This window comes from Parasteatoda tepidariorum, chromosome 9, assembly GCF_043381705.1.
Source record: "Parasteatoda tepidariorum isolate YZ-2023 chromosome 9, CAS_Ptep_4.0, whole genome shotgun sequence".
NCBI lineage: Eukaryota > Metazoa > Arthropoda > Arachnida > Araneae > Theridiidae > Parasteatoda > Parasteatoda tepidariorum.
Window position 1 is genome coordinate 23,769,287 of NC_092212.1, and position 138,239 is coordinate 23,907,525.

At 29.8% G+C, this 138,239-nt stretch overlaps 8 protein-coding genes and 1 long non-coding RNA gene across 14 annotated transcripts in view; 4 read left to right on the forward strand and 5 right to left on the reverse strand.

Annotated features, from left to right (window-relative positions):
• Positions 1–9,245: 9,245 nt before the first annotated feature.
• On the reverse strand, positions 9,246–35,698 carry LOC107454785 (alpha-tocopherol transfer protein-like). Of its 3 annotated transcripts, XR_011637682.1 has the most exons (7): positions 29,027–29,143; positions 23,138–23,350; positions 19,974–20,219; positions 16,832–17,022; positions 13,995–14,105; positions 13,797–13,907; positions 10,910–10,928 (listed from the first exon to the last, which is right to left on the reverse strand). XR_011637682.1 is itself a non-coding variant. In XM_021144240.3 (6 exons), the coding sequence occupies exons 2-6, from the start codon at positions 23,292–23,294 to the stop codon at positions 10,755–10,757; spliced, it is 879 nt and encodes a 292-aa protein (XP_020999899.2). In that variant the 5' UTR covers positions 23,295–23,350; positions 35,585–35,698; the 3' UTR covers positions 9,246–10,754. The 3 variants fall into 3 exon arrangements, 2 of the variants coding, with proteins under 2 accessions (XP_020999899.2, XP_020999898.2); XM_021144240.3 differs by lacking the exons at positions 13,995–14,105; positions 29,027–29,143 and adding an exon at positions 35,585–35,698 and having other exon boundaries at positions 9,246–10,928; XM_021144239.3 differs by lacking the exon at positions 13,995–14,105 and having other exon boundaries at positions 9,246–10,928; positions 29,027–29,142.
• A 17,443-nt stretch (positions 35,699–53,141) lies between these two features.
• Positions 53,142–55,325, forward strand: LOC107454771 (kelch-like protein 3). Its single transcript, XM_016072062.3, has one exon. It carries the CDS (start codon positions 53,142–53,144, stop codon positions 55,323–55,325), a length of 2,184 nt encoding a protein of 727 aa, XP_015927548.3.
• Positions 55,326–62,738: 7,413 nt separating this feature from the next.
• Positions 62,739–65,043, reverse strand: LOC107454780 (uncharacterized). The gene is made up of 2 exons (XR_001585501.3): positions 64,448–65,043; positions 62,739–62,859 (listed from the first exon to the last, which is right to left on the reverse strand). It is a non-coding gene; the product is annotated as an uncharacterized lncRNA (long non-coding RNA).
• Positions 65,044–65,088: 45 nt separating this feature from the next.
• Positions 65,089–73,711, forward strand: LOC107454779 (neprilysin-11). Its single transcript, XM_043050754.2, has 2 exons — positions 65,089–67,671; positions 73,111–73,711. Exons 1-2 carry the CDS (start codon positions 65,480–65,482, stop codon positions 73,112–73,114), a joined length of 2,196 nt encoding a protein of 731 aa, XP_042906688.1. The 5' UTR covers positions 65,089–65,479; the 3' UTR covers positions 73,115–73,711.
• On the forward strand, positions 73,141–73,638 carry LOC107446293 (EKC/KEOPS complex subunit TPRKB). The gene has a single exon (XM_016060901.3). It carries the CDS (start codon positions 73,141–73,143, stop codon positions 73,636–73,638), a length of 498 nt encoding a protein of 165 aa, XP_015916387.2.
• Positions 73,712–77,408: 3,697 nt separating the features above from the next.
• LOC107446295 (monocarboxylate transporter 12) lies at positions 77,409–106,019 on the reverse strand. Of its 3 annotated transcripts, none has more exons than XM_016060904.3 (7): positions 105,592–106,018; positions 98,396–98,539; positions 97,915–98,187; positions 90,131–90,429; positions 87,984–88,287; positions 81,378–81,665; positions 77,409–79,745 (listed from the first exon to the last, which is right to left on the reverse strand). In XM_016060904.3, exons 1-7 carry the CDS (start codon positions 105,785–105,787, stop codon positions 79,615–79,617), a joined length of 1,635 nt encoding a protein of 544 aa, XP_015916390.2. In that variant the 5' UTR covers positions 105,788–106,018; the 3' UTR covers positions 77,409–79,614. The 3 variants fall into 3 exon arrangements, with proteins under 3 accessions (XP_015916390.2, XP_071041198.1, XP_071041199.1); XM_071185097.1 differs by lacking the exon at positions 105,592–106,018 and adding an exon at positions 99,404–99,652; XM_071185098.1 differs by lacking the exon at positions 90,131–90,429 and having other exon boundaries at positions 97,907–98,187; positions 105,592–106,019.
• A 6,112-nt stretch (positions 106,020–112,131) lies between these two features.
• On the reverse strand, positions 112,132–115,677 carry LOC107446296 (phosphopantothenoylcysteine decarboxylase). The gene is made up of 2 exons (XM_016060905.4): positions 115,541–115,677; positions 112,132–113,843 (listed from the first exon to the last, which is right to left on the reverse strand). Exon 2 carries the CDS (start codon positions 113,827–113,829, stop codon positions 113,248–113,250), a length of 582 nt encoding a protein of 193 aa, XP_015916391.1. The 5' UTR covers positions 113,830–113,843; positions 115,541–115,677; the 3' UTR covers positions 112,132–113,247.
• Positions 115,678–115,844: 167 nt separating this feature from the next.
• LOC107446294 (NADH dehydrogenase (ubiquinone) B18 subunit) lies at positions 115,845–120,581 on the forward strand. The gene is made up of 3 exons (XM_016060902.3): positions 115,845–116,109; positions 118,945–119,113; positions 120,418–120,581. The coding sequence occupies exons 1-3, from the start codon at positions 115,998–116,000 to the stop codon at positions 120,494–120,496; spliced, it is 360 nt and encodes a 119-aa protein (XP_015916388.1). The 5' UTR covers positions 115,845–115,997; the 3' UTR covers positions 120,497–120,581.
• Positions 120,582–125,744: 5,163 nt separating this feature from the next.
• Positions 125,745–138,239, reverse strand: part of LOC107446292 (protein sel-1 homolog 1) — a 37,745-nt gene continuing 25,250 nt past the window's right edge. For both annotated transcript variants that reach the window (XM_043050751.2, XM_043050752.2), the window contains exons 12-19: positions 137,860–137,922; positions 137,575–137,662; positions 136,200–136,348; positions 134,821–134,986; positions 132,210–132,284; positions 130,762–130,934; positions 128,844–128,966; positions 125,745–126,157 (exon numbers count right to left, since the gene is read on the reverse strand). In XM_043050751.2, the coding sequence (XP_042906685.1) occupies positions 126,023–126,157; positions 128,844–128,966; positions 130,762–130,934; positions 132,210–132,284; positions 134,821–134,986; positions 136,200–136,348; positions 137,575–137,662; positions 137,860–137,922 (972 nt within the window). In that variant the 3' untranslated portion in view covers positions 125,745–126,022. The remainder of the gene's footprint in view (positions 126,158–128,843; positions 128,967–130,761; positions 130,935–132,209; positions 132,285–134,820; positions 134,987–136,199; positions 136,349–137,574; positions 137,663–137,859; positions 137,923–138,239) is intronic.

Below are 138,239 nucleotides of genomic sequence, written 5' to 3' on the forward strand. Positions count from 1 at the left end.
TAAACTTATATAATTTCAGAAGAATTTTGCAGGAAAAACACCTCAAAACATGGCTAAAATATGTAGCCAAATGTTCAGAAAATACACAAAATTCTGTGTTACATTATTTACTAATTTCTTTTGGGTTTTCATATATTTTCAATATTTTTCAGTTTTATGCACATTTTAACACTAGGTTTACGGGACGCGTCATTTTGACACATTTCGAATTTTATGAGGAAAATTTTGAAACCCGCTTGCATTTTTATTTTATCTCTTGTTATGACTTTTATCCATTGATAGAGGTGAATATATATTGAAATCTATTTTCTTCAAAAGCACTGAAATATTGAAGTTCTCTTTGTTGTATACCTATCTCTACGGATATGCGTCAATTTGACGCGATCGTAATTCAGAAAAAATTTTGAGTAAGCATGCAAACATCACATCAATAATAAGTAGGAATGAAGCGACAATACTTCGACCCGTTATCCGATATCTCAAATGAAACAAGCGATAAACAACTGTTGCCAGTAAGCAATAATAGAAAAAACAAATGCAGAATGTCAATTGATGTTAGTCAGATTTTAAAGGTTTCAATTGCTTATTTCGAGTATTGAAAAATAAAATACTAGAATATTTAATAAATATATATATCTCATATTTTCGCTTTTTTTTATGGTATATGAGTGATACCAACTGCTTCGGACACGCCAAAATAATTTAATAAAATGAGTAAATTTTGAAAATATAAAGTGGTGAGTTGTATAAGTCTACGAATTATTTAGAAATAGTGGTGGACAAAAATCGACTAAATTGAACATATTAAACCAAGAATCACAATTGATAAACTACCACTTGAAAATATATATTTGATGTCCGGAGTAAGTTGGCATCTCTGTAAGTGCTGTTACACTATCTGGCCATTAATGACCGGACACTCCTCATTTCGGATACATGAGGTGCTAGTATCAAGTCAGTAGGGCGTAGGGCCGCCACGCGCCCGAATCACAGCTTTAACCCTTCTAGGAAGGCTGTCTTCTTGGTGTTGGTACACGGCGGTAGGTATTGCCCGCCATTACTCCTGTAACATGGCGAAGAGTTGAATGGTGGTTTTGGGGCGTTGTGGTCTGGCCCTCAACCGGCGCTCCAACTCCTCCCAGAGATGTTCAGTTGGATTGATGTCGGGACTTAGGGATGGCCAGTCAAGCTCTTGCACCCCTATTTCATCAAACCAGTCTGTGATGGCATGTGCTTTATGAATGGCAGCGTTATCGTGTTGAAACACAAACGGGCCATTACCGAACTGTTGCAACAGGGTGGGAAGCGCCGAATTGTCCAGGGTGTCTCTTTACCCTTCTGCGTTCAGGGTTCCACACACTAACACCAAGGCTCCAAGGCCAAACCATGAGAAACAGGACCAAACCATAATTCCTCCACCGCCGAACTTCACAATGGGGACAATGCACTCCGGTAGGTACCATTTTCCGGGCATTCTCCAGGTCCACACTCGTCCATCAGAGTGCCACAACATGTAGCGTGACTCATCACTCCACATAACGCTTTTCCATTGCTCTACTGTCCACTGGCGACGTGCTCAGCACCACTGAAATCGGTGGCGGGCGTTTGATGGAGAGATGTTTGGCTTATGTGCTGCTGCTCGTCCATGGAATCCTTGTGCAATCAGCTCCCTAAGAATGGTACATGCACTGGCAACACTGCCAGATGCAGCCCGGAAGTTGGTAGCGACAGTGTCCAACGACATTTGTCGGTTTGCCTTCACTACACGTCGAAGAGATCGTCGATCCCTGTCGGACATTNTATTTGCAAATTTTACTTTGTTTACCGTTGTTTACCGTTGTTTTAAATAATTTTGGCTTGTTCGGAGCTGTTGGCATCTCTGTGATTGTGTTGAATTTAGTTATGTAATTATAATTAATTTCATTTTGATGAAATTTTTATGGCATGAAATTTTTTTTAATATCATATCTACTAATTAACATTATTTTTAAAACTTATTACTAATGCAAGAAAAAGAGTACGTAGGATATTTTAGTAAATAGCTCATTCACGTCATTGTCAGGTAAGTAATTAAGGTGTTTCTGATTCCCCGTTACAATATTTCGGACAAATAATGAAATTTTAATAAATTGTAGTTGATTTATGCTCTGTTAAGTTTGAAATGAGATAAGAACTGAACATAGTTACGCGTTTTGCTGATATTTAGCAAGATAATATCAGCCAAATGTTATCACCTAAAAAATTGACAGTTTTATTAACAGTTGATATTGCAGCTATATCTGCTATAATATCAATCAACTTATTTATCACATAAAATAGAAGTTAGAAGCAATTGAAAGATTTAGAAAATAGTTAATATTTCATTCATTAAAAAAACGTACGAAATTTTTTATTTAACAAATTATTTTCTCTCATAAAAATCAATACCATAATATCAGCATCTTGAACCATAATATCACTCAAATTTGCTGCAATCATAATAAGATGTTAAACTTAACCTTGTTCCTGTTCAAGTCGAACGATAATATTATCTAATGAAGTTTAAGCTATTTAAGTTGTATTTAAGTTGTACGAAATTCGACACCATGCAATATGGTTACAGAAAATTTGTGCATTTTTAAGATTCAACGTTCACCAAAATTTCTATCAGTGCACAGAAGAAATTCATACTTGTTTTGTGTTAAATGTTTCTTAACTTATCCGCTATATTCTAAATGATTCAAAAAGAAAAATTAAATTTTATTTAATAAATTTTGTATGGTTTTTAAATGCTCAATTTGAAGCCTTATTTGAAAGTCACTGTAACGTGCGTTATTACTATATAAACAGAGATGCCAACTGCTCCGGACAAGCCAAAATAATTAAAAAAAACGGTAAATAACTACAAAGTAAATTTTGCAAATATTTGACTATTTTTGCCTGTTTTTTAAAAGGTATAGCATGACAGAAATAGCGAAAGTGGTGAATCGTATAGGCCTACGAATTATTTAGAAATAGTGGCGGATAAAAATCTACTAAATTGAATTTGTTTATCCAAGAATCACAATTGATAAACTACCACTTTAAAATATATATTTGCTGTCCGGAGCAAGTTGGCATCTCTGCATTAGTTATATTAAATACATTGGTTTATAAACATATTGGATTTAGCAACCTTGTGGTAGCTATGTAAGAATAAAAATACATTACTTAATAAATTTAAAATTGGAGGTTGAAGTTTACAAAATTACAGCATTTCTTATCAATTTACAAATCTGTTGAAAAGGTGTTTATATATTTATTAAGATAAATTTTAAGAGTTTTTTAGAGTTCAAATGAAAGTTCAGATTTTTGGTTTTGCTGGAGCTGTTTTTTAATCAGTTCTAGACTATGGTTGATATTTTGATGAAGATTCACCTATGATACGATGATACACTGATGGTAAATACACTGATCGTTGATTCTCTTCTCGATGATTCACTGTGGATTCTCTGTGTGGATCCGGATGATTCAGATGGTGTTTAGCAAAAGTGAGTTCTCAGTTGAGATCGAACCAGAGATCTATGGAACTGCAGGCAGGTGTGCTATTCACTACACCATGGCACTGTACTACTATTTGTGTTGGTAGTGATGATAGGATGCGTCGGATGAGAAATGTGCTGCTATACGTCTGTATTGTCGGTCTTTTTTGTAGTTCTCAAAAGAAAAAATCTGCTTTACAATTTACTGCTTGCTTGCAGAAATCTGCATTCAGCTTGTAGATATGTTCAGAGAGCAAAGGAGTTTTGAGATCTTTATGTATGTTTGCATTTCGAATAAATCACCTGTCGCGGGTGACTTTTCTTAAAATTTTATTTTGACACTGATTTAATTTTTATAAGGTGATCGGATATGGTTGACCAGGCAGGTGAGGCGTAGGTTAAGATTGGTCTGATCATGCTGGTGTACAATAGTTTTCTGATTTTTAATGATATGCTCGGATTATGAATTAGAGGTTGAATGGTGTTGATTGCTGCGTTTTCTTTATCAATAACATGTTTAATATGGTCTGACCAGGAGAATACTCATAAATTATAAATAAAATAAAATTATTTTAGCTATATTAATTGAAAAACATAGTGGAAAAACCAGGTGAGGGGCATTTTCAGAACGAAAAATGAAGTTGTATCCCAATTATTTTATTACCAATTTATTAAAAGGTGGGATTAATAATTTTTTGCTTTATTTGATTTACCACTGCATAATTTGAAATAAAAATCATGCAAGCATACTGAAAACTAACATGGATTAGTTATGTTGCGATAAAAGTGAAAGCAAAAACAGTTCTGTTACAATAACATGCCTATATTGAAGCAACCACTTTATGTTATTTTTTCTAATTCATTAATTCCTCTTAAAATGTCATTCGTCTGGTTCTTCCATCAAGCTCTTTGATTGTGTCGGTATAATCCTTTCACCTTTGAGATTGCGATGTGTTTCTCAGCACTAATTTATTGATTCTTTTCCATTTTTTATTCACCCCTTCCGAAGAACGCGTATTCAGCTAATATAGATATAAGGAAATTTTCTCCCATTTTCTCTGCTACTAATTAACACTATATTTTTGTAAGAAATTTTGTTTGCGCCCTAACCAAGGTCCTAGGACAATTCTCCCTTACATAAGTACAGTCTTGACTACATCACATAAAAAAAATTTTAAAAATTTGTCATACAGGATAGAAATGCCTGCTACTTTTTCACTGAAATATTAGTACTTCTATATTTACCGCAGAGTTAGCATGTGCACGTAGTTTTACCTCTCTAGTGGAATTAGACCAGGTGGTTTGTCATTTATTAAAAAAGTAGTACATCAACGACTTTTCGAGATTGATGTATTGTACACAACTAATATCTTGGCTAAATCTGGCTCCACCAGGAATTCGAATCTTAGCTTACCGGTATTACCCCGAATTCCCCTACATGTTTGCTAATAAATATCAGCAATAGTTTTCATTTGAGCAGTGGTGGTTCAGGGAATAGAGCGTTCGCCATCCAATGAGGTGAACCAGGATCGAATCTTAGCAATGGCTGATTGATACAAATTCCGCACCCACCTCGTACCGACCACATAACTGATGTAAAATATCCCTAGTGGTAAAGGGATCATGGGTTAGAGTCTCCTTGCCGTCAGGCTAATCATTTTAGGTTTTCGTGGTTTTCCTCTCTGTGTAACGCAAATGCTTGTTAGTTTCATCAAAAAAGTCCTACACGAAAGCGAATTTTCCCCAATGCTTGATCCAGGAATTCCTTTGTCTTCTGGATTGGATTCAAAATTACAAGGCTACGGAGTTGAACGTTGATAGTCGTTCAGCCAAAATTGGGCCGGCTGTTCAACCACGGTTATAAAATAAAAATTAGTTTACATTTTTTTTAAATTTTAGTCATTTAGTTTTTTTCTGGATATATAAATCCACTGAAGTTAAAATTAAAAAAAAACATTGCCAACAATATGATTACATTTAATATTTGAAACCAAAGTTTCCTTCTGATGGTGTTCAGGAAAAGTGTGAGTTACCTGGAGAGAGATTATACTTCTGAAATTTTTAAGCTCTGTTTTTAGAGCTTTAATTTAGAATATATTACTCTAATATAAAAAAGCGTTGATTTCAAAAATTTTAATGATTTTTTTTTATAAAAGAGACAATTATGGTGATTTTTACAACAGACATGCATTAGAGTCCTATAATTATTAGTTAATATTTTGTATAATCTTATTTGCTGTAAAGAAAAGATTTTTTAAAATGTTTGGTCTAATATTTAATAATCAGTAATGATGATTACGAATTGTATACAATATTACAGAATTGTTTTTTTCCCTGTTACTAAGTATACAGTGAAGACTAACAAGAGAAAAGTATGCACTTATGTCTATTTCAATTATTCAGAAATTTTGAAACATTTTGAACACTTTAAAAAATTTCTATGTAGAGATTGTTTGAATATTTCAATAATTACGAAATTCGCTAAAATGAAATTGATAGAGTTTATTCAACTTATACGAATGTTAATTTTATATTTTAATTATTTGTTTTTAGTAGCTTTAATATTGAGTTTCTTTCTTTCTATTTTTTTCTCTTGAAAAATATTTTTTTGAACGGCTGGCTTTGAGAGTCCCAAATACACCCATAACTATACGTATTAGAGAGGAGTTTAACAGAGGTTGGTGTGGAATTTTGTAATGTAAGAAATAAGCAAAAACAATCAAATGTATTTTAATTCCAGTTTATTCTCATTAACAGCTTTTCTCAAAAATGGTACATTAATAAATTAAATAAATTCGAAACTTTGTGATGTAGAAAGTGTCAATTCAAGTTTATTAAAAAAATAATAAAAAATTGTCATTATTCCTTTTTATTTATTTTCTCTAAAAAAGTACCTAGTTGCCATTTCCTCACTTGTTCTAAGTGTTGCATTGAAATAAGAACTTTTTTTCTTCAAATAAACTGATTTTTCTACTCATCTATAATGTTTTATCCCTTTACTTCATAAATGTATTACCAGTTTTTTAACTTTTTTGTTACCTTATTGTTGTTTCACAGTGCTTATAAAATGCAAAACATTGTAATATATTTTTGTTTAGAGAAAATATTTTAAATGAATAAATACAGGATGACGCAGTTCGTTTAAAATCAATAAATAAAGCAGTTTTATTCTTTATAATGCATGTTTGCATATTCTATTCTTTTCATATTAAATGTTTTATTACACAGCAAATAATTTTCAATTCAATTCGTTGAGATGTTTCACATGAGTCATATTTGAGGAGCATAAAAGTTCATCTTCTTCAAATTACCACTGAAGATTTTATGGCTATTTCCTTTTTAAATGCATTTAATTATAAGATTCTGATCAGCAAAGAGAATAAAGAATACATAATAAGTAATGATATAAAGCAAAAACCGGCCCTATATAGAGATAGTTGAAAAAAGAATATTAAATATTAAAAACTTTAAAATGAAGGAATGGATAAATAACTTTTCATTTCTGCAAAAACAGAGTCGTTTTTGTCTGATATTAATATTCTTCCACCAATTCTCTCAAAATCTCTTGTTATTTTCAATTACAAAAAGTCTAAACCTTTTTTTCCCTCTATTGGTCAATATGTTTTTTTTTTTTTNTTTTTTTTTTTTTTTTTTTTTTTTTTTTTTTTTTTTTTTTTTGGAAATTCTAGAGTATTGATAAAAGTTTATGTGTGGCTCAACATTTTTTAATGAAAATTCGTTTTAGCAGATAAATTCCAACCGCCTGGCATGGTGCTAGCCCTGAAATTATTAGCATTTTTACAGAATGCATTGCTAGCTTTTTTACAAGGAGAATCAGCTTCTTAGATAAAAATTATCTTCTATACAACGATCTTGAAGATTTCAGGAACGTCTCTACTAGTTATTCTATCTTCTCACTATTCCATATTTCCTTCTTCTCATGCTAGGGCTACGCAGCATAGCTGTCTTTATTCTATATGGTGGCCACGTTAAAGTAATTATTGTTAGAAAAGTTAAATACTTTAGGCACTGTTAGTTTTTTAATAGAAAAAAAATAGAATGAAGAGATATTTCCTTAATTTTGACGAAATTCGTTTCCTTGAAGAAATGACAATAGTTACTTCGTAAGACCGTGATACCCTAGTTGGTAGGGCACTGGACCAATGTCCAACAGTTCGTGGGTTCGATCTCTGCCAGCCGAAGAATCCCCGTGTAAATGGTGACTGATGCACGTTAAATCTGTCAAGTCGCAAAGTCCTCCATGTTCCCATAACAAATCAATACCTCTGGGGGTACTGATCCAGGAGTTTCCTTGTCTTCTGGATTGGTTCAAAAAATCAAGGATACGGAGTTCAACATTAGTAGTCGTAAACCCAAAAATTGGGTCAGCTGCTCAACGACGGATAGAAAAGAGAAAATAGTTACTTCGTGACCCGTGATGGCTCAGGAGATAGAGTACTCGCCTTCCAATGAGGTGAACCGGGTTCGAATCCCAGCATCGGATGGTCGATACAAATTCTGCATCTAGCTTGCACCGACCACAGTGATGACGCAAAATGTCTTCAGTATTAGACAGGTCATGGATTAGAGTTTCCTTGCCATCAGGCTATCCGTGGGGGTTATCCTGATGGTGGAGGTTCCACCAAAAAGTCCTCCACAAAGGCAAATTTCTCCCAAAACTTGATCCAGGGGTTCCCTTTTCTTCTGGATTAGGTTCAAAATTACAAGGCTACGGAGTTGAACATTAGCAGTCGCAAACCCAAAAATTTTTGCTTGATTTTTGCCCGAATCATACATCAGGAAACGTTTTCGTCAAAAACGAGCCAAAATTTTGTGATAATCGAGTATTCATTTTTTACAGAGTATTCTGTTCAAATTTCTTCTAATACTGAAACTAATTGATTTTTTTGTGTCGTTATCTATTCAAAATCGGAAAATATTTACAGTTTATCAAAAGTAACCTTTTCGATGCATTTCACTGTATTTCTTTAACCCCTTGGGGACGGGTGATTCAGAAAAGCATTTGTACAAAATCAGAATCAAGTTGCAATTAAATAAAAAGCGGTAACTTAAATGTAGTCGTTGCTAATTTGACAGACTTACTTTGCTTTTATTTTAATTATTGTTAGTTTAATCATATATATAATCAATGTTAGTTCAAAGTATAACTAAATAGTTTTATTTTGAACAAAGTAANAGAGGATGTATTGGGGGACGGTCTTTAATGTCTCGGAACTTGTTCCTTCCAGCTTGGGTGTCTCATTTTTTTTTTACTATGTCTTTTATAAACTCTTCTTCTTTTACTTGCTCCAATTTTATTTTTATTTACTTTTGTACTATTTAATTGGTTTTAAAAGTACTGTTTTTAAATGTTTTACAATTTTGTTCTTTTGTAAATTTTGCACGTTTATCTTTTAAATTGTTCTTTTGAATTATTCTTTTAATTGACACTTTTAATATATTGCTGTTTTAATAATTATCACCTTACATGATTTTAGCTGCTCTAAGACCGCCATGTTCATGGGCTGTTGCCATGTCTGATGTGTATTTTATGCATTTTATGTTTGTACTGTTTTCTGGATTTTTGTATTTTAATAAACGCATGCCCTAAATAAGGGTGGGTCGGGGTAAATTCTTCCATTAGCTTATTGTTGCTTCAAAGTCCTTATGAAATGCAAAACATTATAATTTATTTTTGTTTGCAGAAAATATTTTAAATGAATAAATACAAGATGACACAGTTCATTTAAAATAAATAAATAAACCAGTTTTATTCTTTATAATACATGTTTGCATATTCTATTATTTTCATTTAAAATGTTTTATTGCAAAGCCAATTCGTTGAAATGTTTCACATCAGTCATATTTGAGGAACATAAAAGTTCATCTTCTTCAAACTACCACAGTAGATTTTAGGGCAATTTCCTTTTTAAATGCATTTAATTATAAGATGATAATCAGCAAAGAGAATCAAGAGAAAGTAATGATGTAAAGCATAAACCGGCTCTATATAGAGTTAGTTGAAAAAGGAATATTAAATATTTAAAAAAAACCTTAAATGAAGGAATGGATAAATAACTTTTCATTTCTGCAAAAACAGAACTGTAATCGTTTCTGTCTAAGATTAATATTCTTCCACCAATTCTCTAAAAATCTCTTGTTATTGTCGATTACAACAAGTCTAAATCTTCTTTTTTTTGTCTATTGATCAATATGTTTGTTTTTTTTTTTTTTTTTTTTTTTTTTTTTTTGTTATTTGGACATTTCAGAGTACTAATAAAAGTTTTACTGTGGGTCTACATTTTTTAATATTTCTTTTCTCTTCAGAAAATTTAATTCAGCAGATAAATTCCAATCGTCTGTTATGGTGCTAATCTTGAAAGAGTTGATGATATGAGTTACTAGCATTTCTACAGAATGTATTGCTAGCTTTTTTACAAAGAGAATCAGCTTCTTTGATAAAAATTATCATCTATACAAGGATCCTGAAGATTTCGGGAACGTTTCCACTAATTATTCTATCTTCTCATTATTCCATATTTCCCTCTTCTCATGCTCATAGCTGTCTTTATTATTTTTTATTGGTGCTCAAGTTAAAGTAATTATTATTGGAACAGTTAAAAACTTTAGGCAGTACTAGTTTTTTTAGTGGAAAAAAATAAAATGACGAGATATTTCCTTAATTTTGACGAAATTCGTTTCCCGTAGGAAGTGACAATAGTTACTTCGTGAGCCGTGATGGTTCAGGGGATAGAGAGCTCGCCTTTGGCTGGTCGACATTGGCTGGTCGATACAAATTCGGCTTCCGCCTTGCACCGACCACAGTGCTGACGTAAAATATCCTCAATGGTAGACGAATCATCGGTTAAAGTTCCTTCACCGTCAGGCTAACCGTGGGAGGTTTTCATGGTTTTCCTCTCCATGTAATGCAAATGTGAGTTAGTTCCACCAAAACGTCCTCCACAAAGGCAAATTTCTCCCAATACTTGATCCAGGAGTTCCCTTTTCTTCTGGATTGGGTTCAAAATTAAAAGGCTACGGAGTTGAACATTAGCAGTCGCAAACCCAAAAAGTTTTTGCTAGATTTTTGCTCGGAGCATATATCAGGAAACGTTTTCGTCAAAAACGAGCAAAAATTTCGTGATAATCGAGTATCCATTTTTTACAGAGTATTCTGCTTAAATTTATTCTAATACTTCTTTGATTTTTGATTGTGTCGTTATATATTCAAAATCGGAAAATATTTACATTTTATCAAAAATAACCTTTTCGATGCATTTCACTGTATTTTTTGACGAATGGGCTAAACTCCTTTATACAAAACTCACTTGCAGAATAATTTATATTATCGCCACCGTATTCAGGAGGTAAAATTTCTTTAGGTAAGTACTGATGTAACTGTTTCATATCACTCCCATGGAAGTGGAACTATAAATAAAAATTTAAAAAAACATCATATTTAGACTGTCATTTATATTGTTTATTTCATGTTAAAATATATTATTACTTTCAGAACACTAAAAAAAATAACTAAAAGTAAAGTAAAGTAAATAAATAAATATTTGAATAAAACTACAAAAAAAAAATTTGAATCAAAAATGCGAATTTTTTGTCCAAAGTTTGGGAATCAACCTCCAGCCCAAAATTTGAATCGCAATCTATGCCCACTTATGAAGAATGGTTATCCTCAATGATAATAAAATAAAACTGAAAAATCAATTACACTTAGATATTTTTGTATTTTACAGTGATTCAAAAGACTATCGTGTGTCAATATTATCTATCTTATCTATTACGAATTTGTGTGTTGTGGTAGTTTAAATCATTATAAATTAAATTTATTTATCCAAGAATAAAAAGGAAATCAAAAGGTTTGCTTTCAATTCAAGTATAAAAATAAAAATTGGCAGCTATAAAATTTTGAAAATAAAACACAGATAAAATGCTCAAAACTTAATCAATATGTGTCTAAAGTATTTAAGAAAAGAAAATTTATTGACAATATTTAAGCTACAATGTTTATTTTATTCATTTTTGAAAAGTCTGGATAATTTTTGAAATATTGGAATGTTTCGAACTTGTATTTTTCTAGAATAATGTTAATCAGTACTTTTCCTTTAAGAAAAAACTTTCAATTAAAATAAAAAATGATCAAAGGAAAAAGTATGAGAGGACCCGTGACCCAGCCATCAAGAGCCAAGTCAGCAACTTTATTAAAAGCATCAAAACACAAATAGCAGAATTTTACCCCTTAACGATCGGTTAATTTTCAAGAAAACGGTCATAAAAGTGCCTATTTTGCCAAATACACGTATTTGATTAGTGCTGACATCTAGTTCAAAACAAATTAACTATCTACAATTAGCTTAAAAATATCATGGTAGTGGCAATTAGTGGATAAAATGAGAAATAAAATGTTTTCTAAGAAGAAGAAATGAATTAGTTTAATTCTTATTGGCGCGTTACTACTGAACACTCCAACCCGGAAATTTCACGGGAGACAGAAATAGAAGGCGAAACCTCACCCCGTCATTTTCACGGGAGCGAGAAGGAAGGAATTAAAAAGGATAATTGGGGATGACAAAGTGGAAAGTTTAGCGACTTTGTACAAGTCCGGATGGAGTAATGGTGCGTTCAACAAAGACCACAAATATGCCTCTGAATGAACCCTGTGATAAAACATACTCTGACAGTGATAAAAGTGAAATATTTGTGGATGCCATGGAGAAACAATTTTCCTTAAATGACAAACCATATGACAGTTCCTAAGAGGCTGAGATTCTGGGTACCTACTATAAGTTTATTTCTTCAAAAAATCACCTAGACACTATTGAACTAGCCAGTTTAGAAAAATTAGTGAGTACTATTAAATCTAAGTTTCACTACATTAAGGTCCCAGGGACGAGCAAGATAAATAAAATCATGCTTAAGAATCCCCTTGTAAATATTACTAATCAAATTGAATCTACAATCTGGGATATATGGGCTTAATAGTTTGGTCAGTAGACCGGACCAGATTTCGAACCCCTCTGTGTTAATTTTACTTTTAGCGCATTTCGCATTATTTTGAGAACATTTTTAGTCAATTGAAAAGGTTTTGCACCGAATTATAAAATTCGTTTATCTAAAAATAATTCCATACAAAAAAAAATAAATTTCAGTAAATATTTATTATTTTTATTTAATACTACACGAAAGAATTTTAAATTGTAAGGTATGAAATTTTTAACATCAAATTAATGTATATAAATTTACGCGACGAAAAAAAATTGCATATTATATTAAGAAAATCCTAATGAATCGAATTTTTTTTTAAAAAAAAGTCGTATATTTAAGATTTGATTTCTTAATAACTATTAAATCGATTTTGCTCACATTTTGTACTTTTCCATATAAAATTACTTACTTGAAATTGATGTAAAATACTTTATACCATACAATTCAATATTCTATCGAATATTATTTAATAAAATAATAAAAAATAATAAATATTTACTAAAATTGATTTTTTGTAAGGAATTATCTTTGGATAAGTGAATTTTCTAATCGTGTGCAAAATTTTTTCAGTTTGCATAAAATGTTCTCCAGGTATGGTGAAATGCGCAAAAAAAATCATCATTAAGGGGTACAAACTTTGGATTGATCCTGATTAAACTAAGGGAACCCTAATTTCCACATTGCAGCTACTTCCTATATGTTGGGGGTCAGAAATGCAAATCCGTCGAAAGAAAGGTATGTTTATTCAGAGAAAGTACGTTTTTGTGTCTAATTTTATAACTTAAATCATCGTTTGCACTAAGTAATTAGCATATTTGAGATCACCCCTTTTAACAATTATGATTGAGTTTTAGAACATGAAGACCTGATCATTAAATCAAAAGTTATTCAGATTGGTCCGTATTTTACTTTGTACACTGTGTGCATAAAATATGGAAACAAAATTATGGAAAAAACTTTCATTCTAACTTTGCTTAAACAATCTTTCGATTGGCAGCAACAGTCTTCTCAGATTTTACACGGCAAAACTGTTTGCTCATTTTGAAAGATTCTAACTTGAAAGATTCTTCTTTCTAACTTGAATACCAACAATTTTGAAGTACTTCTATAGGATTGAAGTATTTTTACTGGAATGCTTTTTTGATTATAGTGTAGTATTGAAAAGAAATCATGAAACAAGTGTAAATTTAAAACAAAAAATTCAAATTTCGCAGAATATTAATATTAAATTCCATCCCTATTTATATAATAACGGAAACAAAACTTTATAACTTACGTAATGAATAATGTAAGTCTTACCCTATTCCGTATTTTTTCAGATAGGAAGATCTTCAACATGTTGAATAGATATCTAAAGATAGGTGATTCATTGACAATATGCACACTATTGAATCTAACGGGCAACATATTCTATAAATAGAGATGAAAATTATTTTAAGAAACTTGCTTTATAAAAATAAAAGCATTTAAAAAATACATGATATAATTAAAACCTACTCCAAATTTTGCAACGAAAGCAAAACTGGAATAAGAGGTTATTTCAAACGTTTAATGCCCAAACTTTCACGGCTTACCACCTACGATAAAATAAAAAAATTCCAACTTCTCCTGAAAAAAAAAATTTTTCACAAACTATTATTGAATAATTTTTTTTAAAAAAAAACTGTTGCACATTTTTTTCTCAATATAGTATATTTTTAATCATTCCGTTATTTTATTAAAAATACCTAATGGCCAATTATTTTATATTTGAACAATTTTTGGAATTTTTTTATGAAAGTATGCTTTTACGCAAAAAAGGAAATATTTGCAGGCAACTCTTGGCAACTTGAAAACATAAAATAACTTTCAAACACTACGCACATGATGAACCAAAATGGTGTTAATGATGAGTAAAAAATTTCAAAACTATTTCTTAAAACTTAGTTTGAATTATGAGATATGAAGAAAAAAACACTTCAAACTTTCTAGTGTAAACAATTTTTTGTTTAGAAGAGCAAGGAATGTATTACTTTCACAATAGAATTGGTAATCTTTCTCGCAATAAATTGCTGAATTTATAACTTCTTTAATAGCATGTATTTTATACTGTGTTAAACCAACCCTGCCAAGGAGGTGAACATTCATGTCTTTATAGTGACGTCAAGAGGGCCATTATGAAAAAAGGGTTAAAACACTTTAACTTAAACCAACATCTCCTAGAAGAGAAAGATCTCATCCCGAATCAATTTAGTAGACCGACGAAACGAGCATAAACTACGCTGTGGAGGAAATAAGAAAGATAACACTATGTTCGGGCTACTAAGTTGCACAGTTGGGGAAAATTTGAAAGATGTTTTTACGTTTGGACAACTTAGAGATAAAATTTCTTGCTTATGGTAACCCGTGCTGAATCCTTCTCTCTTCTAGGAGGTAAAGTAAGTGCTAAAAGTAAGTGAAGAATTTGTAGTGTTCGAAAAAATTTTAGTTTTTAAAAGTTTTAACTTTTTGTCAGGACAAGAAATAAAAGAATGATAACTCAATTATTTCGTTCTGGAAATTTATCATGGAGAAAGAAACCATTCGTGTTCCTCAAAATTCACTATTATTTTAAAAACAAGGGTTGATCAAAATGATGTAAAAACTTCCATACTTACTATATGTAAACAATTTTTCATTTAGCAACAAATGTTTTGGTGGAAGTTTTATGGTAAAACTGTTGATAAATTTTAAAAGCTCATACTCGAAGCTTTTAGAGATATGTCATTTTTATAAAAAAAATTCGGATCAACCAAAACGAGTGTTAAAAGTTAATAACTTCCTTCTATCTTTCATACAGCAATTTTGTACTTGCTACTGTAGATTTGTACTTGCTACTTAGCACCGGCCCTGGAGACCTCTCAGTGATTCATCAGATCTAATATGTCTCATAGAGACACGGAAATGGTTGTGCAATAGTTGAATATATGGGCATCACAAAGAATAAATGTAGAATAAAGACAATGTCAGTGCGTGGCAGATGGGCACACTTCACCTGTGGCTATCCGAAACTTTAGGTCGGTTGCTCTTCGGTTACAGTAGTCTTTAATACCAGCAGTTTTTAAATCATTATATAGGATTGCAGTAATATTTTTATAAAATGACGCGATGGCTCAGGGGATAGAGCAATGAGGTGAACCGGATCCGATCCGGCTTGTACCGACCACAATGACCTCAGTGGTAGACGGATCATGGGTTAGAGTCCCTTTACCGTCAAACTGACCGTGGGAGGTTCTCGTGGTCTTCCTCTCCATGTAACGCAAATGCAGGTTAATCCCATCAAAAAGTCCTCCACGAAGACAAATTTCTCCCAATATTTGATCCAAGAGCTCCCTTGTCTTCTGAATAGGGTTCAAAATTATGAGACTGCGGCGTTGAACGACGGTTATATAATAAAAATAAAAAATATTTATATAGAAATGTTTTTTTTAATTATAATAGTATTGAAATAGGAAATTATTTTTTACTCCTACGCTTATTTTGGTCGATGCAGATTTTGCATTGTTAAAAAGGACACCATTTCAAAAAGTTTCAAATATGATCTTTCAAACTTTTTGACAGTTTTGGCATACAAAATCTTCCAAAACAACTGTTGCCCAGAGCAAAAATTGCTTACATAGAGTAAATAGAGAAGTTTTTTCAATATTTAAAAAACTTATTTTGAGTTTATGCATTGTGGGCTTATGCATTTTGCTGTAACCAAGAAAAGTTAGACAAGCTATTTAAAAAGAGGAATCTCGAGGTCTACCAGATAAAGAAGATAAAAATAGACACGGTAAAAAATTTAGGATCAATTCTTTTTTTCCGAAAATATATTTAAATATCTTTAGTTTTATTTATTTTTACTTATTATCCCATCAGATTAATAAACACCTAGGAAAAATGTGTATCGATGTTTTTTTTTTTCAAAAAAATAAGGAAACATTATTATTTTTTTTTATTTTTATTTTTAATCCGATGGATCTCGAGTTATCACCGTTTTACACAGATTATCTTTTTTTTATTTCTCGGTTGCAGGCTCATCTGAGTAGAAAAATACATAAACCTGTAACTAAATAGAGTTAATTTTTTCTGGAGAATCCGAATCTGAAATGTGAAAAATAGGAGTTCATAATTAAGATTTCAAAGTTACCCTTTTCCCTGATTGAGTTTGGCATCATCGGATAGCTTTTAAGAAAAAACTATTTATGTGTCGAATTTTACTTTTCATCTCGATACATTTAACCATTTTCAAGTTTTCATTTATTTTAACATTATATAAGTATAAACAATATGGTTATGGAACACTAAATTTATGGAGAAATGATGCTACTTACTCTAAGTAATTTTGAGAAAAACTTTATGTATCTCAAACTGACCGCACGTAAATGATTCATCTTATATTGTGCATCATATACGATATGAACTCCACACACTTGAGTTGCTGGATCTTCTACCAAAGAAAGTAACATAGCTGTCACTGCTGAGATAGCTAGCTGTATTGGAATTTGATCAGGATTCCAATTCGCTGGAAAGAGACGCATAAAGTTACAGCGAATAAAAAATACGAAATATGATTAAAAAAAATTTCTCTGCATTATGCTTTAATAATTTCTATAGAGCTTTTGTTCATCTCATCATTTCTAGTTAAGGTTAATCACAGAATTTATAAATTCCACCCATCCTATGCTCCTGTTTCTTACCAAATATTTGGAATAGGTATAATTTTCTAAATCCACTCTTAAAAAAGTGATCATTATAATCTAAACAATTTTTACTTTATTTTATGACCGCCGTTGAACAGCCGACCCAATTTTTGGGTTTACGACTATTAATGTTCAACGCCGTAGCCTTGTAATTTTGAACGAATCCAGAAGACAAGGAAACTCCTAGATCAGTACCCCCAGAAGTTTTGATTTGTTATGGGAACATGGAGGACTTTCAGACTCGACAGATTTAACGTGCATCAGTGACCATCGAACGGCCGGGACCGAACCCACGAACTCTTGGACATGGGCCCGGCACCCCACCGACCAGGCTATCCCGGCCTAGTAGCCACAATTATTATCAGAATTATTGTTGCACCGCACCTGTGGACCTGCTGAAAGGGGGGATTATATAGTTGATTATATAGTTGATTATGGCAGTAAATAGAAAACATTTGTCATAATTGGATGTTAATCTGTCAAAGCATCGTTAAATTGGTTAGATAATGGGTTTGGTATTTACCAAGATCTTCTAGTGCATGGATGGCGAACCAATGGCACGCGTGCCATTGATGGCACGCTACAGAATATTTTGGGCACTCCACCGATCACAAAGTTCACTATGAAACGTATTAACAATTAAATTAAAATTGACAAAACACGAACAAAAAAAATTTATAATTATTAACAAAATATTAACAATTTTTGCAAAAAATGACAATTATTAACCATAAAAAAACAAGCTAACAATAAATAACAAGCAAAAAAAATTAACAGTTAATGATTAATAAAATACAAAAAAGAACAATTAAGCTATGCGAGTGAAAGAAAGTGAAACAAAAACTGTACAAGACATAATATGACACTTAAGGAAAGGCGTTATCTTATATTAACATAAAGACCTTTTCAAGTGTGAGAGTTTTCGAAGGAAGCCTGGTTAGCTTGTGCGCCCTCACTTTTTGATGATTTCGATAAAAAAGATAAGATAGTTCAGCGCATCAAAGATACTCCTCTATCTAGAAATGCAATAAAAGAGAGAATCTTAAAACTATTCGGAAATGTAACAGATCAACAAAAAATTGACATTAACTCCGCTCCTTTTATATCGTTATGTCTTGACGAAAGCATTGGCATTACTAAATCTGCACGATTAGCTCGATATTGCGTAGGAAACGTCATTAAGGAAGGATTAATTAAGATAACATCGCTGTTAACAATTACAAAGGGCACAGATATTTGTACGGCTGTTTTAAATTGACTTATTGAGAAAGAAGTTTATTTGAAAAAAAAAAACTGTTTCAGTAACAACTGATGGTGCTCCAAGTATGGTGGGCAAAAAATGTGGTTTCATAAGTTTATTTCAAACAGACGTAGGACATTCGATTCTTGAATTCCACTGCCTCATTCACCAACAAGCCTTGTCTGCTAGGAGTGGTTTAACATCTCTTGATAATGTAATGGAGGTAGTTACAAAAATAGTCAACCTCATTTCGTCGCAGGCCGTTAATAAGCGAAAGTTCGATGCTTTGTTGGAGAAAGTCAACTTGGTGTATAATGGCTTACTGATGTATAATAATGTTCACTGGTTGAGCAGCGGTAACGTACTTCAAAGATTTATTGATTGCTTGGAAGAAATCAGACTGTTTCTGCAAAATGAGGGAAAAATTGAACAATACCCACAGTTGTTGGATGTTATGAGGCTCTCAAAATTGATGTTTTTAACAGACGACATATGCCAACGTTTTCAATGTCTTGACGTGAAGCTTCAAGGCCCAAATAAAACAATTATCATCATGATAGATCTCATTCGCGCTTTTGACGCTAAACTGCATATTTTCAGGAACGATATTATTACAAGAAGCTACAAGTACTTTTCAAACTTAAAAAGAAATATCAAAGATTTAGATATACTTGAAAAACCAGGAGAAGAAACAGTCACTGAAGAATTTTTTTCTGTAATTGATTCTACAATCAGTGAATTTTCAGCGAGATTTTCTCAGTTCAAAGAATTATCGGAAACACTCAAGTTTATTATGTACCCTGATATAACTTCATTTGATAAATTGAACTTGTCCCAATTCGATTGGTTGGAAATTGAAGAATCGTGCTATTTTAACAATATTTCCATCTACCTATGCCTGCTAGTCATTATTTCCAGATAAGAATAACATTGAAGACTCGCTTAGAAACCGTTTGACAGATGACTCCAGTTCAGCATGCATTCTGCTTAAACTATCATCTTACATCCCTAATATAAGTTATTTGTCTTCTAATCCTCAACAACAGAAGTCACACTGACTTAACTTTAAGTTGAATTACGTGTATAACTGAGACATTGCAAAATGTATTTTTTTTTCGTAGTAAATGAAGAGTTTTGAGTTGATAGTATTTAGTATTATTATTTTCCCAATAATTATTTGACGGCACGTCTATGACCTAATTAAACATTTTTTTAGAAAAAATGGCACGTTGATACATAAAGGTTCGCCACCCCTGTTCTAGTGGTTCCATCATGGTGTTGTTCATCGCCTGAAAGCTATTGAATTTGAAAAATTAGTATCATGAGAAACAAACTTATCTAATTTGGCTTACTGCCTTAGAACAAGATTAGAATCTTATGTTATCGCTAGTATCGCTAATAAACTAAATTAATTTATTTTTCATGAATCTATCTCCATTCAAAACTAGTTTTACACAACACTACTAGAAATAACGGCCCTATGAAGGGTTAAACGTTGAAAAATTTATGAATGACAATATTGTACTAACTCACCTATATTTATAAAAGCGATGACGCCCCCATCCGAATGCCTATAAGGGAAAGCACCCCCAACATTTGTCTCAAAAACACTAATTGCCTTGTCTGTGTCAAGTTTCTTAGGAAATATATCAGGATTATCCTTCAATATTGTATATAAACAGCGAATGAGTTCCATTGCTCTGTCTGAATCGAATTTTCTTGCTCGTAGAAACTGCAGCAAATAAGAATTATCAGTCCAAACATCCAGGTTTTTTTCTTCTGCAATATGACATATTTGTATAATGTTATAAAGCTAAAAATTATATTATGAATTTCTAAAAAAATAACGATACATTAAATAATACAGTAGTTAAAATAATATTCATTCATCATTTTAGCTATTGTACCAGAAATCAGTTGGAGTTGTTTATTATACTATTTTTTATAGTATAGAACAATAGAGGCATTTCTACTTTTTAGGAAGTTATGGGATTTCTCTTTAAATGTTGAGCCTATCTTATTTCTACCTTTTCTGCATTTCTGGTTTCTTTAGGCATAATAAACACATATTTAACATTAAGAAATAAACTGGCAATATGTAACTCACTCCCTGCCAACGTTGCTCTTGCGCAACACTTGTAAAGTAACATTTTGAAAAAATAAGTTTGGTATCAGGGTTTAAGCTAAGTTGTTTAGATGATAAAAACATCACAAATGCATCGTTTTGGATCAAAATATTTTACTTACATTATTTATGTCTTGTTTTCACCGAAACAAATTTGGAAAAATGAAATAATTTATTAGCAAATTTTATTGTTTGGAAAATAATATACGAGTGCACACTGTAAAATTTGCTATCACTTTTAATATTTTGGGTACTAGGTTGGCATCTATATGGGTTGGGAAAAATTATGGAAAGACTTCTATACTAACTCATTTTTTTCACATTTCTCGAGAAATACTTATATGTATATAAAGAAATACTTCTCTAGAAATACATATACATACATACTAATCGGCAGGTCTGTACAGCACGCCGTTCAGTCACACTGATTTCTTCCATGTGGAGTGTTTGCGTGCGTTCGTCGAAAACAGAAAATGTGTGAAAACACGAATCTGTATCAAATTTTGCTTTCAGCTCGGTAAAATGGGCATCGAAACCCACGAGATGATGAAAACAGCCTTTGGAGATGAGTCGTGCTCGGGTTTTCGAGTGGTTCCAGCAATTCAAGGAGGGTCGTAAATCAGAGGACAAAACACGGAACATAGCACATCCTCCCTACTCACCGGACATGTCACCTCCTGATTTCTTATACTTTCCCAAGATCAAAAATACCTTTAAAAGGCACCGGTTTCAGGACATTGAAAGCACAAAACAGAATTCGACGCAGCAGCTTCAGGCCATCCCAAAGTCTGAGTTCTAGAAATGTTTCGAGGACTTGAAAGATCGTTGTGCCAAGTGTGTTACTGCCAATGAAGCATATTTCGAAGGAGATTGACTCAAAACCTGCTTATGTATGTATGTTTTTGCATAATAAATTCAGTCTCGATACTTTCTGAGCAGCCCTCGTATATATATTCTCAATCGTCATGACTTTACTTTCAAGCCTATTACCACTGTTCCCTATAAATATGCGAACTATGCATTGCCCTAAGCTCTACGGTTACAACATTAACTGAAAGTTTCACAGAATGCGACCAAAATTAGTTATTACTTCTAAATCAATCTTAGAAATATAAACACAACTACATAACCGAGTGAAAGTTTGGTAGGAGCAAAAATAATTTCGTTGAAAAAATAACTTCCGTATTCTTATTATGCAATTTTAAAATTAATTTAAAAATTAAAAAAAAATTATTAATCGAGATTATTTAATTCAATCTTTTAAAATTGCAGAAGAATTATGTATTTAAAGCTTTCTTTTATAGCTTAACAAAAGAAGCAATTACTGTCGAAGGCTTAATATTGCAAACTTCAGGGACTGTAGGCATTACTTGACTNCATATATATATATATATATATATATAAATATATACGAGGGCTGTTCAGAAAGTATCGAGACTGAAGTTATTCTATTTGTTCCAGAAAACCCTTAGCGGTAGGACTGTGCCCATCATGCACGCGCATATTTCACCTCGTCTCACAAAAATCGGCAGGTCCGTACAGCGCGCCGTTCAGTCACACTGATTTCTTTCATGTAGAGTGTTTGCGTGCGTTCGTCGAAAACAGAAAATGTGTGAAAACACGAATCTGTATCAAATTTTGCTTTCAGCTCGATAAAATGGGCACCGAAACCTACGAGATGATGAAAACAGCCTTTGGAGATGAGACGATGAGTCGTGCTCGGGTTTTCGAGTGGTTCCAGCAATTCAAGGAGGGTCGTAAATCAGTGGACAAAACACGGAACATAGCACATCCTCCCTACTCACCGGACATGTCACCTCCTGATTTCTTATTCTTTCCCAAGATCAAGAATACCTTAAAAGGGCACCGGTTTCAGGACATTGAAAGCATAAAACAGAATTCAACGCAGCAGATTCAGGCCATCCCAAAGTCTGAGCTCTAGAAATGTTTCGAGGACTGGAAAGATCGTTGTGCCAAGTGTGTTACTGCCAATGAAGCATATTTCGAAGGAGATTCACTCAAAACCTGTTTATGTATGTATGTTTTTGCATAATAAATTCAGTCTTGATACTTTCTGAACAGCCCTCGTATATATATTCTCAATCGTCATGACTTTACTTTCAAGCCTATTACCACTGTTCCCTATAAATATGCGAACTATACATTGCCCTAAGCTCTTCGGTTACAACATTAACTGAAAGTTTCACAGAATGCGACCAAAATTAGTTATTACTTCTAAATCAATCTTAAAAATATAAACAAAACTACATAACCGAGTGAAAGTTTGGTTGGAGCAAAAATAATTTCGTTAAAAAAATAATTTCCGTATTCTTATAATGCAATTTTAAAATTAATTTAAAAATTAAAAAAAATTATTAATCGAGATTATTTAATTCAATCTTTTAAAATTACAGAAGAATTATGTATTTGAAACTTTCTTTTATAGCTTAACAAAAGAAGCAATTACTGCCGAAGGCTTAATATTGCAAACTTCAGGGACTGTGAGCATTACTTGACATAGAATATAACTCAAGAGATGTTTTAATTAAAATAAAAATTTTCAACCCCATACTTGCTATCAGTTTCCTGAGTTCTGTGAGAGAGTGTGCACGAATTTCATCAGTTTCATTCAGTTCTTCTTCTGCTTTTTTCACCATCCAATCTGTAAGGTAACCCATCCGGTAAGGTAAGAAAGAAGCTGTCATCATACTGTCGTAGTTACTTTCCATAATTGGCTGTTGTTTCCTTATAATGGGATAGTCGAAATGTGAACGCTGGTAATGTACTGAAATGAGATCATGATTTGTACCAGGTGTACCGGTGAAAGAAAGAACAAAAAAGTGCAGTTTTCTAAGTTCTGCTTTGGAGACCAGAAATTTATTCTCATTCGGTTTCAGAATTAGTTATAAAGTTTGTCGACAGATGGCAATAGTTAATCAGGAAAACTGTGAAGCAGTGTTTTTTAAAGTAATCACTTTTTTGAGACGAAAATATGGTGTAGTCGAAAAGCTAAAATTTACAATAGACTCAAGTATATAAGTTGGAATAATCACAAATGAAGAAGAAATCTTTGTTTTACAGTTATTTTGAGCTAATTTATTCTAGCTAATTTTGAAACCTAATTAGAACGGAGCAAACCATATTCAATCAGTAACTGTAAACTGTTCAAAACCTATTTAATGATGTTTAGAACACTACTTCTTTTAAGCTACTTTTATTTTTAAGGCAAGATGCTACTTTTATTCTTATTGTCAAATCAAATAAATAATAAAATTGAAAAAAAAATTAATATTTTCTTTTTTTCCTCTCTTTAATCTAGATATCAGATTTGTTCGTTCTATTAGAAATATATAATATGTTGATCTGACAACAATTGACAATTGCGAATAGGATGTTCTTAGAAACGAAAATTATTAACTATAAAAGGTTTGCTCTTTTCGCAACTTTTGAGAATTTTTTTCAATTAGTAGCTAAGTTTATATTTTATGTATGATACTAAGTTTCATAAATCTGCTTCAAAAAAATTTTCTCACCACTATATGTAAGTAATTCAAAAATTTATATAAAGCACAACATTTTCTAATTCTTTTGTGGTGAGGAAAAATTACCAGAGATTCTAAAAGCTTTAGTTTTTAATTAAATACAACTATATAAATTATTTTACAAAAAACGTAGTTGGCAGTCCTGCTTCAAAAAAAAACTATCTATATTTAAGATAACAAATGTAAACAGTCTTAAAACAAATCTAAACTTAAAATCATGAAAACATTTTCAAAAAATTTAATTCTCATTATTTTATTGATTTTAATCGCTTATCAGAGATCCCAACTTGCTCCGGACAGCGAATAAATATTTTCGAGTTATAATCTTTAACTGTACGTTTCTTGATTTAATAAATTCAATTTCTAAGGATTTTAATCATTACTATTTCTAAATAATTCGAAGGCTTATACAATTCACCACTTTGTTTCAGTAAAATCGTGTACAAGAACATCAGACCAACAGCAGCATATTATTAAAATAATTTTCTAAATAACTTGGTTATTATTAGAAAAGGCTATTATACCTAGTCTATTATATTTCATGCTAAACTTGCTAAATAAAACTTTTTTTGTCCATTCTTTTTTACTTTGTTAGACTGTTTTGTTATATGTAAACTTTTGATTCGGATCGAAATATTAAGAGTCATATTCTAAATTTTGATTCCTTAAAAATTTAAAAAGGTACTATTAAATATTAAACTAGAATTAATAGTACCTTTACATAAAACAAAAAATACTATATATACTATTAAATATTAAACTAGATTAATAGACGTATTTAAAAATTATTGGTTTTAGGAGATGGGGCATAAGGATGCAAACTATTTTTGTTCGAATAACAAATGTAAAATAGTGGGGAAATCTCACATTCCAAACTTTATTAGCAAATAATTAAAAAAGAGTTATCAAAACTCCTGGTTTTAGGAAAGTTTTTTTAAAAAATGAAAGTTTATTCGGAAGATGGGGATTAAGAGTTGAACCCTCTTCTCAGAGGCTGAGAATAAATTGATAAGGGAAAGGGTAATACTCCCATGAGTGCTGTTAGCGGTCTCAACTGAGTCAAAATTTAAGAGGATAAGCAAAAAAATATAAAAGGCACTAAATGGCTTAAGTCTTGAAAATGGGGGCCAGTTTTCGAAGCGCTTAAAACAAGCCGACAGTTACTTCTTACTTGTTTATTCTTGAAGCGAACAAGTTTATAAAATAAATAATTATTAATTAATAAAATATAAATTATTAAAATTTATGGTTATTTGAGGGGTAGTGGGGAAGTTTTCCCCACAGTGAGTGAAAACATTTTTGTTATAATCTTACTACATCCAAAAAAAAAATGTTTTAATTTTAAACCTCTATTACTTAGTCTCTTCTATTTTTCTTTGATGATATACTAGGAGGGATGATATTTCAATGCTATAGTCATTATTCCCATTCTCATTATTTTCACTTCTACGGTTACATTGTAGGCATAGAATTCTTGAGAAATTTTCTCGAGTACTCAAATACGCGATCAAAAATTTTCTATACTTAACCAAAAAATTTTATATGGAAAGTACTGGATTTTTCTAGTTTCTTCTGGGAAAAAATGGTTCCCGTAAAGAAAAGACGCAAAATTTGAATTCGTGTTCCCCAAAGCTACAAAAATAATGTACAAAAAATAATAAACTTGAAAACGAACAGTCGATCCAATTTCGAGTTTACCACTGCCAATGTTCAAGTCCGTAACCTTGTAATTTTGAGCTCAATCCGAAAGACAAAGGAACACCATCAAGTATTGGGAGAAATTTGCTTTCTTAGAGGATTTTTTTTTTTTATGATGAAGCTGACCCGCATTTGTGTTACAGGGAGAGGAAAATTACGGTTAGCCTAATTGCAAGGGGACTCTAACCCATCATCCGTCTACCATCGAGGTTATTGTTTCATGTCAGCACTGTGGTCAGTGCGAGCCGGGTGCGGAATTCGAATCGACCAGCCATCGCTGTGATTCCAACCCGGGACACCTCATTACAATTACTACAGCTTTATGTAAGGATATTTTGTTAATATGAATTTTAGAATATTTATTTCAATTTATTAAAGGTTTCCGCTTTAACTATGAATAATTGAAAATGTATGTTATGGTGGTAGAATTAAAAAAATGAATTTAAAAAAAAAATGAATCAAATTTTCATCTCTGCTTTTATTTTTAGTCACCTGTAGTAATCCTTGATTTATAAGATTTTCGCGATTTTCAAAATATTTTAAAAGTGGTAACAATCAGAAGATGATCCATTTACAACGTTTGTGACAACTACTATGATTTTTCAAATAAAATATATGTGTATAAAAATTCTGCCTCACGAAGAGTTAGAGTGATATGGCTTTATCATAAATTTTATTCGAGGTCATTAACTTAAATATAACTGCTTCTTATTTGTTTATATATTTTTTTTAATCGAAATAAGGCACATTTTANTATATATATATATAATTCCGCCGAAAGAGGATCAAACATTAATGGCTCTATAGCCGAAAAACCTTAGGAACCGAGGGCCTAAAACTGCAAAAAACAAAGCGTCGATTGATAGCTACTGGTAGTTCGCAGGGGCACTTTTGGTATAAATTAGGTTATCGCTGACCGAGGGCATTTTGCATGAATCCAGAGGTTTTTGCCACAAAAAATTTCATTTTAAACATTTTTGTGTACTTTTTGATACTGATTTTGCATGTTGGAAATGAAAATTGAGCAGTCTAAAGAAATATACATTAGTTAAATTATATATTTTTGTAACTTTTGTTTACTCAACTTTACGCTCATTATAAAACACTTTGTTGCAATTTTGTACACTTATGATAACGTTTTTACTGATGATTTTGCACGTTTAAGATGCAAGACTAGCATTCTAGTGAAGCATTTTTTTCAAAAAAAATTTTAGAAATCTAAAGTTTCGTTACAATGCTTTGTGTCGTAGATATAAGAAATAAAATAGTAACAAAAACATAAACAACTTGAACAGTAATTTCTGAGATAGGTTTCACTGTTTTAAAATTTAAACAAATTTGTTAGTTTAAAGGGTTTTATGAGCTTTAAAGGAAGGAAGCATTAATTATTTCCTAGTTCGTTTTTTTATTTTTTCATTCCAAATTAAAATTTTTGCTAACCTTTTGCAATCAAACGGTGCCTCTCAGGATCCAATTTCATCTATAAATTATCTACGACTCTAAATGTTAAAATTCTTACTGTTTAGTGACCTTTTTATTCAGTGGAACCTAATCGATTTTTTTTTAATTGACATTATTTCAGTCACCCATAGACATTATACCTGCTATTTTTTGAGATTCATGGAGAAGCAGAGAATGAAGAAGCAATTTTATTTAGCTGATAACATATATATTTATGATTAATCAAAATTATCATATTGTAATGTGTTTTTTATTGCGTTAATTTATTAGGTTATCAAACACTTTCCAAACAATGCCCCCAGTTTTGAAGCTGTGACACACCTTGGAACTGAGACCAAGTTCCAAATTGTAATGATAATTAAAAAATAATGGTAAGCAAATAATGTTCATTATAAAATAGTGACGAAATCAAAACTTTCTTCAGAGATTACACATGTTTTAATATTTTCAATAGTACACACTTCAAAATTAAAATATAAATAAAAATTTTATCAAATACGAATAAAATTATGCTAAACGTTTATTGTGCCAAACATTAATTGCAAAGCATTTTCACCATACTTGTACAATTGCAATTTTTCGATAAAATTAAATTAGTTATTGTTCTTCCTTCGTTATCACTAGTTAATTTATTCTAGAATTTCATATGTCTTCATTCATTTTGCTTATTAATAGATTAAAGTTCTTATGAATTAACTAGTGGGTTGCGCCCCCTGCTCGTTAGCGCTCGCCAACCCCCGAAAATTGCCACGCAATCCTATATGGTTTGCTTCGCAAACCAAGCTCGCTTCGCTCGCTTCTAACTTAGGTACATTGCAAATGCACAAAATTCTAAGAATTCAAAACAATCATTCAAATCTGCAATTCATCAAATCTGCAATCATGCAATTCGTTAAACCTATTAGAAATGTGCTATAGTATAATTCGTGATATAAATCAGAAATCGTCAAATAAATTCGTAATATATAAATTCGTGAAAAAAAGCGCTTTCGACAAAATACTAAAATAGAGATCTATCGACAAAGACTACTCACTTCCGCCTAGCTTAATAGTATGAGATTGCCGCAGCTGATGCTCTCTGGTTATTTCAGTTTCCGTTTTTAAAAGTGCTATAGGTTGAGCCACTTCAGCTAGATTTAGCATGAGACATTTTTAGCGGCAATCATTGGTCGATTTTCTAGGGTTGCCATTCGGGGAGTTGTAATGAGGCTTTTTTTGTGGCCGTGTAAGAGAAATGGTAACGTAAACAAAACAAAGCAAACGTTGCCACCGGCGGAAAAGAAATACAGTCAAAATTTGGGAGCCACGTAAGAGAATTATATATATTTGATTTTTTAACTATTTTGCAAAATACAAATACCCTTCATTTTATTTAGTAACAAGCTTGACTTGAATATATATAGATATTTTGATAGTTTAGGTTTTTTTTCCTACTTACAACGAGTTTACTCATGATTTTGAGCGTATCTAGTGTTTAAAGCGCATGTAGTTTATTAGAATCTGTTGAACTTTTGCCTCCATTTTGAGTAATACATATATGCTTTTATCAATAAATAGTACTGCTTATTCTTAACAAAACTTACAGCAACGTAGCAGTTAGTATGAAATTTTTAATTCATAAAGCATTTATTTAGGCACAAAAAGAAAAGTCCAAATCAATGCACTAGTTAAAATGAAATATTTTAAAATACAAAGCAATCCTTTTTTCCTATATAATAAAAATATATGGATTTCAAAAAATATCTTAAAATAAATCTCACCTCTTTATTTTGCAACAAACGTACTGAAATAAGTGATCATCTGATATGATGCTAGATTATCTCCCGAAAGCCTTGGACTATGCTACTCTTTATCTCAATAGATATTTATAAAATGTTCAATTTTCTTGTATCAATATCTATAAATTAAACGCAACATTTTATCCATAAAGCGCCTATTTTGAGAAATTCTTATCCCTAGACCCTTCGTTCTCTCATTTTTCTTTGTCCAGTACACGAGGTTTCGTTTTGATTTTCCCTAAACAAATCCAATCTAATTACGTCAATAATCTCAGCTTTGTCAGTCTTTTTAGCTGCTTTGATTTTTTGGAGGAAATGTATAACCCTCCCTCTATATTTCTGTAATAAATTTATTATTTTTGTTTCATATTTATTGAATTAACGAACTTTCGTGTATAAAACCGAATTGATATAAGTTGAAAAATAATTGAAATTAGCATTTACCTTATCTCGAAGAGAAATACACAAATTTATAAAAGTAAATGTAAAAAGAAGAGAAGAAGAAGACTTTTCCTCTCTCTTTTCCTTTTATCCTTTTTGTTTTCATTGTACTATATATATATATATATATATATAATACAGATTAGAAATACAGATCAGATTTCATTCGCATTTTTGCTCGTACCTCTCTAAAATAGTTATTTACGACCCCTAATGTGCATATATTTTTTCTCAATTNCGTCAGGAGTTATAATGACGTCCCTTACAACTGCGGCTACATCAGGAGGTAGATGGGCGAGGCAGTAGTTAAACTTTGTTTTGCTTTCCGTAATCGGCTTCGGTGTCGCAAGCTGGAAAGTTGCTTCGACCATATGGAACCACAGGTGTGGATCAGAGATATTGAAGATGGGAATTTTTACTGCAGACGATTCCGCCATAGTTGCAGTTTCCTATTAATTCGATGATGAAAAATGAAAGTTGCTTGTATCGTCAGACATCCGGGTCACCATTGAGGTAAGCGAAGATAGCTCCTTTGAGATACTAATATTTTATTAAACATATTTACATTTATATACAAGTTGGTTTGATTTACAAGAAGCATCATCACAGCTTATGATGAGAGAAATACTGACAGGCTGTCGTCGTCGTTGATTTGGCCGAGGCCTTCAGGCCCCGAAGGGGCCTTTTACCTCTTCATCTTCAGCTTGTTGGTCATTAGTTGCTTTACGTCTTGATGTGAATCTAGAAGGGAAAAGAATTAGCAAGAGAACTATTAAGATCATATTGGGGGAGGAGCTGGGATCTGATTGGTCAAGTAGTTTGGATCTGGGCGGGGCTGGAATTTCCTGGGTGCAATTGATTTTGCAGCGCCAGTACTGATGGTGGTAAAAAATTGAACTAAGAGACTTGAGGAGAAATTTAGGCCCTAAAAAAGGCCATTTTTTAATTCAATTAAATTAAAGAGAAAGTTAGATATTAGGGTTTAAATTGTGCAATTTTGAAGTTATTTGAGAGAATTGCGTCACTCGTTAGGAAGAGCGCAATCGGTCTGATTTTGCTATCCTCTGCATACATTTCATTTTGAAATATTTTACTGACAGGCTGTCATGTGCGTGCTGGTATTTATACAATTCTAATATGATTACGTCAGAACTCTTATTTCAGTTCACTTCAAAAGTAAGTAAAAACACAATTGATTAAAGACAAACAGATAACAATATGAAATAAACTTGAATTTACGATGAGCGGCGAACCTATCACCACACAGTATCCCCCCAGTGACAAAGTCACGATACCAATAATGATTGTTTAAAAACAATCATAAAATACAAAGTAGTAAATTCAAATATACGTCTTAATTACGAAGAAAGAAATTTAACTTGGAAATTGGAATACAATTAATAGATACAAAATATTTAGATGCTTTTATATTCCATACTCTTTAACAAAATATTTTGGGAAATGCACACGGCGACCAGATTTTGTAACAATTTGCTTTTCTTCCTTTGTTGGAGATAATTGCTTTTCGACCATTGGAATTTTATTTATTTTTAATTTCTCAGAAATTTGAAAAGCTCTCGCTTTGATTTAGATTTCGTGGGATTCAGCTCTTCTCTGCATAGTGCGCACGAGTTCACTAGGCTTTCTATCTCCTAGTTGCTCTCCGTAATCGGCTTCGGTGTCGCAAGCTGGAAAGTTGCTTCGACCATATGGAACCACAGGTGTGGATCAGTGATATTGAAGATTAGAATTTTTACTGCAGATGATTACGCCATAGTTGCAGTTTCCTATTAATCCAAGAACCAAAAACAGGAAAGATCAAAAATAAAAGTTACTTGTATCGTCAGACATCCGGGTCACCATTGAGGTAAGCGAAGATAGCTCCTTTGAGATACTAATATTTTATTAAACATATTTACATTTATATACAAGTTGGTTTGATTTACAAGAAGCATCATCACAGCTGATGATGAGAGAAATACTGACAGGCTGTCATGTGCGTGCTGGTATTTATACAATTCTAATATGATGACGTCAGAACTCTTATTTCAGTTCTCTCAAAAGTAAGTAAAAACACAATTGATTAAAGACAAACAGATAACAATATGAAATAAACTTGATTTTACGATGAGCGGCGAACCTATCACCACAATCTTAAGATAAAAAATACTCTTTATAATGCGTGTATGTCTCTAAAAAATAAAAATGCGGTTGAAAATTAGTTTGAAACAAAACAAAACGGAAATTGAACCTACCGGTTTCGAGCAAAAGTTTTTAAAAATTTTGAAAGTAGATATGGGTCATTCTCACAAAAAGGTGATTTTTTAAGTCCCTGAGTAATAAATATTATTAGGAAATACAGCAGATTTCTTAATATTTTTCTTTATCATTTTTCGTGAAGTTCGTAACTAACAAGTCATATGCATTTCTGCTAAATGTATTTAATATTTCATTCTTATTTTTTAATAAGCATGACTTCAAAATGCCCTCCGTGGACGTCCCTACGTCTGTGGCACAATATAATTTTTAATGCCTGTTAAACAATTTAAATGTTATTTTAATGATTTTTGTAGTTTTACCTAGTTAAATGCTTATAGTAACTTTTCACTTAATATTTTTTAAAAAAAATAATATTTTTGTAAAATAAATGACTAGTAAACTTTGTCCATCAAAAATGATGTCTCCCTCCGTGGACAATTAATATAGTTCTGTAAATATGCAATAAAGGGCAGCATATGCGAAATCCCTATAAGACAGCTGCTGGGAGGGGTAACCATTCCATTTTCTAATGTTAAATATCAGTTGTTTTTGTTCTCTTTGGTGTCAGTTTTGGATTGTTGTGTTCAACTGGGGTTTGGCAAAGTTCTCACCGTATACTCCGTGGACATCATAAAGAAGGTAAGAGAAAATTATTTTATTTTTGATAGATGAATTTTAGATTGCAAAAATAGTATATTTAACAAAAAGAACTGCCCCATTTTTGTAACTTTAAAATTAAAAATCAGAAAAATTCAAGAACTAGTTTTTGTCTCCTCCGTGGACATAACAAGTCCACGGAGGAGAAGACACAGTCAATGTAAGAGACAATGTGTTAGATAACCATAATACAATTTTAATAATTAAAAAACTATTTTCTTTTAATTGATATTTTTTAAAATGGAACAAATGTGTTAATTTGTTTCTATTTTTAAAGAAAATCAATTAAGTTTAACTTTTTCTTATCGGAGAAGTAAATATTGGCAATTTTTCTAAATAATTTCTGTGATGTTTAACATTTTTTTTCTCTTCAAATTTTAGGAAAAAAATTGCAAAATCAAAATTTAAGAAAAGAAAGCAATCAAATGTTCAAATGCAAAAGAGAAGGGAACAGAAAAAACTTAGTATGACACAAGCTAGACAGAAATTAAAAGAAAACCCTATATTGTTTAAAGAAAGTAAAAAATAAAAAAAAAAGAGCAAGAAACTTTAAAATTTGTACCAGAGAAAGATTTAACAGAAAAATCGTGATAAAATGTACTTAAATTTCTAGAAATTGATAGAGCTAGTCGTTTGTGGCTAGGGAAAAAAGAAACAATAACAAGAAGAAAAGAGAAAAAACAGAAACGTTATTTGGATGACAGTATGTTTAACTTGCATAAAATGGGCACAAAAGAGTACCCTCAACACTCAACTTTCATATGGAGTCTGAATTTTTATTTCAATAGTCTTTACATTTTAATTTATTAATATTCAGTAAGAGTTACTTAAGAAATTGTACACCTAGGTTAAAAATGGATGTTTCCTTTCATAGCAGCATGATTAATCGGAAGTAGCTCTATCTCTAATCATGAAATATTTTATTATTTACTTATTAATGTTAAACTCATATCAGATGTGCCCAATAATTAATGAATTAGTCTTTATTAACATTTTATATTTTATAACATAAAATGTCTCCTCCGTTGACTATTACATCTCCTCCGTGGACAAGGCAGAATTTAAAATATTTTAAAACTTGTAAAAAATAAAATAGAAAACTTGACCATTATTATAAGGACATGTAACAAAAATAAATAAAGGCATTTATGTAATTTTTATCACTTTTTTAATTACTTTAATTTAAGAAATTTTTTTAGTCTATTTATACCTTTTCAGTGAGAATGACCCATATACTAATTTAACAGTTTATAAAATTTCGCGAAGAAGAAAGAAATGTATATCACAAAAAATAAAAATGCAGTTGAAAATGAGTTTGAAATAAAAGAAAGCAGAAAACAAACTTACCGGCGTGGAGCAAAAGTAAAAATTGCTTCAAAAATAGATATACTAATTTAAGAATTGGAAATTTAGTGAAAAAGAATAGAAAAACAGTGTCTATAACCTAAATCGTACAAAGTAATTTTTACATATACGTATTTGGTAGAAAAAATAGGTAGCAAATAACATTTCAGTGCTGCCATCTATGAGAGAAATCTAGTTATTAAAAATAGTTTGTGAAAATTTATCTAGCAAAATCCTTAATAGGAAGAAAATTTAATTAATAATAAAAAAAAAATTAAAGTTAATTAAAACATTTTTTAAATTTTAATATAAATAAAAAAAAACATTCAAAATAGGTAATCGCTGTAGTTTAAATTACAGACTTAAATTAGGAATAAACCATTTAACTGGTATCCCATCTTTCATAAGGTGACTGTTTATAAATCAGAGCCTGCATACATGGATAGAAAGCCGCTTATGGACTCATACATCATTTTATAATTTTAAAGTCTACGCCTATTACCTGCATTCATCGTGAATGGCTGTTCATAAACCAGTGCCGACTCAATTCTTACAACAACAAAAAAAGCATTAAAATGAAGTGTTTATTATACTGGACATTTAAAATTAAATAATTGAAGTTTTAATCCAGTATAAAAGGTAATATATATAAAGGGAGAATAACCAGGAGAGGTTTTTGGATTTTCCTGTCCATGGGGGGTGACGCAAATGATTGTTAGTTACATCAAAAAGGCAAAATTTCTCCAAATGCTTGATAAAGGAGTTCCCTTGTCTTCGGGATTGAATTGAAAGTTACAAGACTACGGTTTTAAAGATGTGTATTCGTAAACTTAAAATTAGGTGAACTGTTAATATAGATAAATAAATAAATTACCGTAGACATTAAATCATTTACTTCCATAGAAACGCTTTTGAAAACAATTACTCCAAAGAGAAGAAACCCTTTGTATCAGATAACTTTAGAACTACTAATTCTGTGATCCATGCACGCTACCACGTTAATGTTGTTCATTGAATTTACCAGACATTGAGAATAAGAAATAATTAAATATTAAAGTACGTGTAATATAATTTTTTTAACCAAATTAAACTATAATCTGACAAATATCACTATTGTTTTCTTTAAAATACTTTTTAAAAAATTGAAATGTCTGTAGTTAAATTTTAAATAATGGATAAGGCTTAACCAATTGGAAAATTCCATTTTGCTTTTTTCTCATCCTCTTCGAACGGTTTGGCGTAGAATGTTCTAATTAGGATATCTGTTTGCCAAATTTCATCGCTTTTGGTTTGGACGGGTCAGGAATCTATAATGGATGCACAAACAGACATTTATTTCTGTATATATATATATAGATTAGAGTCGAAAAAAGCCAAAACCTCTTCCTTAAGCTAAAGAAAACAGTTTTCAAATATTATAAATATTCATTCCTATTTATTTACTTATTTATTTATTCATTTTTTTGTTATTGATAATAATGTTCTATAAACTTACGTACAACTCTTTATATTGGAGTATATATTAATTTAAATAGAAATCGTTCTTTTCAAAGCATCTTTTTCATCTTTGCATATTAAGTAATTCATTTTGATAACAATAGCTACAGTTGTTTCAACTTATTGAAAAGAAAACGCAAAGTTTTGCGGTATAAAATTAAATACTTTTTTTATTAGAACTGACAGTAATGTGTAAGTTTTAAATCTAAAAGCTAAATTTTTAAATCTATTTAAGAACAAGAAGAAAAATTTACGATTCAATGAACAATTTGTTAAAAACGAGAACATTACAAATTACAACTCATTTTTTCAATATAATAATAACAAAGAGATAAATCTCACCTCTTTATTTTTCACCAAAACGTTATCCAAGGAATGTATTAAATATTTAAATAAGTAGCCATCAGATTTGAATTCTTATCTGTAGAGAACTTTGAACTATACAATCTTTTATCTCAGTAATATTAGCATTTTCTTTTCAAATTTTTTATTTTTCTGACCATTTTAATGGATGGTGTTTTCAATAGGAATGTAAACAATAACAATCTCGAGCTTGGAACCTACTCTAGTTCCGGTTAAAAAGTTTGCAACTACTTACTACATGTTATTCTGATAGGCGATATTTTCAAACGGATAATTTTGTTTTCAATAAAAGAAATAAATTAGATAATTTCTGAGCTCAAATCTGCCGTATTTCATAAGATATTAATGTTATTATGTAATTCTGGGGAGTTTGGAGTGAAAATTTGTTTTAGTTATTTTGTTATTTATTATTATAAAAGGTGACATGGTTGCTAGATTTTGAATAACTCGCTTTTTTGGCAGTCTTGATTGTTTGTTCGTGTTGCAAGCTGTGCACCACCTTACGTTAGTGTTAACACTTTTAGTTTTGTAAACACAAGTATTGTTAGCATTGTAAACATAAGTAATAAGTAATCAAATACATTGTTTGCAAGAATCTCAAAACACAATGATGCCAAAAGCCTATAAAATACAACTGAAACAGTAACCCGGAAATTTAGCCAGTCCCGAGCTTGCAGCGTCCCCTAGTGTCGAAAACACCATCCATATGATGTAAACAAATTCAATATTTAACCAATTAAATGACAGCGGCCTCAATTTTTTCAAGTACAGGGTTATTCATAATTCCCTCCGGGGTTTCGAAGCGTTATAGTAAAAAAACGAAGACAAACGTGGCAAAAAAGAACATATGAAATTATTCCGAAAGTATTCAAGTTTTAATTTAAGCAGTTGCCGGTAGATGGCAGTAACATGTACCATTGAAGCCAGTTGTAGTGAAGAAAAGTGGCGTTTACAGGCGGAGGAAATTATGAATTTCGCTGTATGTAGAATTTTGACCATCTTTGGCAAAATTTTTAATTTTTCAGATTATAGGGGGTAAGTATAGTTGAGGACAATTTTCATAAATTTGTTTACTAATCATTACTCTGAACATATCTTCTATTTCTTTCATTAAAGCTTGGGAGGTTATATAACTACATAAAAAGTGTAAGAGCTCTGTCAATCTGCTGTCATTTACAGAGAATTTTAGAACAATGTCATTTGTTTGCAATAGCCCCAATGTCTGCTTGTCTCTTCCATAAATGCTCGGAACCTATATATTCAGGCACGTATATTTTTTTTTATGTTCGCAAAAGCATCTTTTATCTTGTAAAATTTTTGCAAGTATTTTTGCAATTACATTGTTGCTTTTTATTTGCATAAAACGAGACAAAGATAAACAATTAAGAAAGTGGGATGGCCAAACTAAATCTGAAAAATGAAACATTCCAATATGCTACGGGATGTTTTAATAACGCCTACTTCGAATACATCTATGTATCGCTGTGGTTACTCGAAGCTGCTTGTGATATGTGTTATGCGTAACGTTGTGATGATGAGCAAAAGAAATAAAATTCCATTTTTCCCGAACTTAAACGAAATTTATAAAAAATGTCTAAAATTTCGGAGCAATTAGGGAAAAATCCTTCTTCTTTTTTCTTTTTTTTTCTTTTTTTTACTTTTAGGAAGAGGGATATTGTGAAAAACTGAAATGTTTGGATATTCAAGCAATCATAACGGTTGTAGCAAAATTGTCAATCATTAAAGTTCTCCTGCATCCTGATTTGTTGCTTGATCTACTATGGGGAAAAAAGTCAAACGAGGCAGGCCTAAATCTCGTAAAGTAACTATAGAATTATAATTGTTTCAGCAAACAATTTTTTAAAAGAAATGTTCATAATTTGTCCATAATAAGAAATGTCCATCCGATCCATAATTTTAGAATGAAAATGATCCTCTCAATTATATTTCTAACTGGGCAATAAAGCAAATCACTAAAGACTTCATTAAAATCGATTTAACTAAATCAACTACACTTCCATCCGTTGTAAAACTATTAATTAAACTATAAACAAATTGATTTTACCGATTCCGATTTTACTTTTTTAAAATTAAAGTTTTTTATGATTTTTAAAAAGTTTATGGTATAACATTGAGTGGATTACTATCTTCTTTATCATTTCTGTATTGAATTGCTAAATCCGGATTGTCAAGTGTTTGCAGATGTGGTTAGCTGTTTCCTATTAGTTCCTTCTCAGCTTTATGGCATTCTTGGCAAATGCATTTCACTACAGTAATTGTCTGTCCTCTCTTCATCATTGTTCTAAGATGTGTTTAAAAAGTAGGTGTCGCATTTCCACACATACTTACAATTCAGCGCTATTTACGAAAGCGCTTAAGGTGCGATTGAAATTGAATTAACACTTGAATACCATGGGGGAGACCGGCACTGAATTTGTTCGTAGCGCCACGGGAGTCGCCGGTAACGGGCGAAGCCAAGATTATTCGAAACACATGATTCGAGTAAATTTTGATTACACGAATGATTACAAAAAGTAACTGTTTTGTTGTAAATAATATTTCATCAAAATATGCAGCGCATACTGAGAAAATCATTTTGGTCAGACAGGCAGGCCATGTAAAATTAGCGAGGCATTCAACGTGTTAAATATGGTTTCGGATACTGTGCAGTTTGTACTTTGGAGACGGATCATTTAGAATTAGCACGTGATGTTGTCATACAATTTTTCTTACAATAGATTAGTATTTTTACTGTGAATTATTATACTGTACAATATACACATTAGAGGTGGGTAAAACTGCTACTCTATCACTGTTGCTTCTGGTACTGTGATTCAAAAGTGACAGTGACAAATAGCAATGAATGTGATTATATCGATATAAAACTAATCGATGTTTTCTATTAATCAATTCGATTAATTTAATACAAAATTTGGTAGATTAATTGATTAAATATGTTTAATAATTAATCGATAAAATAAGCTTTCAGTGAAATTAATCGATGTCATCAATTTTTAATGTAAATAATTAAGTGATCTTAAAATATATACTGGAATTCGGTGCCTTAAAGCAATCTGCAAGAAATAGGGAAGAAGTAAAACACAAATGGAGAAGAGGGAAAACTCTGATAGATGCTTTAATAGGGAGTAAAGAGGAATGTATACCCTTTATTTTTAAATTTTTATTTATTAATTTATTTATTTTTACGATGAGTCATCCAAAGAGCGATGAATATTTTATATACTCTGAAAATTCCTTGAATTATCCAAAAATGGTTTACTTACATTTAACAGTAACGCCTACTTCCTCTGCCGTACGAACAACCTGCTTTTGATAAAGATGATCTTAAATAATAAACGGCGAGCAATGTTAATAAACTTTTATTTTCAAAAATATAACATAGTTTACAAGATTAAAAGCGTTAAATAATTTCGAAACTCCTGAACATTTTGATAATTCTCTCTTATTTACGCGTTAGCAACGAAACGGATAATGTGAAATATCGTAACTATATTAAAAATCTGGTAATCATAGTGAGTTTTACATCAACCCTACGTGGCATTGTTCTCTCCTTGCATTGTCATAGACGAAAGCTAATGAATAATAGTCTCTTTAAAACAGGATAGAATTCAATTTTCATTACTATATCAAAACATAACTATATCATTACACAATTAGCATATCTACCAGTATTTAACACTATTTAATTAAATCAATATTTATTTATTTAGCATTTACCACATTAAAAGAAATATTCATTTTATTGTGATCAACTAATCATGAAGCCATCTGCGCATTCTGCGCAACTATAAATGTGCGGATGGTAGCAAAGACTGGTAGTAAAATAGTTTCTGTTAGTGTGGTAGTGCTTATCTGCGAGAGATGATCTATTCGAACTGATCAACAATATCTATTAACACTTTGAATGCCTGGGGGGTCACCGGTGACGGATGATGGTTATTTCTCTGTATTCGATTGATAAATTAAGCCTTTAGTGCTACATATAAAAGCGCTTAAGGCGTGATTGAAATTGTATTAACCGTACGCTACAGGAGTCAAGATTAATAGAAACACATAATTCAAGTAAATTTTGATTACAAAAATTAACTGTTTTGTTTTAAATAATATTTCATCAAAATATGCTACGCATACTGTGAAAATTATTTTGGACAGACAGGCAAGCCATGTGAAATTAACGAGTTAAATATAGTTTCGGATACGGTGCAGTTTGTACTTAGGAGAGGGATCATTTAGGATTAGAGCGTGATGTTGTCATACAATGTTTTTTACAATCAGGGGCTGCCTCCCCCCCCCCCGAAATCAGAAAAAAAATTATATATATACTCGTATAGTTGATACTCGGATGGCTTTGCTCGCAAATAGTTTCCGAAAAAAAGTGTAGATGGCACTAGGAGTGTCGTGAATCTAAAATAAGGGCGTACAATGAAGGCGTGGCCTAGATTTTGAAGACCCAATCGAGATTTCGAATAGGTTCCCATTCGAAGATTTTAGACTGTTCCAGAAATCAAAGCTTCTCGAATTCATGCGCTCTAACTCAATCTATATAAGCGGGAAACAGATAATATGCATGTAGTGAGTATGTAGTTAGCTGCAAGTCGTTTTATCTGTAGCTCTGTTTATTGGGCTAGTGAGATTCTTGGATAGCGATCATCTGCATTTTGCTGTTGTGGAATCTTAAATTTGTTATTAAGTTAATTGCATTCATAATGAAGAGACAAGCTTCTATTAAAAAAATTTTTGCAAGAAAACAGATTGTAAATAAGTCTGTTAGCAACAGTACTGAAGTTGGCTGTGCTACTAAGAATGTTTCTTCTGGTGTCGAAGGTATTAGTACGGTTGATCCACATCCAGCCCCAATTACAGAGAATTTCAATCAGGTAAAAAGAAATATCTATGATATTGGAAACTATTGTCAAAACGATTCCGTTCGTTCGTTAACAAATGAAGAAAAAATTTTGCTTGTTGAAAATGTTTGGAAACCACAACCTGCATACAAATTTCCTTCTAATTCCAGTTGTTCTACTTCAACCCGTACTAGAACTTTTCAAATGAAATGGTTAGAAGAATTTGAGTGGTTAGCTTATTCTGAAGAAAAATCCGGCTCTTTTAGTAAATATTGCGTAATATTTTCACCTTGCAATAGTGTAGGAAAAGGAGATCATCAAGTAACAGGGGCATTAGTAACACGAGCATTTAATAATTTGAAAAAAGCCAAGGAAATATTTCGTAAACATGAAAATTGCCCTTATCATGAAACATCAGTTTTGATTGCTGAAGACACAAAATCCATTGTTAAAAAAAAAGCTGACAGTGTTATCAATCAAGTCAATGCTCAAATAAAATTGGATATTGAAAGAAACAGAAAAAGATTGATTTCTATAATATAAACTATAAGAGTTTGCGGAAGGCAACAAATAGCAGTAAGAGATCATCGTGATGGTGGACGAATAGGCCTAGAAGAACCCGAAAAAAATGACGGAATTTTTCGATCATTGTTGAGATACCGAGCTAACAGTGGAGATAAAGACCTTAAAGATCAATTAATGAAAAGTGGTGGGAAGAGTATGTACACCAGTTCTTTTATTCAAAACGAGCTCATTGACACGTTTGGTCATTTAATCCAATCTTAAATTGTAACAGATGTCAGGAAGTCTATTTTTTATTCCATTTTAGCAGATGAAACCACTGACATTAGCCAAGTAGAGCAGTTTTCTCTTTGTGTACGGTATGTTGAAGACCAATCATACGAAATTAGAGAAGATTTTTTAACTTTTGTCCCCGTTAATGACGTTACTGGTGCAGGCTTAGCTAACACAGTGTTGGAGACCTTGTCAAGCTTAGGATTTGACTTAAAGAAAATGAGAGGTCAAGGATACGACGGTGCTTCCGCGATGAGAGGGCAATTCAGAGGGGTACAAGCTTTTATCAGAGAAAAACTTTCACTGGCCTTGTATACACATTGTTCATCACATAGTCTAAATTTGTGTTTTTCAGATGCAAGTAACATCCCTTCAATAAGAAATTGCATGGGCGTTATCAAAGAAGTCTGCGGATTTTTCTACAAATCAGCCAAAAGAACTGAAATACTGAAATCGACGATAACTGACTGCTGTCCTGAACAGAAAAAAAAAAGAAACTTATTTCACTCTGTGAAACATGATGGGTGGATAGGCACGACTCTGTGTTTTGTTTTAAAGTTATTTTAGAACCAATCTTGCTCTCTCTTTTGAGAATAAAAGAAGAATCAAGTGACTCAGCACCTAAAGCACATGCTCTAGGTAGTTCTATCAGTCAATTTCAATTCCTTGTCAATCTTTTTCTTTTGAGCAGCATGCTGCCAACTACACATAACTTATCCGAGACGCTTCAAAAAAAAACATAGATCTTTCTCAAGCCATGGCAAATATTACAAGCGTCTTAGATCTGCTATCAAAGCAAAGGGCAAATGCTGAAGACAACTTTAAAACCCTGTATGCTGAAGTAAAGGAATTCGCTGAAAAACTCGACATTAAAGAAGAGATTCCAAGAATTTGTCGTCTTCAAACAGCCCGCAACAATGTCCCTTACAGCACAAAGAAAGAGTACTATCGACGAATTGTTTATGTACCTTACCTTGATGACTTTTGTAATTCCCTGAAGGAACGCTTTCAATCTCACAAGGAAACAGTTGCATCCTTACAACACATACTTCCAGAATTTTGTACAAAAACAGATTTCCGTTCTCTGGAAGCTGCTTTCAATTTCTACGAAGACGATTTGTCACATAAAGAGATCGTGAAAAGTGAATTTATGTTATGGAGGGAAAAGTGGAATCGGGATAAATCTGAAGATCTTCACAAAACAGCAATTAGTTGTTTAGAAAAATGTGACAAGACTTTCTTCCCTAACATTTATATTCTTTTAAAATTACTAGCAGTTTAACTACTTTAAAATTACCCTAACATTTCTGTTGCGACTGTGGAAAAAAGCTTCTCAAGTTTAAGAAGACTGAAGTCTTACTAAAGAAACACCACTTCGGAAAATAGACTTAATGGACTTGCATTACTTTCCATCCATAGAGACGTTAAAATAAGCGATGAAGAAGTTCTTGATAAGTTTGCAAGTGTACCAAGAAATCTGAACTTTGTTTTGTAAATTTTACTTAAAAAGACAAACTTCTTATATATAAATATATATATGTATGTACAGCCTTCAATCCAAATAAAATCAATTGTTACGTTCAATTTTGTTTACTCATAGTTTATAAGATAAACTGAAAGCATAAAAAAATATGATAACGAAATTGTTTAGTTCCAACACTTCGTTTTTTTTTAAAACTAAAAATAAAATTAAATGTAGTCATTTTTAAGTAATGATTTTTAATGATCAATACACATGCATATAGTAGTATAATTTTCAATAACCAGATATGGGACATTTTTTAATTCTTGTAATATGCTAAAATAACATAAGAAAAGATTTTATCTCAGATAAAATATTAAATTGAAACGCATGATTTTTTCGCATAACTAATATTTTCATAATGTTTTACAGAAAAAAAATCTAATCTCTAAATTTTAGTAACTGAGTTATTGGCATTTAAAAACAATGAATGATTAATTAAATGAATGATAAACAATGAATGATTAATAAACCATTAATTCGATATTCTGTTTTAGAGAAAATTGATTTCTTAATTAAATGCTAAGTCAAGTACAAACTTAATCATAAGTAAATTTTAGTAATGCTGTCAAGCAAAAAATATCACCGTATTGATGTAGTTCTTCATAGCTTTTCTACATTTTATTAAAATTTTTTCTTCCTTTTTAAAGGAAAAAAATTACATAGTAAAAGAACAAAAGTTTATTTAATTTTCTTTGTTGTTATTATGAGGAATTTCGATATTTCCATAATTATGCGTTTATTTTACCCTGGTCTGTTAAGCATAAAAATCGCACTGTAAGGTACATATCAACGAGACAGTCAGTAATGTAGGAGCCAACAGATGGCACCAATAAACATTTTTCTTTTAAATTTTGCTATTTGGAAGGGGGGAAATCACTTTGTTTTAGTTCTATTAGTGGATATAACAAAATTTTACTGTTCTATGCGATTATAATTCTTGTTTATTTCAGTAAATTACAATTAATCAATATTTGTTAGGCACGTATAATTAAGAATTTATGAGTAATCAAGATTTAACTCTAGTGTATTACAGACGAATGCCCCAGAGTCTAAAACGAAAAAAAGAAGAAGAAAAAACTTCATTATAAAACGAATTATCACATTCTGTGAGTACAATAAAATTTAACTGAATTAATCTTTTAGACTTTTCACGTTACTATATTTTTCATTTCAATCTTAAATTTTCTATCTGTAAAGAAGAAAAGGACGGAAGTTTTTTTTTAACACTAGTATACTAGCTACATTTTTATCTACTTTATTACTATACATACATTAATTTTGTAACTTATTCCTTCCTCTTCTTTTTTTAAATTTTTTTTCTTCCATTTTACGAATTAAGAAGTAATCCGAAAGAAATTGCGGAAGCAGCCAACAGATTTTGGCGAGTGTAGATGGCGGAGGTTACAGCAGCCTAGGAATTATAAAAAGTTGAATTATACACTCCCGACTTCTGAACTAGAATTTACTCACTGGGTCTTTAAACTACTTTCTGTAATTTTCTATTTGAAACTACATTTTTAACTAATAAAATTTTAGCTCAAAGTATTTTATTATGAATAAAATAGAATTTCCAAATAGTTTTGATAGTTGAAGAGCATTAAGGTGAATCAGAAAAAGATAACAAACAAATATAATTTTCTTTTTTTTAATTATGGAATTTCTTTATTATGGAATTTCTTTTTATGGGACACGTCATTTTGACGGATTTCGACTTTTGTAAGGAAAATTATAAAACCCGTTTGAATTTTTATTTTATCTCTTGTAATGACTTTTAACCATTGATCGAAGTAAATATATATTAAATGCTATTTACCTCAAAAGCGTTGAAATATTGAAATTCTCTATGTGGTATACCTATTTCTACGGATATGCGTCAATTTGACGCGATCATAATTTAGACAAAAGTTTAAGTAAACAAGCAATTATCACATCAATAATAAATAGGAATGTACCGACAATACTTCGATTCGTTATCTCAAATAAAACAGGTGATAAACAACTGTTGCCGATAAGCAATAATAGAAAGAACAAACGCAGAATGTCAGATTTTGAAGGTTTCAGTTGCTTAGTTCGAGTATTGAAACATAAAATACTAGAATATTTCATAAATATGTATCTCATATCTTCATTTTTTTTTCTTATAGTATACATATACATTGGCTTCTAAGTGCAGAGATGCAAACTGCTCCGGACACGCGAAAATAATAAAAAATGGTAAATAACAACAAAGTAAATTTTAATATATGAAGTGGGGAATTATATAGGCCTACGAATTATTTAGAAATAGTAATGGATAAAAATCTACTAAATTGAATTTATTAAATTAAGAATCACAATTCTTTCATAAGTCAAATTGACGTGTGTCCGTAGAGATAGGTATATAAGAAACGTCCGTAAACCTAGTGTTAAATTGTGTTGTCCTTGCATTGTCCTCGATGAAAGCTAATGGATTATAGTCTCTTAAAAATTGGATCGTAATCAATTTTAATTAATGAATTAAAGCACGACTATATTGTTACACAATTAGAATATCTACGAGTATTTAATATTATCAAATTAAATATATATTTATTTAAATGTGCTTCACTCATTAGATCTCACCGAGTAAAAATGTTTTATAACTGCGCTCGGAGCTTCAATGGCAATCAAGTACGGTCAAGGTGGACCGAATGGCCTGCCTAGCGTAATTATTCATTTATCCTCTAGAAGTTCGTTGCGTAGAAATAAATGAGCAACTGATCGGAAAGTACAAGTAAATGCTTTTCACCCAATCAAGCTCTTACACTTTTAATCCATTCTTCACCACTTTATTTATATATGTCTCATACTAAACTCTTCGCATCACTCTTAGAAGTTCTCTAAAGTCGAAAATATCTTTAATAATATTACGATTATAAGTAGTACGTTTTATATCCGTCGTTGACCCGTTAAACAGTCGACCCAATTTTTGGGTTTACGACTACTAATTTTCAACTCCGTAGCCTTGTAATTTTGAACCAATTCAGAAGACAAGAAAACTCCTAGATCAGTACCCCCAGATGGGCAAACTACGGCCCTCCTGCCAGCTGCGGCCCACCGGAAGGATTTATCCGGCCTGCGGATAGAATTTTAACTTGCCGATCCGTGGCGAATATAAACAGTATATCTTCTTGTCCACTTTGTTTAAAGCTCTTTTTGATCTTTCTATTTCAACAAAGTACTGGTGACTTTTTTAATTTTTCTATTTTTGTTTTACAAAACATAAATTGATGGAAATAGCTAGCACAGACAGCTTCAATTGGTAAAATGTCGAAAGTTCTTTATAGAATAGCCGTAGGTTGGCACCATCTGAAGCAGTTGTTTCTAAATATGCCAAAGTTAGAGTTTTACAAATCGTTACCAAAAGCTAGTTTTCCAAATTTAATATTTCATGCCCAAAAAATCAGTACTATGATTGCTTCAAGTTATATATGTGAACAAGTGTTTTCAACTACGAATCTTAGAAAAAATCATTTCAGAAGTAGACTAACGGACAAACTTTTAGCCTCGTTCCTTAAAATAAGTACATCTCATTTGGAACCTCAATGTAAGAAACTTTTAAGAATGAAAACGCAATTCCATTCATCTTATTAAATATTTAAATTAAAACTTGTATATAGTTTTTTCTTTTAGAAGTTTTACTCAGCCCACCAAACTTTTTTTTCTTCGATTTTTTGGCCCTCGTCCAAAAAAGTTTGTCCATCCCTGCCCCAGAGGCATTGATATGTTATGGGAACATGGAGGACATTGTGAATCGACAGATTTAACGTGCATCAGTCACCATTTACTACACGGGGAGTCTTCAGCGGGCGGGGATTAAACCCACGAACTCTTGGACATGGGCCCAGTGCCCTAACAATCAGGCTATCCCGGCTAAGCAGTACTAATAAGAATTAGCTCATGGTCTACTATATCTAGTAGATGACCGAAGTCGTCCCCGTCGTTTATACACCGTAGACTATCCATTTCTATAAGCATCTGAACCCATTCTGTTCTCTGTCTTCAGCTTTCTACATGCTTTTTTTTATATTGTGGCCGAACCATGTTGGGTTCTCTCTCAAGATCTCAGATGGTTCGGGGCCAGTGTCGAGCAATTTCGGATGATATCGGTGGAAGTGTATCCATTCTCTGTTATGAAGAGCCCTCTAACAAGCACAGGCGTGGAAAGACGAAAGTAGGCGTTTCCAAATCAGTGTTAACTATGAATTCAATTCCAAAGAAATATAAAATATTTATAATTCTGGAATGTGTTAGTAGTAGGTATTAGTTAGATAATGCGACAGATAATTGTTAAGCCTTGAACACAATAAATGTATGAAACCTGTTATGTATGCAGTAGAAGTACGAAGTAGCACATTTAGTAACTAGCCGACGACCGGTCTGTGTAGGGGGCAGGGAACTGTCCTTGCATCAGAAAGGTTCTGGGTTGAATCCCGGGCAAAGTCATGGATGTTCTTTCCTTCTCTGTACTATCTGCCCTCACTGTGGGAGCGACATTGGCCCACCTAATATGGTGCCCCTGAAAGAGAGGCCAACAAAATCGCCCTGTAAATGCCTGAATTGACGGATGTTAACACAGGTGGGCATTGGGAGAAAAAAAACATTTAGTAAGTTAATTTAATCATTTTTTAACTCATTATTTAGTCAGGAAAACAAAAACCAATATATTTTTTAGAATGAAGAAATTCAGAGACTTAGACGATGGGTCAATCAGGACGATGGGCCAGCATCCAGGAAGCCACGCCTCTTCTCAGCTTTTTGTTTTGTGTGATCACAGCTTGCTGTGATAACTTTTCCTCTATTACAGACTCTCTACCTCTCCAAGGAATGGATAATTTTCCAGAATCTTCATCATAGATCTATCCCACATCCGATGAATCGGTTAATGCCGCTTCGAGGCAGTGTACCGAGCTGCTTGGAATTTCTAACATTAGCAAATGAGGATTAAAAATTTCAATTAGCACTAGTTACAGCTATGATCGTTTTTCAACCGTGGTTGAAAATCTAGCATTATATGCACATTCCAAAACACTTATACATTTCTTTGCTCATCATAATCTGTTTTCTTTTACTGATTTGACTCCCGGTCGAGCATTTCGAGACTAATATTCTCTGAATGCCTCCTGTGAGAGGCGGGACTAGGTTAAGTTAAGTTATACATTCTCAGGAACATACATTGTGCCATGATAGCTAATAAACAGTTCATATATCACTTTAAAAATTTGAGAACGAGTCAGGTTTTATTGCTAGAAATAATACTAGAAACAGGTTTCTCGACAAACATCAATCTTAATTAAATAGTAAGTTTTCAACCGAAAATATGATGAATAATTAAAAGTAACGCCTACTTCCAACTAAAAGTTTATGATAGAACAAAATTTCATTTTTCTAAAACGTAGCAAAAGCTACAGTTGTAAAGTATAAAAACCGAGCCAATGCGAAAAAAAAGATTTTTTCCCATCCCACATTTGTTGAAAATCATAATTTTTTTTAGATCCTACAATTATAACGAAAGTTATTACTAAGTTAGTGACTGAGCTCTGTTGCCGTTTACTGTTCGTTTACAGAGCTCAGTTGTTAAATTGTAGAACAGTTGTTAATTTGCAGAACTTCTTTTGTCAAAAATGTTAAGCAATGAAGTGACATGATTTATGGTTTGAGTAAAGAAAATTAAAACCACAAATTTATCTTAGTTGAGATTTTTTAAAATTCAGTTTTGTTGTATTTAAATTGAAATATTTTAAATTAAAAACTAATTTGGATTATACGAAATTTTTTTTACGTAAATTAATCAAAACAGATATTTAACAAATATCTAAAATTAGATAAATGTGTAATACTAAACTACCTTTTAAAAAAGGCAGATTGCAGGATTTTATTGATATAATTTCATCAAAAAAAAAAGAACAAGGATAAGTAAACTGATGTAACTTATACTTATATGACACTGACAAACTTATATGTCAAATTTTGATTGGATAATAGTCTTGTATTTTTCATGCCTTGAGAGATACTGTCAAACAGAGTAAATCAGATAAATGTAAAAGAGTATCAGATAAATGCAAAACAGATAAATGTATAATACTAAACTACCTTTCGAAAAATGCTAATTTCAGGATTATATTGGAACATGAAAGAATTACCTTTTCTAAAACGTAAAGAACATTTCTCCATCAATTCTGCGTTTTAATACATAGCTTACTTTTTTTAAATTTCAATTAGTACTTCTTACCAAAGTTAATTGAGCATTATTGCCATCGAAAACGGTACTTTTTACTTTTTTTTGTACGAATTAGTACCATTTCACCATTAATTTTGCTTTTTTGTACACAACTTATGTTGTTATTTTACAGAACCTATAACAGAAATTAATTAAACATCATTGGCGTCAATAATAGCATAGCGAGTTTTTATATAACTCGTAAACAAATTAATACCATTGCTCCATTTTAAAGTCCATAGCTATTTTTTGAATTTCAATTAGCTCCTAATACCAAAATTAATTGAATATCATTGACGTCAAAAATGATACCACTGCTGAAAACGTTATTAAAAAAATCCACGATAAAATCGGCGGACATCAAACGCTCGCGTCAAAAAGTTATTATTCAAAAGCGAGATTCGAAAGTACCCTGCAATAATAATTTTCTTTTTTAAGAATAATCGGGATTTCAGAAAAAAACATAAAAATCTTTAACAATAATTGCTGAAAAACCACATGAATTCACGATGAAATCCGCGCAAAATCGAGTCTGACTTCAAGAGATTATCATTTAAATTCGAAATTTCAGTGACACTTTCATTTTTTATTTTTAGAAAAATGAAAAAAAGCTTCCGATTCAATTTTATTTCCACAAAATAATATGTCACAAGAATAAACAGTTGTTTTTATCCACAGCAATAGCATAATTTTCCAGCGAGGTACATTGTTTTAAAATTTTCCTTCGAAATTTCTCGGGTTTCACGGACACGGAAGTTTTGCTGAATACAGGGTTGCCACTCAAATCAGATTTCAAATTTCTCTGATTTTTCCAGGTTTTCCAGATAAAAATCTTAAAATTTCCAGGTTTTAGTTTCTTTGTTCTAATAAAGTGTAGGATGTGGGTACAAGAAAAGCGTCTATATTATAAAATATTTTATTCACAATGTTATTTTTTTAACATATCTTGAAAAAAATAATTTATTTTGATAATTTGGCAAGATTTTTTAATGTTTTGGTACGAAATTTTGAATCAAAAATCATATATTGACCAACAAAAGAGTAAAATTAAATATTAGTATATAGTTAGTTCTTAAAAAAAAAAATGTTATAAAAGGTTAAAATGAAATAGAAAAAATTAGCATTAATGCAACAATTGTAACAATTTGTCGATAAACATTGCTGTTAGCGATTGTAAAAAAAAATATGTGATTGGTTGGTTTACTGAGAAAAAATAATTCATAGATTTCTTTTAATGGTAATACAAAAGCTTTCAGAAAAAGAGTGCAATATAAAATCTATTATTATTATTAAATTATAACCAACTAATTTTTGGAGAATTTTATAATTAAGTTAAAAATTACTAATTAATTAATTAAGTTAAAAATACAAAAACATTTTGTCAAAATGGAAAAAAATTACCACGAAAGCATTGGAATAAACTTAAGCCATAAATGGATTCAGCCCAAGGACAGAATTTAAAAACAAAAGCTAATATCCTAATCCCTTCTTCCACCTCCCCCACAATCTTTTCTAAATTGCACAGTCCATAGCGGTCAAAGGTTTCCACATTCGTTTAGCAACAGTGGGAGAATTTTATGAGGCATTCTAGTTTAACAGAGCTGCAATGGAGCAAATTTTGATGCAAGCAAAGTATGCTAAATTGATGATATTTCAACTGCTTGGAGATACATTTCGTCTAAAAAAAGTGGGTATAATGGACGAAATAATTTAAATTAAGAAAATTAGTTAATAATTTAAATTAGTGAAATTAAAAAAATTTCCAGCTTTTCTTTAAAATTCCCTGATTTTTCCAGGTTTTTATCCCAAATTTCCCTGATTTTTCCAGGTTTTTTCCAGTATAAAAAAAATTCCCTGATAATTCCAGGTTTTCAAGTTTTTCCAGGTGGGTGGCCACCCTGTGAATATTTTATAACTTAAATAATTCGGAGAGGCAGTAGAAACCTTTTTCCCACAATATCTATATTAAAACTAGAGAGTATTGGTGCAGGTTTTATAGGTACAAAAAGTACTAATATAACACATTAGATTGTGTTATTATATTTGTATATTTGGTGCCTATTAAAACTGGACCTATTAACATAATAGCAGTGGTGTATGTTACAAAACTAATTAAGCATTATTGGCGTCATTTATAGCATCACAATTTTTACTCTTCTCCTAAACATATTAGTACCATGTCTCAATTAATTTTTCTTTTTAGTACTTAGCTTATTTTTTTATGCCAATAAGTACTTAATACCAAAATTTATAATCATTACCAAAAAGCATCATTGGCGCAAAAAAATAGTATAGCGATTTTTTACTTTTCTCTAAAACGAATGAGTTCAATTTCCCCATAAATTTTGCTTTTTAGAATATAGCTTTTTTTTTCAATTAGAGAGAGAAACCAAAATTAATTAAGCATCAATGGCATCGAAAAAGAGTATGGTATTTTTTTTTACACTGCCCTGAAACAAATTAGGACCATTTTTCAATTAATTTTGCTTTTAAAAACATAATTAAGCTTTTATTTCAATTAGTACTTTTTATCTAAATTAACTAAACTTCATTGGTGTCAATAATAGAATGGCAATTATTTACGGTTTCCATTAATGAGTAAGCACTTTTCCTTCATTAATTTTGCTTTATAGGTTATATTTTATTTCGAGTAGAACTTATTACCAAAATTAATTGAACGTTATTAACGTCAATAATAGGTTAGGGATTATGCTTCTTCCAAACGGAAAAGTACCAATTCTCAATTATCCATTAATTCGTATTTTATCAAATAGCTTTCTTTTTTATTTTAATAGTAGTTTTTATTTTAATAGTTTTACGTTTCACTGAAACGAATTAATACTATATTTCTCCATCGATTTTGCTTTTCAACACAACCTACTGAATTTTATATACTATGGATTTTAATGTATTTAGTTTTATAGAAACACGTTTTAAAAGCATAACTATAAGCAAAATAAATACGTGGGTTTCCAATTATTTCAGGAATACTAATTCAGTGACGTAGTCTACTAAAGTTCACTTCCACTTAAGTTTATCTGAAATGACGAATAAATTATAATTAAATATTAATGAAAGTGCAATAAAAACCTTTTATTTTTTAATAACGAGAGCTATAAACTAGCAGATATCAATGATATTGTCGTCAATAATAGCATAGCGAATTTTTATATAACTCGTAAACAAATTAATACCATTGGTGCATGTTAAAGACCATAGCTTTTTTTTAAATTTCAATTAACTCCTAATACCAAAATTAATTGAACATCATTGACATCAAAAATTATATCACTGCTGAAAACGTTATTAAAAAAATCTCTGAACGAATTAGTACTATATTTCTCCATCGATTTTGCTTTTTAACACAACCTACTGAATTTGATATACTGTGGATAACTCATTTAGTTTTATAGAAACACGTTTTAAAAGCATAGCTATAAGTAAAATAAACACGTGGGCTTCCAATTATTTTAGGAATACTAATTCAGTGACGTAGTCTACTAAAGTTCACTTCCACTTAAGTTTATCTGAAATGAAGAAAAAATTATAATTAAATATTAATGAAAGTGCAATAAACGCCCTTTTTTTAATAACGAGTGCTATAAACTAGCAGACATTAATGATATTGTCGTTTAAAATACTTGATGAATTAGAATAATCTACAATTTAATTTAAAACAATGGCTAGTTGGCATGAAAAGAATGGCAGCCAACGAAAAAATTCTTTTTATTTTTTCAAACATCTCTCCGGAACGATATATTGAAACTTTCTAACAAATGTTTGAATCGGGGGCTAAAATTACCACTTTCAGCCACTGTCCAAATTTCAGGACACTAACATAAATTGTTCTAAAGTAACACTTTATTTTATTTTTATAGATTACTTTAAAAATCAATTATTGAGACCTGTGTAGCAAATAAACTATGAAGTTTTCAAAGCATATTATTGTAGATTGTATCTTTTTGTAAATACATTGTTATACAGGTGGAATTGCTATTTATTTAAACCAGTGTTATTCAAACAATTGCTTTTTCGTCAAATTTAGTTCCATTCAGTTGAAGGTAGTTCAGATCAGTGTCTTTTATATAAGATAATTTAGATTAAAATTAAAATATGGATGCTATTTTGCCTGAAAATATTTTTCTTAAGTTTCGAAATTTATCTGACATCACATTGATAACTGAAGATGGTTGTAAATTTAGAGCTCACAAAATTTTGCTAGCTCAAACAAGCAGATATTTTGAGACACTCTTTTGCGGAAATTTCAAGCACTCTATACAGACTTTAGTACCAATAGTAAAAGGCGAAATATTACAAGAAATATTGTGTTACATCTATGAAAAGAAAGATATTTTAACCACGGACAATGTGTCAGACATCCTTCTGGCTTCAGATTATCTAATAATTGATGAATTGTTCAAAAACTGCAACACATTTATACTCAATGGTGGAATAACAGTAGACAATTGTATACAAGTCTTTAACTGTGCATGGAAGATCGAACTGGATGACATTAAAACCAAATGTAAACGATTTATTGAAATTCACTGCGAAGAAGCTTTCATGAATCCAATGGCAAATGTCAGGAATATGCCTTTACCTGCAATCAAAGAAATTTTGGAATGTGACAATCTTAATATTTCGGACGAATCAATTGTATGGAATATTGTAATATCATGGATAAAAGGAAATGCGGCAGATAGAATGGACCATTTTCCGGAGATTTTAAAATATGTAAGACTCCAAGAAATGGATGAAATTTTGATCAACAAAATGGAATTGCCTCCCGTATTTAAAGATAACCCTTTTTGCTTCGATTTTAGCTTCATCAATAATATCCAAACGGCAGCAATATCAAAGATGATGGAACAGGCGAAAGCTTTGCCTCTCTCTATAACTGGTTTACGCGGCCCTCGAATTCCGACCAGTATATACTTCATCTGTAAACAAGTCCCACAACGAAAAGCAGAACTTTTTATAACTTATGACTTTAACTTTGATTATTGGTATTATTTGGGGAAATTTCCATTGCATCGTGATGTGAACTATACTGAAATTTGCATTGCAGGGCAATTCGTTTACTTTTCTTTTTATAATAACCCAACAAGGATAAAAGCTTTTGATCTCATCCGTGAAACGTGGACTTTTATCAACAGTGTTCCACAAAGGCGGTCTTTGTACACTGCAGTTTCAATCAATGATGATCTTTACGCTTTGGGTGGTATGCTTTCCATGGTACAGTCTGTTGACTCTTCTTTTATAGATATCAACAACATTGGAAGAAATCCTGCTAACATCTTATTCAACCAAATAAATGCAGCTGATGTGGAAAACCTAAACCCAGATGATGACAACTCTCTCATGTTTGTAGATCTGTTTGATGATGAAGAAGCCGAAGATGGCAATGACAACTTGAATGGCAACCAAGGCGAAGAGACCAATGATATAAACGAAAATTTAGATCATGCTTTAGAGGATGAAGCAGCTTACTTGAATTCTGACCCGGATGATGAACATGAAACTTATGGCAGCGTTGAATTACCGGATGAGGAAGCAAATACTTCAGCCGATGAACCTCTTGATGACGAGGTCCAGTTTTCGGAGACAGACATGAATGGAACGCAAGACCTCCATGACGATTACCATGTTATAAGAAGCAGATACGACGTCGTGCAACGTTACAATAGAGAATCAAATACGTGGCAGTTGATGCACCCTATGAATGCTGCCCACATTATCCGAGCTGTGACGCTAAACAACATGATTTATGTCATCGGAGAAGGTGTAGATTACGAAGAAATGGTCTGCCAATTTTATGATCCCAATAGAGATTCATGGACTCTGATACCAACACCCGAATTCTACCGCACAAATTGTGCTGTTGTAACATTCTGTGGTAAATTATACCTCATAGGCGGACAGAACAGGTATTTTGCTGATCTCAGAAAAGTTGAGGAGTACAATCCAACTGAAAATTCGTGGCGGTTACTACCAGATTTGCCATACATTTATTTCGATCCCGAAGCTATAGTCATCAAAAATACAATTCTTGTTTACGATCAAAGTGCATTATGGGGTGAAAATCATACCTCTGTTACTTGGGACAGTGAAATGCAATCATGGCGTACAGCATCATTTATCAGTGAAGAACTGCTGACGGAAATGAGGCGCAGCCAAATAATTGTTGCTGAAAATCAGGCCATGTTGAAAGAGTTAATCGGGAAACATAAACGCAAGAGAAGTGTTTGGGTAAAAAGTGATTTGGAAAATTTAAATTTAGATAACGTAGAAATTTAAATCTAGTGATCAAATGTTAATAAAATACTTACTTTAACTGTTTGCTTCTTTTCTCTTTTACTTAAAGAAAACAGCATAAAACTTAGGCAATGAGTTTTGCGTACAGAAGAAATCAGCAACAATAAGCAATAGAAGTTAAAAAATAAATCATAAACAGAGGAACCAAAAACACTAATCAGCATAGCAACTTAAGTATCGTAGAAATCGTTTAAAAGATTTTCGAAGCTCAAATATTCAAAAAATCAAATATTTTCGTTTAAAAATAAATAATTGCGATTTTTCTTAACTTATAACATTCAGCGAGTATATTCTTAAAATCCACCTTTCTTATGAATTCGGATGAAATCCACTAAGTTCCATCCATCAATGTTTTTTATTTTATTATTATTATTATGTTTTGATTTACTTTACAAATGAAAAGAGGAAATTCTACTAATAAAATATTACACTGAATCAAAGAAAAATGTTCTGTTGGCAAATATTTTGTAGAAAATCGTATTTAAAAAACACAAAAGAAAATTGATGAAGTTAAGAATAACAAAAGTGACGCAGGACCAAATATTTCATACAATGATAGAGAATCGCCACCTTTAAAAATCCTTCGGGATCTCGGGCTAGAGGAAGACCTCCAACTAGATGGCTGAATGACACTGCTAAAATATTAAAGATAAACATCTGGAAAAAAGTCGCCATGGACAGGCGTTGGAGGCTACGTGTGGTTGAGGCAGCCAAGGTCTGTAAGGGGCTGTCGTGCTGAAGAAGAAGAAGATGATAGAGAACGACTCAAGTTAAGTTCTAGCAAGCTTTGGTGAGGATCATATGAATTAGTTCAGTAACAAAGCAGGAATAAAAAAGTGCAACTGCAGGATAGCTCGTCAAAGTTGTAATCGATTTTGCTGGTCCGATCAAATTAGAAAAGGTTAAAGCAAACATACTTTAATCATTAAATTAAAGTTTAGATAATATAAAAAGAACTTATAATATTTATGCAATTTTATTCGAGCAAAACACAGTTATACTACTTTCCATAACATAAAATGCTAGTTTCTAGAGAAAATTCAAGCAATTTTGAACTTTTGAGAACCCTACATGGGTTGTAAACGTAGAGGTAAATGTAACTCAGAATCTCTCAAAACGTCTGGTATCCGCAAACGAGACATCAGCGCAGAGAGGTGGCACTATTGATGATGTGTAGAGGCCAAAATCTTGTTTCTACCACTCTATATGATATTTAGAAATTGAAATTAGCGGTCAGTTACCCACACTAAACAGAATGAAATCAAAGTTGCCTGTGACAAAAATAAATCGCTATGTGAATCAAGGATGATCTAAAGTATTTTGTTATTTAAATAACCTGCGCTGAAAAGGTGACCAATTTTTGAGTTTAAGTCTGTCAATGTTCAATCACGTAACCTTGTAAAATTTTGAATCCCACCCAGAAGACAAGGGAACTTCTTATCGAACTAACCTTTATGAAGAACTTTTGGATGCATTTGCATTACTTGAAAATAAAAGTCAAGAAAGCATCATAGTTCGCATGCTAGGGGACCCTAATCCATGATCCGTTTACAAATGGAAATATTGTAGGGCAGCGCTACGGTCGGTGCTAGCCAGAGACAAAATTTGATACAAATCAGTTGATTTGAGACAAAACAGCCATCACTGGGATTCGAACCAGAGTTGGAGAGAATGGACCACACTATAGCACGGTATATCAAAGTGTTTAATGCTGCTCGGACTGAGACAACAAACACCGTATCAACAGTATTCTGCGACTTCCTGACATCTGTAGTGGTTATACTAAAAATGCTGGTAGTTATACTGATAAGAATGTAGAATAATTTTGCTTGTACAGTGAGCAAAAAAAAAAAAAGTTATCACCCGGAATAATTTTCGTTCTAATGATTAGAGTTTCGAAGCCTCCAATTCCAAGAGGTAACATTAAATACTAAATTAATTAGTGCTAAGTGCTCTTTAGAACAAAATTATTCAGGTTGACCTATGCCTTTCTCTTTTCTTTTTTTTTTGGCTTAAGTACACTGATTAAAATAGTTTTCAAAGTTTATTCTCATTTCTTTATTGACAATCCTCATATATTTAGGAGATTGCAAAAGTTCGTACTTAAATAAAATAAAAAAAAGCGATGAAAACATTTCATATTTCTACATTTTCATATTCATCATTCATGTGTTTTTCATTATGTTCTACAACTCTCTCTCTCTTAATGTTATACACAGTTTCAATTTACATAACGCACAAAAATTTGAACTGACAAGGTTAGGTTAATACATTTCTATTGACGTCGACATTTCTATTGACAACGAATATTCTTTTCCATAAACAAAATGTGGACATTTTGCATCAATTCTAACATCATTTCAGTTACTTACAATAGTTTACAATAGTTTTCTACATATACTTGTTGGACACACTGTTTTATAATTTCATCAATAAGCAAGACAATATTTATTTATATGCAATTCAAATTAGAATTTTGTAATCACCATAAAAATATTAGAAATATAAAACAAAAGATTATTTACAATTAAAACAAAACTAGTAGCAAAATCAGTTTGTATCAAAATTGTTTTCGAGAAAGTAAAATATACCTGATTACCAAGGCCTATTATTAATAGTCGTAACATCGCAATACTTTTACATTATAGTTACTTGTAATGATGGAGAAGTAAAAGTACGTACTTTTACTTGTACTTTATTTTTTTAACTTAAGTACTTTTACCTGTTTTAACATAACTTTTTTTTGGGGGGTGCGGGGAAGTACAAGAATTTGTAACGAAAATGACACAAAAAAAAAAATGCTTCCTCAGTAAAAAAAAAAATTTTTTTTTCAAAATTATTACTTTTCGTAATTTACAAATTTAATGTATTATACATCTAATTTCTTTTTCTAAACACCCACAAGGACTGTAATTTCTTGAAAGAGAGAGTGCGAGGCTGCTCTTTTGAACACTCAATGACTTTTTTGCAGAAGTCATTGAATAGCAGATTATTCCAGTAGTATTGGAACAAGCATTATATGTTTTCTAAAAATCAGTTGGGAAATGCAGCGTGAATACAGTGCGGCTTTCAAGAGAACTCCTCCACACATCAGTTTAGCTTTGTGGCGGGTACCATGTTTACGAGAAAAAGTCACTTCGAATATGGGTATGGGGAGAATAGTTTTGTCTTGATCTAGGCATAGGTCAGCGTGAGTAAACCAATCGACATCTTCATTTCTCCATTGCGCCCCCATTAGAAATGTGCTCTCGGTCGTTACCATAGACCCAGACTTCTAGTCTGGAGGAGTTCTCAAAGCCGCACTGTCCTTATGGTGTTGAAAGGTAAATTTTCAGCTCTAAGGATTCTAAAGAAAAAGTTAGATAATGTGAAAAAATTTGGACTGTTAAACTAAGTATGGTGTCTAAATACTATTTTTAGAAAGATAGTTCATCCAACTTTCAAGTATTTGAAGACTATGACATCCTGTTCTGTATGAATATCTTTGTGTGTATATAAGTTTCGGCGGCATGCTTCCTGAAACGTTCTTCCTAGAAATATTTCTTAGTATTAATAAGATAGGGAGGAGCGAACTATTGATGGTCTTATAAGTTCGGATCGGCGGTACCACTTTATTTAAGTAGAGGCACACGTTTTTTCCCTTTAGATAATTGTTTTCTTTTAACTAATTCGATGCATCTTTATGTCTTATTGATGTATTTTGAATTTGCTACGCCCATTAAAAATTAAGAAAGAAGAGCGTTCTTCTTTTTTTTAAGTACGAAGCACTAGACCAATGAGCATAAGTTGTTCATATTATATAGTATTAAAAAAAAGGTATGTAATATTAGAAAGTCTAATTGTTTTTTTCGATTTGAAAAAGAATTTAATCCATTTGTTTAATTTTGACAAGCATTATTTTTGTCAACCATGAGTGACTTTTTCTAAATAATGTATTTAATGTTACTCAACCAAACATTTTTTGATTTAAATTATAAAAAATATGCCTCATTTAATTAAAATATGGCTAAAAATTATGCTTCAATTAAAAAAAGTATAGTTTTTTTATTTTGAATAAAAATAATTTTTTCGTCTTTTTCGGATTTCACAATATAAATATTTAGTCCATCAAATGAATAAATTTAAAAATAAAACTTTTGTGTTTCATTTTTGTTTATGACTATTATGAGTGGATTCAATATGGCATATTTATAACAAAAATTACAAAATTCTCATCATTTAAAATTAAAAAATTATTTAACATTTATAAAACGAAATATATTTTTTTATTTAATGGATTTCAACGGGTTACCTGCATATGAGTAATTTTTTTTTCACTTATTTCTATAAACAAAAATTATAAAGTTTATTGGATTTTTCTAAAAAAAAATAATTTAATATTACAAAAGTAGAAATGAAATTTCTAAAGATTTGGTGGTTTCAAAATTTAATTAAAACTCCTTTTTATATGCAAACATTGAATTTTCATTTCTGGCTTGGTTCTTAATACTTCAACAATAACTATTTCAACGAATTTTGTAACATTTTCAAGCAATTTAAGGTTTTATTCATTTATGTTAAAATTTAATGCATTTTATATTTAAAATATATAAATACATATATTTTTAATGAACTTTAAGGTTGCTTTAAATTGTGCTATAAGGTTCAATGAATTTTGGATATTTCAACGTTAACTATTTCAATGAATTTTGTAACATTTTCATGCATTTTAAAGTTTTATTCATTTAAATTAAAATTTAATGCATTTTAAATTTAAAATATATAAATACATATAGATATTTTTAAATTTTTTAATGAATATTAAGGTTGCTTTGAATTTTTAATTGCTTTGAATTGTGCTATAAATCGTTGCTTTTTTTTTGTTCTGTAGTTGCACTTTTTACTCGTTGAATTTTAAAATCAAAACTTTTTAATCGCTACTTTTACATTAACCAATTGTACTTTTACTCATTACTTTTAAAAGTAACATTTCCATGCATGTAACATATATATGAGACTATTTTTAATCTGAGGAAAAGTAAAATATGGCGAATAGTAAATTCTTGATCGCAACACTCGATTAAACCATCTCTGGAAAATACTGGTTCCACGTCTGGAGACTTCATTCTTCTCATTTGCGTGCGAATATAATACGTTTCCCTCTTACATATTACTTTTCTTATTTAGAGTGTCAAAACTATATTTTAAAACGATATTTATTATATTTTTTGACATTATATATACACTATACATATAATGTCAAAACTACATTACCTTTAAGCATTATGTTTAATGCAGTTATAAGTTACATATAGCTTCCAACCTGAAAATATTGTAATCGATTTAAAAATCAAGACAGAAACTAACATACTTCTCAGTCCCATGACTACCCACATGCTAAAAGTGAAACCATGCCTAACATTGTCATTCTGCTAAGTGTCACCTATAGCCTATTTTGACCTGCCAATAGTTAAAAATAGTAAGAGCTCCCATTTTACTTTTTAAGAAAATTAGAAATTTACGGTTTTACAACCTGTTTTTCCTTTCTTCCAAAGTGCAAACAAGTAGAAAGACTATTAGAAAAAGTAAAAGCATTTTCATTTTAGAGTTCACTTAAGCTTCAAAAAAAAAAAAAAAAAAAAAAAAAAAAAAAAAAAAAAAAAAAAAAAAANGAAAAAAAAAAAGAAATCATGCTTGTTTATAGACTACATATCTTCTATTTTTTGCAGATTTGTGATAAAATTTTATTTTCATATTTAAAGTCGAAGCAAAATGTATGAATTTTTTATTTCTATTCCAAACTATTAAAATGCTATCAAAAATGTACAGAACTGTTTTGTCCCACTAAATAATGTCTATATTATACTTTGACAAATATTTTTTTTAACATTTAGTATTATTTTCCAAAATGTTATAATGAAATTTTTAATTTGAGACTTACATGTTATACAATTTTAATTAAATCTAAGCATTTAATATTTGGTTTTTTAACTAGTTAAAATGTTAATGAATTCATAAAAAATATATATGATATACTTTCAAAATTGATTGAGACAGAAATGTGAGAATTGAAGAACAATAAAATGACATCCTCGAACGAAATATCAACAACTAAATAGCTCTATAAAGGATGTTCAATTAATCTTGTGTAGTCATATTACAGGATCAGACAAGGTTCCGATGGGGTACTTTATTGAAAAAATAATAGTGGATCTTAACCCTTTGCGCCGACTGTCACAAATATGTGCCAGCATAAAACCCTATCAATCAGGATAAAAAAGATAAAACTGGTAATCAAAGTATTTCCTTAGCAGTTTAATTGTGGGCGGAGTTATAATTGTTTGATTTATTTAACTCACCATTACTTTGTTCAAAATAAAACTATTTAGTTAGGTATACTTTGAATTAACATTGATTATACATATGATTAAACTAACAATAATTAATGTAAAAGCAAAGTAAGTCTGTCAAATTAGAAACGACTACATTTAAGTTACCATTTTTTATTTAATTACGTCCTGATTCTGATTTTGTACGAATGCTTTTCTGAATTACCCGTCCCCAAGGGATTAATGTGGTTGCAAAATTTTTGCATTTATGGTTATTAACGGATTTAACAAATTTAATTTAACATGTATTTTACGACCATTCGAATTTAATAGTTTAATCATACATGGAGAAGACCTGGTACTTGAAATGCTTTAACACGTTGACAACCGTTTACCGTTTTTTATTTAATTACAACTTGATTCTGATTTTCCACGAATGCTTTTCTGAATCACCCATCCCCAAGGGGTTAAAAGTCTCATCGTTACATAAAGGGTTAAAATAATTTTGACCACATCTACATATAAATAAATTAAGTAGATGTATAAATGCATTATAATCCCACTAAGATGCGTCTAAACTCTGCCCATAATTTAAAAATATTTCAAACTATGCTCGTAATTCAGTTGCTATTTCACTACTTCATGAGAAAGACATTTTACATACAATATATTTTTTATGAATGCTAATTTGTGTTGTATATATTTTACTCCTCTTAAAAATACGCTAAAAATTAAATGCTTTTACTACCAGTTTTTTCCCATTTCTGGATACCACAGTTTTTCTCATGACGTAAAGTCTCTTAATGACATCTAACCTTTAGCTGTAACAATTAAACTTTTACATTTATTATTAATAATATAAAACTTTGTTAATAATTATTAATAACATAAAACATTTATTATAAAAGTTTTATACACTCACAAATATTTTCTCTCACAATAATTAAGATCCTTATTGATATCTGATCTGAAGTAATAATTATAAATATAATCAAACTTTTATTATAATAGTTTTATGTATTCATGAAAACCTCTTGTGTTACCCAAAACTTCAATACCTCAAAAGTAAACTCTCTAAAGCTATAAATAAAATACAGTGTTAAGAACACTTTTAATAAAAAAGATTATCTAAAAGATACAGATAAATATTATTTGATTTGTGACTTTATTAACAAATGTTGGTAACATAGTCCAATTTTTTCCACTACCTAAAAGAGATAAAAAGGAAAATAAGTAATAGGAGTGCTAAAATTAAACGTCTTTCACTATGACTTACATAACATTGAACAATTTTAAAAATTTAATAGATCTATTATAAAACTATCTTATTTGGACACAACTTAAAAGTTTACTGCTTGTCCTTATAACAAACTTGAAATCTATATTTAGTGTATTTACACACTTATAATTAATAATTAACAGATGTGTAATTTTGAATTTAAGTCAAAAGGAACTTTTGAATCCAAAACTAAGTCTATCAAGATAAGCTCTAATTTATAAAAGAGTTGTTTTATTTAGTATGTGAAAAAATTATAAAAACCTCTAATGGTTTACCTGATGATAAAGGGACCATAACCTATGATTGACAGCAATGTCAACTTGCTCTAGACAGGGGATAAATGATATTAAGGGATACTCTTTTAATGTATGACTAGTGGTTGAGTAAATTCAAATTGTCAGGATTTCAATCACCAGCACTTCTAAATAATTCAAAATCTTAAGTAATACACCAGTTTGTTACAGTTAAGCCGTGTTGAGCCTTTTAAAAAGTTGGCAAAATGTAATGGAAATCTGCCAATTTTAGTTTGTAGTTCCCTACCATTTTTTTTAAATATTTCGTCTAATCCGAAAAGTTGGCATCTCCTGATTGATGCATCTTGGGTGATATTTTGCTAGAGCAAGCAAAGAGTACAAATCAGCCAGTCATAATTATGATATGCTAACAGGGAAAACACTTGAATATTATGAATAATATTAGACATATTTAAAATATATTATATTACATATTCATTAAACCAAATCATTATGACTTTTAATTTTCAATGACTCTGTCAATATTTTGCAGTGCAGCAAATCTAACTGTAGACACTTAATGATGTAATAACTAGGATTCAAACTTAAGGTTGCCTTAATAAGAAGCAATCCTCTACTCCTCAAGACAAGAGCTAATCCCTTGCACGATTTTTTTTTTTTTACAAATGAGTTCAGATCAGCCTTATAAATATGAACCATATAATTATTTTTTCTTTTTTTCATCAGAAAAATGTTGGGAACTTCTGTAACTTGCATTTCATATCATTCTGTTCAAAAGTTACATACCAGAGATACCCAAAAGCATTTAAATTGTACTAAGGATTAAACATACATAGTAGAATTTGAAATCATATGCAAAGTGCAAAAAAAAAAAAGATGTTCATTATAACAATTGATGCATTAAAGATTTACACTGATCATTATCCTTAAATATTTATTTTTAAATATCAACAAAATTCTAAATACAACAATGAATTAATATTTTTCATAAGAAAAAGAATTATCTCAGGGTTATCAAGTCATGGCAACTTAAGGGCAGTGACCCGCAAAAATCTTTCTAAAAAAACATCACAGAATGGGATCAACTTGAAATATATAACTTCTAGCCACCCCTGGACAACATCCACAGGTTTTTTTTTTTATTTTTAATTTCCAAGTTTAAAACCTATTCGGCACCTTGGCGATTATAGCTGGCGCGACAGATCACGATACAGAAATGTCCCCATAATCTCTGCTCTACATTCAGAAAAACACTCAACTTACTAGATTTTAAAATAATCATTTTTCCGACTTTTTGGGAGGTAAATCGTCTTTATGGTAAATTCTAGTAGACTGGAAAACTATTTTTCTTCTTTCTTCAGGTGTTAATGAAAGAGGATCGATTGTAGGCGGGCGATAAATCATATCATAAATAATTCGACTAAATAAAAGCAGAGCTGCACCGCCAACACAACCGTAATAAAATGTTTTAGGATACCTATGAGAAAACGGAATTTTTCTTGATCTTTTGAAAAGTGGCTTAGGACGCTTTGGATACTCCATTATAAACAGAGGTATACACGACTGTGTCTTTGAAAATATAATTGTTTTAGCCCTTTAGCGAAGCTTTTTATTTGAAGACACAAAAACACAAGGCAAAAGTTTAGATACTCGTTGACTTTGGTTGAATTGATTAATGAAATGGATAATTTTGATTTTCTTACATGCTTTAGTTCAGCATTTAGCTTTAATGGATAATAATAAGAGGGGGAATTAGGGTTTGAGATTAAAAGTCAAACTCAAACAAGTTAGGTCAAAGCGAATATAGTTTTCCTAAGTCATCGAAAGCAAGAAGTCATTGTTTTTGACGTCATCGTTAAACTATGCATGAGATTTGAAAGGTAAATATTGCTATCTTTTATATATTTTTCATTCAGTCTTGCTCTTTTATCTCCTAATTTCAAAATATATTTCTTACTTACCTTTCTATTTCTGTCTTTAATGCTATTTTGTGCTCATTACTGTAATGCTGATTTAGCCTTGGCCCGATATAACTTTTGATGCAAATTTGGGTAGTAGTCCTTTTTGCTTTTTCCCCCCCGGCCCGGATGTTTATATATACATGACTGTCATCATTTGCTTCAGTTGAGAAAGATGGCATCCGCTTTCTCAATCTCTCAACTGCGGTTGAGTCTTTGCTATAAGAGATGGAGAATTAATTTTGCTAATCTTTGTAGCATTTATTTTCCGTTTTCGTTAAGTAACTTACATTAAATTTGCGTATCTAATGCACAAACATTTTATTCTAAGTTTACTATGGCTACTTGTAATGGCGTGAGAAACATTAATGAAATTAATGCATCTTCTTCATACAAAAATATTCTTGGAATACCATTGCGAAGAGAAATTATAATAGGAGTTACTGTTATATTTCTCTTATTTATAACCTTTGTCTGTACCTATCTACTGTTAAGCGATAAACCTAACAAATTAAAGTATGTTAATATTTATTCAAACTCATTTTCTATCAAGAATATAAATTCTTCAGTTGATCCTTGCTCTAATTTTTATGAATTCACCTGTGGACTATGGCTTCATAATGCAAGTAGTGATTTAATGCAAGATAAAGTCAATGAATTTACTCTTCTTCAAAGCATTGTGAATCAAAAACGCATGGAAATTTTTAAAAATAGTATTCCTAGTTCCAGTTTTCCTCAAATTGTCAATGATGCTTTTAATTTTTACAATAGTTGTCTAAATTTAAATAGAAACACTTCTTCTGATTTAAATTATATCCTAATGACATTTGAAAAAATGGGGGGATGGCCGATGCTGCAATTAGAAGTTTGGGACAAAAATGATTTTGATTGGATTAGTGGTAGTTCCTATTTATTAAAAAACATGGATATTGAGTCCATATTTGGTGTTCGTATTACTGTAGATGATTATAACACATCTTCAAATATGATCTATATTACCATCCCTGATGTTGGAAAAGATGATTATTCGTTAAAAGAATTTTATAACAGGCAAATGCTGTATGTTGTTTTATATACCTTAAATCCAGATGCTGATGGTGAATATATAATTAAAGATGTTGGAGATCTTCAAAAAATTGAAACAGTATGGCGTGATATTATTGTAGCAGCAAAACAAGATCCGACAAAGAATGATCCTATCAGAATCTCATTACATGATTTGAAAAAGGAAATTCCCGAAATTGATTTTGTAAGCTATATTAATTTATATTTACGAGACATGTTAGGGGAGTTTAGGTTTAATGTATCGGAAAAAGATATGATCTTAGTTCAAGATTTGAATTATCTTAAAAAAGCAGTTTCCATTTTGTTGTCAGATTCATTTACTAAAAGGGATTTAGCAAATTTATTCGGATGGCTTTGTGTCCAAAATTCATTAATTCTGTTACCAGATGTAATGAGAAACTATGCTGAGGCGAATCAGTATGATTTACAAGAAACAATGGAAACGATCGAAGATAGATGTTACGAAAAAACTACAGAAATTTATGAATGCAGCTTTGATTATTTGTTTGTGCAAAATGTTTCTCATGATGGTATTGCTGATAGTAAAATTTTAGTTCAGTACTTGAAAAATGCCTTTGGCAATTCATTTGCAGTTTCTAACTGGCTTGATGACACCACCAGAAATGCAGCTACACGTAAATTAAATTCTTTACAAACTGTATTAGGTTTCAAAAGTGTATATGAGCAAAAGAGTGAGTTTGATAATACATATAAAGATTTTCCACATGTATCTGAAAATATATTGGAAACATTTTATAAAATTAAAAAGTATTTTGTGTCTCAAGCAATTGACCAACTTCAAGTTGGCAATAAAATCTCGATGGACCATTATCTACCCAGGCCAATAACAGATGTTAGTGCTTATTACATACTTCAAAGGAACGTGTTAGTGGTTCCGATTTCTTTATTTTCTACTCCTTTTTATTATAGTCGAGCACCTTGGTATTTAAATTTCGGAGCTTTAGGTGCAATTATTGGTCATGAAATGATGCATGCTTTTGATAAACATGGATGTCGTAGAGATGAACATGGTAGACTATATAATTGGTGGACAAATAAATCAATAGAGAATTATAACAGTTACTCTAATTGTTTCAAAAAGCAATTTATTTCATATTTTGATGAAGATAGTTTACCTCCGGCAGCTTCAACTTTAGATGAAAATATGGCCGATACTGAAGGTCTTCACATTGCTTTTAAAGCTTACAAACAATTTGTAAAGGAAAACATTCCTGGGGGTAATTTTCCAAATTTAGAACAATATTCTCCCGACCAAATGTTTTTTATTTCTTTCGGAACACTTTGGTGTTCAAATCAGAGTGGTAAGCATAAAAGCACTAATGATGTTCATAGTTCACCAGAATTTCGTGTGAATAGTGCAATTTCTAATTCTGAATACTTTGCACAAGCATTTAAATGTTCCGAAAATTCGAAGATGCACCCTTCTGATAAATGCCACTTATGGTAATTAGTAAATTAATTCAATTCTTGTTTATGATCCTGACAGGGATATTTTCATAACGTGATCTGTCGTGTCAATTGAATTCTAAATTTGCAATATATTAGAGAGAAAAAAAGGAATGTAGAGATTTGCCTGAGGGTGGCTATGAGTTATATCCTTCGTGTTAGTCTCCTTCTGTGATGGTTTTTTAGTTTCTTGCGGGCCATTTACCAGAAGTTGCCAAGACTTACCACAGGTCACGATATGGAAATCTACCCATTTTGAAGTTTGTTATATAAATTTGTGTATTGCTGCTGATAAATTAAACTTTTCTTCTTTGAATAGAAATACATTTTTTTAAGACTTGTTCATAACTGTCAGCTTTTATACTCGTTGATAATATTTCTTGGTAGCAGTGAAATATCAATTGTAAACATGCTTTTTATTTTACTAAAATTTGGAAACATTTTCAAGTTAATGTCAGATATTTTAAAAGTATTTTTAGATTTTAATTATATCTAATGGTATTAAAGATTATTTTATTGAACCCACAATCAAATATGAAAATGGATAAGAAGTTTTAAGTAAAATGTAGAAAATGTTTCAGCTGCTGTGTTTCTTTGCCTGCTGTTATAGGATATTGAATAAAAAGACATAGCTATATGTTTTTTTTTATTAGTTAGTCATTAAAGTTTAAATCAAGTTATCATAAATGTAAATTTGATTTTTGGAAAGTATTTAACTGTATTTAAGTTATTATTTGTGTATGGATTATTACAAACTATCAGCCAATCTTAGAGTTCAAATGGGTGACCTCAATTATGCTAATTAATTTATACAAGCTTTATTTTAAGTAACAGTATCGAACACAAAACTTAGTTTCTCTTATTACATCTATTTCCATCAATCTTTGACATACAATCTTTGGCCCTTAAAATATGTGATGAATCTGGAAAATATGGACCCTATAATTTAGTAAGAAAAACAGTAAAAAAATTGGACTCCTTAAAATGTTAATTTCATTGTATTGTAGTAGTTTTGCACATAATTTTAAGCCAAAAAGTATTCCATGTGAAAAATGGTTTAATTAATGTTTTATTTAATATTGGTAAGAAAATTATGAATTTTACAAAATTTAAAAAATAGTGGTCAAATTATTCTTGTGAAAAATTGTCAAAATTTAAAGATCGAACTTTTTGTGAAATTTTATTATTTAGTAACTATCATATTTGACTAATTTTAATCAAATTTTTTGATTTGTCATTTAAAATTACATAGTTTTATGATAAAATAATTTTTCTTACTGAGCTTATCATTTGTTAACACTTAACAATATTGAAGCTTTTGGTAATTTTTTTTTAAAGCTAGCTTTTTATATATGATTATTATTTGTTTGTTCTAAAAAATTGAAATTGCATTTAGGTTCTAAAACCAAATTTAGTTCAATTCGAATTAATTTTTTCTAAATAAAGAAGTAATGAAATTTTTAGCTAACCATATTTTGATAGCTTTTGATGTAGAACATGTTAATTTAAATGATTAAAATTTAATGTTTTACATATTTAATTACATTTTTTTGCAGAGATCACAGCCTTTTAATCACACCTTCCTACACGATGTACGTCTAAAACATTTGTTAAAAAAATTAAAATAAAACTTAAGTTTTTACTATTTTCATTTAAAGACTTGTTGTTTATCTTTAAATTTTGTTGGCATAAATTTGTTTAAAGTAATGAAAAAAATTCTGAGTTATAAAATTTTTGTCCCTTATATTTTAAGTTTTACTTATTTTATGGAAAATACGAATTTATTTTTCTAATTTCTAAAGTGTTAATTATTACTTTGCAATATCTAAAAAAAAAAAAAAATTAATAATAATATAATAATAATAAGCAAATAAAAAAGACATAATTTTTTTTTACATTTTTATTAATATTTTAGTGTTTTATTTTTGTTGTTTTGTGAAACAGAGACAAAATTTTTATTCAATTTAGAAATAACTATTTGAGGAACATCTATTGCTTTAAGCAGAATTTGACTATGGCAAATATGTTAAATATGTTATCCATGCTTAAATTCATATAATAGAAAAATAATGAAGATCTGTACATCTTTAATTGACCTTTCATATATTACCAATAAAGATGCAATTTATGTAAATGGAGAGTCATCTCACNAAATTTCAAAATTATTACAAAAAAAAAATCAGTTGAAGACAGAAAAAAGTTCATTATATCCAACTTCCTCACTTTTTTGGTTCACTATATCCACAAAAAATAACATTATGCGCGTATAGCAAAGACACGGGACCTAACATTTCGTTCACTATATCCGGGAGTTTACTATAAACCGTGTTCACTATAGCGGGGTTTGACTGTAATAGAAAAATAATGAAAATCTGTACATCTTTAATTGACCTTTCATATTTTACCAATAAACATGCAATTTATGTAAATTGAGAGTCATCTCACAATATTTATCATCTCAATATATTTATTTTCTCAATATTATTTTATTAAGTTTTTACATGGAATGCTAAATATTTATCATTTTGTAATATTATAATAATTCATAACAGTAGTTATAATAGTATATTTACCAAATTTAAATTAATAATTTTTTGTATAATGTGCCTTTTATTAAAAAATAATAATTGTTTTTATTTTTGTATAATACTGAACCTCTATCAATTTTTAAGTTTCTTTTGCCATTTTTGATTAAGCTTTTTCATCCATTTCCCGTGCAGCTATCATTTACTAAAAAAAAATTTAAACAAATCTATCTTATGATAAACCAAGTGCTTATTAATTGAGATTAGAATAAAATATATTCTCTTTATACTTTTTAAACACTAGTTAAAAATTACTAAGTTAAGATAAGCCTTCATTCAAAAATGTCTTATAAAATTTATGACACCACAATTTTTTTTTAAAGGTATCCATTAAAATTGTTTTCTTATTTTCTGCAGATAAATCGATATTACAGTGTTCTGATAACTGTCCTACCAGTTCTTGCAATTTATTAGACGGCTAATAAACTGGGAAAACTGGTAGCACAGTTATTTCATTAGAAGCAAATATCGTTAGGAAGTAATGATTTTGTGACTAAATTACTCATGCAAAATTTTTAATTACATCTTATTCCGAAGCTAGAAGGAGAACATTTTGAACTCTTATTTTTTTGGCGATATTTCTCTTTAAATTAAGATTGATTTAAAATTTAATTTGAAAATTAAACGATTTGTTATTGACTACTTGCCTTGAAAATATAGTTTGTATCAATAGTCATTCAAATGTTATGTAAGTTCTTTGGAGGTGTTGCAATTTGTTAAATATGCTGAAAATCGAATGATATGAGCAATGCCTTCTTAAGTTATTTAATTCCCTTTATTAGAAAAAAAAATTTCTTGTAAGTTGTAAAAATAATTAAATTTAAAAGGGAAATCATCAAAATGTTTTTTTTTTCTTCATATATTCAGATAATCCTTATACAAATTTATAAAATGTGCCATAAATTTTTTTTTAAAAATTGAAGGGTGGAGTTAGCAATGACATGGTTAAACTCACCATCAAAATGTCTGTAAAAAAAATTTTTTTTTGGGGGGGGAGGGGAAAGAGAGTAAGGGTATATTAATACTATCAACTATAAGTTAAAATTTGTAATGCTTTAATCAATCATCATTTCATTTTTAGATTATTTTATTTTTATGGTTTCCAAGGACGTATGTAAGGTTTAGGAACCAGTGGGATCAATCTTCTTTCAAAACCTGTTGATATTTTTTTCTGTATGTCCAGTTAATTTTTTATGCATATAATTTATAAATTTATAATTAGTGCAAGTTTCTATGTTATGTTTCTCATCTTAAAAAGTTCAATTGTTTGAAAAATCAATTATTGTGATGGGTTATAGATACGTAAATTGTAAGAAAAATTTATTTAGTCTAAAAATTTAATTAATTATAAAACTAAACTATTATTATTATATGTATTTGTGCATTGTAGCGATGGGAACAAACGTAGTATAAAAATCTTATGCTTACATACAAAAAGTGTGTTTAATTTCAAATCATTGATTTTATCATGGGTGTATTTTCAAATCATTGATTTTATCATGGGTGTATATTTAATCACGTGTCTAGTTTTTTTTTCTCAATAGAAAAAAATATAGCAGCAAAAATAATTTTAAAATTAATTTTTTATGATTATTTACTTCGTTCATTCTTTAAGTTGGAGTTTTTGCATGGAAACGCAATAAAAGACACTTTCTTATAATTTTCAATTTCACTAACTTACCGTTTTTCCCCCGTCCTGTACCAAGTAAGAGATAATAAGAATAAGAGATAGTTTGCTGCCTGTGAATTGTGTGATGCTAGTTATTGAAACAATTTTGTATTATTTGCTTATTGTTTACCTGGAAATTCTTGAATGAGACATAAGATTAAGCTTATCAAAGAAGAACAAACAAAAATAGTAATTTTAAAGGAAAATGGCTGCTCTATTGTAAAAAAGATTTGTCGTTTTCACTGCTGTGGGTAGTTTAGTACATCTGAGAGAATTGTATGGAATTAAAAAGCGTCAAAAATTGTGTGTATGTTTAAAACAGAAGACAACAAAACCTAATTCGAGACCAGCTAAAATACAGAAAAATCTAGGTTTATCTCTCAGTTCTCCTAAAGTTAGACAAGTATTGTAAAGTTATGGATTGGACAACAACAAATTCCAACTTAAACCCTATTGATGATATCTGAGAATATATGACTGGATAACTCACGATGTTTATGAGAGTACCTTCAATTTCTGACAAAGACTCAAAACACAAAATTTATATAATATCCGTCAAATCTCACCAAAGAAAAATAAATAAATTACCTTCATAACTTTATAACGTCTATGCTAGATTGAAAGCATTAAGTTTTCAAGAAAAATGGAGATATTACCCATAACAAAATATTTTTAATTCTTAATTGAGTGATAACGAATTTAAATTTTTTTCATTTTTGTTTTTTATTGGATTTAGAAAACTAGCTATTATACTACGTCTTAATCACATACTAATTTAATAAGTACAAAAGTTAATGGTTTCTTTAATTGTATTTCCATGGGTATATCTCTAGTCCTTTATAACTTTATAACGTCTATGCTAGATTGAAAGCATAAAGTCATAAAGAAAAATGGAGATATTACCCACAACAAATTATTTTTTATTCTTAAATGAGTGATAACGAATTTAAATTTGTTTCATTTTTGTTTTTTATTGGAGTTAAAAAACTAGCTATTATACTATGTCTTAATCACATACTAATTTAATAAATACAAAATTTAATGGTGTCTTTAGTTGTATTTCCATGGGTATATCTCTAGTCCCTACCTGAAAAGAAAATCTGTATAAGGTTTGAATAGCTCCTTACTGGTTAAGAAGTCTTTCTCTTTTAAATTTTTTTAAAACGTTCTTTTTCTTTTTAGGTAATTGAAGAAAAAAATCATTATTTCATGATGGTACTTGAGCATGATTCGGTGTCCATATTGCTCTATACAAACATAGAAAATATGAACGAGCTCAAAGATCTTTTGATGAAAGGTGAACTGAAAGCTGCTATCGTCAATTCCGAGCTTATTTACCACACTGATCTACTGATGTTAGCATCCCACAAAGCTCTGTACAATGCTAAGAACAAATCTCTAAAAACAAAGTCCATTAACACCGAACTTCTTTACAATCTTTTCCCGTCGAGAAGTATTAGAGACTCCTTAAAAACTTTCGGCACGCAAGATAGTGCCACCTCAGCAATATTTGTCTGCTTTGATGAAGAATGGGTATTAAAATTGAAAGATATTGTGAAGGGAAAGCTTTCATCTCTTGACAAAATAAACGAACTTGTGAATGAAAATGCTGTCAAGAAGTTGTATAAAATTCCAGCTTCTATGACTGATCAAATATCTATTTTAAATTTTATAATAACTAAAATTTCATCCAAAGAGTTGTTATTCTGAAATCGATTATATTGTGTTTGTTGAAGATTATTTTCTCTACTTCAGTTCCTGAATAAATTATATTCGAAGAGAATAAGGAGTTTAAGCTTATTTCATGTAAACGTTTTTAGTTTTATTTATTGTCATTATTTTATAGAAAATTACAGATTTAAGTGAAACGACGATTACGGAATAATAATCCACAAATATGATAGAAAAATGCTATCTGTATGTGTGTTATAGTACTAACACAATTCTCACTTGTAATTGGGAGTTTTTTCCCCCTTAAACAACATTTAGTTATTTGCTCGAAAAGAATTTATCATCATCAAAATATAGAAGAAAAATATCTTTGAATATTTGGCAGGGTTTGAAAAAACCCAACCCGCGCGGGTTTTATTGAAAAAACCCGGGGAAAATTGGGTTTTTTCAATTAGTGCTCATAAACTACTTACTGTGAAAATATTTTCATGTCTTAAATAGTGATGTATAAGCTTAAAAATATAAATAAATCCAGAAAAGTTTATTTAAAATATATATATTATAATTAAAATAAGTTTAAAGAATGCACTATCACTAATACATGTTTGAAACTTTATTCTTAAATACATAACGTTTTACAATTTTTAACTGAAGCACTATAAAATATAAATGCAAGAGTAATATAAAAGGAACAAGTTTATTAATCTTTTTGTTTTCGTTTGTTGTTTATGTATATATATATGTATATATTACTTATTACCAATTTATAATCAGTAAAAACTAAAATGTCATCTGACTTTTACCTTTAATAAAATTAAACTGGAATACATATTTAATGGTCTTCCATGTTTTTATAATACGATTAATAGAAAGTGAAATTAAAATTAAATATAATTATAAAGAGTATCAGTTACTTGTCCCATTTTTCAAATATTTAACCTTAGAAAAAAGACTGCATTTTTAGATAAATTTTAACTTTATAATTTTAAAAAACATATTAATATAAAAATTACAAAACCAGAAAATTAAACTTTTAATTTGTTAATTGTTGTTTAATGTAATAGTTTCACATTTTTGTTCATTTATAATCTTTTTTTAATTATTCAATCGTAGCTACAGTACATTTCAAATTATTTATATTTAAAACAATAATATTCTGTGTTGCTCTCTTTCAATAATAAATTTTAAAAAAAAGTATGCTAGAAAAAGCATCGATTTTAATAAAATTTTAAATTTTATGAGTCACCACGTTTTACATTTTTAGTCGCCTATGGCAACCCTGCATTCTTTGCATTGACTTTCAATTGTAAGCTATAAAAAAAAATTATACATAAATAAATACGTGCTATAAAAATTAACAATTTTTTTATCAATTTTAATAAAACTTTTAATTTTATTTGACACCACATTTTGCGTTTTTTTCGCCCTTGGTAACCGTGTTAACGTTTAGTCTGTCTCTAAGTTTCATTCATAGTTTACTACAACCACTATTACTAGTTGACTGATCAGGAAAATCTAATGGTATCTTGAGATATTTGTGCTGAACAAAGAAAAAACACAGCAAACTAATCGCCATGGTAAATTTTTTTTATTTCTAATGTTTGCATGTACTACAGATAAATTACACTATACAACAAATCTCAACTTAAGGACTTTCAACAGTTCAATCCCAGCTAATATTAAAATGACCAACTTAGTAGTTTTCAGAGAAGTCAAATTTTAAAATAACATAAGGATTATTCATAACTCCCCCTGTGGTTCCAGAACAAAAAACCAAGACATGAAAAAACTAGTCTTAAATATAAAAACAATTCAAGTTTTAGCCCTTATACAGTTTTACTGTTTGTTAACCATTGGTTATGCAGCATGTATCAATATTATTATCCAGTTCCTATAATAGACTAGAATTGTATACAGTATTGACAGCATATGTGATCGTTTCATGTGTGAAGATCTTGTTGAGCTTTGTATAATATATATATATACAGTTTAGAAGAAATTTGAGTCCGTTAGCGGACCCTTCACAAATTTGTTTATCTTCATTATTGTTTTGTTATTCGAATAAACCCTTCCAAGGAGGGGGGGGGGAGACAAATGTAAACGAAGTAAGTTATGTCATCGGCAGACGCTTCTTCCTTTATTCGTCGGAAATGAATATTCTGCGTTCAGCAGTATAGGCTAAATACCAAACATTTGTATGTTGTGTCTCTAATTTAGTAGCAGAAATCGCTGCTTATTTTTGAAAATTTCTTTTTTTTTATTCTAATTTTACAGTGGTGAGCATAATCTTGCATGTCTTTACAATTTAAAAACTCATTGAAAAAGTTTTTTGCAATAACAGGACCTTATTTGCACAAATTCACAAGGTTGAAAGAATGTGACTTAACGTTTATTTTATATTCACAAATTCCGAGTAATTTTTTCACAATTTTACAAAAAAGACCTTTCTCAAAATGTCTGGACAGACCCCTTATTATATATATATATTAAAATTAAGCTATTTTCTCTTTTAAGCTATTGACTCTATTTATACAGATATATGTAGTGTATTAAAGATTCATATATTTTATACCAATTTAACATGTTTTCTGGAAATCTAATTCTGCAGATTAGTTTGAATCCACTTTTATTTCTTGCAAACTGATGCAAAATACTCGATTTACGAAACGCATTATGTCATTAATAAATAATTTTACGAAAGATGCATTGTTCACTTAAAAATACTATCTCCCATAGCGTTTACGTCACTTTTTCGTAGTAGCTTTAGTTCCTTAAGCGTATTTCCTGTATTCTAATTTCAGATAATGGCTTCATACCGGAATTTATTTTGCAAGATTTTGAGCTAACCTTTCTAATGAATGAATGATATTCTTATTGTAGTTTATTTTTACTGTTATTTTTTTATGTTCACAACATTTGCTTATTTACTTATCTGTTTATTTTTTTTCATAATTACTTTTACATTTATTTTGTTTGTTTTTTTTGGAAACTGTTTTCTATTTTTTATTCGATTTTATTAAACAACAAAACAAGTTATTCGATTCTATTAAACAGCAAAGCAAGACAAGAAAAAAAAAATGAAGGATATGAAAACAATGACTTGATAAAATATGATAAATCTGTTAACCCAAAATTTTTAGCCTCTTTCCTCTGGAATGTTCTAGTGATCGAGCAATGGCAATTAAGTTAATTTTATAATTTTAAAAAAATCGAAAGTGAATGTATATATACAGGGTTATTCATAATTCCCTCCGGGGTTTCGAAGCGTTATAGTAAAAAAATGAAGACGAATATGGCAAAAAAGAACGTAAGAAATTATTCCGAAAGTATTCAAGTTTTAATTTAAGCAGTTGCCGGTAGATGGCAGTAANTATATATATGTGTGTGTGTGTGTGTGTGTGTGTATATATATATACCTTTTATCCTAATATTCCCCTGTGCATTTCGTTTTTATTCAGTGCCTTTCTTCTTATTATTATCCTATAATGTGCTCATGTAAAACATACCTTTTTCTTTATAACTGTTCAACTATAATCTAATATCGCTCCATTTTTACTTACAAAGCTTTTTTTTTTTGTATGGTTATTATCTTTTGAAACATCAGAAACTGATTTTTCATTAATTTTAATGAGATATTTAGTTTTTGTTTATTAACTTAAGACTATGACGGTGTTACGGCACGCACAATTATTGCCTACCTTTTTTAAGCAAAGACTTTCGAGTTTTGTTTCTACGTCAAATAAAACAGAAAGTGTGATATTTAACTAAAAAAATATCCATAATTGATTAGTGCAGAAAAGTGCAATGAATAAAAAAGCCACATTTAATAATAATCAAATTCAATAATATAAACAATAAAAAAAGTATGATTGTGTAATATTTGTAGGCTTCCATATAAGCGTTCTGTTCAAATCTGTTGCCTGTCACGCTTTTGATTCATAGTCATAATTATTAAACAGGATTACAGCGCCATCTGTTGATCAGGCAGAAATTCTTTACATTGATAGTGTCTTTTTTCTCAAAACTAATTTTTTGGTAATTTTCAACCATTCTAAATACAATATCTCAAAATATTTTTGTTCAAATTATTTCAAATTTTTCGTGATTGATTACTATGCCTTGGTACTATTAACTGGTTGATTAAACTATTATTTTATATTTTACTGCTAAAATATAAATAATTAATTGCGATTTCTGGCCNTAATGTTTTTTTTTTTTTTTTTTACAAATAAGTGTCGATATTTGCTGCAAAATATTTAAATATTAATATGTCTAATATTTAACCTATTTCCTAACTTGAGTTTTGATGAATATTATAAAGCACGGACAATAAATAAATAATAAGCCTTAACAAAGTTATGTGATTTCGAAAAAATAGTGTTTTTATCCATAATTTTTTTTAAAAAAATTCATATTTTTTCATTTTTATATACATATTTTTTAGTGTATTATATATACATAAATCCAATTTTGAAATTACTTGATTAACAATTTCAAAATTTTGTCTCCAAAGGTATTTGGGTACTGTAAGTATTTGTTTTAGTATATCAATGATTGAAAAATACTACTACTACTACATATGTGTCAATACTTTTTTTAAAAATCTTTTTATGAAGTTTTAGGAAGCATAACTAGCTTGCAGTGAACATGTGCCTAAAGATGAAAAGAATTATAACAAAATAACATTTCTGAAAGTTAATATACATAGATATAACAAATGTTTATGTGCTCCGAATGACTAAATACAAAGAAAATGTAAGTAAATTGTGCCACCTATACTATAAGTTCTACATGGAATAAAGCCGAAGATTTTACTTACCCAGAAGAATAAAAAGAAACTAATAAAACTATTGGGTTTTTTTTTTTTTTTTTTTTTTTGGAAAGCTGAAATTGTTTGGGACTAACATTTCTTTTTCTTGAAATTGACTTCCGCTTGTTTGTAAGTCAATCCAGGGATGCCAACTGATCCGCTTTCTGGAATAGTTTTAATAAAGTGGTAGCAAATTATATAGTAAAATTCGTTACAGAAGGATAGTTACGCTTACTTTTTAATAGAGTAACCAATTAATTGATGCTTTAACGTTGCATTTAATGATACTTATAATTTTTGATATTTAGTGGTAAAATATTACTTATAAGGAAAAATACTAAACTAAAAGTAACTAAAATTTCGCTATCACTGAAAAATACTATTTTACAACGCGGAGCAAGTTGGCATCTCTGTCAATCACCAGTATCCAAATGATGAAAATTTGTCACTGGTATATTGCATTACATAATTGCCAATTAAAAATGCCGGCATTTGATTTGATTATCAATACGAAAAAATTAGCAAGTAATAAGTCACGAAAAGTAAACCATCTTTTTTTTGACATAGTTCGTAAGTCAATCAATTATCAATATACAAATGATGAAAATTCGACATTGCCATATTGCATTAAATAATTGCCAATTAAAAAAATTGCCAGCATTTGTTTATTAATACGAAAATATTAGCGAGTAAAAAGTCATGAGTCAGAAATGAAATGATTATACTACCGCCCTTTTCGTAAAGTTTTACTTTACACAACGATGACAATTTGCTACGAACAGCGGATAAATATTTTCGAATGATAGTCTTTTAATGTATGATTCTCAGTCTAGTAAATTCGATTTATCGTGTTTTTATCGCCACTACCTCTAAATAATTTAGAGGCTTATATGATATGCCACTTTGTAACCACTTAGCCGTATTGAGCATTTTAAAAAGTTGGCAAAATTAACTGAAAGTCTGCAATATTTCTTTTGAAATTTCATTTTCTTAAAAAAAGATTTTTTTTTATCGAATCCGGAGCAGTTGGCATCTCTGCTTAACATTAAATACAGAATGATTTATAACTCTCCTAAAAATCGAAACACATTATTTGGACTTGGTGCTTGTGTATAAAAACACGATTATAGTCACAAACTAAATGCAGGTGATTACACAAATTTTCATAAATACGAAAATAAATTAACTATTGAATTTCCAATTTGTCAGGCATTGATTTTTTGGGCTATTTTCAAGAAAAACGGCTCTAATAGCCACAGGCTCCCGGTTATTATTGATAGAAATCCGATCAAATAAAACAATCCATCATAAGAGCCGACTTGATCTCGGAAAATACCTGAAATGCAAAAGAAATATGTCTTAGTTAAATTTTAATTAATCGAGAAGTAAAGTCTAAAACAAGCCAGTAAATTAACATAACATAAAATTTCCATTTTATATATGTTAATTTTTTTAACAAGATTTTAGATTTTTAAGCTATGACCTTTGGAAGAATTTTTTAATTGTTAACGAAATTCAACACTCAAAGACAATTGAATTCCTCTCCTTTATAAGTTGACCACTTGTCCGAATAGATTATCAAATTGCTGCCATACAACTGTTGTCAACTATCGAGATACGTTTTTTATGAGTTTCATTTCATTTTCTGAATTCAATATAACAAAAATAAAGGTTCACCACGATCGAAACTGTACTTTATTTTAATTTCCTTATAATAATAATAAAACTTTTGAACCATACGTCACTATAGTGACTTACGGTTACTATAAACATGTTCTTATTTATTAGATCATTTTTATTTGAATATTTAGAATAGTAATAGATTTTATGATTAAACATTTATTATCGATTAACACGTTGAGCACCACGTCAGCCATAGGTGGCTGACACTGGACTTTCCATTTAGGCCGCGTCAAACACCGGTGGTTGACACTGAAATTACAATTAGGCCGCGTCAACCACCGGTGGCTGATACTGAAATTACATTTAGGCAGCGTCAACCACCGGTGGCTGACACTGAAATTATATTTAGGCTGCGTCAACCACCGGAGGCTGACACTGACCTTTCACATAGGCCGCGAAAAACAGCTGGCTGACAGCGTATAACATGATATCGAACTATAAAATTTACACTCTTTTATGAAATTGCAGAAAATGTATTCAAAATTTACTTAATTATTGTGATTCTTGGTTTAATAAATTCAATTTAGTAGATTTTTATCCACCACTATTTCTAAACAATTCGTAGTGTTATATGATTCGCCACTTTTTCATATATGTCCTTATATGCCAAAAGTCTCAGTTGCCATTCAGTCAAATACAAATGAAGAAGTCCAGATCAAGTCAAGTCAAGTCATATATGTCATGCTAAACCTTTTAAAAGAAGCAAAATCTGTCTAATATTTGCAATTTTAGTTGGTAGTTAATTACAGTTTGGCTAGACGGGCAAGCCATGTAAAATTAGCGTGGTGTTCAACGTGTTAATTATATTGAATTTTTTTTCCTATTACTTCTTACAAACAACTTAAATGTACATAGATACATATATATGTATATAACCTATCAATTGTGCTGAAAAGTTTTTAACAGAGAACAAAATTAAACAAATTAAGTTTACCACTTTAAGCTACCACTTTAAATATTTTGGAAAGCTAGGACTGCCGAGTTGGCAGCTAATTTTCAATCCAACGGCCTTAAACGATTCGCTCTTTTTTTAAATATTTTCCTCGTGTCTGTAGTTGCTCGCAATTATAATGCAGGCTTTTATTTTTTTAAAAATTTGTTACCTGAACTTATAAAGAAATCAAAATTTATTAAAAAAAATACATTTTGATTTAAAAAAATGACCAACAGAAGAGCGGATTGTTAAAATCCACTGATTTGGAAAATACTTCCCCGGAAACGGAATTAGTATTCAGAATTTAATTTGTTTTATGAAGAAAGTAAATTACTTAAATAAAACTGTTACCTATTACTGGTGGTATACCAAATGTTACTAGACCGGATATTAAACCCACACATCCAACAGCCAATGACTGCTTCGTCTGATCAATGTACTTGTAAACCAGTACCGGAAAATGTACGAACACTATTCCCGCTGTGATTCCGTACAAGACGAGACATGCCATGTACAGCCAGAAGTTGGTAGCAAAAGGAAACAGTGATGTAAATAAACCTTGGAGGATGAAAGTCAGCATCATGAATATCGGAAAAGACAGAATTTTCTTGTCCGTAACCCATCCAAAACAAAGACGACCTGAAATAAAGAAAACAAAGAATTATTATTATTATTATTTCTAATAGCAGGATTAAAAGACAATTACAGCAATAAACACAAAGAACCATATAGGCATAGAGAAAAAGAGAAGCAGCTATAGCGATATCTATGAATACAGGAGGCCCCTAACCTCCCACAGTAAAGTAACACGGCTGTTTATCAAAGGCTCTATTGTCGCATGAAATGTCTTTTTGCGAATAATATGCAACTTTCATAATTGATGAAAGTTTGCAACAGTTGTTAGGACAGGCCCATCCTATCTTTATCTAGCACCCTTACTGTTTATTCTGAAAATTGCGCAAACCGTTAATATAAAGAAAAGCGTTTGTGGTCTAATTTTTAAATATTTAAAAACTTACTCCAATGCAGCATTATCTGGTCTCATAAAAAATTTGCAAAAAATAGGAATGAGGCATTGATTTTGACAATTTTTATCTAGGTGGGAAAATGTCTCCAAATTGGTGATTTTTTTTAAAAAAAGTTTAATGACTTTTAAAATATTTTAGTCATTTGCTCGTTCTAAAGACCAGATAATTCTTTATAGCAAGATGGCATATGCAGTTTGAAATTATAGCTTTGCTTCAGATGTAAGACACTTAAACTGTGGCGTTTTCATTTTTCTTGGCAAAATAGCTTCGAAAACCCACGTTAAAGCTTGGTAGAAGATCACCATCTATAATGACTCGTCCCAAATTCCAGAGACTGCAAATGGGACATGAGGAAAAGGAGCAATTGTTTCGTGAGACAAGCATGGGCAGTGGCCCACATTTTCCATCAAAATCAGTACGCATCTAATCTAGTAATTATTATCCTCTTAATGACACGAAATTATGAGCGTAATAGTTTACTAGATTGTAACTATTATGCTCCTAAATGTCACTAAAACACATAGTTTAAGTTTTAAAAAAAATTGGAATACAATCGATAACACGTGTCTTGTTGTTTCTGAACTGCTTCATTATGTTTATGCAATATACTGTGGCATGTGACATTTTGCGACAAGGAGATGAAATGTGTTAATATTAAGCAGAAAAAAATTACCATCCTTATTAATTTATACATTAAAGTTTTTCTATTTTTTCTTTAAGAGGCCTCTACTCTCGCCATCTTGGAGTTTAGATTAAATTTTAAATTTGTGTTTTGTTGGTTCTTTTTTTTTTTTTTTTTTTTTTTTTTTTTTTTTTTTTTTTTTTTTTTTTTTTTTTTNTTTTTTTTTTTTTTTTGTACTGAACAAAGTTTTGATGATGTCGCATTGTTAGATAGAACAATACCTTTCAAAAAAAGAAGAAAATGAAGTAGTCGCTTTATCAGATTAGGATAAATAGCGCTTGATAATTTTTAGAACTTCTTTTAATTTTTTCTCAACACTTTGAAGCAAATAATTTTTTGGTTTTAAATAAGTAATTTAACCCCTTAACGATCGGTTAATTTTCAAGAAAACGGTCATAAAAATAACTATTTTTTTGGCTTTTGTATTTGTATTACGTATTTGATTAGTGCTGCAACTCCAATCCTATATTTATTAAAACTGGGTACCTGGGCCGCACAGCTGCCCCTATCCCATACATCATGAAATATTTTTAAAAAACATTGAGTTAAAAGCATATTGGGTTTAGCATCATTATGGTAGCTATACAAGAATTTAAATACTTTGCTTAATAAATTTAAAGTTGTGGGTTGAAGTTGCAAAATTAATAAGAATATTTTAAATCAATTAACAAATCTATTGAAAAATGTTTATATAATTAATAAAATAAATATTAAGAGTTTATTAGAGTTCATATGAAAGTTCAGATTTATAATTTTGTTTATGCTGTTTCCATCTGCTCTAGACTATGGTTTATACACTGTATGTTGATTCACTAAGAAATTTGTAAGATTCACTAATATCGATGATTCACTAAGAACGATGATACACTGATGGATGATACTCTGATGGATGATAGTGCTGTAACTAGTTTAAAATAAACTAACTATCTACAATTACCTAAAAAATAACCTGGTACTGCCATCAGGTGTGTAAAATGAGAAATAAAATGTTTTCCGGGCAAAAGAAATGAATTAGTTTTATTCTTATTGGCGCGTTATTACTGAGCACTCCAGCCCGTCAATATCACGGGAGCGAGAAAAAGTGGGCGAAAACTCACCCCGTCATTTTCACGGGAGCGAGAAGGAAGGGGTTAAAACTACTCGTTTCTCAATTTTCAGATTTTTTTTAAATCTAATTTTATTACAGTTTAAACTATTGAAAATCAATCTGGATTACGTCAGAAAATATTTTTAATGCTAATTGCACATAAGCAAAAATGCATCTAGTAAAAATCTAAAAACAAGCAACTTTATATTATTTAACTACGAATCAAAAACTGTTGATTGCAGAATTTTTCGGCATAATTTTGTCTCAAAAAAATTAGTAGGAAAACTACAAAATACCACACGCTTTATATTTCGAATTGTGATTGGGCGGCGGCCTTGTATTTTGCATATATCGAAAGATACTGGCAAATAATAAAAAAATATCCCTCATCAGCTTGCTTGTAAAAGTTAAATAAAGAGGATAAAAACCATATTTGAAATCACCCCTTCTCAACTCCTTTGTCAGTTGAGTACAGTTAAGAGAGGAAGGGGATCTTAAACCTTTATTTATTATTTTTATTAAACATATTTTTAATTCTTATTTCTTTATTTCGTACTAATGTAGGTAAAAATAAGTGAAAAATATTAAATTTTGCAATTTAATAATTTATGGCTATGAAATACAGCATAAAACACCGGTGTCTTTTTATGCGTTAAATGTAAAATCTTCCAAACACGGCCCACTTCTGCGCAATAATTTTTCAAATTTGCACTTACTTACTGATAGCTAGATCAAAGAGAAACAGTAATAAATTTTTGAAATTTCTTTAATCTATAAATTAAGCTATTGATAAATTTTTTGAAAATAAATATAAAAAAAGTTTAACTACTTTTTTTTAGATTTTATATTTTAACATAGATATAGAATTCCGATAATCTAACAGATTTTTTTAGTAATAACTAGACTGCTTTTTATAATTACAAAATACCAAAATATATCTTACTTGTATTTAGAGCGTCAGAAAATAAGGGTTTTAAGGTTCGTAATTATTGCTTCACAGGTAAAAATAAGTTTAGAGCTTAAAAAGTTTTAATGAGAAAAGAAGTCAGATATAAAATTCAGAAGCATTTAGTTAAATTTATAATTTTATATATAATATACAGGTCTCGCCCTAAGCATTCGCCACCTCCCCAAATGCGATAAAATCGTACATTTAGCGAATAAAATTGTGTTTTGACGAATGATTTTTTCCACTGTAAAGAACAATATATATGTAACTCAATCCTCAAAATTACTTCAAAAAAATTTTTTTAAACAAATCACTATTTTTAATTCGATTACAGTAATTTTCAGTAGATGCTTCACATAACCAATTAGAATCGGGTTCAAATAACGTAAGCCTGAAAGAAACTACAGTAAAATAGTTTTTTTTATGGGAAAATTATTGATCATGAGAAATTGCTAAGATTTGCATTTGGCGAAAACTTTCGAAAATTGGCGAATACTTTTGTTATTTAGATAATTTACTGGTTAATAATTTGAAATCTTTAGCGCGGGTCCTGAATGTATAAAGTTAATTTTACAGTTAGAAAGAATTTTAAACGCGTGAGATTTTGAAACGAATTTTAACACATATCGTCATATCGAGTATCCCTTATGATTGTATCTTTGGAAAATTAGGCGTTTCTCTGACCTTCAATTCGGTATTTCGAAAATATTTCTCTGAAAATATTCCACCCATTAACCTTGAACTATTCGGAAGAATATTGTGTAACTTATGTTTTTAAACAATACTTTTAGCCTAAATAGATTAACAAAATAATAAAGACATTTTAGAAAAATTACAAGTTAACCATGTAGAAAAAAAATACCTTGTATAAAATAATGTCGAAGTGTAATTATATATATATATTCTCGTTCTGTGTGAGTGTGTGTTCTATTTATAATCACTTCTTTTTCTCGATTACTTAAAAAACGAATTTTTTCTCTTCCCTTGATAGGGTATTCCTTAACGACTTTTCGAAATGTATATTTTTTATAATTTTTGTCAAATGAAGTCACAAAAGTATGCATTTTGGGTTTTGCACTTTAATATTCAAACACAAGGAACTACAAAATCAACAAACATCAAAACTTGTTGGTCGTTTAAAAATGCATTGTGTTTGTTATTATTATGTATTATTTTGTTAAATAATAAAAAATAATTTGAACTGTCTGTTGAACGAGCGGAATTGACTTTAATTTAATTTTAAGTATAACCTTTATCTATCCAAAATTTTGACTAAATCCTCTATGTATTGAATTTTTGAAAAAATTTAAAAGCTATCCGGCATTCATTAACCCTTTCGCGCCGACTGTCACAAATACGTGACAGCAAAAAACCGTATCAATCAGGGTGAAAAGATAAAACTGGTAATCAAAGTATTTCTTTAGCAGTTTATTTGTGGGCGGAGTTATAATTTTTTGATTTATTTAATTCACCATTACTTTGTTCAAAATAAAACTATTTAGTTATACTTTGAATTAACATTGATTATATATATGATTAAACTAACAATAATTAAAATAAAAGCAAAGTAAGTCTGTCAAATTAGCAACGACTACATTTAAGTTACCGTTTTTTATTTAATTGCAACTTGATTCTGATTTTGTACGAATGCTTTTCTGAATCACCCGTCCCCAACGGGTTAAAGCACTAAAACTAACATAAGTACTTTTTGCGTTGAAGTACTTTTCTTCAATTTTTTTAGTGGGTCTCTAAGCCTATAATAGTTTATAGTCCAAAGATTTTCCCAATAGTAATTTTAGTTTTAACAAGTCTTCATTGCTTCAATTTGATCGTTTTTCAAATTTTTATAAAAATATTTTATTTTCAAAGCTTCTCAAGCCAAAATTTTTGATGGTCCCATCAAATTGATGGTTTATGTTGGTCTCAGTGCGATTCATTATGGCCTAACATCATTTGATGGTCACCATCATCCAACATTTTCCGTTATGCGTTCATGGTATTTGATATGACAACAAAATTCCATCATTCCATGATGGAAAATTCTACTTTAATACTATGATGGTTAACCGTCAGGAGAAGTTTGATTCTCATGCACCAATAAAATTCGTGATGGTTCCAACTATACGTTTCCATGATGGTTTAATGGGAATTTTTGTTGGTTTTCAAGAATATACTATCAAAACAATTTTTTGTGTGTGTGTTGACCCCTCATAATGATGGAATATTGTTGGCACATCAATCTGAATTCTTACATTTAGGAGATTGTGGCTCATGATCGTTCCAGCATTTGATTTCTATGAAACTATGCTGTAAATTCAAGATAGTCCATAATGGTACGACAATGCTTTGCCACGATGGTAATTCTACTAGTAGAATTACCATCTACTACTTCTTACTAGTTTGCTCAGCAGGACTATACCATCAAAACAAGTTGCTATTCTTACGTTGGACCATCAAAAATTCGCGACCGAATTCCTACATTAAGGTGATGGTTACTTACGATGGTGACCATCAAAAAATACAATAGTTAATGATGGTTATCATCAAGATTATGTTGATCCATCAATGAAAACCAACAAAAACTTTGACTTGGGTTAGAAGGAAATTATAAGAAAGTATCTTCTGAAACTGTGTTAATTTTTTTTAATACTTATTTTCTTTTAAACGGACATAGAATACTAAACATCCCAGTATCAAGCAGAACATACCACAGAAGCTGGGGACCTTTGTAATTTCACCTCCTGTAACTGAAAGCCTCCACACGGTTTTTTGTAGGTAGTCCTATTAGACCACTATAAAGGTAAACCAAATTGTGAAAGAACCATTTAATATGAAATCTATTAAAAATTAGAAAGTGGTAGAAAGTATATGTCTAAAAATTTGTTTAATTTATGAATATAATTAGTTTGTTTTATTTACTTGTCAACCACCACAGATTTAATTCTCAAATACATATGATAAATTTCTCTCAAGTACTTTTAAAATAGAATTTGGGTACTTGCGCGCAAGTGGTTTACTTTTTAAATAATCTGTGCGGACTACTTATAAGAAACCGTGTGGAGGCTTTCTAATGTAGGAGGTGATGCAATAGGTGACATCAATTTGTTTCAGTGCAGATTTTGCAGCTTTGGCGAGAATTTGTTTTTAAACATACTGTAACAGATTTTTGTTTGTACATTAGTTTCGAATATTGAATATTTATTGAGCTTACCGACCAAATCACCTACTGTTAATGCATGAAACAGATATTTCTCATATTCCCCAGGTATTCCTTTGTCTCTGCTGTAATCGACTACCACAGTCAGAATGGGAAGGAAAACCCAGAAATAGGAGGCAACTCCTAAACTGATTAGAATGTAAACTGGATTTCTGTAAAGGAGTACGATATCTTTCAAACTTTGAAGGAAATGTTCCGTTAGATCAGATTCGTCTTTTTTCTGCTGATCCGAAACTCTCTTGTTATTGGAATCCGATGATTTTTTGTTCTCACTCCCATTTCTGTTCTCATTCCATTTCTGAAAAAAGAGAAGAAAATGAATGGACAAAATAAAAGAAAAAAAACATGAAAAATTAAATTATACTCTCTCCGTCTTAAATTAGTCGTTACATTTAATTTATTTCATTTTATAACCGTCGTTGGACAACAAACCCAATTTTTTGAGTTTACGACTACTAATGTTCAACTCTGTAGCCTTGTAACTTTGAACTTAATCCAGAAGACAAAAGAATTCCTATAAGAAATTGTTATTGGGACTATGGGAATAATTAACAATTGGGAGAAATTTGCCTTCGTAGAGGACTTCTTGATGGAACTAAAAGGTATTTGCGCCACATGATGAGGAAAACCACGAGCACCTTCCACGGTTAGCCTGATGGCGAGAGGACTGTAACCCGTGATACGTATACCACTGAATATATCTTACGTCAGCACTGTGGCTGGTGCAAGCCGGATGCGGAATTCGAATCGATCAATATATAGAGGTAATATACAGGTGTTAAAGGGAGTAGCCGTTTTCTAAAGTAACTAGTGTAAGATTTTACATGTTTAAAAGCCCAATTAAAAAGTATTTAACTTGGCTTTATTGGGCTTTAAATTTTACATATTTAAAGCTCAATTAATTTAGTTAAAATCCCAATTAAAAATGATTAAATATACTGTTGTGCCTTCAAATATAAAGAAAAATTCGTTTAAGGTTTATATGTTTCTCTATTAAGTTCATTTGAATCAGTTGTACATATATATTTAGTCTACACGTATTTCATTGGTTTTTTCTTTCGTTTGGCGCAAGCCCGGCAATTTTCAAATACCTACACTGCACCTGGCACTACTCGTTTTTCTTCGCTGGGGGGAGGGGGAGCAGAAATGAAATATTAATCTGGGGAAGGAAAAATAATCAATGTATGTAAATTTTGCGACGAAAATTTCCAAAAACTTAAAATGAATTTAAATTTTTTTTGTAGTAAAACATCTAACATGTTCGTATAGAAGTTTTCACATAAAACTTGTTAAACTTTTAAAATATAAAATATTGTATAATAAATATATAGAAAATAGACTTGTTAAACTTATTTTTAGATATAAAATATATACATTGGATATTTTTAAATGAAAACAATAATATAGCCTTATTTTTTGTGAAATTAAAGGAAAAAAGTATGAAAATACCATTTTTACGCATATTAAAAGGTTAAATCACAAATTTAAAAGTATTTTAATAAAAGGTCGGACAAACGAAAACTAAAAATAAAATAAAAACTCATTGTAATTAATTTAAATAATTTATCTGTCACTGTTTAACGTTTCATTCTGAATGCGCATTAAAAAGTTTATAGATTAAATACCCTATTAAATAGTATTATACAGTATTTATACCAATTTTAAAATTTCATTTTTATAAAAAAAAGAAATTAATTAATAAAATTAAAATTGGAGGCATCATCGATTGAACATTTTGAGTAGCAGATCAATAAAAATACTTAAGAATGTAATTTTATTTTAATTATTTTAAAATATGTCTTCTTTCTAAAAATTAAAAAAAAATTATATAATAAAATAGTATTAAATTAAGGATAACCGCATCTAATTTTGAAATGGTTATAATGTGTAAAAAGTTTCATATGTTCAGATAAAATGATTTATCTATTATTCCGAAAAAAATTTTTTTGGCAGAAAGACACACGTACTGAGGAGAGAAGGAAAGAACATCAATGCATGCTCCGGGATTCGAACCCGGAACATTTCTGATTTGAGGTCCCTGACCACCATACGTCCGGTCGACTTTACTTTTAAAAAAGTTTCGTCGATTTACTCGCAGGCATGCCGCGTGCGCGTAAAGTGCATGAAACACTACTACTTACATCAGTATTCTGCAAGGAATCTATTTCGCTTGTTGCGTTCTCTGTGATGTTATACAAAGTGCACACAACATTGTCGTTTTCAACAGATGTTGCCGCAGTGCTAAGTCTATGCTTTCTGGAAAACGGGAGTCTGAAGTCTGGTAATTTACTTTGGGAGCTGCGGACAAGACTGAATACGTCCATTTCATGAATGGAGCAATTACTTAAGGAACGAGCATATTTCTTGTAATTTTCCTCCGGAACTTCCTTTTCCGGAATTTGGGTAAAAATATCTGTCCCATTAGCCTTCATTGAACTTTCTGGAAGAAAATAAACACGTAAATTCCTCACACAACTGAGGGATAGTTCATTAAATGATAAATTTGGCACTGTTTCTAAGTTTAAAAACTAAAAAGATATGGACTGATGATAATTAAATGTTTACAATGCACACTTCTTTTTTCTTAATGAATGATTTGATTTTTTTTAAAAGATTTTTTTCTTATCAGAAATTAAATTATGTTCGAAAAATACAAAAAGACGTGATAAAAATCAATGAGATAAGTTAATGGCATTGTTCTTAATTGTAGCTTACATTTCTTTTATTATAATTTCAGTTTTAAGAAGCGAGGTAAATATTGCTAAAACACACAGAGTATCTAAGATTTAAAAATACCACAATTTTTATTTAGGCTATAAGATGTCTCATTATACTTTGTTATTTAATGAAAATGCTGGAAACTAGCATTTATCTGTAAACAATTCAAAAGGACATTTTATTTTAAAAATGTTTACGTTGACTAAACGGTGGCTTATCACTATATTTTTCCAAGTTCTTCAATTATTACAATTTAGTTTCTTTTTTCTCATTTTTCTCCTTTTATTCTGTTTATTCATTCACTTTTTTTCCCCCAAATGGATCGTGGTTATAATGCATAGCGCTTCTAAAGACTTTACGTGCAACAATAACTGAAAAAACATTTTTAACACGTTCACGCCGGGAAAAGTGAAAATACTGGTACGGGAAAAGAGATAATACTGGGGGAAGAACTATTTCAATATTAGATAATATTCGGGAGGAGTTAATCTATTCTCAGCAATAACAATTCACTCTAAGGATATTTATCACGGCGAAGAAGCAATTCAATATAAAAATTGCATCCGTTAAAAACAATTGGTAGTTATGGATTTTTATTATTCCCGGAAAAAAACTAAAAAATGAAATTTATTGTTACCAGTTTTTACTCCGGTGCGCTGCCAAGATGAGACAAACTAGCGTGACCCACCGGTGGGTCACCCCGGCGTGAACGTGTTAAAACAGCGCGTTTATAACAACACATATTGTGGTACAAATTATAATGATGAAAACGTAATACTATGATGATGAAAACGTTATATTGTAAGAAAATTTGGAATTGTTAGCTCTAATGACATCGTTAGATAGTGTACCAAAACAACTTAAGCCGCTACTTCTAATGTTACATCACTTTATTATTCTTTCTTAATTAAAGTACAATTAAATACATTAAGTAGGAAGTTGCATTAACTTTATGTATCCTTTTTTTTATCTTTTATTGGAAGCGAAAAGTCGAAATAGTGAATTTTTCAGATTAAGAAACTTTTTTAAACATTTCAAATACGCAGGTTATAAATTTAATATCAGCCTTGCCAGCTTATTCGGCCAGTTTCTTGGCCGAATAAGCTGGCTCTCTTCGGCCTGGAGTATTTTCCTCAATTGTTTATTTAGGTAGCAAAATTAATTAGTTAGTAATAAGTAGCGATAATCATAAATAGTGTATTTATCTTGAAAGGAAGGTTGTAATAAGATGTTTTTGCTTCTAGTGATTTATATTTTTCTGCAAATTTTCGGAAATTAGAACACCTCATAATTCAAAGATAGAAAAAAACACAATAAACTTGTACATTTTATAATTTTGTTAGTTTTTAGTTCTGGCTACATTTTGAAATTAAAAAAAAATTATTACTGGTTAGTTTCGTTACCACTATGAATATTGTGATGATCTAAAACAGTGGTTTCCAACTGCCGGCCAGGGAAGCCTTTTTTTGTGGCCCGTGAACTAAAATATATTGGTTGTTATTTTTTTGCGGACAATTTTCGTAAAAAATCTATATGGATTTGAAATACTTTTCTCGTTAATAAAAACCTAATTTCTTCGTTTCTGTGAAATTTATCATACCAACGGTGCAAATACAAAAATAAAAATTATTCAAATACAAAAATAATCGTGTATGTTGCTCTTTTTCATTTCATTGTTTTCGTATTTTGTGAATATAATTTAGCATGTGTGTATCAGAAATTTTCTCGAAAAAATTCTCCGATTTAACTTTTTGAAATTCTTTGACAACTTTTTACTTTACAAATTTTAACTTTTTGAAATTCTTGATTAACTTTTTGGAATCTATTTTCCGGTGTTTGCAGCAGACAAACCTCAATCTTGTCATTGAACGTTTTGTGTATTACTGTGTAAGTTTTAATACCAACCTTTCTAAAGTTTTATATCTTAACAATTAGATATCTGTTGCACATTAATTGTTTAATACATGGGTGCACACTAAAGTTATTATAGTCCGAATTTTTTAATATGCATTTAAATATTTTTAAAAATCTACTTCTTATTTTAATTTGTAATTCAATACCTTTATTTTGCACAACTTGGTAAAAATCTGACAGTAATATTTAATGTTCCTTCAAACATAAAAGAGTCCTACATAAAATTTTTATAAAGTCGAGGCCCGTCATTTGATTTGTGTTTTTAATTGTGGCCCCCGACCTCATGTAAGTTGGAAACCCCTGATCTAAAACATCGAATTAGGCGATTCTGTAAAATTTAATTTTGAAAATTGATTTTTTATCTTTGTACGTGCATCTAAATTAACTCAAGGAAACTCTTTTTTAAAAATTTTTTTTTCATTCTTGAAAAAACCAGACATTAGAATTCGCCATTATATAATAATAACACAAATATCCATATTTTGATCTCAAATCAAACAAATGCAAATTTTAAAATGCAATTAGTATAATAATTTATACATCTTCTGACGCATTTGCGGTTATGGAAAATTATTTTTTTCCAGTGGTAGAGAACTAAAGCAGACAATTCAAAACAAATAGAACATGCAGACATAACTTATCTAATCAGAACTTAATATAAATCTCTTATCAGAACTTAATATCCGCTTACAAGCTAACTCAAACTGCAAAATCTCAGAATCCGCAACAGGTGGAGATATATTGTTACACATCCATACGCAAGCTTGTGATCTCAGAACAGAGGCGGCTTTTAAGTCCATGTCTAGTTGAAGATCAGGCATCAGTTGAAAACAAACAGAGTTATGCCGGGATTCGAGCCCGTTACTTCCTATCTACATCTACAGAACGTTTGGTAGATTGACGAGACCTCTTATCCAGAGAGGCCCCAGAAGATGAATTGTTTAGCTGTCCTATTGCGTGTCTTTTTATATTATCAAATAATAAACCCAGGGCTGCCAACTGCAATATTTTCTGAAAAATATTTTATAGTGTGGAAGGCAATTAAAAAGTAATGTTTACAAGATATTTGCTAACTTTGCCGCCAAACTCTTATAGGCCTTACCACGAGAGTACAGGAACAAACAGGCATTTCATATGCACATTTGAATCATTTGCGTGTAGTGGTGTAGAAAACAATTTTGAATTAAGTTTGTTAAATAAAGAATCATAATGAAATAATGAACTTAGCTATACCCCTAGACGAAGCTTTTCTGAAAGAGTGTAGAAAGTTGGAAACCCTGTGAACCGTGGTTTAAAAAGCATACTAATCGAAAAAAGTTCGTCAACCCTGGCCTAAATATTCTATGCAATACGAGATTTTTAACTTTATTAGTAACCAAATCACCTACTTTTGCTTTTGGTGTATTTTTTGGACTTATTTTATTCCTTTATTTATTTATTTGTTTCAAGAGTAAGTGTATAAATTATATTATTATATCACAAGAAAAAAAATTCTAATTGACTAATTTTTTAAAACACTGACAAGAGAATTGTTGTAAAAGATAAATATTTTTGTTATATTAATACTATTTTACTATATAATAATATTAATAATTTATAATTATGTTGATTATTAATATATTTTATAATTACAAATAATATTAATATTGAATGCAATATTAATATTTTATTAAAGTTAATATATATTTATAATTACATTCTTCTTCCGCAAAATCCTTTCTTATACATTTTCTCATTAAAGTTCGCATAAATTCAAAGACTAGACCAGTGCCATAATGCCGTAAACAATTTTTTCTCTCTCAAGGACACAATTTGTAGCTAAAACAGAGGAAGAAGATATGAATTGGGATTTTTTTCAAGCTCTTGAATAGACTAATGACAGATGACGTCAAATTATTTTCTTCTCACCGTATATTCTTGGAACATAACTGCTCACGTATATCAATAAAACGAAAGAAAGAAATGCAAATGAAGGTTATTGTATAAGATGATACAATTACTAATGTGATTTCGTGACATTAGCTTATATAGTTATGAAAGTCACGACCTTGGAATTTCCAGGCATGCTTAATGAGTTGGGCTATGCCCTAATTTCAAATACGATGTTTCTTCAAAGCAAATATCTAAAGGATATACAACGGTCTTTAAAACAAACATCCGTACATGAAAGATGATACTTTAAGTGTGTGAAAAGAACATTAGCGAAAGTTTTTTTTTTTTTTTATTTCTTCAAGGGCACATTATATTCTATGAGAAATGGATACTTAAATTGAACAAGCGCTACAACTTTTCCAAGGGGTATTAAGAATAATTTTTCTTGTAATTATTTTGCAACATTTTAAAAAGCTACTTATTTATTTAAAGTAATTTTTCAAGCATCATTATGCATTCTACAATTTATGAGTAATTTTGTCTATGAAATAAATGCCTATGAAATCAGGGCTCTTACTACTGTTGATCCCTGATATCAGTGATTTTGTACAGAAAACTTAAATGAAAAATAAGAGAAAAAAATTAGTTGCGATACGATATAACTCTAAGCGATATATTTTTTGTATTTTGAAATAAAACCAGCATATAATTTTTTACATTCATTTGGCCGTTATTTTAAGTGGGATATCTGAAAATTAAGAGTTTTATAATATTCAACGTAAGTGACTCACGCTAGAAAACTTACTGTTTAAAAATGAATGAAATAAATTATTTGGGTGGTGTATTTGTCCAAGGTCAAGCATTTCTATAACGCTTGAAGGTTCCACGTCAGTGGAAGAATAATAAGGAATTTTTAAACAATAATTTTAAAGATTATAATTTTTCATTTTAAAAAAACTATTTCTGATATTGAAAATTAGAAAGCTTAGTTTTATTTTTTATTTATATAAATGTATGCAGTAACCCTGGACCAAGGCAGGTCTTTTGAAGGCAGTGTTCTCCACAAATCTATTGATAGAAATCAAAATGGAAAAAATTAGATTTAAACATTTTCACATGATTAATAAAGCGGAACTCTTCTAAAGGCGAATGACGAAGTTTATATCATTTAGCGACAATTCAAATGAGCAATGAAATGACAACTGAAATGAAAAATGATTATAATACAAAAAAAAAATCTGAAATTGTTCATTCTTAAAAAGAAATTTAGAAAAAAAAATTGGCAATCGATTTCTATAAATTAACGATAATCTAAGGGGATCCTATGATATTCATTTTCTTTGGAGCCCAGCCATACTTTTGTCGAAGACCTCGCTAAGTCTATCTACGGCTCTGTGAAAGGGAAGAGCTTTCGTTGGAACTCAAAATTTGCTAATATTATTTTTCTTAGTAAATTAAATTTTTTATTAGGTAAATAATAAACTGAAAGTAGCAACTTACATTTATGAAGAAACGAAGTGATTTTCAAACAAATTTAATAATAGAGATTTTAAGGTCATTAAAATTTCTCACTTCTTTTTAAAATTGTAAATATTTGCAATAGAATAATTTCCGGATAACTTAACACGTTCACGCCGGGGTGACCCACCGGTGGGTCACGCTAGATTGTCTCATCGGGTGGCTCACCGGAGTAAAAACTAGTAACAAATAAATTTCATTTTTTAGTTTTTTCCCGGGAATAATAAAAATCCATAACTACCAATTGTTTTTAACGGATGCAATTTTTATATNGTGAAACTTTTAGAAATACGAACTGAAACTTAAATGTTAGCGCATGCGCGCATCCATTGGATAACCTCCCCCAAATACTTCTAGATTAGTTGGCCTTTACGTACGAGATCTGGATGTAAGACGTTATGTTTGTCTGCTTGTTAATTGTATACCATTGTTAATGTTGTTTTGTTGAATAAAATATGTTATTAAATAGTGCTGGTATTATCCTGGACCTTCTAAACAGTGACATAGTTCTTCTACCAGTATTTTCTCTTTTCTGTCACGCTTTCAGGCGCAACACCCGGCGTGAACGTGCTAATATAAAAATGAATTCAACATAAGTATTAAAATTTCAAGAACAGATATCGTCCCAATGTTACGTTAACAATTCTGCACTACTTTTTTCATAAGCATTTATTTAATCACGGAATTTGTCCGGGTACTAATTTACAATCCAGCAGCCTTTAACGACTCCCTCGGTTTTTTTGGAAATTTCAAACTTGGCTCTTGGTCACAATTATAATGCAAGCTTCTATTTCTTTAAAAGTTTGTTACCTGAACTTAAAAAAAAAATCAAGAATAAAGTTTTTATTTTATTCAAGAAATGTGTTAAAAACTGCTTGAGTGGAAAATCGCTCTCCGATCATCACACCTCTGCATCCCCCATTGTTTTTTCCAAATGCTGACATAATATTCGAATAGTCCATAATTTTCGCACTGCAAAACGTCAATAAGAAAAGTCTTTGTTAGCAATGATCTCTGTAAGTTTGTTATGCAACTAGTTTTACTAGATTGTATATAACTACAGAGACTTGACAAAAGTATGGAACTCTTCTGTACTAACTCAGTGACGTGAGCTTCTCTATTAACTGCATCTGTTTTTTTGAAAATTTTACTTAGCAAATCTGTTAACTTATTTTACAAAGATCATAATCAAAGCTTTTTGAAATCAGTTTTCAATATCAGCTTTACCCTAGTGAAATTCAGACAAATTCTTTCACATTTCTCTCAAACTTCGCTATTAAAATGCAAACATTTACATAGTTAATCATGTTCAATTGAAAGTGTCATTTTTAAAATCATATCTGAATGTTATCACTGACATTTCTCTCAAGATTTATCTTATCTGTAGTTCATATAAAACATATCAAATCAGGCTAAGAAATTTATTTCGAATAATCTCAGAGGTGTAACAATAAAATGCTCCTACATTTTAAGATAAGCTTATCTTATTTCCCAATATTTATTTGGATCAATACATTGTCAGTATTCATGAAAATTTGTAAATAAACATTATTCTTTCTATCAGCAATTTCAATGTATTTTTGTGAAATAAAGTGAGTGTGTAACATCAAAATAGATTTTCTGTAGATGTAATAATTTTCTTAGCTACAATTTATAGAATAGCAAAATCTTTCAATTTATCAACGTAATTCGATATGACATAAAATAATTCACTACACTTAGTCTTATAACTCGAATTTCCCGCCACTTTTTACTTTTTGATATTTCTTATATTCATTCTCGTAAGATGTTCAATTTCTAAAAGTTATGATACACTTCTCATTCAAACAAAAGGTAGCTATATATTTTTAAAAATTATGTATGATATAATTTATCACATTAAGAAAACAACATACTCGCTTACGTTTCCTCTTTTTGTACAGGGCTGGGTGTTCAATCCACATAGGTGATTTCAAGATCAAAGATGGCGGCAGGACATTGAGGAAAATTCCACCAAGAAGAAGAAAACAGCCAAATATTCCATAATAATCCAATATACTCTCCATCATAATTGGATAGACAAAACTTCCAATACAAGCACCAGATAAAACAATACCAGAAGCTGTGGCCCGATACTTTTCAAAGTACTGGTTTACAACAACTTGAAATAATGTGTTTCCTAAGGAAAATCCTATACCTAAAAAAAATCAACATCTTATTTATTTGAATATTTCTTATTAGCTATGGGAAAATGTAGTTATTACTTTCAATTTTGTCTATATAGTAACAAACCTGTTAACCTTTTCCACTTTTTAAAATTTTCCCGGTGGTAAAACAACCATGTTATAATATTTCTGGAAAGGGTTAATTCTTATTTATTAAAGAAATGACTTTATTTTCCTCACCATGTATCAAACCCCAAAAGACTGTAATCCATGGAACAGTTGGAGCAAAGCAACTTAATATTGATCCAGCAGCAGCAACAACACCACCCACGAAAGTAACAGTTCGAATTCCAAATATTTGTCCCAACACTCCCACAATTGGACCTAGAAAAATGAAAAATATTTTTAAGAAAATAATAATAATCTCCTATAATAATTACGTAATTAAAATTTATTTGGGAATCTGCTCATACCAAACCACAAAATAGTTTTTGTTCTCTGCTAGCGCAAAAAATCTTTCAAACAATGATCAGATTTTATTGTAGCAAAATGCGCAAGTCATGGTTATGAAAATCAACATTCTCCAATAGACTGCAAACTATGTGATATGTTTTGCAAATTATATTTGGATTAAGTGCACTCGAGTAAGGTTTTGGGTATAATTTGTCGATTACTAATTTAACCCATTACACTCTAATATTGGGAACATGACTTAGTAATAATTTAATAAAAGTACTAATTAATAGTTGTTTCAATCTTCGGATTTATTTTTTAAAACTTCGATGTTCATGGAGACCTTACTATATTATTAATATCTTCAGTGTTTGTTGCGAATGCATATTCAGGTTTATGAGCCCTTGTCAGGATGAAGAACACATAGCATAAATTAGAGAATGACAATACATCCAGTGAAAACAGAAATAAAATTAATGACTCTTATACTTTCATATAAAATTATCAAGAAGCAATGAAAAACTAATTTGCAAATATCATACTAGGCATCCATTACATAATCATCAGACCTGCTAACTACTAGGCTTTTTGCAAAATATTTTATAGAGTGGTAGGCATTTCAAAACCAAATTTTTGGTGACTGGCAGTCAGTGACCTCTCAAATGGAAAGCGTTAAAAACCTCACCATTAAAGGGAACAAAATGGCGTTGCATATGAACTTTTAAATCACTTATATGTAGTGGAATATAAGTTTAAAAGAATAAAAAATAATACATTAAAAATAAACATAGCTACCACTAGAATAAAGTTTTACAAAATACGAAGAAAGTTGGCAGCTCCGCATAACTCCCATCCATGTAAAGTGCTAGTGAAATAAAAACTATGATTGGCAAAGTTTCTTCAATTTTGCCTCCACTTAAAAAACTTCACCCAATTGTCTTATCTTATGTATTTGTGTTAATTGTTTATGCATACTAGTGGCCGAATCGTAGTAAATCATCTTTATTATTTCAAATGCCAAAGTGTAATGTTTGCTACCATTTTAAACATTCGAGAAAAAAAATTTCGCTTGAATCGTATAATTAGTAATTTATATTCTTATTATGTTTTAAAATTAGTTATTATGAAGACTTTTGAAAATGTCTGTATTTTTGGACAATCTGTATTTTTGGACTGAAATTGTGTAGTTCCATTTTGATTTTACATTTTTTATAAGTAACAATAGATTAAATTACATATGGCAAATGTGGACAAAACCAACTCAAAAAAAGTTGTTTTTTTTTAAATTATACATCCGAATTGCCTACCACTCTATAAAATATTTTACAAAAAGCGTGGTAGTTGACAGCGCTGTAAGACATGATCAAAATTACGGTTAGTAAGGTTTTATCAGCAAATTTATAAAAAATTGTTCATACTTTACGCGTTACTTTTTAATCCACACTATTGTGTGGCATCATTCACTGCGCGACTGGATGGGTTGTAAGTACATTTATTTCAATGAAGCGGATTACGTAATAACTTTATTCTTTCTCACACTACAGCTACCAGTTACTTATGTTTATCAGCTTTTTAAAAGCATTTCAAATAAAAACGGAAGGAGTTACAGAATCGTGAAACCTCCTATTTCGTTTTTTATTATCTCTAGTATTTCTGCGTGCTTGATATCCAGTTAGAATTTATTCAGGTTTATATACACAATGGAGGTCCTTCCTGTTTTTACATTCATTTATTATTATTATCTTATTAGATAAAATTATTGATATTGTTTAATAGAATAAACATTCTAATTTATATGCGCATTTCATCAAAATTCAGTTTTTTTTTCTTAGCGCATTGTACCACTGTATTAAAATTGAGTCACCATTTCTTATATTCTTGTAGAGGTAATGCATAATTTTCTTTGCGATATCGTGACAAAAAATATACACTTCCTTGTCAACGTACTAAAAATAACTTCTTTTTATTTTTACTTCAGAACAGTGTTATTCTTTACTCACCACTTATTTAAAATAAATTATTAAAATTAGTTGTGTCTTACCTTTTTTTTTTTTTTTTTGGTTATTTTACAAAATGCTTAACTGCAAACTACAAAAAGATTTTTAAAGCAGGAATGCTAATTGAAGCTTCCGAAATCAGATCACTAGCCCACTTTTTCACAAACGATGCTGTTTTATCAGATAAATTCAATTAATTCCTCACTATTTTTAATCTTTTATTGGTACTTATAATTTAATTTATAAAATTAATTAATAACAATGCTAGCGATTGGCGCTGCAGTCTTTGCTCTAACTGTTCATTACTCTGATTTCTTATGGGTGCTGCGATTCAACCAATGGCGTCGCAAATGCTGCAAATAGGTCAAAATTATTTTTACTTTTTCTGTATCATGATTGTATTTCCCTTAGTTTTCCTTTTATTTTTCTTTCTGTTTTCTAAACTCATGATGAAAATTAATTAACGACTTCACAAATCAAGATTAAAAAGGTAAAAGGCCTTTTCGAAGCCTAAAAGCCTTGAGCAATAACATGACTATGACTATGGCTGTTTTACATTCATCCATATAACAACATAGTCGGAATTCAAAGATCATCTATCCACATGAATATTCCTTTACTTCATTTGCATTCCACCACCTCATCGTAACACCAAAAGATTCAACATAAAGATGAATGGGAAAAGCGATCTCTATTGCCCAGATATTTAATAAAGTTCAGTTCAGGTTGCTTCACAGTCCAACTGCTCCGATGTCCGATGCCTATTTGCTCCGGACAAGGTATAAATATTTTCGAGAGGCAGTCTTTTAATGTATCATTCTTGGTTTAGTAAATTCGATTTATAGAGTTTTTACTTAACACTACTTCTAAATAATTCAAAAGCTTATGCGAAACGCCACTTTGTTACAGTTCAGCCTTGTTGAAACTTTTTAAAAACTTGGTTAAATTAACCGTAAATCTGCAAATTTTAGTTTGAAGCTCTCTGCCGTTTTTTAAAATATATGGTCGAATCCAGTGCAGTTGGCAGCTCTGCTTGCCACGATCGGTCCAATAAGTCCGGATGTATCAGCTGGCTCCTGGTCTTAATCAGGTCGTCTAGTAAATAAGCCCTGTAGGTCACATCAGAGCAGTGGTGGCTAAAGGGGATAGAGTGCTCGCCTCCCAATGAGGTGAACCGGGTTCGAATCCCAGCGGTAAAATATCCTCAGTAGTGGACGACTCACGGGTTAGAGTCCCATTGCCGTTAGGCTAACCGTGGGAGGTTTTCCTCTCCATGTAACGCAAATGCGGGTTAGGTCCATAAAAAAGTTCTCCACGAAGGCAAAATTTTCCCAATACTTGATCCAAGAGTTCTCTTGTCTTCTGGATCGGATTCAAAATTGCAAGCTACGGAGTTGAACATTGGTAGTCGTAAGCCTTTAATTGTGTCAGCTGTTTAACGACGGTTATAAAATAAAATATAAAATCTAGGTCATGTCAGAAGATAAAAGTAAAAAAGGGGGTAAGATAACATTAATACAAAAAAGATACGAAATTCTCACATGGCTAGCCACGACGACAAGAGGAAATAAACCCTTGATCCGTCTACCGCTGATTTAAACGTCAACACTGTGGTCAGTGCGAATCGAGAGTAGAATTCGTATCTACTAGCTGCCACGGGGTATGAAATTTTAAATCTATACTGAATCCTAATAGTTAAAATTTTCAGCATCTTTAAGAAGAAAAATAGATACCAATTTCTAATTTTTGGCATCAAATCGAATTAAATCCAGTACTGTCAGTCTGGCGGCATATGATTTTTTTTATAATATTTATAACTTCGTGAATGTGGCTGTTTACATTCACTAAGGGTTCAATGTTTGCAATACAATTTCTCTAAACATATTTATGTGACTGAGTACCTTTGGAAATCTTTTGAAGTACGATTTTTAAAAAGGATTTTCTCTCCTGGCTCAATTATTTTCTAAACGAAAATATTAAAGTTTAACTTAAACAGAAATAAATTGCTAGAAAAGTAATTCCACTTTACAAATTGGTAATGCTGTTTTATCTCTGACACAGTCCAACATAGGTTCACAACGGCAAATTGATAAAATCGGACTGAATGCGAAATAGGGCCGTAAAGATCTTTCTCGAGTAAGAAAACAGCTAAATTTGATGAAAAATTTACCTATGTGCATAGCAATCGATTTAAGAAAAAAAGAAAAATATTATTACTATTAAATGCATAATGCTTTGAACAGATTATAAAACATTAAATACTATTTCTGTCGGAAGTAATTACTATTTAANATACGACTATAATTACCAAAGGGGTAGAAACTCTATTTTTTTATTATCTCTTTATTTATTTAATCGTAACTACTACTAGGACTTACACTTCAAAGTTTATGTAAAAAAATATTGATAAAAGGTGGACTTATTCACAATGGCTTCTGAAATTATTATACAATATATTCAGAAGCTATTAAAGAAAGGGCTGTCTAACCTAGAAAAAAGTAACCAACGAGTAAATCCTTTAATAACTAAGAAGATTATTATTTATTTCATCAAAATTTCCAAAAATCAGAAAATATCAAAAAATGGACTTAACCGCATTGGCTTCTGAGCGGCTCATTTGAGAATTGAATATGTAGTGGTAGACAAGTAAATAAAACAAACCAATTATATTCATAAATTAAGCAAATTTTTAGAAATATATTTACTACCACTTTCTAATTTTTAATAGGTTTATAATAAATGGTTCTTTCACTAATTGGTTCCTTCACTAATTGGTTCATCTTCATAGTGGTCTGATCGGACTACCTACAAAAAACCGTGTGGAGGCTTTCAGTTATAGGAGGCGTTGGACACAATCCGACATTGGTCCACAACTGCAAATTTATAAAATCGGACTGAATGCGAAATAGGGCCGAAAAGATCTTTCTTACTCGAGTAAGAAAACAGCTAATTTTGATGAAAAATTTACCTATGTGCATAGTAATGGGACTCTATGTGTGATTTTAAAAAGTAGAAAAATATTAATACAAAGTATTGATGATTTTTTGAAAAATTTTGTCAAAATTCAATGATAATGAAAGTGAAAAATGATAAAGAATTTCGAAATTTAATAATTTGATATCTGAAAATCTATCTATTTCTTTCTGAACTAATTACAATTTAATATGAGTATAAAATATTTCGAATTATTCTTTAAATATCTTTTTCAAAGGCGTACCAAGTATTCCTTATGAGTATTCCCCTCTAAGGCAGCAGTTTTTAAAAGGTGTTCCACGGACCGGAGCTCTGAGAATTAAAACTTTAAAATAATAATTAAATAAATAGAACTATTAATTACACTTATATCAATTACACTTATTTAAATTCAAAATGATTGCACTTATTTCAATTCATAATAGTTTAGAACTGTTCCTCGAAAACCATAATTCATCTTATTTTTTCATTTTCAGCCATATGAACACAAAAAACAAATTCAGATACCCCGCCTGACCTTTGGAAGTAACTGTCTGGCGTAACTCTTAAGTTAAAGATGATGATCAAATCGATGAAAACATTTTATTCTTCACAATATATACTTTCAAGAGCAGTGGTGTCTCAGGGGATGGAGCGTTTGCTTTCCAATTAGATAAACCGGGTTCGAATCTCAGCGATGACTGGTTGATACGAGCTCCGCACCCGGCTCACACCGACGACAGTGCTGACATAAAATAGCCTAAGTGGAAGACGGATCATAGGTTAGAGTCTTCTTGCCGTCAGGCTAACCGTGGGAGGTTTTTGTGGTTTTCCTCGCAATGTAATGCAAATGAGGGTTAGTTCCACCAAACAAGTTCGCCACAAAGTCACATTTCACCCAATATTTAACTTGTCTTCTGGATAGAGTTCAAAATTACAAGGATACGCAGTTGAACATTGGTTGTCGTAAATCCAAAAGGTTGGAACGGTTGCTCAACGACTAAAACAGCTCCATTATTTAAAGAGCTGAGCCGAAATAAAAGTCATGCAAGCATACTCAAAACAGGCGCGGATTAGTAATGTAAAATTCCGTTTGATTAAAAATATCCATATTGTAATCCTGAAAATAAGCACTCACCACATGGCGAGTCAACAAAAAGAAAAAAATTTTTTGGCGCTTTAAATTAAATAAGCAACCGGTCACTTTTTCTCATCATTTTTTGAAAAAAAAATCTTTTAATGATAAAAGTACATCTATGCAGAAAGACTCTGGAAAATAGAATTTGAATTTTCATTAAATTGTCCAATGTTTCCATTCAAAATTTTATTCGTTCAGATTCACGTGGAAGAAGAGTTCCTTAACAATTCACTTGTTATGCATGCATTAAATGTATTTTGCCTCCCAAATATTTTAAAACAAAGTTTTTTAAAGTCAGTAAATTTGATTGAATTTTCTCACATGTTTACATTATTATTATTTTTTTGTTGTTGAATTAACTTCTTATAGCCGTAGATTATATGTAATATGATTTTTGCTTAAATATAATTTAATCCAAGCAAAATAGTTTTCAAAAAGTGGCTATTAAATAAAAAGAACCTCTCGATATCGGTCACCGACTCATTAGGTCTGAGGAAAAAGGAAAAGTTATGAGAGTCTACCGACCACTGGTTACTTAAATTTCCAAGCCTACCTAATTGATGGGACCACTTTATGTTATTTTCACTGATTAATAAATATCCTTGAAAATGTCACTTACCTACCTCATCCACGAAGTTCTTCTTTTATTGTTCCGCAGCCGAAATAAATTGGGAACCGCTGCCCGAAGACAGACCTATTCATTACTCGCAATGCTTTCCCAAATATTTTAAAAATTAGACATTTAGACATTTATTATTAGACATTTTAAAAATTAATTATGTTTCATGTCGATTTTTCACTTGTAATGTTCGATTCTCATATCGATTTTTCACAACTCATATAGATTTTTCACAAAACTCAGAAAAATGAATATAAAATAAAAGTTCAGAGTTTACCTGAGAGATACCTAATTGCATTCCTTACGGTGAATGGCACAGATGCTTCCTGTCTGGTCACTTCATATTCGTCTATGATAGCTACATATAAGATTCCAATCATTCTTGTGATTCCTGACAGAATCATATTCACTATACAAGCCGCTAAGGCCACAACCCAAGCATACCCCTTGTCTGGTTCTTCTAATTTGTACATTATTATTGAACAAAATTGAATAAATAAATAAAATGCCTTTAAGAGTAACAGAAGTCATCAAAACATAACTCCCTGATGGTATTAATAGCTAACACGGGTCGTGGATTATACGTCACAGCTTGGAAGCCAACTCAAGATTTTGTCAGTTCAGCTGACAATCTTTGCAAAGCGTGACTATCTTTTGATTTTAAGTTCACGCATTTTCAATCGTGAGTAATTCCAAGGGTGATGGTGTTATTTCCTTAAAAGTAGTCATTTATTAGTAATAAATGCGGTGTCTGGTTTTCAGTCAAAGAATTAATTCAACGAGATGCTTATGATTAAATGAGAAAACCATAGATCTATTTTATGAGTAATTTTTTCTCATTATCCATGTACTTTGATGAATGATCATTAGTTTCTGAGGAATATTTTTGTTCGATTATTTTCGCTGAAGTGTTTGATCATCTCAAATTAAAGAATGAATTACCTATTATATTTGCCTAGACTGGTACTTTTTAGATGTATTAGTTTTTCGATTGCTCAATGGATTCCTAATTTTATTAAAAAGACTTTTGAAATTCTTTTCTCCTTTTATTCTAATTAAAATAGTTTCTGCTGATTAATGCGTGTGACTGTCTAAAAATTAGGTTATTTTTAAGATTTATTTTTTCTTTCTTGATGGTATAATTTAATTAAAATTGTGATTTCACGTTGAGGATTCAAATGCATATGTGAAAGTTTAAAAGGAAAATTAACTTTTCTATATAGTGTAACGTCATGTATTCAATCAAGTTTCATTATTTAATCGGATATTCTTTCTTCATCGATGCACATGACAATTTCGTTTGTATGTTTTCTAAATTTAAGCCAATTGTGAGAGGCCAAAATCGCTTGCTGAACCAAATCATGCCCCGCCGTGTCTTCCTCCCTCCCCCCTTATTCCAACTTATATCTAATATTATTCATTTTATTATCGTCGTTGAACAGCTGACCCAGTTATGAGTTTCGACTACTAATGTTCAAATCCGTAGCCTTGTAATTTTGAACCCAATCCAGAAGACAAGGGAACTCTTGAATCAAGTATTGGGAGAAATTTGCCTTTGGACTCTTTGATGGAACTAATCCGCGTTTGCGTTACATTGAGAGGAAAACCACGAAAATCTTCCACGGTCAGTCTGACGGCAAGGGAACTCTTACCCATGATCCACCACTGAAGACATTTCACGTCAACATTGTGGTCAGTGAGAGCCGGATGCGGGATTCATATTGACCAGCCATCGCTGGGATTCGAACCCGGTTCACCTCATTGGAGGGCGACGCTCTATTCCTTGACCACCTAGGCTCAATATTATTAATTTTCGTTTTTATATTTATCGACTTTCAACGTCAATGCTCATACTGCTATATATTGCTGAATACATCGTTACATATACAGTTATATACTGAATACATCGTAAACTCGAAAATTTTGCGCCCTGAGCCCATATAAACCGCAACTGAAGTGAACGTGGAATTAGCGGCGAAAAAAATGGCTATTATTTCTTAAAAAATTAAAAAAGAAAGTAAGAAAATTCATTTTGTTAATGAAATTAAGTCGTAGACAAACTAAAAAATTACGAACAAACAAATTTTCCTCGTTTAAAATAAAAAATTTAAAAAAAATGCGAAATTTCGAGGAAAAAAATTAAACTTTGATCTTAAAAAACAATATCTTTTTAATTAGTCCATTGATGATAGTTTTAAATTCCTTACAAAATGAAAATAAATAAATAAAAGAAATAACAATAATAATAATGAAAAAAAAAAATTTCGCTCCGGTTTATGAAACATTATCATTCGAGTTAAAGATATTTAAGTCGTTGCTAGTTTGTAAAAGAGCTTCTTTTTTATGGCTGTATCTTTCTATCTCTAAAAATAAACAGAATACTATTTTATTTTATGACTTGCCTTGAACAGTCAACACAACTTTGAGTTTAGGACTATAAATGTTCAACACCGTATAACCTTGTAAGTTTGAACCCGACCCAGAAAACAAATCAACCCCTTGGGACAAACTAGCCTTCGTAGAATACTTTCTGTTGGAACTGATCCCCATTTACGTTACATGGAGAGAAAAGCCACGAAATGGTTAGTCGGTTAGCCCCACGGATAGGAGATTCTAATCCATGATCAGTCTGCTTCTAAAGATATTTTAACATCAGCACCGTGGTCTGTGCGAGTCGGATGCACAATTCGAATCAACCAGCCACCGCTGGAATTCGAACCTGGTTCCCCTCGTTGCGAGGTCAACACTCTATCCCTTAAGCCACTGCGTCTTGCAGAATAGCATTTAAGATTTATGGTTAGATAAAGTATCGTTTTTATTCATACAAAATTTCATTTTGTTTTCGCTATTTTATATTTTGCACATTTATACGATCTAAGAAAGGTGAAGAAATTTAAAAAATTGTTGTCCTGTTAAATAATATGTTTAAAACCAAAGCTCTTCCTCAAATAAAAAAGTAAAGAGAGGAAATTTTTCCGGTTGATGTGACAGTGTGTCGTAACAAAAATACACCCGCAGAACACATATGGGTGGTGCTCTGCGGAGTCAAGGTCTGATGAGTCATATTTGCAACCAAGAAGAAATAAAAACTCAGCTTACATAACTTTGAATACATCATTTGTGTGCTTTCTTAATTAGGACTATATTTAAAGAAACATAATTATTTTCTCCCATTCATAGACACATGAATGTTCTCTAATGTTAAAGAAATTAATTCCAAACACGTTTTTACTGTTGTAACTCCAATTATTATTGACACCCAACCGTTTAATTAGGTATAAAATATCTATTGCATTGAAAACGGTGTATTTAGGACCGCAAGGACTTAATTTTAAAAAAATTATGCACAAATATTATGACAGTTTATTTTATTTTTTATTTATAATTAGCGAAAAATAAAGAACTGACAAAAGAAAAAAAATTATCATATACTGATAATATTGATGTAGTAAGACACTAATTGTGAATAAAAATGTCTCATAATAGTCAAAAGCGAGAAATAATCTTTACTTGAGAATGAAAATACAATTCTATTTAAACTATTTGTATTAAATATTATACTATCCTCCCCTCTGACAGTATTAAAAAGTAATAAAAAAATTTTTTGATTACTTTTTTTTTTATTAAAAAAAAACTTGGCAGACGGTTCAAGTGAGATTTTATTTCTGATTCGAAAATAAAGTTTTAGTCGCTATTGTTTAGTTCTTCATTGCTAGGCGAATTTGTTTTTCATATTTTGGAACATCTCTTTACAATAAAAATACCACTGCGATTTAGTAAGTACATATTTCAGTGATTTGCACATGATCAAGACTTTCTTATTTTAATTGAACATCGATTGAATAAGTAATTACTTTATCTATCATATTAAAACTACGAAATATAGCGGACACCTTTATGAATGTTTAACAAATGAATTGTTTCTGCACTATCTCAGCGCTGACCAATACTGGAAGATTCAAACATGGCCGACGATTTGAAAATTCGATGAACGAAAAACGGAGGGAAATAAAAATGCATGATATGCTACTTTGAAACTGTGTTAAGTTCTTACCAAGTTTCAAAATTTAATAACTTATCTTGAAAATCGATGACGTTACCACCTGAGAAAGCTATAAAACGAAACTCAGTAGCATAACGGACCATTCAAAGTGAAAATATTTATACTGGCATATGGTAACTACCTTTTCAAACTGTTAAACGTTTTTGCTACAGTGGCTATTTTGAAAACAATGCTTTATAGCTTTCCTTAGTTAGTAGCACCATCTGTTGATGAACTAAGTATTTAATTTTGAAATTGGGGTGAGAATAAATACTTTAGCTTCCTAAGCAGAACGTAAAATCTGTATCTCCTTCCGTTTTTCTTTGCTATTTTTCTAACCGCCGGTCATTTTAAGAAAATAGAACTTAATAGAATAGAACTTAAATATTCAATAAACTGTGCATAAAGATAGGAAATTAGTTCCATAGCAATGAAAATCTTAACCAAAGAAAGTAAATTCAAATTTCCACTAAAATTTGTATTAGTTCATAAAATTTGGGGAAGGGGAGAATTTGTGCAACAGAAAACTAGTGATTTAAAATAAATTCTGGTGATTAGCAAGAAAAGAAAAAAAAATTAAAAATAATTTTTGCCTAAAAAGAATTATATATATATATTTTTAAGCTTACCGATATAATTATTTTTAATTTTATGATCTTTCAATTATCTTATGAAAATTGGGGATAATTTTCCTTATTCTATAAATTTATGGAATAACTCCCCCCGCTTTGAATTTTCGTGCCTTTAAGTTTTACACTCTATACCATAGGGCAAAATCTTCTTCTTCTTAAGGGTCAGATACCAGCCAAGGCCATCTCAGTCAGTTTACCCTATCTAGATCTATTCCATGCTATATTTCTCCGCCCAATAACTCTCAAATCCTTTAACCATTTCACTACTCTTAACTAACCAGTGTGTTCTAGATCTTCCTCTTTTTCTTTTGCCCTCTGGTGTTTGGAAGGTTATTTTTTAGCAAGATTTTCATCTCTATTTCGAAATACATGTCCTAGCCACCTTATTTGAGAAACCTTAATCATTTTTACTAAATAGGTTCTTTTTATTTTGGTTGTAATGAATTCTCCAGGTTCTGTTTCTTCTTACTGCACCAAAAATGTTTCTTAATATTTTGGGCAGAATCAGATTCCCTAAAATCAAATAAAAATAGATTATTCATAACTATTCATATTAAATTGCCCTAAATAAAAAAGATTATGCTTCTATGTAAAGTAAAAGTGCAAAGTGAGTGAGAGATAATAATTATGGATGTTTCTTTGCTTTTCTCAAATGAGCAAGAATATTTCTCCTTTGAATACTTATCTCAATCAAACAAAACAAAAAGTGGGAAGTGAAAAATATGATATTCAAACTACAGTTTTCAACACATGGGACTGACAGAGAATTAAAAATCAAAATGCAATACTGATCCAGTAAGTAATGCAAAATATATATATATATATATATATATATTTTTTAAATGAATAAGAACCTAAAGACCATTTTGTTATTATGCAAGGAAGAGCAGTTTTTATTATTAATTTTCAAAAAAGAAGCATTTGTTAAGATTAAAGTAGAAAATTTTATAAGACATACAATTTTTCATTAAAAAATTTGGATTTTATTGTAAAATAAAGCTCTTGTCAAACCATAATAATCTTATTTATTAATGCAGAGGAAGATATCAAAGACTTGTGGTTAAAACTCAGAAGTGGTTGGACAAAAATGTTACAATTATCTAGCAAGTCAATTTAAAAAAAAGAAAGGGCTTCAAATTAAACAACTTTTAGTTTTCATCATTTTGTTTTCAATGATTAGGATATTCATATCAAAATGACCAACCTTTCCCCAGAGAACACTGAATCAATGTTCAAAAACTTTTTGGTTTCTTTCTCTTTTTGGAATGCAAGTTTCAACACAGTTAAAAAAAAATCTATTGATCCTTTGTTTATAATTAATGTGAATTATGCCACGAAAAATAGCTTACACTCCAATTTCGAAAACCAAATTTTACAAAGGTGAAAAACAAAAAGAAAAAATCTGTGGTAAAATATGCACTCTAAAAAGAGAAACAAAACAAAAAAAATTTGAATATCGATTCTGAGTTTTTCCAGTGCACCCATACCAAATTGGATATTTTAATTTTAGATAGAACATGACTCCCTATAATGAACCAGATGATTACATCTAAAGCATGTTTAGAATGTTTCACAGAACAAACAAGACTATCTTCCCACAATTACTCAATATTAATTTCAGTTATTTTTTAAAAATAAACTTAAGAATATAGGATTCAAATTATTGCGTTTTTTTAATTAAATTCCCTTTTATTTTAAATTCTATGTGTAATCTTTTTATTGAGTCAAAATAAGTTTTATGTGCAAGAAAGCAAACTGGTTGCATCAGACACTGAGCTTGGAGTCAACAATTAAAAGGTTCAATATAAAAGCATCTTTCAAGAAATTGTTTCTTCTTACATACTTTGCTCTATTCTATTATTTTCTTTGATTGATACCACCTAGCATGAAAGATTCCTACAGAGGTTACTGTTTAACAGACTAACTAAAATATTAAGTTTAAAAAACAAAATGAAAATTCCATTTTTTGAAATGCAAATATTGTTTTCATTATTTTAAATAAATACAAAATAGCAATTCAAAATATTCATCTTTAAGATTAAAATGCTAATGAGCTTATCTTGGAGTACAGATAGCTCTTACCAATTCATACCCAGAAATTGAAAGCAATAAACGTACTATTTTAATGGGGGAAAATATTAAATACCTTTAAAATATTTATTTATTTTATTCATACATTATTTATAATAAATATATATTCTTATTCTCATAACAACAGATACATATATTCAGTTATAGACAATTAAATATTATATATGGCACTTAGTTGGCAGTTTTTAAAAGAAACAATTTTAAAAATTGAACCTAGAAAAATGATATCTTGTTTCAAGATATTCTAAACAATCCATGTAAAATGTCTTCCCAATAATAATCTTATAATTGATATTTGCATACAATTCTTATCAGTACTCATGAAAAAATAAAAGTGAAAGTTAAAAAGAAACAGAACAACAGAAAACTAAATCAGGTACAATAAACATAAAATAAGAATTTAGCGAACAGCTAAAGAGATAAACAAAAATGAATAATACAATCCTATAAGTTTACATTTCAAAAACACTATGATAAATACGGAGAAACCTCAGCTTGTGAACATTCCAACCCAATGGACACCAAACATTATAGAAATTGTCTCAAAGAATTGTCAAGGTAAATAATTTAAAATAAACTTTTAGCAGATCTTTTTATCTTGTTGGATATATGGTAAATGAATTAAGCTAGTAGTACTTAGTAGCTTGTACTCTTAGCTATTCTCTTTCCATATTACTCATTTTAATTTATAAAGTTTAAATAAATATTAATGCCTTTCCTTGTTTCTCATTCTAAATTTTTTTTAATCATTATGTTAATTTAAATAAAACATTTTAGAACTTTATGCATCTCAATAAGCTTGTTGATCGTCTAAATGAACCATTTTCAGTTCTGAGGGTTTGTACAGGGTCTCCTAATTGAACATCTTAAGTCCTGAAGGTGTCCCCTTTACTGAGGTTTCATAGTAATAAGAAACATATATGAATAAACACGAGTTAAAATAAATATACTTGTATACATTATCTATATTAGAGAAATATAGACACATTTTTACACAAATCATAATCATAAACTTTGAAAATGTTAAATACATACTGATAATACAGCTGCAAATACAAAGTAAGGATAACATGATTCACATTATAAAAAACCATATAAAATCTCAAAATGTACTAAAAAAACATCATTGTATAAAATCTATATAAATTTTCGCTTCAGAAAAACAACTTCAACAACTGAACATTCGAGTCACAACTTCATTAACTATTGTCCCAACTTCTGCCATACCACCATAACCAACATCACCGCAAGCCAATCTTTTGGCAACACAAGGTATCTCAAAATAACCCAACTCTTTTAAAGTTTTGACATGTTTTGCCGTAAGTGGGTGGTCCCACATGTATGTGTTCATGGCAGGACAGAAAAACAGTGGTTTTAGGCGATCCCAAGCTCTGATGGTGCACGTGAGAAGATTGTCACATATGCCATTAGCCATTTTAGCCAAAGTATTAGCATCTAGTGGGGCTACAATAAGAGCATCAGCCCAACGCCGTAGTTGGATATGAAGAACTGGATCGGACATTTCTTTCCAGGTAGCCCATTCATCATCATCTGAATAAACTGGGACATTTTCGGGCATTTCTTTCATGGGTATGAAGTGGAAAGCATGTTTTGTGGCTATCACCTTTAATTCCATATGTCTACCATCAATTGCTTGTTTTAAAAGGCTCTTTAAAAGTTCAGGTAACTTTATACTGGCTACACTTCCTGTACATCCAATCAGAACATGAAGTTTTTCACAAGGCTCCATAATATGTTTAGCTTCTAGAAAACAAGAAGAAATAGGCATCATCAATATTGATCATCATAAAAAGCTTAGTTTTTAGAAAATGAAGAAAAAATAAGCATCATCAATATTCACAAAAAGTTTATTCTAAACACTATTCTCAATACTGAATAATAAGTTCAGATTTTAGAAAGTGAAGAAACATTAGACATCATCACGATAAGTTTAGTTTCTAGAAAATTAAGCATCATCATAATGAGTTTAGTTTCTTTAGAAAATTAAGAACCAATAGGTATCATAAATATTTATCATCAAAATAAATTTAGTTACTAGAAAATCTAGTAAAAATAGGTATTAACTATATTCATCATCATAATAAATTTAGTTAAATTTATTATGATGCACTATTTAGTAAAGTGCAAATTGAGGAAAAAAATAAGCATCATCAATATATTTAGTAATACTTATGTCCTCAAAATACTGTAAAGAGAAACAAAATTAATAATTAAAAAGGATATAATAAATTTTCTTAAATCTTAGTAAATAGAGGATATTACAACACATAAGGGTTAGCAGGAAATAGTTGTCCATGAATTAATAAGGATCATGAATTTTCATGAACTATTATGATTTATGGATTGTTAAGGATCTATTTTTCAGTTTGAAAATACTCGTGTTTATAAAATAAATTTATATATTATGTCCTGGAATATTTAGAACTCTTATAGACACCAAACTAACATGCTGGTATTACATAGTTTGGAGTAGAAGACAGTTGTTTTGCTTTTCGGTAGGATCACCTGAAATAATATTAATTTTTCTATGCCTTCTCATTAGAAATGGGTTTGTTTTCGCTTCAAACTTTAACAGGTGGATTTCTCATGATGGCAGGATAGTAGATTAGTTTTAAAAATTTAATAGTAAGCCTTAAACTTAAATACAATTTTAAAGTACTTTCCAGGGATTAAAATTTGGGTTAAAACAGCTGTAGTAAACCAATTCAACTTTTCAAAAGTATCAAATAAAATTAGAATTTTATAAATTGCTTTAGAAATTGCTTTGAATAGCTGTACTTGGCTGAAGATAATACATCAAAGTCCCATTGCTTTACACAATGTAAAACAATTGATTAGGAGAAATATTACAAATCAAAAGATTTTTTTAAAAATCTTGCTTCATAAATGGGCCTATGATAAGAGGTTAACTTAGGATGAGCCTTTTTCAAATCTGAGTGAGTGATAATTTAGTTTGTTGCACCGACTAAGTTTCTGGCTATTATCAGAGTTCATTGTTTTTATTTGTGAAATCAATTGTCTCAATGCTAGAAAAAGAAACTCGGGGGGGGGGGGGATTTCCATGACTTGATCTGTGGCAAACTTATTGCCAAGTCTTCTCAACTTCTCAGTAGCAGGCCGCAAGAAACTAATAATTTTTTTTCTTCTTTTCTTAAATCACAGGGACCAAATCAAAGGGTGTGACCTCTAAATTTTTTTTTTTTAATTTTTTCCGTTTGAGATCAATTTGGCCCATTGGCGATTGTAGTTGGCAGGGTAGATCACGATACGAAAATATCCGCACACAAAGTGTGTAAAATATCTACTTTGTTTCATATTATTAAACATCAATTCGGATATTGTAATTTATAAGTTTTCATAAATTTTCTGAAGTACTGTAAATTAAAGTTATTTGATTAAATGCAAGTTTAGGAACGTATAAAAAATAAGTAAGCACTGACCAAATTATAAAAGTGCGTTAATTACTAGAAATAAATGAAGGAACCATTAGCGAAAACCAGGAAAAAACTATCAAAAACAAAACAAAGGCCTGAACGCACATCAGTTGCACAACTACTAAATTAGCTTGCAGCTTTTTTATTTTGTTAATGTATAGATGTGAGCGCATACATTGATAAAAAATTTCAATAAATTATGAAAAACGACGCTTGCTTGAATTATGCGTCAACTTTTGACTAAAATGTTAAAAAATAATATGATTTATTTAATTAAGTAAAGAAAAAAAAAGTCACTAAAAAGACGAATATAGGCAGACGGATGCGTACCTATGTATCCCTAAAGGGTCATCATCAAAATATAAACAATTTTATCACTGGGCTGCATTTGAGTGTAACTTTGAGGCTTCTGCCTATAATTTATATTTAATTGTTTGATAATATTCTTTCATTTCATCTGAATATGGGTAGCAGGCAGTCTATCTGGTTTCAACCAGATTTGGCTGAACCAGAGCAGCCGTTTGTATCTAACTTCGACCCAATGTTAGGATTTCCGAATGGAAGGAAAGTTAGAAGTAAGAGATAAAGTATTATTTTAATTTACTTGTGCGTGTACAGTATTATTTTGTTATTAACATCCTTATCATATTCAAGAAAATTTATATTTTTGTGTATAGTCACCTTAAGTTCGCAGGCATCTCTTACACATCAAAGAGCAAAAACTACGAATTCATATTATTCTGTTTAGTATTTATATACTCTCGCAACAAAAAATGTGGAAAGCTTAAAAATATGTTTTACATGCTCTTAAGATATAACTAATCAGCTTTTATGAATCCACAATGGAGACTATTTATGCTATTTACTCAGATATTAACTGCTAATATCTTACTTATACGTAGCATTAATTTTTTACAATGAGCCATAAGAATTAGGCAATATTTCAGTATTGTGAACAATGCAAAAATAATCATTAAGTCATTATCATGCAGTTGATCTTGAAATTGTGGAGGTGAACTTCTGAATCTGGTAGAGATGTAACGGATAGTGATTTGGCTGAATAGCAAATATCTTTTTTTTAAAAATCATTAAATATTATGTTTTTATATAAATAAGTTTAATCATTATTGGCAATTAGCCCAAACTTAGCTAGATTATTGGTATGGGATGAAGGGGTAAAACCTCTAATATTTATTTATTGGAAATATTTAAGATAAATAAAAAAAACTGACTTATAACAATAGAAAAAAATTAAGTTGTAAAAAAAAATAGAAATATTATAAATTATTTAAAAAAAAAAAAAAAAAAAAATGCTAAAAGTAATATTTTTAGCAACAAAAAAAAAGTATCCATAAAGCATTAAAAGGAACATAGTCTATCAAAAACGCTTTTGAAAATGACTATCACTATCATAAAAATGCCCACAAAAGATAACATTCAAAAGCATAACAGAAAATATAAAAATCGATCTTAGTTCTCGAAAGAAAATTTTTCAGCTGAACATCTCAGTTTTTCAATTATAGTTTTTCATATTATAAATTATAAAAAAATACCCTGAATAGATGAAATATCAACCCTAATGGAAACCCTTTTAATTGCTGTATCATAATAAAAATGTAGCAAAAGCTCTATAGAAACCAAAACAAAAATCGTTCATAATTTTTTAACTAAGAATTTAATGCTAAAAATCTCAATTTGGCTTTTTCATATGGCAGTATTTTTAGAAAAAAAGTGATGTTATGAAAGTAACATCATTAGAAACGCTTTTTAAAAAATACTGTGCCAAAATAAAAATGCTTAAGGGAAAAATTAATAAAAAAATGAAAAGAGTAAGAAATTTTTTTTTAATATAACTTGTTGAAAAACACAGTTTTTTTTTTGTCTTAACATACAGGAAGATAATGACAGTAAAAGAATAATCTTATCAGAAATAAACCGTTAAAATGCCATGCTATAATAATAGCAGAAAAACTGCAAAAACGAGAAGAAGAAAATTTTTTTTCAATTCTTAAAAACAAACAAATTGACTTGCCTGAATATAATTACAAAACTCAGCAGTACAAAACATGTGGTTCAATACAAAGTATTCTAATTTCAATTTTTCAAATTTCCCTTTTCCATTTTTCTTACAGAATATAAATTTGCAAGCACAGGAAATTTCAGAACTTAACTAATAAATGTAAAAACTATTTCTGATAATGTATAGTAAAAAATACTATTTTAAATTATTGTTTATTTAATCTATTCAAATTCAAGAAAGAAAAAAAACTTAGTCAAAAAAATACATTGCCGAATGTTTGGCCAAATATTCGGTAAACGGTCAGAATAGGCTGAATATCGAATAGTGGCCAAATATTCGTTACATCTCTACTTCCTGACTGAACTGCTGTTGAGGGAGTGCTGAACTATTTTATTATTTCTTATATACAAATACAACAATCTATGTATGTACAAAAATTTGTAAATATTTATTTTTAAACCAATATGATTATCTGTTAGAGTGTAGAATAGCATACCTTTTTGATTGGACACTGTAATTTGAGGTTTTTACTCTATATGAAATCTTCAATCAACTTATTATTTGTATACATTAATTTCTTATTATTAGAAATTTCTCTTTTATGTAATTTTCCCTGTTTTCCCAAAGAATATATAAAATTGCCAAAATAAGAGGGGCACTAATGTAAACTTTTACCTTGTTTTGTTATCAACTTCAAACATAACACTTTGAAAAAAATTTAGTTACACTAGTTAATTTTTATTTTCATAGAGCCCAGAAATTCAATTTTAATTTTGCAAATAATAATCTAGACTAATACTTATGTAAAATTTACTTTTAAGCACCTTCTTAAATTGGTTTAATGATTAAACAAATTATTTTATTCATGAAAAATGGCAATCTAAAAAAAAACCTATGAAATCCTTTTTTTTCTTCCCCTTTCTCTCTCTCTTTTTTTCTTTTCTTTGTTAGTATAAACCAATAAGTATACTTCTTTAGATTCTGTACGAAACAAATAATAAACATTGTTGTTTCTAATTTTATTATGTGGGGAAGATTTTAGTATAGTTAAACCAGCAGCAATAAAGTCCCCAAATTTTGGTGACAACCGGGCACTTTCATGCAAAAAATTAAAAAAAGTATCACAGAAGAGAACCAACTCGAGGGGTATATAACTTGTAGCCAACCTCACATAGATTGCATTTTTAAACAAAAATCCATTTGGCACTGTGGAGATGATAGTTGACACAAACAGAAGTACTAATATGGACCCCACTAAATAAGTTATATTAAATTATGTATTGAAAACTAGTTAGTATTTTTTTAAATAACATAATATTAAAAAAAAAACATATCTATCCATTAAAATTATCAATGTAGAAATTAATTCGTTTTATATTAATCTATGTAGCTGTGAAAACTACCGTAGAAGAAATGGAATCTGCTCAAATACCTCCAGACTTGCGAGATTACTGCATAGATTACTATATGAAATATCTGGAATGCAGACAGAAAGTTTTTCCATGGAATTACAAATGCGCTCATGAGATTCATGACTATCATAATTGCCAATTTCAAGAGTAAGTAAATAAATATTACACTTTTCTAAGAATAAAATTACTTCCTAGATTGTACTTTATTAAATTTCAAACTTTGTTAATATTTAAATCAGAAAAAGACATTGTTGCTGCGCCTTCTTTATTTTATTTTACATTTTCTTAGTGTAAATACCACATGGACGAAGACTTCATACCTCAAAATGATGTACTCAACGTTTTGAGGAGAAAAAAAATCTCAAATTGTGAAACATTTCATTCAACCTCAAATAGTCAAAAATTTCCTGAAAAATCTCAATACATTTCTTTAAAGCTGCATTTAAGTCGTCACTCAAAATATTCATCAAGTCTAAACTGTTTATTTAAAATTATATACCTTACAGGGTTATTCATAATTCCCTCCGGGGAAGCATTATAGTAAAAAAAAAAGGAGACGTATATATGAAAAAAAGAAACATATGAAATTATTCCGAAACTATTCAAGTTTTACTTACATATATTACAGGTGTTCTATGTGTGAACCCTTGGTCACACGGCATACACCATAGTCCAGTTCCTGCCCGGAGGGAATTATGAATAACCCTGTATATGAGTAGAATAGCTTCGTTTTATTGCATGGTTTTTTGTAAGCAATTCTGTGACAATTTTTTTTAGGGGGAATTTAAGTTTCTTGTGAAAAAAATACTATCTTTTAAATATCAATATACTAATTAATTCCATGTACTTTTGGAGCTATTTTCATGATCTGCCAGGCACTCTTTAAAAAGCGTTTTTTTTTTTTTTTTTTTAATAAAAAAAAAAAGTATTTTCAGACAATCCTCATCTTCAAAGATAGCAACCTCATTAAGAGAGCTCATCTTGTGATTGCCAGGCAACACAGCTGTCATTTAGTTTTAAAATTCTTGTAATTAATTGCTTAATAAAGATCCTATGTATTTCATTGTTTTGTTAAAACAAATTCCCAAAATATGCTTAGCTTATTTTTTCAGTCATCTTAAAATGGCCACTGAGAATTAAAGAGTAACAAGAGCTTCTTAGGAATTACTTATCGTCATAGAATGTTTATTTTCTACTTAGTTTTGCATTCAATTTTCAAAAGTTCAACCAAAAGTAATGATAAACATAAATATTTTTAAAATTAAGACTTATTTCAGTTTTCACTGTGGTTAATTATCTCTTGTGTTCCAGTATTGGAAAAATTAAATTGTGTTAACTGTATGCTAAATTACTGTGAGTAATATACTAAATTTATCTTCTTAAGTATAAGACTCAATCTATAGTTCTAGATTTAATAATATTTTGCAGTTAAAATAATGTTTTTTTACTAGCCATGAATTACGAATGAAAGAATATGAACGTGAAAGAAGACTACAAGAGAAGCTTGCTAAACAAGAAGCTGAAGATTAGATAAAAATTATTTTGTACAAAAACTTTCTGTGTAGCATTAAACTTTTACTATTTAGAAATTAAATTGTGTTGTTGAACTATTTAAGACAGTTTATTCAATTGTTAATTAGTGTTTACTTTTATTGTTATGCTTAACAGTCATACTTCTTTATGATCTTTACTAGGGATGTAACAGATATTTGGCTACCATTTGGTATTCGGTTGGTCGAATATTCGGCGAAATATTATTTCTGAAAAATGTTTTTGATAAATTTTTTCGGGGCGAAATTTTAATAGATTTAATAAAAAATAATCTATAAAATTGTATTTCATACTATACATTATTAGAAATAGTATCTATATTATATTAAACGCTAATACGCATTTATCAATAAAACCGATGATATTTCTTTTCTCTCGTTGGCAACAGTTTTCATTTTTAATTGATAGGCTTCGGCGCGCAAGAGCACGTAGTGAGCATCATATGTCTAATCGGGTGAATTCTCACCGCATTATCAAAAAAATTCTCACAAAATTATCTTCATCGAAGCCGATGCTTTACATCCGGCGTTCAGTACTATTTCATATTGTTTTACAACACGTGGTTTTAACCCTCTGGTGGGAAAGACTTTAAAGCAAAACTTACAACAGTTACTTTTCTCAACAACTGAAAATTTAGAACAGTGTGATTAGGAAAAATATGTGAACTGTTTGCAATTTCGAATTAATATTGAAATGCATAGGTTTAGAATTTTCTACAGAGAAAAGTTTTCGGAACTTCAGTGTTCAAAAAAGTATACAAAAGCTAGACGTTAAGAACGTATCCAATGAGCGAGCAAAGCGAGCATCGGATTGCGAAGCAATCGGAAATGAACTGCAAAAGCAGTTTCGGGGGTTGCCGAGCGCCAGCGAGCAGGGGGCGAAGCCTCCTAGTTTAAACATATTTACGTTCTATAACTTGTTAATTTATGTTCTGAAAGACATGGAAAAGCGAAATTTGAAGACTTGATACTTGATTACTTTATACTAAGCCAAGAATTTTGTAATGCTGATTTTTATTTCTCATTTGTATTATATTGAGGCAAATCATCGTTTTTTCACCACCCTATGTTTTAAAAATTGAGGTTTGAGTTACTGTTTTAAAAATTAAAACTTTTTTTAAATTTTATTTGTTTTGTTTTTCTAGGTTAACTAAAGCAAAGCATGTTAAAGATGTGCTTTTAATAGATTTTATTTCTTTATTCTCACTCTTTTCTTGTACAGTAAGACAAACTAGTAACATAGAAAACTGTGATTTTCAATATTAAAGTTTTATTTCAGAACTAAGAATACTTTTTTTCTGTTCCTCTTTTGAATTTTTATTAACCTTTCTTTTTATTAGAGTTTTTAATATGTCAGTATTTTTTAAAGAGCTCTTCTAATGAACGTTATTCTTTTATGGTCACTTTTTTCTATAAATACTGCAATGTAGAAAAGTTAAATTAAGATTAAATCTTTCTTTTAAAATTTAAGAACTATTTTTGTTTTGGTTTTTATCTAGCTTTTTCTTTTTCAAAAAACTTATGTTTATACAGATGTTTTTATGTTATGATGTGATAATTAAGAGGGTGTGAATTAAACTTTAATCTTTATTTTTTCTTGAAAATACAGTAATTGGAAAACTGAAATGTTTAGTTTTAAAATTTTCTTTCAAAAATTAAGATCGATTTTTATACTTTTTATTTTTCTATTTTACTTTTGTAGATAATCTTTGTTTTTTATAGGTATTTTTATGATGGAGCTGCATTTCTAATAGATATCTTTTTTTTTTTTTTAATGTTTTATGAATAATTTTGTTTTCCAGAAAATATTTTTAACTAAAGTTTTATTTAAAAAATTTAAGATGATATTTTTTCCTATTTCTTTTCAACTTTTTTTAATAACTGTTAGTCTGTTTTTTTTTTCATCTTAAATATTTTAAATTTTAATATCTAATGATTTTTATTATCTTAAACATTTTTTTCCTTTCACTCCATACCAATAATACAGCTAAGTTTGGATTATTTTTCAATAATGACTAAACTTATTTCTATATAAAGAAAAAATATTTATTAACGATTTTTTTAATAAAAAATTTGCTAATTGACTGATTTTTTTGGCCGAATATTCAACCAAATCATTATTTGTTACATCTATATTCTTTAGTAAGAAACCATTTATTGTCAATTTCCTAGAAAACTCTTAGAAAATGTTTAGGAAATTTTCAAAAAAAAGTAATAATAATAAAAAGGCAGAAGATTAATTTTCTGTTTATAGGAGGAAAAAAGTTAACAGACTTGCATTTTAAAATTTACTTTTCATCACCCATCACATCATAAAATCATTCTACTTGTGATAAAGGAAGTAAATTTTAAAAACATAATTTTTTTTCTCTTGATTCTCTTTTAAATACAAGTGCTTGAAATGCAACTTAAAAGATTTTTTTTTTAAATGCTCATAAGAAGAAAACAAAAAATTTTTTTTCTAAATGGCTTGAATAAAACTAGATAAATTTAGCCCTTTCAAAAAATTGATACAAAATATCAATAAAAATTATATTCTTATTTGTGATTTAAAGTGCAATTATTTTCTTAAGCAGAATACAATTATTACACATTTTTAAAATTAATGTTCTCTCAACTAACTCCTCTTGTATGATCTATCCTTAACATGCATCCATAACCCTAATCAACTAAACTCAGTGGCGCAACAGCTCAAAGAGGGCCAAGGCCTACTGTGCCCATCTCAGTTTTCTTGACCTTTGGCTCTGGGGTGCAGGAGCAGATGTTCCGATTAGGTGGTCAGCCGAACGCGAAACCCCCAGCATTTAGTTCCCAAGCATGCTTGGTACTCATTTATCGACCCACTGAAGGGATGAAAGGCTGAGTCAACCTTGCCCAGCCTGAGGATCGAACCCAAGACCTGTGGCACGGTAGCGTATCCATAATCCTAGAAACCTAAAAATCATTAAAATAGAATTTATTTCCTCCAATTAATTTTGACTTATTTAATACACAATCCAGCATTTAAAAATTCACACTTTGACCTGCATAAATATGCCAGTTTTCCTTACATTAGATCTAGGGAAAATTCTTGTTTTTATAGGGATTTTTTATGGAGTGTCTGTTAAATTTGTGAAAATGTCAAATGTATATTTAATATATCTTTTTTTGTCCATATCACTGTCTATTTCATCATCTTAAAACTAGTAGTCTCTGCTTACTTATTTTCATACAAATTTACTAAAATACTAACCAGATATTGTTGAATAATTTAGTTTTTTTATGGTCAGAATTTTTATTAAATTAGTATTTTCTGTTATACTAGGAAGAAAGAAAAAAAAATATTTTGATAGAAGTTTTAACGTTTATTTATGAATGAATGATGAATTTGGTAAAATTAAATGATTTATACAAAAAACTAATTTTTAAATTAACACGTTATTTGTTGCCCCGCTTTTGTTCACAGCCTTGAAGTCTAAGGAGTGAATTGTTTTTTCTATCTCGTTTAATTTGTGTTGTCAGTCTGGCATCATAAATGAGATTTAGGTGAACTAGTTTTAATGTAAGGAAGGAATTACTTACAGGCTAACTCCATTTTTGTTAATTAGTTAAAGTTTGACTTCTCTTCCCATATTTTGACAAGCAAAAATTAAACTCAGCTATAGAAGAAATAATTTGATGAAATTTCTGTCCTGTAGGCAGTAAACTATGTTTAAGAAATGCAAAATCATTTAGAAAAAATACTAAATATATAAAAAGAATAATTTATTATCTTGGTTGTTGGGTATAGAAATACTTTTTTTAAACTTGCATGTTATTCATTTAAAAATATGCTTTTACAAGTGTGCTAGCTCCTAAGGCCAAACATGGATATTTGCATCTTTCCCCAGAAGAGCTTTAGCCAGAATGTTCAGCGTTAGTTCTGGCTTTTCTCAAACTTTCTGATGCCTACTTTCCTGCATCAGAAAACCAGTTTCCCCATGTACCTGAATGGAAAAATAGTGCATAGCAAGAAAAGTTCTGTGCAATTTTACCAACAGGCTCAATGCTGAGAAGATCATATCAAGTGAAACTTAAACATTGCTACTTAGACAAGTGAGGTTTTGTTTTCATAGGCATTTTTTTTTTTTCGTCTTCCATAATTTTTTATTGTCTCTCTTATTCAAAATCATATTTAACTTAGTATTTAAAAGCAGAATGTCTTGAATTTTATTTTAATCAGTTGTATATATATAATGATAGGCAAAAAACTGTCGAAAATGAATTCAAACTCTTTGCTTTACATCCGTAAGCTTCCAACTTTATTTTATAAATTTTAATTTAACATTTACTAAAAGAGAAATATATGAAATTTTAATTTCTATTTATTTTAGAGAATATCTTAATTTAGAGTCTAGAGTTAATTTTTTTTTTGAATTAATGTTCTTGTTAAACAAGTTATGTATTGACATTGATGGAAAAAGATCTTTTAATGGTCATTTTTATAACAAAAAATAAACCACATAAGATGCACCTCAATTTTTTTTTCTGCTGGAGAGCTGATCAGATGAAGAATTTATCATTTTAGTGAATTTAACTAAATGAACTTATATTTGTTGTCTATAGAAATAAAGATTATATCTTGCTTTTTTTTTATCAACATGCTTCTAATTGACGAGTTCTATAAATCCTTAATACTCAATTTAAACTGATTGTGTCCTGGGGTCTTAATTTTCTGCCGAGATAAGTTTCGTTAAGTTATTCGTCAACTATTTGTTTCCAAATGCACTTGGAACCTCCTCCCACTTTTAAAACTCTCAGACTGTCACTTAGTATATACCTTCATTTATAGGGATTTATAAAATTTAAAGACTAAACAAAATGAATTAATGTTGATAGTTAAATAAATATCCTCAATTTTAAAGACAAGATGTATTTGATTTAATATTTCATCCCTACTTCCTAGCTTTTTTGAATGCATCAACTATATTTGTTTTCTCAAATTGATACAATAAATATGTTATATAATGAATTAAATCAAACAGAAAATTGATAAGTTCGATATTGTTCTTCTATCTTTTTTTACTTTTATATACGTTATAGAAAATTTTTAATGATAGGGAGACCTTCAACTGTGCATCTAATAAATTGAAGTAAGTCATTTTATAAATAAATTGTATTAATTTAGTATACTGTTTAAAATTTTGCTCTTGTGTTCAATCATTGTTTAGTTTAAATGTGTAAAAATAAATTTAAACAAAACAAAAACATTTTCAGTGGAGGACACATTGTTTTATTTCAGTAAAAAAAAATTTTTTTAATACAGAACAAATTATAATATTTCTATGTGAATAAATAAATATTGCAAATTTTATTATCACATAAGAGTATTTAAAAATATGATATATTATGACAACAAAATGTGAAACTGGAAAAAAAATATATATTTTTAAACGGCACAAAAAGTTTTTTTTAAAAATTGTACTAATATTCTTTTCAAAGTGAATAATTAATTTAACTGAATTTTTTTAATAAAAGAATAACATTGTTAGCCTTGAGGTCCTCTTCTGAAGTAAACAACAACTCCTAATAACACAGCTAGAGTCGTCATAATATACAAATCCCAATCAGGACCCAGTATGTTATTCATATTTATATTTGGCAGAAGGGCATCAAAATTTAACTGAAATAAAGAAAACAAAAAATTGATCAATTAACATTTATTTAATATACCTATAAAATAATGAATAAATAAATACAGCAATTGTACATTATGTGAAATACATAATTTCAATATATTCTAATGAATTAAAAAAAAAGTGCAAGACTGTTCGAATATCAACACAATATGCATTCGCAAGTATCGACAATGACATGAAAGTCTATCAAATATCTGTTGTATACATTATTTTGTTTATTTATACTTTATATCTTTCTTCTAATACAATGCTATCTTTTTATTATTTTTTCTTCCAGAAGATAAAAGTTTACTTCGAAATTAAATTAACACTAGAAAGACTGAAATTTAGTATATACCTATATTGCGCAAAAGCAGTTAAAATGACTGGATTGTAAAAGAATAAATAATGTGTAAAGAAATTAGTTCAAAATTAATTTTTAATATTTTTTATATTATTTACAGTTATATAACAAGTTATTAGTAAATATTAACAATAAAAAATACTTCGCTTGGAAAAAAAATTATACATTATTGTTTGTAAATTTTTTGCAATTGAAAAAGCAGTTAAAAACAGTCAAAANACAAATAACTATACTTATAAAGGAACTAAAACAAAATAAGTTTTAAAAAGTAGCTCAAGTAAAATAAAACTTTCAACTATGTAATATACATCTTTATTTATAAGGTCGCACAATTTAAAATTTTTCTTAGTCTTCTTTTAGTATATAAGAATTGAAGGGAAGGCTGTAAGCTTACGATGTGTAAGTTTTTGTTTATCAGTTTTCATTTAAAAATAATCAATAGTATTGTTTATAATTGGAGTTAGTTTTACAAGAATATCTATACCCTGAAAAAAAATACAATAGAAAAATCAATGACATTAATTTATTATATAATTTGAATGTAATTTATTACAAAATTATAAAAAGAAAAAAATTACAGATAGAATCATTATTAGTTTNAACGCTTAAATGCAAATCGCGATATTGAATTTTTAAATTGCGTGAATGGGAATTGCGAGTAATGATTTTTAAATCGTGTAAAAACGAATCTCAACTAGTAACTTTTAAATCAATTAAATACGAAAATCGATGATTTACATAAAAATCATCTGAATAAGAATCGCAATTTTAGCAGATTCTGGCCCAGTTCCTAATATTTAAAATTCTGTAAATCAGCCAATCAAAAGAAATCAAATATCAGCGGCCGAAACGAAACTGCTTAGGACTTTTTTTCTTTTTTCCAATCTATCGCGGAAGTCGCGGTTGTCAAGGCTACAGCGTACATGCCGAAATTCTACCCATTTTCTTCTGAAGATCATTTTTTCAGGAGGCTACTGCAGGGGGGGGGGAGTTCGTCGCAAGTCCGACTATATCGTTCGTTCGACTCCCAAAAAGTTTTTGGAACATGGTCGGAAATTTTAAAAAGTCTTTCACCCCTGAAAAGATAAGAGAGTAGTGTAGTAGATGACGGCATTGTTTTACCAAGGTCAACCACTTTTACCCCAGCCAGCAGATTGACATGTGAAGAAGGTTTATTGGGGGCTTCAATACTTTTGCTCCGCAGAAGAAATTTTTTTTTAACAAAATATCATTTACTGCATAAAAAAATTTTCCGCGCGGGAAGATATGGAAAAATCTGAAAAAAGCGGAAATCAGCGGATCCGCGGAAGAATCACATCCCTGAATATACTTCTTTATTATAAGGTCGCACAATTTAAAATTTTTCTTAGTCTTCTTTTAGTATATAAGAATTGAAAGGAAGGCTGTAAGCTTACGATGTGTAAGTTTTTGTTTATCAGTTTTCATTTAAAAATAATCAATAGTATTGTTTATAGTTTTACAAGAATATCTATACCCTGAAAAAAAAGTACAATAGAAAAATCAATGACATTAATTTATTATATGTACAATTTGAATGTAATTTATTACAAAATTATAAAAAGAAGAAAATTACAGATAGAATCATTATTAGTTTCTAAAACAAGATTTTAATTGAAAAAAATTAAATATACTATTAGCAATTCTCAAGTCCATAAGAAATTTTTTTTCTTATTAATGTAAATTAGATTTAGGATTGCAAACCTAAGACCAATATATTACATATTGGCCAGCTTAACAGTTAATATTTTACCAGACATACAGAAATTGAATCTAATGAAAACTAAACTCTGCTAACTCTTGTTTGATTGTTATATTACATGGCACTAAATATCTCCGCATGTTCAGATCTGAAATTCAATTGAATTAATTTTATAATTGAATCTTCTCTATTTATTTATTAGTATGCATCTTTACACAGAAAAGCATGACAAGAAGAATGATGTAGTGAAATCGATTCTAATGAGAACTTGACTCTGCTAACTCTTATTTATTATATTACAGGCCTAGTATCTATGCATGTTCAGAACTGAAATTTAAAGCAGAGTTCTTGAAAAAAAAATTTTGAAATTCATTTTATAAATTAATCATCAGTATTTATAAATGCACATTTCTAAACTGAAAAGCATTAAAGTAAACAGGTAAAAAATTATTACTTATTTTTTTTTAAAGAGAACTTTTCTTTAGTAAACTATACACAGTATTATTGAATTATATTTTTACTTCAAGATCAATCTTTTTTTTAAATTAAATTTTCTTTTCTATCCATATTGAGCTATATTTAACATTAGATAACGTTAAAAAAATACCTCTTGTATGTGTTGCAGACTGTAAACAATTCCCAGTTTCGCTAAGGCTAGCGCCACAGGTACTTGAGCATCTGTACTTGTTTCAGCAGCTTGATCATAATACCTTTTTGCTAAATGAATATCCTAAGATAAAATGCTTAGTTAACAATAATATCAAAAATAGTAGTAATATTTACAAGTACTAAGTAATAAAGTTTGAATTTTTCAAAAATACAACTATTCCAACAAAATGAACCATTTAAAACAACTGCATCTTTATTTAATCCTTGATGCATTTTCAATAAATTTTAATTTTTAGAAAAATAGTTTTCAAATCATGCTATATATGATCTAGGTATATAAAATAAGCTTTTAATTATGCATTAAAAGAATTTCTTCATATAAGCTGGTTCAGAATGAAGTACCGTATATTCCGGCGCATAACGTGCCCCGGCGTATAGCGTGCACCCGTAATTTCTAATACTTTTTTTACATTTTAAGATATACTCTTCGTATAACGAGCAAGAAAATTTGGATTGTACATGTACAATATCTCGTCTTTCAAGATCGTAAATAAAAAGTTTTTTTCCCCTATCTTTTGCAAAAATAAAAGAATTGAATTTGGCATGTATGTGAAGGTAGAGTTGTCCCACCTTACAGATACTACAAAAAAATTGTTGAAAGAATGTAACACCGATATGGCAGTTATTCCGGGCGGATTGACACCATTAGTTCAGCCATAGGACGTCTGCTTAAACAAACCACTTAAAGCCAATTTAAAGAAACAGTGGAACACTTGGATGTTGGAGGGCGAGAAAGCCTTTACGAAAGGAGGACATATGCGTCATGCAAGTTTGGAAACAGTGTGCGAATGGATATTAAAAGCATGGGATGAAATTAAGCCTGAGATGGTTAGAAAATCATTCAAAAAAATGCAGCATTTGAAATAATCTGGACGGATCAGAAGATGACTGTTTATTTATGGATGAGGGTAACACAGATGATGAAGACGAAACAAATTGTGATGACGTGCCTGAAGAAATAACGGAAGTCGAATATAATGAACTATTTATGTAATAACGAAAATCAATAAAGTATATAGGTAAAGGTATGCTATTTCTTTAAAATAAAAGTATTTTTCTATATTGAAATTTTTTTAATCTACAATTTTTCATATTCGGCGTATACCGCGCACCCGTAAATTCCAATGTTATTTTTTGTATTAAAAGTGCGCGTTATACGTCGGAATATACGGTATACTTTTCTTTCCTTTAATTTACAGATTTGATTTTAACTTAAGTTTAAAGAGACTCTACATAAACTTAGAACAGTATGAGATAAATGTGTTAAAAAAAAACAGCAAAAAATTTGAGCAGGAACACTACTGAAAGTAAGCATGTGACTAATCTTCAAAAAAATTAGGGATCTTATTTAAGGAGTCAGTTTATTTTGGGGTATACATCTCTTAGAGAGAACTCATAAATAATTATCCATCAAAACATAATTTTAACTTTGATTTAAAACTAACAATTTTAAAGAATATATTTTTTAAACCAAACTTTTATAATTTCTGGTTAAAGATAAGAATAAACATTTTATTTTGTTAAATTACTTTTTTCATTTCAAAATGTTTTTTTTTTAGAAATTAAGGTAAGTATTAAAAATATATAATTATAAAAAAGTTACTTTTAAAAAAATGAAATTGTACACAATGTTTCAATTTTAATGCCTCTGTCAGTTAAAGTTGAATGAAACCTCTCAAAAAAATAAGGCATAAAATATTTTACATTCTTTTGATCCATATTGGATATTTAGGGTAAAAAAACCACTCTAAAATAAACAAATATTGTAAATAATTATAAAATTGAATATATCCTATTTTCAATATTTATAAAAGTATTTTCTAAAAACCCTTAAAACAAAATAATTTTAAATGTACCTTTTTCATTCCTAAGCCCTGCTCATGCATATAACCCAGATTAAACATAGCTTGAGCATTGTGTTGCTGTTCTGATGCCATTCGATACTGATTCGCAGCAAATTCATAATCAACTTCTGTACCATAACCATAGTAGTAATAATCACCTACTTTCACTCGAGCAATCGAATAACCTGATAAAAATTAAATACCTGAGTTCCACAACTGTAACTTCATTTGTTAATTGTAATTGTACAAACTAGTGCAATCAATACAAATAACTATACTTATAACAAATAACTATTATTTAAATGAATTTAGATACAAATGTTTCTATAAGAATTTATTTCTAAGCTGTAAATAAATGTGAACAAATTAAAAGCCATTAAGCCATATTTTGAACTTTAAATAATTCATAAGCATCACACCTTTTTAAGTAAAAAAATAATTTTATATTTGTTAAAGTGTTATTATAAATGCAAAGATATCAGAAAAGGGCATATTTTGTGATTAAACATAAACGCATGATGACTTTTCATACTTTTTTAACATAATACATGTTAAAATTGTCTTTTTTATCAGTGTTTCTAGACTCTATGGAAGTTAAATTGAAACAAATATTTTTCCTCTCAACAACTTATTGTTATACTATACCATTAAGATGTATCAATTACATTCAAACTACATGTTGAATGTACGATCAAAATATTTTAGATAGTTGAACTCAAAAGCTTAGATTTTTACTCTAATTAAATGTTTGTACTAAATTTCTAATTAAATGTTTGTACTAAAGTTCTAATTAATTGTTTGTACTATTCAACCTAATCAAGATCTCAATAAAAATATTTTTTAAGATTTAATTCAGTTTGCAATGATTTTTAATTTAGTTTATAGCATGATCAACAAATCATTCTATGATAACTAATACCACATTTTTNTTTGTGTAACTGCCGTTTTTCCTAAAATTGAATTTGTGAAACTACCGTTTTTCCTAAAGTTGAATTTGTGAAAGTACCGCTAAACGGTAGTAAATTCGGCCTGGACAGACCCCTGTCTATGGAAGTTAAATTGAAACAAATATTTTTCCTCTCAATAACTTATTGTTGTACTATACCATTAAGATGTATCAATTACATTCAAACTACATGTTGAATGTACAATCAAAATATTTTAGATAGTTGAATTCAAAAACTTAGATTTCTCCTCTAATTAAATGTTCGTACTAAACTTCTAATTAAATGTTTGTACTATTCAACCTAATGAAAATCTCAATAAAAATATTTTTTTAAGATTTAATTCAGTTTGCAATTATTTTTAATTTAGTTTATAGCATGATCAACAAATCATTTTATGATAACTAATGCCACATTTTTTGAAAGTGAGCTAGTCTTTGAGTATCTAACTAAAACTCAAGACTTTTTCAGAGCTCATGACCAATACCTTATAAGAAAACAAAAGTACATATTTACCTTGCCCAGCAGCTCGACTCCAATACATAAGAGCTCGAAAGAAGGTTTCATTCTTAGAAACAATATCCAAATCACCTGAATAAAAAAAAGGTAAATATACCAATTATTCAATTCAGGTGATAAATTTTTAAAAATACAATAAAAAGTTTTCTTTTACTAATATGTTTTTATGTAAACCAAAATAAAAGTAATTATTAAGAAATTAATAAGAAGGTGAAAAGTTTGATTGCAGTCTATCGTTTCTCATGGATCCATCAATTGCGAATGATAGTTACGGGAAAGCGACGAAAAGGGTCAATATAAAATATTGATTAAAAAAAGTATTAAAAAATAATAAATTAATGCAGTTAAAAATTAGAACATTTACAATAAGAATAAAAATTGTTTAGTTGAAAAAACACTGCAAAATATTTATTTAAAATTTTTTTATTTTATTTAAAATAGATAAATTTTGGTTTGATCAATTTTTCTTCATAACCCATATAAATTTTTGATATTTGTAATGTTGTAATAAATAATTTTTACTGTAAATTAGAGTAAATACAAAATTTTTCCACTGTTTCAAAGGTTTTGAATTCCTCTGTAACTGTTGGTACTGGTTGTGATTCCATTTCACCTTCCTCATCGGCATCATTTTGCCTTTTTCCAGTTACTGTAATAAATTTTTCATCTGACATCACACCTAAAGTTTCGACATTTTCATCAATTGATGCATCAATATCTAATATGATGTTGGATGTATTTTCCCAAAGCTGTAACAAATTTTAATTATCTCTATTATTAACATTAGGAGTCTTTGTTTTTCTTCAAAAAATAAAATAACTTAATTTTTTTTTTAAATGTCAATGAAATTCCTGAAAAGATGCGGGAATTTGCTACTTTCTGAAAGGATATAAAAAGGTATGAATAACACTGTGAGAATAGTATTTGTGACGGAACTGGTCAAACAAGGCAATCCATACAACAAAACGAAAGATGCAGAAACGATGGATCGAGGTAAGACTGAATTAGCTTTGCCCTTTTTTAAAACTTAAATCTGACTGCTTTTCTGTATTATTATTTTTATTTTATGTGTTCTATTTAATGAGAAACAGAAAAAAAAATCATAAAATTATGTATATATTTTCCCATTATAAAGTTAAACTAGTAAAAAAATATAAATAAAGATAAACTTACAAATGATTACAGTTATGCATTGATATGTTCTTCTAGCATTTTAATGAAAAACAAATAATAGTTGATTTACATCAAGACTTAGTTAATACAGCAATGAGATATAATTTATAAGTCCAATATATTTAAAGTTTTATAACTTGCTTAAGATTGTTCCCTGAAAGCTCTTCAGTTACATGAAATTGTACATTTTAGTAAATAATATGCTATTTTTATAGCTGCTTCATTACAATTTTGCATATTTCTAGTCAAGACTCTCCATGTAGAATATGAAAATGATGCAAAATGTTAATATGTATAAAATCCACCTTGTGTTGTAAAAATGAAACACATGTGATTTAATTTTTTAATATTTGAAAAGTTACTCAACAACTGCATTCTTTGGACCAATCTAGCACAACTTTAACCATGCTGCAGACCATATTAATTAAACTAAATTTAACAAGTGCCATATTTTTCTAACTAAATTTTCAATAAGCCAGATAATTCTAACTAACTTAGTTGCAGGTCAAAAATAAAACAATAAATAAAGTTAATATACTAAAAATAATAATATTCAAGAATTTAATAAGAAATGCTGCATACTAAAAAAGCCAAAAAACTTAAGAAATGGCATACAATATGCACAACAAACAAAAGAATAACAATATTCAAAAACTTAAAGTGAAAAACTTTTTTTTTCTTCCAGTTACAAGTTTATCAGATTCAGGATATGCATTTGACATTGCTGTATTCAAAATGAATTCGAATCATCAGTCAAGCATGAAAGTTTGCTTCTTTTTCATTCATTTATTTATATTTTTTTGAGGTTAATAATTGAGAAAATTTGCTCTCACATGCATGTCTTCCATTAAACTCACTGTAAATTGGCAGGATAGCTTCAATAATATTTTTAACAATTAAATTCTTGTAAACATATTTTCTGCAATTACTTTTGTAAATGTTTGCGTATTATAGCTTAAAAATTTTCTTAGCATATGATTTGGCACATCTAATGGATTTATGGGAAATAGATCTTCAACAAACTTTGAATTTTTCTTCTTTAAAAAAAGAGAAGAAAAAAAAGAAATCTCTCTAAATTCTGCTATTTTTATTGATATGATTTGCAGGCCATAAACTAAGTGCTGGAGATCCGTATATTGTGAAGACATTTAGAAACATTAATATACTCATAAATTTAAAATGAGTTATTAATTTTAATAATTTACAACAAAATTAGAAAATTTTCCTTGAATTAATGATTTTTTTTAAAAAAAAGTTTAATATTGTATGAAATATTTGTCTGATTTGAGTTTAAAGCTATCAATTGTGTCTTTATTTTCATTGCTTAAAAAGCTTCAAAAAACAATTTTGAAATATCACATTATTTAAGTAAAGTGAACAATAAATGTCTGAAAGAGAAATTTTAATAAAATTCAAAAATAAATAAATACTTTACCTCTGTCTAAAATGAAAGCAGAATTGCTTTGGGCCACTTCATATCCTAACTCAGCTAAGACAATGTATTTAATAAGAGCTTCATTAACTCTTCCTTCTTTGTAATCATTGTAGGCCTGCATCAGATTTGTTCCCCAGCGTCCTCTCTCCGCTACATTTTTAAACAACTGAAAGCAGTAAAATATTAAATTTAAAAATAATTACTAAATAAATAATAAAATATGAACAAATATAGACTTTTATTTTGACAAATAAAGACTTTTATTTTTTATCCATAGAAGGCAATGAATAAAAAAAAACTAAGTTAGTTTTTTATGCTAATTTTTATTTTTTAAGAAAAACCAAAACATAAAAAAATTTGCTTTGCTTTTTATATGAAAAAAAAAAATATTTATTTTAGGGTTGGATTTATATCTCTTCCGAACCATTCTAATTTATAATAAATTAAAGAAATTAAGTTAACCCTAAAATTATGTCAATAAGTTCATTTAAATTACATAATTTTTTCCTAGCTATGATTTTATCTTGTGTAAAACAAATTGCCATTATTACTACAGTTTAATCCTAGAATTACGATATTACATGATCTAGAGGTAGAGCACTCTTCATAAAAAGTTCTCACAATAAAAAGTTCTTTATAGAAATTACTATTTCTATAAAGAACTCAGTTTAAAATGGAAATCTAAATCTTTCAGCTGCCTGAATAATTGGCAAATTTAATTTCTAAACATTTTCTACAAATACTATTCAAGTGATTAGGAAATAACATAAAGAAAAATAAACAAACATCTGTTTAATTTCTAACAAGGAGACTTGACAACAAGAGAAAATTTCTTTTTAAAAAAGCTTGTTGCTTAGCAACAGAGAAATTTGATAAAATTTTGCTAAACAGAAGATTATATAGAAAAATTGCATCTAAACAAGGCAGAATGCTTTCATGTTAGAACTGACTGCAAAACTGGGAACATTCCCTCAAACAAAACCTATATACATGAAATTTTTTTATCTTTATTTCCCTAACTGTGGCATAATTTTGCTTATTGAGCTTATTATAAATAAAAATTTTGGATATTTTGCAGTTCGTCAAATGCAAGAAAATTCAGCTACATTTTTATTTTATTTAATTAATATAATTTAAAATAATAAATAAATAAAAAAGTTGGCAAAGGTCTATATTTATTGGTGACTTTTAGCTTGTGTTGGCTAAGCAAAAAGTACCAAATTTTGCAAGCATGAATACTAAATTATTTTGAAATTTTTTGACAATGGGGAAGAAAAAAATGAATGTTAAGAAAAAAAAACATAGCATTATGATTCTGAGAAAAGGATAGAAAATGAATATGAAAATGAGAGATTTCTTTCAGGGGAAAAAATACTAACCTCAACAGCAGTACTGCAAGATCGAACAGTTCCCGTTCCAGAAGCATGCATCATAGCTAAGTTATAGAAAGCAAGAACATGACCAGATTGAGATGCCATAGTGTAATACTTGATTGCCATTTTGTAATCAGTTTCAATTCCCAAGCCACCTGAAAATATGTCATAAAAATTAAATATGATTAATTAAATGAAAATAAAAATTAAATGCTAAATCTTTTAAAAGAAGTTTTAACAATTGAGCATTTTTATTTTTCAAATTTTACCCCAATTAGTTTTCTTCATTTATTTAAAATACTCTAGACATCACAACAATTTAAAAGTTTTATTTCATTTTAACAGATGTATCACATAAAGACTAATACCTTCGGTTAAGGTTCATACTTTATTAGTTATGCCTTATTAAAAAATGAGTTTAAGATTTTTATCTAATAATTTTTTTATTATAAAATCAGCATATAACATTTAATAAAAATATTTGATTTATCCCCACATATAAAAAATTGGTGAAAAAAGAAAGTTTTTTAATAATCATAAATAGATTTTTATCTAATAATTTTTTTTATTATAAAATCAACATATAACATTTAATAAAAATATTTGATTTATTTCCACACATAAAAAAACTGGTGAAAAAAGAAAGTTTTTTAATAATCATAAATGGTGTTCTAAAAATGTTATAAGAAAAGATAGAAAATTTTAAACAGCAAAATGTTATGAGGAAGCAGTAGGTGAGGAAAAATATTTGAAAGTACGCTAAGTGATTCATTTAAAACTTTAATAGGACATCACAGTGATATACTAGATGAATACAATTTATAATGTTGCAAAGAGATATTTAAAGTTTGCTACAAAAGAGGCTATGCAAGTAGGACACTAATGGAACATTTGGTTGCCAATCATCGTCAAACACAACAACTTCTTTAATTGTAACAATGAGGCAAATGAGTATTGCTGTGACATATTTTGTTGGCACTACAAGCTTGTGATGCATGATAGTTGAGAGCTCACAAAACAAAGAAATCAATGCTTAATGATATTTCCTATCAGAAGTGACACAGTGTTGCTAGGTTCACAGTAGTGGGATACATAGTACCACCTAGTGGAGTATAATGACATTTCTTCACATAGGTTGCTAAGCAATTTTCAAATTTATGCCTTACCTCAGTAGAAGTGAGTCACAATACTTTTACTATACTTTACACAAACATAAAATTATATTAAAAAAATATATAAAATTCCTCACACGTTTTTTAGAAAATATATACGTATGAACAAGTATTTGGTTCAAAAATCAAACCTTTAATGTGTTAAATAAAAAATATATATCAGTTTAGAGAAGACTTGAGAGAGATTTTAAGATTATAAAAGATCTTACTATAGTACATATTGCCAAGCTGCAACTGTCCATCTACCCAGCCTTGATTAGCTGCTGCAGAAAAATATTTGAATGCCTTGTTGTAATCCTAATAACATATTCAGAAAAAATTTAAAAGAGACAATTTTATTAAAAAATAAAAATAAAATATTACAAAATTTAGCTTACATAGGCTTGATTACATACAACAATAACTGGATTATTTTTTTGCAAAATCTAGACATGCATTTAGTTCAATTATAACTTTTAACTTATTAAAACAAAATAATTAAAAATGTTTCTTACTTTAGGAACTCCCTTTCCATGAAGGTACATTAAACCTAAACCACTCTGACCAACTGGGTTATTCTAAACACAGAGAGAAACAGTATGATTTAAAACACACTTGTTTGACTTTAAAATCTTGAATATAAAATAAAAATAGAAAGGAAAAATATCAAAAATAATTCTAATCTATTCTAATTTGTACAATATGAAACATTTTATTTTACCAACCTATTGATTAATATATTTCAGAAAAATTTACATGTTAAAAGGCTCAGAAAAATTTATTCAAAATATTTCTTTCTCTTCCGATAAGACACAATTAGATAAAAAAAAAAAAAACATTGTTTAGCTTTATAATGAACAGGACAAATAACCTAAGTTAACAAATTTTCAATAAA

Bases quoted from the DNA above. Each gene is read 5' to 3' on its own strand.
- LOC107446293 (XM_016060901.3), top strand. From the start codon at position 73,141: ATGGTACTTGAGCATGATTCGGTGTCCATATTGCTCTATACAAACATA.
- LOC107446296 (XM_016060905.4), bottom strand. From the start codon at position 113,829: ATGGAGCCTTGTGAAAAACTTCATGTTCTGATTGGATGTACAGGAAGT.
- LOC107454785 (XM_021144240.3), bottom strand. From the start codon at position 23,294: ATGGAAAGTAACTACGACAGTATGATGACAGCTTCTTTCTTACCTTAC. The intron at 17,023-19,973 runs GTGAGTTAGTAC...GTCTCTTTCCAG, and splicing joins CATCGCTTTTATAAATATAG to CGAATTGGAATCCTGATCAA. The intron at 13,908-16,831 runs GTAAGTAGCATC...CTCTATTTATAG, and splicing joins TTTTCTCAAAATTACTTAGA to AATATGTTGCCCGTTAGATT.
- LOC107446294 (XM_016060902.3), top strand. From the start codon at position 115,998: ATGGGTAGCAGGCAGTCTATCTGGTTTCAACCAGATTTGGCTGAACCA. The intron at 116,110-118,944 runs GTAAGAGATAAA...TAATCTATGTAG, and splicing joins GAATGGAAGGAAAGTTAGAA to CTGTGAAAACTACCGTAGAA. The intron at 119,114-120,417 runs GTAAGTAAATAA...TTTTTTTACTAG, and splicing joins CATAATTGCCAATTTCAAGA to CCATGAATTACGAATGAAAG.
- LOC107454779 (XM_043050754.2), top strand. From the start codon at position 65,480: ATGGCTACTTGTAATGGCGTGAGAAACATTAATGAAATTAATGCATCT.
- LOC107454771 (XM_016072062.3), top strand. From the start codon at position 53,142: ATGGATGCTATTTTGCCTGAAAATATTTTTCTTAAGTTTCGAAATTTA.
- LOC107446295 (XM_016060904.3), bottom strand. From the start codon at position 105,787: ATGTACAAATTAGAAGAACCAGACAAGGGGTATGCTTGGGTTGTGGCC. The intron at 90,430-97,914 runs GTAAGCGAGTAT...ATTTTCTTCCAG, and splicing joins CCTGTACAAAAAGAGGAAAC to AAAGTTCAATGAAGGCTAAT. The intron at 81,666-87,983 runs GTAAGCTCAATA...TCTTTATTTCAG, and splicing joins AACAGTAGGTGATTTGGTCG to GTCGTCTTTGTTTTGGATGG.